Genomic DNA, 144,179 nt, shown 5'->3' on the forward strand with positions numbered 1-144,179 from the left:
AACGCTTTTGATGTCGTCGTAGTGTTCAGATAAAAATATAGCACTTTTAAGCCAAGTTCCCCATCTGGTTAATACTGGTTCTGGTGGTAAAGGAATATCGGGAAGCATCTCCCTATATACCTGTACACGTAGTGGTGCTTTCAGAAATACTTTTTTTACATTATTTATTAAGGTGTTTACATTGGGAAATTCAATTCTAACTTTCTCTGCAACTCTGTTTAGGCCGTGCGCCAAACATGTACAGTGAATTAAATTAGGGAAAAAGATTTTAAGATTGGATGCAGCTTTCATCATATATGAGGCGGCATCACTAAGCATTAATAATATTTTTTCAAATGGTACTTGATCAGGTAAAAAAAAATTTGTTAGGGATTCGTTAACAAATCTAGCTATTGTAGCATAGTTTGTTTTTTCCAAACATTTTACACTAATTAAGTATGAGTTTTTAAAATCGCCAGAGTCGTTAAGAACTCCAACAATTAGATTCGCAATTTGTCGACCCTTTGTATCCGTTGTTTCGTCGACGGAAATCCAAAGATAATCGGCTTTTAACTGATTTTTAATACTCGTCATCACATCTTTGTAACATGCACTGACATATTTTTTCCGAAGAGTTGAAGAACTTGGTATTTGAGCTGGTTTATCTTTAATCTTGCAATAAGTTTTTAAAAAGTTTTGACACGATTTATGTTCTAACTTGTGCAGAGGGATATTGCAGTTCAAAAAAAAATGGCATAAATCCTTTGCAAAGGTTTCTTGCCCAACTGACGTATTCTGAATCTGCAAACTGTTCTGTAGAATCTGCTGGCGAGGTTTATTATCATTTTTTGATAGCTTAGTTTGGTGAAGTGAAGTTTTTATGTGTTGAACTACTTGGAATTTCTTTTGACATGGAATCTGGAATATAATGATAATGATGTTTTAGATGTTTTCGTAAATAGATACCTACATTAAAATGATCAAACTTTTTAAACCTCCCCCAATTTTTTTTTATTTCTCAAAGTGAAATTGAAATCGTCAAACAATAAAGTACAGTCAGTGTACCGTAGTATACAGGGTGGGCCACTCTCAACACCTCGCTCTGTATAAGCCAAACCGTTGCGAACTTTAAAAAACAGTTTTTGAAGAAATGGGACGGTTTGTCATTTTAGAATAGACAGACACATAGATGTGCAAAGAAGTTTGATAAGTTTAAAAATCTATTGAAGTGGAGAACTTACCTTTTTATCACAAATGGTGCAAAACATACTTTCACTGTCGATAACTTTTAGATGATTGTTACTTCCAATCCAACTTCTGAGAAGACTTGATTTTTCCCTTGCTACTTTAGGCATTTTCACAATAATAATAAAATGATTTTTTTACACAGTATAGTCAATAACTTGCAATCACAAAAGTTGAATAATCGGCGATTGATTTAAGACTAACCATTCATAAAATAAAATAATCTATCCTACCCTTAAAACAGTGTTGCCAACTCGACCAATATAGTATTTGCCAAACCTCACAAGAATGATGGAATGATCAGTTCAACAGTAGGTATTCCATTATCAACTAATAAAAAATCCCTATAGCAAGCATAACCCAGTACAGATAAATTATTTGTTTTAAAAAATGCTGAAACATGATCCTGTAGTTAATAGTAATCTCATGGTCCACAGACATAAGTACTAATATAAACATTATTGAAGGCGAAGGGATTTGCTGATGTAGGTGTGTATGTGTGAATGGTTAAACATTTTTTGTTAGGAATCAGATTTGACTCACTGATATCAGTTTCAAGTTCCTGTGAGAGAGTTCCTAAGTTGTTTTAGTAATTGTAAGGCCAACATAAAAATTTGTTCTGAATTAGAAGATTTTCGATTTTTACTAAATAATTTTTATATTATTTAATATGCTAGAAAATATGCTATATGCTAAACAAGAAATAAATAAGCTAAACAACACAAAAATATGCCAAATCTAGCATAAAATAAGCTAAATTGGCAACGCTGCCTTAAAATTTCGTTTTGGTTGGTTTTCCCAGAATAATTCATAGTTGGCCGACACCAGCAGAAAGTACAGGTAATATTTGTAATGTTATTCAAAATATAATCGGTATTTACTTAGGTAATTTGTAAATTCTGAGAAGTCTATAAATCTTAAATATCCGGATAATGATACCTGCAGCTATAAATAACGCCCATTATGTTTATGGGTACAACAACAAAGGAGCTTAACAGCAAAATATTTACTTTCACATTTTATTTTAATGGATGTTGATGTTACTAATATATACCTTATTTTTAAATGGGGTAGAGTAAATTCCCATCAAAATATGCATTTATATGCTCTTAAATCTCCAAATATGCAAGGCATATGCATTTATGAAAAACATGAGAAATATGCAGCATATATATGCATATGCATTTTGCATATAATCCAGTCTTTACTTATAACAAATCTACTGGGTGCCAGGCAGTACCTTGATCGATAAATTGTTTAAACAATTTTCTTAAGACAAATTAACAAAAATAATTTTTTCACTTCGAATAATTTTTTTTTAGATCATTTGGGTTATTCTGAGCAAAAAAAGGTATTTTGTGATTTTTCTCTAAAATTGATTGTTGTCGAGTTATACGCGATTTAAAATTTGAAAAATGCGAAAATAGCCATTTTCAAGGCTTAATAACTCGGTTAAAATCCATTATTATGTAAGTCAGAAAGTGACCAAACCAAAGTTTATAGCCCCCTCTACAAGATCCAGCAGAAATTTTTGTCACTATTTTATTACTAAGCTGTTATTTTTAATTATTAACAATGAGCGCTAAGTGCGTATTAGGCGGCCGTCAATGGTGAGTGCTAAAGAGATGCACCATTCCGCCGTCCAATGGTGAATCTCACTCGCACTCACATTGATAGCCGCCTCAATACATGCTTAGCGCTCATTGTTGATAATTAAAAATAATATCTTATTAATGAAATAATGACAAAAATTTCTTCAGGATCTTATAGAGGTAGCTTTAATCTTTGATTTTTTTTAGTTTCTGACTTTCATAATATATTATAACATCGTATGGCATTTTTGCCTTTCGGACAGTTCCGGCGCCAATTACATCTTTAACCCTGCTTCAAGTAACTAGTGTCGATGTACACTAGCCCAGGGGGACCGACGGCTTAACGTGCTCTCCGAGGCACGGTGAGACAGCTCCTGTCATTATTGGAAATGAAAATGGTTTGTCTTCGGCAGGGCTCGAACCCACGTGCACTGGCGTATGAGGCCAGCGATTATGCCGTTACTCCACGGCCGCTCGCTCGACTTTCACAATAATTATCTTTAACCGAGTTATTAAACCTTGAAAATGGTTATTTTGGCATTTTTCAAATTTTAAGTCGCTAATAACTCGACAAAATTTGTACGAAGTGAAAAAATTATTTTTGCGAATTTGTTTAAAATCATTGTTTATCGCCAAACGTCACTAAAATCATTCATTATTGTACTTATTTGCCCTCATTTTCGGCAGTAAAGTAACTCTTTGTTGTATTGAAAGAAAAATGTTACTTTACCTGCCGCGATTAGTAACCCGTTCTCAGTAGTTATTGAGAGTTTCTCAACTCTCAGTATCCCTATCCAACAGTATCTGCAGACTATGGTCCGAATCAGTCATTAATACTGTGTCGTCTGCATAGCGGATGTTATTTACTCTCTGACCGTTTATCCTGATTCCTTCTGAAGAGTGTGATAAAGAGTTCGCAAATATTACCTCAGAGTAGACGTTAAAATTATGGGTGATAGCACACAACCCTGTCTAACACCTCGTTGTATTTCAATTGGCCTTGACGTATTACCATTGGTCTTTATGATTGCTGTCTGATTCCAATAAATAGCCTCTATAATTTTAGAATCTCTTTTGCCGACTCCGATGTCGTTCAATCTTTCTATCAAGGTCTTGTGCTTCACCCTATCGAACACTTTCTCAAAATCTATGAAACAGATAAAAAGGTCTGCTTGCTGATCTTTGTATCTTTGTGCCAAGACAGAATATTGCTTCTCGTGTCCCCATACCTTTCCTGAAGCCAAATTGTTCTTGACCGGTGACCTCATCACATTTCTTATAATATATTCTATTCTGAATGATACGCAAGAAAAGCTTCAGAATGTTATTTAATAGACTTATAAGGCGGAAATCCTGGCATAATTTGGCGTTCTTCTTTTTAGGCAGTGGTATGAAGACTGATTCAAGCCATATTTTAGGGATAGTCCCTGTATTGTTAACATTATTAAATAGTCCAAGAAGAAGATCTAAGTTTTCCTCGTTGATTAACTTCAATAGCTCAGGTGGTATTTCATCTATTCCTACAGAGTTGTTGTTTTTTAGTTGACGTAGAGCATATTCCAGTTCGGACTTCAGTATTGGAAGACCTTCGTCGTTTTCGGTATTTAATGTAGGAGGTTCTCTGATGTCATAGAAGAGTTCCTTTATATAGTCTTCCCACATGTTTATTTGTTCTTCAGGGCTTGAAATCAGTTTGCCTTCTGCGTTGATTAGATTATTTGGTCCTTGTGAGTATGTCGTGCCTGTGAATTCCTTGAGTTTCTTATACAGATGGAAGTCATCATGTTTTTTATATAAGTTTTCGATTTCTTCACATTGTTCTGTTATCCATTTTTCTTTTGCAATTTTTATTTTTTGTTTAATGGTTCTATTTAATGCTTTGTACATTGCTTTGTGCTGTTTGCATTTTCTTCTTTCATCCATTAAATCCAATATTTCCTCTGGCATCCATCTTTGCTTCCGTGGTCGCTGTTTTGTGAGCATTTCAGTTGCCGTTGCAAGGGCGTGTCTGATTTCCTCCCGAAGGCGAAAGTTAAGGATGTTTAATTATATGAAAGTGTGCTAAAAAACAGTGCGAAAAAGTAAAACCCATTTAAAATACATTGTTACTTCAGACACACTTTAAACCCTTCATGTACTGCTATCTGTATTTACAATTTTCACACAATAAAACCTTTACATCAGCGGCTCTCAATCTTTTTGAATCATGTACCATCTAAAGTTTCTTTTATTATATTTCTATATTTTTAGATTGTATAATCAAGACTTACTATGTACTATTATTTTAAGTTTTTGTGTGTTTTGTGTACCACCGCAAATAATGATATGTACCACAGATTGAGAACCGCTGCTTTACATAATATGAGATAGAGTAGATAAAAATTATTTTTGTGAATTTGGTTAACAAAAATTGGTTAAACAATTTTTCGACCGCGGTACCGCGTGACACCCTGTGTATTTGTTATAAGGATTGTTATACGGATGTATTTCTTTGAGTAAGTTTGTGCAAAAAATCGAATCAGAATAATTTACCTAACGGAGGCGACGTTACAGACTATACTAATAAGTAGTTGAAACGGTCAAAACAAAGAAACGCACACTCATCAAAAATGCACTTGAGATTCTCGTATATAATCAACATTTACTGAATCGATCCAGGAAGAGTCAACTCCAACTAGTAAAAGTTGATTTAAATTTTTAAAATCAACTTTTACTGCTCGTTTCAGTTGGAGTTGACTCCAACTAGTTGGAGTCAACTCTAACTGAGAATCAACTTGAACTGTAACATATATATTATTAATATACATACAAAAGTAGCACCCCTTGTGCGTGAGACTTAAAAATATAATATATTAACTTACAATATAAACAAAAACAAAAAATATTTAACAATTGTATAAATGTATACAGTTATATGGGAATTTATAAAAATACTAAAAACTCTAACATTAAATAAGAAAAAAATAAAAATATACTAATTTTACTATATGTAATTTGTGTTATAAATGTGTCCATCAATTCAAGGAATGTTGCAGTTGATAATAAAAATCTCTATAGATGTAAACTTTATTTTCGATATTTATTTCATACTTAAGTTTAATTATTAGAATTGTCCATTAATAAGTTCTTCGCAAAATTTTGTTGATTTGCTCCCAATCCATTGTTTAATTTCATATTTATTCCTATGTTTTTTATAATTTTTAAATTGTTTTAAATTATCCGGTAGTAAATTGTACAATTTGGGCCTTATGTAACCAACATATCTTTGGAGGATGGATTTATTACATTTTTGTAGAATTGCATTATGTTTTATATATCTAGTTTGATGGGCATGACTGTTAAAATTTAATATTATCTTTTTTTCATGTATATGTATAAGGGCTTTATAGCAGAATAATTTACGTACAGTTAAAAATTTACTTTCGTTATACAGGGTGTCCCGAAAAGATTGGTCATAAATTATACCACAGATTCTGGGGTCAAAATTAGGTTGATTGAACCTCACTTACCTATATACAATAGTGCACACAAAAAAAGTTACAGCCCTTTGAAGTTACAAAATGAAAATTGATTTTTTTTCATATATCGAAAACTCTTAAAAAATTTTTATTGAAAATGGACATGTGGCACTCTTATGGTAGCAACATCTTAAAAAAAATTAAAGTTAAATTTGTGCACCCCATAAAAATTTTATGGGGGTTTTGTTCCCTTAAACCCCCCCAAATTTTTGAGTACGTTCCAATTAAATTATTATTGTGGCACCATTAATTAAACACAATGTTTCTAAAACTTTTTTGCCTCTTAGTGCTTTTTCGATAAGCCAGTGTTTATCGAGATATTTTGAATATTTGTCGAATCCACCACATATTTGTATATGGTTAAGTACGATTATAGCGACCTGTTAATAATCTGAAAATTTATTTATAATTTACATTTTTAAGTATATTTTGAAAAAGAAGCCACATCTCGATAAAAGGTGACTTATCAAAAAAGACTAAGAGGTAAAAAAGTTTTAAAAATACTGTATTTAAGTAATGGTACAACAATAATAGTTTATTTAGAACGTACACAAATATTTGAGGGGTTTAAAGAAACAAAACTCCCTTAAAATCTTTATGTAAACATATTAAAAAAGAAGCCGCATCTCGATAAAAACTGACTTATCGACAAAATACTACAAGGCAAAAAAGTTTTAAAAACGTTGTGTTTAACTAATGGTACCACAATAATGAATTAATTGGAACGTACACCAAAGTTTGGGGGGGTTTAAGGGAACAAAACCCCCATAAAATTTTTATGGGGTGGAAAAATTTCACTATAATTTTGTTTTAAGATGTTCCTGTCATAATAATGATACATGTCTATTTTCAACAAAAAATCTCTAATGGTTTTCGATATATTGAAAAAAATCGATTTTCATTTTGTAACTTCAAAGGGCTGTAACTTTTTTTATAAGCACATTTGTACTAAGGTAAGTTAGGTTCAATCGAAATATTTCTGACCCCAGAATGTGTCGTATAATTTATGACCAATCTTTTCGGGACACCCTGTATAACAGCTCACTAGAATATCTTAAATTTTTTCCGTATATAATTCTAATTATCCATTTCTGAATAATATTTATAAAATGTAAGTAATTATTGCGTATTCCACCCCATCCTAAAAGACCATATGTGAGTTGAGATTGTATAAGTGCATAATAAATAATTCGTAAATGAGTTATTCCTAAAAATTGTTTTAAAAATTTAAATCTTGATAAGAGTCCTCTTAATTTATTTACTATATTATTTGCTTGGGTGTTCCATCGTAAATGCTTATCAATTATTATACCTAGATATTTAATTTCGTATGTATGTGGCATTTCATTTTTTGCATCAATTTTTAACGGGCCAAGATTTGGAAGGTTATTAACATATGATGTAAATGGCATATATTTTGTTTTTTCTACATTTAAGGTAAGTTTATTAAATTGAAACCACTTTTGAATTGTAGCAAAATCTGTTTCAGCTTTTTGTTTTAAGTTATTCCATGTATTTGCATCATAGAAAATAGCTGTGTCATCTGTAAAACTTATTATCTTACCTGTGATATTCAGTCTAAATAGATCATTAATATAAATATTGAAGAGAATTGGCCCCAAGACTGTTCCCTGTGGTACTCCGTAAGATATAATTCTTCCTTTACCGATTTCTCCATCTATAGAAACATGTTGTTGTCTATTTAGCAGATAACTTTCTAGGATGTTATATGCAAGTCCTCTTATACCATATTTTTGAAGTTTATTCAGAAGTATTTTATGTGAAACCGTATCAAATGCCTTTGCTAAATCGACAAATATACAAAGAGATGGTTTTGCATTATCAAGAGCTTTGTAGATGTTAGCTGTTAGAGTACAGATTGCATATTCCGTTGATTTTCCCTCTTGAAACCCATATTGACATTCAGATAGTATATTAAATTTTTTTAAAAAATTTGTAAGTCTTATTTTAATTATTTTTTCAAATATTTTGCCTATATTTGAGATCAGTGTTATAGGCCTATAATTTTGACAATATATTTCTTCGCCAGATTTGAATAGTGGTTTAATAGTTCCAATTTTTAATATATCTGGAAAAATGCCTAAATTAAGACATGAATTTATTATGTATGTGTGAAATTTTTGTATACGCTGTGAGCTCGTAGGTAGAGGGGATAATTAAAAAGTCGCGAGCGCCAGTAGTGACAAGTCTGTAAACCTTTACTGGAAATTTGACATAAATGTCAAAGTGATTAATTTAAAACATTGAAATTAAAAACATTAATAGGAAATAATATTAGTTGGTCAAAGCTCTGATGTATATTTTTACCTTAAATATACTTACGTTTTAAATACTGAATTTAAGTTTTTTTAATATTTCGTTATGTACAGTGGAACCCCGATAAGTCGGCCCCGATAACCCGGAAGTCCGGCTAACCCGGACCGATTTTCATCAGATAAACATTTTGATTTTCAATATTTTGTATTTTTCAATTTAATTGTGGCTTATTTCCCATCAAAATAGTTCATTATCAGACAAACCTTTCAACAATAAAAATGTATGTAATATAATATTTGAGAGATACTGTGTATGTGTGTAATTTGAACTATACGATATTAAAAATGACTCATAGCACACGCCGCAGAAACAACAGCCACCTGTCTGTAGTACCTATTCCTTTTTATTTCAAACTGTCTTAGCATTGTTTAGGAAAGACTATTTAAAAAATTCTTTTATAAACAATGGTCTTTAGTTTTCACTGTTCTTAAATAACATTACATCGTTGTGACTGTATTGTGTGTCTTGTATTGTTCGCTTCCGTTTGCTTCCGTTTGTGTTTGGTGTTTTTTTTAGTAATTTTAATGAGTAGGTACTGTGCATATTTATAAATATATTTCATGTTATTTCAATTCTAACGGAGTTTATCTGTAAGTATACCGTATTTTATTAATTTTTACCATATTCTCCGGCTATCTCGGATTTTCGATAACCCGGATCGGCCGCGGTCCCGATTAATCCGAGTTATCGAGGTTCCACTGTACTAATATGTAATTATAAATTAATCTAAGCGCCATCTACATGATAATTCTGTGCTCAGTGCGTACAGAGAGGTAAGTCCTAAAACACTGTTTTGAGATAAACGCGTTTAAAGTTTGAAATAATATGTTCGAGTTATACTTTTTGAGTTTTTACAAGAATGTATCCCTCAAAATTCTTTTAAATACTTTTGATCAATTAAATATTTATTTCTCTCAATAACATAATCAATAAATAATATAAACAAACCATATAAGTATTATAAAAAAATAATAAACTTTTTCTTACATGGACTTAACACAATTTGCACAAATATCATGAACTTAACACGCTTAACGCATAACACAAACTATAACAAAAAGTATAAAAAACAACATTTAATAATATTAATGGGGATTTTTAAGACCAAAGTAGCAGGTTTTAATAAATAATAATAGAAGAACATTTAGCAAGACAAAAACTTGTGTTTATTCATCATAAACCAAGTAAGTAATAATACAAATTAAGTAAAATAATACAAAAAATAAACAAAAACTGATATGGAAAACAAATAAATATTTTTTTAAGTTTTATTATTGAATATTTATATTTTTTCCCTCCTTTCTGACAGTTTGTTTCGTTCATTTATTTTCTTGCCAACTGTCATTTTTTTCGTGGTTTTCGCTTTTACTTTCTTTTTTTGTCAACTATGTGGTTGCACTATTTCTTCATTTGCTTCATCAGGAATGTCATCAGTGTAGGTGTTCTCTGCTTCATTTAAGGTTATTCTTTATCGAATTGGTGAAATACTGGTGAAATGTATGGAAGCAGGTTGAGGAGGTCATTTTTTTTTCTTCTTGGGTATAGAATTTTGTCCTGGGTAACGTAAACCAGGATCCATTTTGTTAATGGTTTCTTTGCCTCTTCTTTTGAAACTAATGCATTGAAACGGTTGATTAAGGTCCAAGGTATTCTTATAGTAAATTATTTCAGGCTCGTTTTTGACAAGATTCAGCCACTGTACATCTCTGTAGCTAAAATTGTTTCCAATAACATCATCTTTTCACTGCTGAGGTCGGTGTTTAGCAACTTAGCAAAGTCAAAGAAGCTATCTTGATTTATCTCCTTCTCCACGAAAGGGCGTTTGTTGCCAGTGCTTTGTGTAAGTTTAAGGAACCAGCGAAAGCTGTTTTATTTTTTTCAATAAGGACGTGTGATATATCACACTCAATGTGCGTGTGGCCAGGTACTAAAAAATTTATGATTAATCTCTTCCATGTTAGGAGAATTTTGCAGAGCTACCATACACGTAGCTGCTACATGAGTATTTTTGCTTTGACCACCACATGTATCTGAGTACCTATATGATCAAACTTTTCACAAGAGGTTTTAAGCTTTAGAAATAAATTTGTATACACATGAGCCAATTTCATTAGCACCTCTCCCAACTACACCTTCATGCCAAAGGTAACAGCAAGTTGTGCCATCAGTGCAGTCGTAGACTGTTAGATTAAAAGTCCAAAGTTGGCGTTTGTAGAAGGCTACAGAACTATGTACGAGTGGAGTGGGAAGGCATTGCTGCATGTCAAATGTCACAATTTTGGTTGAATCGTTAACTTTTGGATTTTCTTTGTCTAACTTTTTGGACTCATACGCATACTCCGCGTTATCAAGGTGGTCATTTTTTTGTTTTAAAAACTCCTGGTTTTCATTCTCAGAACATATTTTAAGATGCGTATCTAGCCTATCACATTTTGAACAGGTTAGTTTTTAGGCTTTTTAATTTTTAAATATAAGTTGTGGCACTCCTCACAAAACTTAGTATAGCTTACAGGTTTTAAACTGTTTTCAGATAAGGTACGCTTGTATTCTTCATATTATAGTGTCACTATCGTCAAATGTGGAGAAATAAATTTTTTCCACATACTTGTCTTGAGTAGTGGCTTTCATAAGCTGAGATTCCAATTAGAAACTGATTTACTGTATTCCTTTCTTCTTCAGTTATAAATTTTTTTCTAAAATTTCCTCTTTCATCCGGTTGGATTATGCCCGAAGAAGATGATCTTTTCTTTTGAATAATAGTTTATAGGTATCTCCGACTTTCTCCAAATACTTTTAGCAAAAAAGACAAATCAGCTTTAAAGGCGCGCGGCGCACAGATAGTCAACGTAATAACTTATTAGTGTACAGTGTGTTAAGTCGCAAAATTGTGGGACTTAACACACTGAGTCTTCCTGTTTATTAAATAATGTTTAGTGTAAAGAGTGATATGTCTATGTTCGGGACTTAACACGCTTTACACAGTTAGTATTGATTGTTTTTCATTTGTGTAAAATGAATATCTCAGTTTATGAAAGGAATTAGACTTGAGAAATTATACACATATGTAGATATTATCAAATTCTAACATACAGATAGTGCATTTGCTAATTTCGACCATTTTGGACTTAACTCGCTTTACGCACAGATCACAGAATTGTGAAAGGTATCCGAAGTATTTTTTTGTTTTGTTTTATGGCATAGACTTGGGTGTCAATTAGCCAGTCACAACTTTTTGTTTTCTATTCATACATAAAGAAGGCAATGAGGTCCTTAGAGTTCCATAGCAAACTTCCACAGCTCTCTACTCAGTTTAAAAGCTGCAGGTGGCCGCTATGGACTGTCCAAGTTGCTCACCACATTTTTCCATTATACATCTTCTTCTTCTTTTTTCATATGTACATAATATATCAAATTATCAGGATTAAAAGTTTAGAGGTTAATTTTAGTTTCACAGATAAATTTCATTAAACAATCATATATATATTTGCTATTCAGAGCCAATAGATGGGATACATTGAAAGGTGGAAAAACATTACATTTTATTAAATCTTCGATTAAATTATAGATGTATGGAATGTATTTTGTGCACTTAAAGAAAGTGTGATTCAAATCACCCACTTTCTGACATTCAGTACAAAGATTTGAATCAAAAACTTTAATTCTTGATAGATGTAGAGGGAAACAAGCATGTCCATACTTCATTCTAATTAATGTTGTTATATATCTTCGAGGTAATACATAATTTTTAAACCAATATATATTTGGAACAGAAGGTTGAATCAGTGAATACTGAGATTTGGATTGTTTACCAAGATCTCGCCATGATTGACTCCACTGATTTTTAACTCGATTAATAGTGTTAACTAAATCAGATATGCAAAACTTACGATTATTTGAAGTACCATACTCAATAGTTTTCTTAGCCAAACTATCAACATCAATTGCTGAACTGTTTTGATCTGGTCGAGTTAGAACAGTAGGCTCACTGTTATTTATTACGATAAGGTTGAGATCATCTGCAGTATTAATAAGTTGTGTTTCAACAGTATCATTGTAACTAGATCTCCAAATAGAATGGTGAGCATTAAAATCTCCTCCTATAATTGCTGAATTATTAACTTCCGAGAAGATGTTTGTCCAATAATTTACTGAAATTTTACTTTTAGGAGGTCTATATATAGATAAAATATTCAGATCATTTGTTTTATATTTAATTGTTACACCACAAACTTCTATTTCCGTATTAAAATTAGAGTCTAAATTTAGTTCACTAAAAATAATTGAATTGTGGATGAGATTAGCTACACCAAGCCATCATTTCTGTCTTTTCTAACCAAATTATAATTTTTAAAATGATAGCTAATATCGTTTTGAACCATGTTTCACTAATTAGGAGGATGTCTATACTTTTATTATTTAAATAATGCATTAAACTACCTTTGTTTGATATAGCAGATCTTAAATTCCACTGACTTATTTTTAAATTATGTTGTATTGACATTATGAATTAGTTATGAACTGTTCTACTTCTTTAATAATTAATTTGTTGTCTAAGGTTTTTATGTCTTCTACTGTATGTATACTTTTTTTAAAAGTTTATTATAAATGTTGCTACAGATTTAGCTAGTTCACTTTTATTTTCTATATTAGTATTCGGTGTATAAGAATTAGTTCGAAAAGGTTGAGACGGTCCAAAAGTGAAGGGGAACATCTGTTTATGAGATGTTGATCCTAAAATAGGTGAATTTGCTTTTCTTTTCTTTCCTGGGTGTTCATTTGAATTATTTATATTAGAGTTTGATTGAGTAAAAATTGAGATCTTTTTATTTCTACAGCTAGCCGAGTCGGACCAATATTTCTATTATTATTATTATTAATTTTTAGAGACAGAAAATCTTTTTCATTATTATTTAAACCAGAGAAGGAGTTGGGCCTGATGAGTGCCGAAAAGGAGTTTTCACATATTAATTTAGCTTACACAAAAGTAGTTTTTGTTCTATCATAATACTTTTAATTTTTTGTTGTTTTTCGTAAAATGGACATTTTTTTGATATTGTCACATGTTCGTTATTTTTTCAATGTATACAATACCTACTTTTCTCACAATGATGATCTTTATTTTTAATTTCACCGCACTGTATACATAGTTCCTGTGTACTACGGCATTGTTTTGAAACATGTCCAAGTTTTAGACACTTATAACATTGTACAACTCGGCCAAAAAACTGTTCCACAGGTAAATATATTCTATTAAAGGCAACAAAATCCGGTAAAATATTGCCTTCAAAAGTTATAATTATAGTTTTTTTGTCCACATACTCAATTTTGTCTTCTTTTTGTACCCTACGTTTAGTCCTATATATACTTAAAACATTAGGAGTTTCGATGTTATCAATAAGATATTTAACATCATATCTAGTGTCAACGTCTTTCACCACACCTTTTATTTCTAATAAATGAGTAGGAATATATGCTTTCAAATTTTGTTCTTTAAGTGAGCTGTTATTGACGAGGTTATTTTCCTCTAACCGAGAAGTAAGCAAAACTTTTACACGATTCCTACCTATACTTTTAATTTCTCGAACATTCGTAAGTTTTAATTTCTTAAAAATAAGGTGACCAATTGTCATTGCATGTAATTTTCTGAAATTAAGATTATCACCAATCCTTTCAATATAAACCCAAATACTATCAAGATTATACTTATCTGAAAGCAAATTGAATTGTTTAATGTTCGATCTCGCGTTTTAACCATCATCTTGCATATTCAATTCCATTTCACTAATAATATCACCATTTTCCGCTGTCACTCGCGTCAAAAGAGACGTCCCTGACTCACTTTTATCCCCATTTAGGGGGAAATCAGTTTTAAACCACTATATACGTAAATGTTTTTGTTTATAAACACTAAATTAATTATTAATCACTACTTTATCCTCCAAAAAACACCAAAACTTTTATCTTTTACAGGAGCAGATCAAAATATCAACATCAACTTTGACAGATATTTTGACAATGTATCCGAAGTAAGAAATTAATATTTCATTAATAGGACGTTAAAATGATTAGCAAAATCTTTAAAATCTTTTTTGCGTTGTAAATATTAAGCGATAACAATTAAATAATAAATTTAAAAATTACCGGTGAAAGTTGCATTAATAATCCGCTAGGAGCGACACCAGCGAAGCTCAGAGCGTATATGTAATCTGTCTTAACAGTTTTTTTCGAATAATCCTTCGAGTTTGATTTTTGTTATTTTTTGCTTTTTAGTTGATTTTTTTATATTTTTAATTTTAGTCACTCGTAACTAAAGAAAAGCGTTTCTTTATTTTTTTTTTTTCATATTTTTTTATTTAGTTAAGTTCACTATTCACTATGTATTTTATTATTTATTACATTGTGCTTCCGTACAAGCTACTCCCCCTCTGAAAGTAATATTCAATTATTCTCAGTTTTATATTTATTTCCCGGAAAATCAGTGTCACAACCTTTAAACACGCCATTGTTTTTGCATATCTTAATCTAAAATAATCTCCCTCATACCTTTTCTCCGACATTCTTTATCTTATGTTACTCACTTGTAAAAGTGACGGGAAATTTCTTACCACTTCAAGACAACAGACTCTATAAGGCTCGTGTTTCCAGCATCCGGAAATAATGAAATTTTATCAATTGTTCTTTTGTTGGCAATAATTTTTATTTGGATGCTTAGGAGTTTACAAATTAATATAGAACAGTTATTTTTTAATCGCTTTGAATTACTTGATCCATTCAGTCACGACATAATATACTAAATACTGTTTGTTGCAATATTATACAGGGTGTTGTAAATAAGTATGAAAAACTTTAACGGGTAATTCTACATAAAAAAATAATGACAGTTTGCTCTATAAATATCTGTCCGCAAATGCTTCGTTTCCAAGATACTGGGTGTGGAAATTTTTATTTCAAACTTCTTTAAGAGGTAGTTATTGCGCCTTTTTCGACATACAGTTAAGAATTTTGTAGTCATCATTGGCGTGCATACTGGTAATAGTCTGAATTTTTTTAAAGAAAAAAATAGTACGCCACTGAGATATTTCAAATTAAAAATTATTTTTAAATTTCACGTTTAATTTTTAATAAAAAATCTCTCTTGCATTTTTTTCATATGGTGCACCGTTTTTATACAGAAAAATAAAAAACCTTTATGCGTATTTTCCATTTCTTAATACATTATCAAGAACTATCCAATATAATAAGAGTAAACTAGAACAATAACAGAAAATATTACGAATAAAAATTTAACTAGGTGCAAAGCTGCATGCAATATTTAAAACGATCTCCTTTACAAGCAACAGAAAATTTTTATATTCATCATTGGCGCGCGTACGGGTATTGGTCTGAATTTTTTTAAGAAATAAATAGTACGTCTCTGAGACATGTGAAAAACTTAGTTCAAATACTTTGTAAACGTTAAGATGTTTTATTTTTTGCATAAAAATGGCGCTGCACATGAAAAAGAGGCAAGAAAGATTTTTTGTCGTAAATTGAACCAGCAAGTCAAAAATGATTTTTAATTTGACATATCTCAGTGGCGTACTATTTTTTTCTTAAAAAAAATTCAGAAAATTACCCGTATGTGCGCCAATGATGAATATAAAATTCTTCTGTAACCTCTAGAGGAGGTCATTTTTAACATTTGTTGTAGCTCTACACCTAGTTAAAATCTTATTAGTAATATTTTCTGTTATTGGTCCAGTTTAGTATTATTATATTGGATATTTCTTGAAAATGTATTAAAAATATCTCAGTGGCGTACTATTTTTTTTTCTTTAAAAAATTCAGACCATTACCCATAGGCGCGCCAATGATGGATACAAAATTGTTAATTGTATGTCAAAAATGCGCAATAACTACCTCCTAAAACTCACCAAATTTCATTTTTATAGCTTAACCGGACTTGGAGAAATAAAAATTTCAACACCCCTTATCTCGGAAACGAAGCATTTGCGGACATACGTTTATAGAGCAAACCGGCATTATTTTTTCGTGTAGAATTAGCCATTAAAATTTTTCATACTTATGTACTAACACCCTGTATAGTGTATATAATGATATTATAACCATATGCGCACATAATTATATACACTTACGCACATAACTACATACATCATCATTCAATCTTGGCTTGCCCACTGCTGGACATAGATCTCCCTCATAATCTTTCATCTATTTCGATCTTGCGCCTCTTGCATGCAATTCCTATGACAACGTTTTAGATCATCAGCCCAACGTGTTGGCGGACGACCTCTGCTTCGATAGGCATCACCTCTTTTTTTCCATTCCAGTATCCGCTTTGTCCATCTATTATCTGTCATTCGAACCACGTGACCTGCCCAGTTAAATTTCAAAGATATCAAAACCTCGAGTATATGATTAAAACTCTCATTAGCCTTAAAAACCCATGAATAACAATTTTCAACAAATTTTATGACCAATTTACATAAAATTGGTAATAAAACCATACGTCCCGGAGACGACGTAGATACAGCGCACCAGGTGCCTCTTAGAGCACCTTCCTTGTAATATTCGTGTTCAGCTACCTCAAAAACCCCAATATAACAAATTTCAACTATTTTCATAACGAATTTTCATAAAACTGCAGGAGATGACGTAGATACCGGGCACCAGGTACCTAGTACAACATCTTTGATGCAATATTCGTGGTTAAGCGACCTCAAAAATCCCAAGATAATAAATTTTAACTATTTTCATAACAAATTTTCTTAAAAGTCCAGGAGTTGACTTACATACCGAGATACCGGGCACCAGGTACCTGTAACAGCTTCGCCGACCCAATATTCCTGTTCAGCGACATGAAAAACCCCAAGAATATGAAAATTGAACTGATTTCCATGATTATTTTCCTAGCTGCGAATTTCTATTGTTTGAACATTTTGAGATGCACTTTGGAAAATACATTTTCCGCTTACAACAATGCAATTTTCATTTGTCTCTCATACCAAGTGGTCAAGAATTTTCCTAAGGTTCTCCCGAATCGAATGCAATCGATCGTTTCATAACGATCGGTCTTACTTTAGAGGTTTAGGCGATTTTAGTGCTTTATTTCCTCGCGTAAAGTCAAAATACTGTTAATCGATTTATCGTTACGTTGTCACTCGTCGTATTAACTTGTATATTGTTAGTCCAGGACGCATCTGTTTTGAGATGGACGTTGAGAGGTGACTCAAATGTTTTTGCAGAAATTGCTTGAAAATAAATCAAATAATAATATTTAAGTTATCCTCCCTCTCAAAAAGGTCCGGAACATTGTTTAAATAATCAAAATGTCAAAAATTGAAGGAAAAATTCGATTTTTTTCTTCGTTTTTTGATTATAACTTTAAAAGTATTCATTTCCGAGAAAAGTTGTACTGACATAAAAGTTGTGTAATTAAATTTTCTACAACATAGAATTGGTTTTAAATTTAAAACATAGTCACCCTAGTTGCAAAATAGCAATAATTGCGAAAAAACCATACAAAAACAAGTATTCGAATTTTACGTTTTTCAACCATTTATGCTAAACTTAGGACCTTCATATTTCACCCAGAAAAACTTTATGATACAGTAAAACAATACTGTAAATTTCATTAAGATCGGTTTAATAAATTTTGCAAAATAAATTTTGAAATCCAGCTTTCGCAAAAAAAATTCATTTTTTCAAAATGTTACAGGACTGAAAATAAAGCAGATAGCAAGTTGAAATTTTTTTTGCTTATAGAAGTGTACTGTACCTTTCATTTGCAATTTTCAAAATTAAAATCGATTAATTACCACGGCGTCAGAAAATTTTTGAAATAAACAATAATTTTTGGTGCTACGCGCAGGACAGCGGTGTTCGATTCACACAAGTTGATTTCCACCAAAATTTCTTCCAATCATTATCTAATATATTATTATCTTACTCTATATTTTGTTGTATTTTAATATTTTAATTCCACAAAAATCAAACTAATTTTATTACTGTTTGTGAAATATTGTTTAAACAATTGCATATGTTTAAAAATAATAAACTTTTATTATTTAAGTTAAAATATATGAACAAAGAAAGTTTTTGTTAATAAAAGTGTTATTTCAAAGATAGAGTATGTGTTTTTATTTTGCAATAAACAAATTTATTTATTTATATCGAAATGTAATAAAAATTAAAATGTATCAATCATTGTCAAAGGTCATTGGAATGCCCAATCAGAGCAAACTATCCTCTGTCCTGCGCGTAGCACCAATAATTAATGGTTATTTAAAAAAATTCCTGACGCCGTGGTGTTAATCGATTTTAATTTTGCAAAATTGTAAATGAAAGGTACAGTACACTTCTATACGCAAAAAAAATTTCAACTTGCTATCTGCTTTATTTTCAGTCCTGTAATATTTTGAAAAAATGATTTTTTTTACGAAAGCTGCATTGCAAAATTTATTTTGCAAAATCTATTGAACCGATCTTAATTAAATTTAAAGTATTGTTTTACTGTATCATAGAGTTTCTCAGGGTGAAATATGAAGGTCCTAGGTATAGCATAAATGGTTGAAAAACGTAAAATGCGAATACTTGTTTTTGTATGTTTTTTTCACAATTATTGCTATTTTGCAACAAGGGTGACTATTTTTTAAATTTTTAACTAATTCTATATTGTAGGAAATTTAATTACACAACTTTTATATCAGTACAACTTTTCTCGGAAATGGATACTTTTAAAGTTATAATCAAATAACCAAGAAAAAAATCGAATTTTTCCTTAATTTTTTGACATTTTGATTATTTAAACAATGTTCCGGACCTTTTTGAGAAGGAGGATAACTCATATATTATTATTTGATTTATTTTCAAGCAATTTCTGCAAAAAAAATTTGAGTCACCTCTCAACGTCCAAATGTACTAATATTTTTACAGATGCGCCCTGGTCTATGTATTGTTTACATAAATTTAAATCAGACTGCAGCCATACAAAAATAATTTTCGCTGGACTTTGGTAAATGAAATTGCATTTCGAGCTTGCTTTTAGCGAATATCCATAAATATTTCCTTTGTGACAACTCCTCGTACACTCCGCAAATTCGTAGCAACTTTTTTGCGAGTTACCGTTAACTGAGTGGGTGTAGTGGGTGTTGTGACTCTCTTAGAGAGGGCGTTGTAAGTTTATTGTGTTGTTTCGGGTCCTTTTCGGTCGAATTAATGGTTTGGTGTCCCTCAAAAAAATACTCTGGACTTGAAATGCGATGACAGTGCTCGATTAATATGTATTAGAGTTTGAAATGGTGTAAGATACAATAATATAAGTAATTAAAACTTGTAAAAAAAAAGAGTGTGTGTACTTTGTACGCACGTAAGAAGTTATACTTATTTATCACTATTTAAATAGAGTTTAAAAATGTATTCAAAATTATCTATTTAATCTTAACTCCTCCCTCTTAATATAATTTTAGATCATATAATATGTATATGTTAACATAAAACAGAACTGCCAACTAGTCTACTAAAATATAAATATTACATCATCCAGCCTCAAAAGTCCACTGCTGAACATAGGCCTCCCCCTTGTTTCCAACCCTGTCTATCCTGCGCTGCTCTCATCTAGTTTTTATTTTTCCTTTTCTTCACGTGCCATATCTGAGTCCATTCACGAATGTTTTTTAACCAAGAAACCTGTATTCTTCCTACACCTCTACGGTAGTGATGTTGAAAAAGTAACTATTCGTTACAAAGTACTCGTTACTTACGAATACCGAAAGTAACGATTACTATATACAGAGAGGCAAATCGTTACTTTGATTACTCTGATTACTTCGTTACCTCGTACCAATCGTATCAGAGCTAGTAACGACTATTGTATCTACTTTGATTACTTTGATTACTTCGGTACTTCATACCAATCGTATTAGAGCGAGCAACGACTATTGTATCTACTTTGATTACTCTGATTAATTTGTTACTTCGTACTAATCGTGTCAGAGCGAGTAACGACTATTACATCTACTTTGATTCCTTTGATTACTCTGATTACTTCGTACCAATCGTAACAGAGCGAGTAACGACTATTGTATCTACTTTGATTACTTTGATTACTCTGATTACTTCGTACTTCGTGAAGGTCGTTATTATATCGGAATACCTAAATGCACGGCAAAAGGCAAGCACCAGTAGGGAGAAGGTCAAAGGGAAGACCCAAACTTAGATACATGGAACAAGTGGAACAAGATCTGAAAACACTTGAGATTACCCACTGGAAGAACAAAGCAAGGAACAGAACAGAATGGCGGAAAATCCTGGAACAAGCCAGGACCCAAAAAGGGTTGTCGAGCTACTGATGATGATGATGACCTATACAAAATACCTACGTACTGAGAAATACGATTCTCGATATGATTACCGGTACTCAAATACAAAAGTAACAAAAGTAATAATAGTAATCAAAGTAACGAATACTGTAAATGATTACTTTATACAAAAGCAACGATTTGTAACGAATACTCGAAAGTAACTATACTCAACATCACTACTCTACGGTGCTCTATTTTGCCTTTATGGATCAGTTGTAATATTTTATATATACTTCCCCTAACTATATGTCCCAGATAAGACATTTTTCTATGTTTAACAGTCTTTAGCAGATTTCTATCTTTTTTGACCCTCTTTAGTACTTCCTCATTAGTTTTTCCTTCTGTCCACATGAACTAAAAGTATCAACCATTTTCATCCTGATCATGATTGATACTTTTAATGTCCACACTTCTGCATCATACAAAAGTACGGACCGAACATATCACTTAACCATTCTTTGGCTTATTTCTAAATTGAGATGATTATTGCAAAGAAATGACTTCCTTTTCATAAAAATAATTTTAGTTATTGATTGCTATTCTACGTTTTTTTTTTCTATGTCTGGATCTAGTTGGTCCGTTATCACAATTCCCAAATATGTCATTTTGTGAACTTTCTCAACTTGGACACCGTTTAATTGAAGCTTTGCATCGGTATGTGAGTCACGACTAAACACTAAAAATTTTGTTTTGTTTGAGTTTATTTTAATGCCCATTTCTTCTCCTACCTTGTGAATACGATCAAGCAGAATTTGGAGACCTTCAATATTATCTGACAGAATTACTGTATCGTCTGCATACCTAATCACATTAAGTAGTTCCACGTTGATTTTTATTCCATATGGCTGTCTCTCAAGTGCCTTTTTAAATACTTGGTCCGAGTAAACATTGAATAATGTTGGCGACAAAATGCAACCTTGTCTGACCCCGCGTTGTATGAAGATTTCATCGGTGTAGTTATCTCCAATTTTTACGATAGCAGTTTGATTCCAGTACAAATTTTTAATGACATGAATATCCTTGTCATCTATGCCGATATTTTTCAGTATTTGCATTAATTTTACATGCTGTACTTTATCGAATGCCTTTTCGAAGTCCACGAAACATGCAAATACATATTTTCTTTGGTCACGGCATTTTTGTAATAGGATGTTAAGCCCAAAAAGTGCCTCCCTGGTTCCCATAGCATTTCTAAAACCAAATTGGTTATCTTCGAGATCTTCTTCGCATTTGCGTCTAATTCTGTTGTGAAGTATCCTTAGGAAAATGTTAAGAGTGGGGCTCATTAGGCTAATTAATCCATATTCTGAGCATTTTCTCGCATTGCGTTTTTTAGGTATTGCGACAAAGATGGATTTGAGCCAATCTGTGGGAATCACTCCGGTGTTATATATTGAATTAAAAAGTTTTTTTACTACTACTTTTATGTTATCGTCCTCTATTAGTTTCAGCAACTCAGTTGGTGTATCATCTGGACCACAAGCATTTCTAATTTTAGCATTATTTATAGCGTATTCTACCTCGCATTTCATAATTTCTGGGCCGTCAGTACAGTTTTGGTAGAATTCGGCAATATTATTCCTGTCATCTTCAAATAACTCTGATATATACAGCTACACTTCTTTTCTTATTTCGTGCTCATTTGCAATAATTTTGTTATTATTCTCAACGAGTACAGAGGGAACTCGTTTTTTAAATATGTTGCTTATTTCTTTTAGTTTTTTGTGCACATTAACTAAGGCGTGTCTAGATATCACATCCTCCATTTCGTCGCACCTTTCTCTCATCCATTTTTCTGTTTCTCTCATCTCTTTTCAGTTTTTATTTATCCTTCTTAATCGTCGGTCCATCTTGTAGGCGGTCGACCGACGCTTTTCTTGTCTTCTCTTGGTCTTCATTCCAATAACCTCTTTGTCCACCGCCCATCTGTCATTCCGCCTATGTGTCCTGCCCATCTCCATTTTAGTCTCCATTATCACCTAAAAAAATTTTTAAAGCATTTTTTACTGTTTTCACAGCATTTTCTGCAGCGCCATTAGATGAAGGATGATATGGGGGAGTAGTAATATGAACAATATTATTATTTTTTTAAAAATTTTGAAACTCATCCGAACAAAAAGAACTACCATTATCGGTTACCATTTGACACGGCAACCCAAAACGTGCAAAACATGACCGTAGAACGTCTATAGTCATGGCAGAAGTTATTGAACTCATGGGAAATACTTCTATCCACTTACTATGAGCATCTATTATTATTAAAAAGTTTTTATTCAAAAATGGAACCATAAAATCCAAGTGAAGTCTTTCCAAAGGTCGTTCCGGCCAAGGCCAAGATTGAATTTCGGTTTTTTCAGGTACATTCTTAAATTTTAAAGAGTTTTCACAAGTTTTACATATTTCTTCAATTTGTTTTCCTAATCCAGGCCACCAAATATAAGATCGCGCTAAGCTTTTCATCTTAACTACGCCCATGTGTGATGAATGTAAACTTTGTAAAAATTTTTGTTGTAATTTAGACGGAATTATAATTCGATTATTCCAAATTAAACAATCTGCATTTGCGTCTAATTCTGTTGTGAAGTATCCTTAGGAAAATGTTAAGAGTGGGGCTCATTAGGCTAATTAATCCATATTCTGAGCATTTTCTCGCATTGCGTTTTTTAGGTATTGCGACAAAGATGGATTTGAGCCAATCTGTGGGAATCACTCCGGTGTTATATATTGAATTAAAAAGTTTTTTTACTACTACTTTTATGTTATCGTCCTCTATTAGTTTCAGCAACTCAGTTGGTGTATCATCTGGACCACAAGCATTTCTAATTTTAGCATTATTTATAGCGTATTCTACCTCGCATTTCATAATTTCTGGGCCGTCAGTACAGTTTTGGTAGAATTCGGCAATATTATTCCTGTCATCTTCAAATAACTCTGATATATACAGCTACACTTCTTTTCTTATTTCGTGCTCATTTGCAATAATTTTGTTATTATTCTCAACGAGTACAGAGGGAACTCGTTTTTTAAATATGTTGCTTATTTCTTTTAGTTTTTTGTGCACATTAACTAAGGCGTGTCTAGACATCACATCCTCCATTTCGTCGCACCTTTCTCTTATCCATTTTTCTGTTTCTCTCATCTCCTTTCAGTTTTTATTTATCATTCTTAATCGTCGGTCCATCTTGTAGGCGGTCGACCGACGCTTTTCTTGTCTTCTCTTGGTCTTCATTCCAATAACCTCTTTGTCCACCGCCCATCTGTCATTCCGCCTATGTGTCCTGCCCATCTCCATTTTAGTCTGGCAATCCTTTCGATCACGTCAGTTACCTTTGTTCTTCTCCTCGGAAAGTTATTCCCAACATGGACCGCTCCATTATTCTCTGTGTCACTCTTAGTTTGGTAACTGAGGCTTTAGTTAGAGTTAGGGTAAGTGTTTCTGCTCCGTATGTCAAGACTGGAAGGACGCACTAATCAAATACCTTTCTATTTAGGCATGTGGGCAACTCACTTTTAAAAGTTTCCCTCAGTTTTCCATATGCTGGCCACCCAAGATCGATTCTTCTCTTCAGTTATTTATCTCTGAAGAGATAAATACTACACAGTTCTCTAATTACGCTTTTTTGTCGATGACTCAGTATTAACATTACTAAAATAATATCAAAAATTAAACAAAAAGAAAAGGAGGCAACAACATACTGCGTTCCCAAGCGGTCAGCCATCCAAGTACTAACCGCGCTCGATACTACTTGACTTCGCTGATCGGACGAGATAAAAATTTATAATCGGCCATTGCCGATTTTTCTTGGGTTTTTTTGTAAAATTTTCTGAATTTTTCAACGGTCAAGTCTGTTTTTTTCTAACATTTATATTTTCGGAGTTATTAAAAAAAAACAACTAATTTCGCAGTTTATTTTTAATAAAAAATGAAGCAGCCACTTCTGGAATAGAACCTTTTGATAAGTTGCTTAATAAACATTTCTTATACGCCAGTCAATGGGAGCAAGAATAGGTTATTATCTCCGAATTCTATCCTACTGCATGGATTTTAATGAAATTTTGGGAATATCCTTTACTTATCTCACAATTCAAAGTCTACCCTATACCGATGTGTGCTTTTATCTTGGGGTGGTTCCCACCCCTTCTCAGGGATAGAAAATATTTTGTTGAAATAACTACGGAATTCGCTAGAGAACCTAATTCTAAGCAAAAACTGTTCTACATTTTTTTTTAAACTCAATACTTTTTGAGTTGAAAATTGGCGTGATTGAAAATTGGCCATTTTCATTGGAACGTATCACCTTTTCGAACGATTTTTTGTGAATACCTGAAAAACTATGCATCTAACTACGAAAACTATATAAAACATTTTTGTAGGATATAAAAAGTCAAAGAGACACTTGCCTTCATAAATCTTCTAGTTATAATACACAAAGAGATATCGTAGGTGAAAAGAGTTTGTTTTTGTGTACATGCTTAAATTGATGTATTCAACTTGAAATAACAGAGAAACGGTCGATTTTATGTGTATAATGCAACCAATACCTTTTATAGTCCTTGAAAAGACCTTTAAAATGAGCAATATTAAAGGTCCACTACATTCAAACTAAGCGAGATATGCTGCAAACAAAATTGATAACTAATGTACTTTAAGAAAAAATGAGAAGTAATTTTAACCATCCACCCGAATGTAAATGCATCGTTTTACTTCTACAATACCTTTTATTATAGTGTTATTTCTATGTTCAAAAAGTTGGATGGGATTAAAATAAATGGTTTTTGAAAAAAATAAGATCAAATGATAGAACGCATTTTTAAATTTCCTTAAAAATCTTCCTTTTTTCTCCATGTAACTTGAAAATAATAATAGATACAGTAATGAAAAGTAAAAACGAAATTTTTATGTAAAAAAAACTTAAATTTTTGTGGAATATCTTTTTTCGTATCTCTTATCGTTTTCGAGTTACATGGAGAAAAAGAAAATTTTAAGAAATTTTAAAAATGCGCTCTATAATTTGATCTTATTTTTTTCAAAAACCATTTATTTTAAACCAGTCCAACTTTTTGAACATAAAAATAACACCATAATAAAAAGTATTTTAGAAGGAAAACGATGTATTTAAATTCTGATGAATGAGGGCTTAAATATATTTCTCATTTGTTTTTGAAAATACATTAGTCATAAATTTTGTTGCAGCATATCTTGCTTAGTTTGAATGTAATCGACATTTAATATTGCTCATTTTAAAGGTATTTTCAAGCACTACAAAAGTTATTAGTACCATTATATACCTAAAATCCACCGTTTCTCTGTTATTTCCAGTTGAATATACCGACTTGAGCATGCACCAAAAAGACAAACTCTTCTCACCTATCATGTCCCCTTTTGTATTATAACTAGAAGATTTATGAAGGAACGAATATCTTTGTTTTTTTATAAGCTACAAAAATATTTTATGTAGTTTTTTTGTTAGATGCATAGTTTTTAAGGTATTCCATAGCCACCTTTACTTACAAGCCATGAAGTTAAAACTTGGCAACATCTATTGGTAAACCGGTTAAAGTCTGTCAGTTCTCATTGCTTGTATACAATATTCACCATATTTACAGAGAAACTGAAAATTTTTAGAATATTTCGTGCTACAAATTATAAAGAACTTTAAAAGGTATGTCATTAAGATGATTCTAGTTCAAACAGCTTGTTTTTTGCAGTAAAGGAGAGAGAACTGGAGCAGATTACTATGATTATTTACAAAGGGATGGTTTGTGCTTAGCAACGGATTCAGTAAAATTTATTTATTATCACCTTTGTTCAACATTTGAATTTATTATTAACAATCCCAATCTTAAAAAATTATTATTGCAAAACAATTATTGTCACCTGATGTTATAATATTTGGTAATGAAAAGTTTACAACAGCATGAAGGATTTCACTTAAATTTTGAATTTTAGTGTGAATGTGGGGAAAATGCTTTCAATGTTTATTCTGCTGACATAAAAATTATGTGTAATATTGTTTTAAATAATTATACAAAAATAGCAGCCATTAAATTAGTGAATCTTCAAAAAAGTATAAAAAGAAAAATAACGATAAAGGCGATAACAAAAAAGAAAGTTATCTACTCTAAACCCCAACAATGCATATCAAACATTGTGAGCAATTGTTTTTTTTTAGTTATTTCTAGGGATATTTTGTATATAATTTAAAATTAAATATTATTTATTTAAAATAAAGTATTTTACACATATCCATGTCATTATTTTTTTTTTGTATAATAAACGCTACTTGCAAGGAATTAGTTTTAATTTGATTTTGTAAAAGCTTCTAATTACACCCGACACCTTAGGGTAAATGGGTTTAGGATTATATATATAAAAGCTTCTAATTAATATATTTTCCTGTTCGACTCAAAAATACTATAAATTTTACTTGAATTTGTACTTTAAAATCGTAGTTTCGAAAACGGTAGTCCGAAAGTCAGACTACCGACGTCATCAATTGCGACGTTGCCTTTTTCTCTTCATGGCTTGTAAAGTAAAGGTGGCTGTGAGTATTCGCAAAAATCCGTCCGAAAAGGTGCCATTTTTTAATGAAAATGGCCCCATTTCAACTACGAATAACTCAAAAATATTGAGTTTTCGAAAAATACTTATAGAACAGTTTTTGCTTAGAATTCGGTTCTCTAGCCTCTTCCGTGGCTATTTTAACCAAAAAAATATTCACCCCCGAGAAGGGGTAAGAACCACCCCTATGATAATAGCACACATTGGCATAGGGTGGACTTTGTTTCTTAAGCTATTCCCTACTTACTGTGAATCAAGTAAATCGATATAGCAGGATGGAATTCGGAGCCAAATACTCTCATTAACTGCCCTATTAATCAAATTACAAACAGTTCTATCTTGTTTGATATTTTCCGAAGTCAAAATCTCAATTGACTCCCAGGTCCGTAACTACGATTTTAGGGGCCCCAAGGCAAAGGTGATCTGGGGCCCCCTGCCGGGGGGCCCGGAAAAATGTTTGATATTTAACCCCTTGAAAACGCATTTTAGTGGATTCTATGACTGAAGTTTCTTGAACCTACATATTGCTATTTTAGTTGACCAACACAAAAAATTCTGAAATCACCTTATTTTTTATTCGCTTTAAAAAATTTAAAAGAAAAACAACAAAATGAACAGATAGTAAAACAAAATGAGATAATATAATGAAACAATAAAAAGAAAATTTCTTGAAACTTCAAAACCGAATGAAAAGTTATGAAGATAAGAAGGTTTATTTAGAGAAAATGCAGGAAGAGGTAAAGCAGCTTGCTGAGGAGATACAGAAAATTGAAAAGGTGGAAGAAAAATTCAAGAATGCGGTAAAATTCGATATGGAAAAAGTGGAAGAAAAATTGACGGAGATAGGAAAATGTCAAAAAGAAGGAGAAAGTCGGGAAGTAATTGTATACAGCTCTAATGAGAGCAGAATCCTATTTGACGAGGATATTAGAAAACGATATCCGGTACTTTCCGGTACCTAGATTTATTATGCTGTGGTACTGGTAGGGCTGATTCCAATGTGCTCACTCCATCTTACCCTTACCTTTCTTTTCAATATGTGGTACCATGTGGTTCCGTTCACGTACCAAGATGTGGTCTGGGTAAATTGGTTAAGACAAAAAGTAGGTGAGCCCGGGGGCCGCTATTCCGTTTGCATTTTAGCTTTTATTTCACCAAAATAACTAATTTTCTCAGTAACAATTTATATCTTTACGAAAGGTCTCGGGGGCCCCAGCTTAGCCCGGGCTGGGCCCCTCTTCCAATAGCATTTTAGGTTTTATTACGCCGAGATAACTAATTCCCTAAGTATTAATTTAAATTTTTATGTTAAGGTCTCGGGAGCCACAGCTCAGCTCAGGCCTCAGAGGCGCCTTCTAAGGTTTCTGTTTCAACTGCATTTTAGTCGAAAATACTAATTTCTCCAGTGAAAAATTTAAACTTTATGTTCAGTTCTAGGGTGCCCCTATAAGGTCTTTTTAAAATTGTGTCATTTGAAAATATTGGGATCGGCTTTTAAAATACATATTTTTATTTTCCTCGTTAAACTCTATGTACGGTCAAAAAAGGGGCACCTGCGGGGCCCCCCTTGGCCGGGGGCCCCGGGGCACCGCCCCGGTTGCCCCAATGGTAGTTACGGCCCTGTTGACTCCCCTATAAAGAAAAATACACGCATTAAATATATGGTACTAATACCTGCCGATTAATTTTTACAGTGTATTCTGAAGACGCCGTCTTTAAGTTCCCACAACCCATCATAAATTGACGTGAATTGAACGTTGCCAATTTACACCGAAGGAAAAATTTTAATGGGCCCATAAATGTGAATTGTTACAAGAAACGTGCCGTGTCTATTTCGGTAGAAATTTTCATTTTGCATGTTTCGATACAGTCCGCCGTTGTCGGAAACACCTGCCGCCCCCGTCGAAATGGTGATTTGTTGTTGCAAATATTGCCGACATTGCGACGTTTCACCAACAAGAAAACGACGCTGGTAGCACCGTAACGATATTGAGAGTGGGATCTTCCAAAGTCACGTTTCCAACAACAGCCGATGGCTTCTTTTTTCTCTCGCGATCCCACCTATGAAAAAATATTTACAGCCGGGCCAAATGTTGTCATTTTTGTCAGCTGAATTCGCAAAATATCTGTCGGAATTACAAAACGACACAATTTTTTAGAGCCAATGTTTACGGTGGAAATTTATGGAGAAAGGTTCCTTTGAATCTTAAATTTATTTCGTATGTTTTTTTATTTATATCCTGTCAATTCATATTTCTTTTAGTAAATAACACTTGTATGTTTCCATTACCAAGAATTAAATTGTAGCTTTATGCCCAGTATTATAAAACATTTAACTTACCAAGTAAAATTTAGTTTGAAAGTAAAACAATTTATTCTACAGATTTGCGTATTATAAACGCAAAGTAAATTAACTCTGGTAGTAAATCTGCGAAATAAACTACTATTATTTAGTTTTCTATTACCAACTAAATTTTATTTAACAAGTAAATATGACACTAGTGACAGTTTGGATGTGTTTTCGGCTGCTGTGAAAATATAAGTAATACCTAAGGTTAAGTTTTAGACTTTAGATTATAACCATTTTCTGTTTACAACTACGTAGTTGAATATTTCGAAATAACCCGTGTTGAGCTGCCCCCCCCCCCACTTGACTTGCAAAAATTAAAAAACAAATAGCGCTGATTTATGAGCTATTTATGAGCTTTCATATTCCGCAAATCAAAATTTTTGAGCTCGTTACACTGAGCAGGAATTTAATATTTAAGTGGGTGGCTGACTCAGCCCCCCCCCCCCACTACTTAAAAATAGGGATATTGAATCGATCTTTGTGACAGAACTAAGAGCTATTTATGAGCTCTTGAAATGATATAGTTTCGATTTTTGAGCTCATCCCGTTCTCCCCCAAACAACCCTTTAATTGATTTAACTTAAGAGAAACATGCTGAAAAAAATTAAAATATATCGTGTCGCGGATATAATTCCTATAGCTATTATATTCTAAGAATAAACTCTTAAATCACGCGCATTTCGATTATTGAGCAACAACCCCTTCGCAAGAAAACCACCCGATGTTCCCGGCTTAAGAGAGAGTTGTACTTAAAATGCATTAAATTAATTATTTGGCGACTACATATCATTTAATAATTTATGAGCTCCCAAAATACGCGCATTTAGATCATTAAATTGCAATTCCTTTTGTATAGTGCAGTCACTGAAGGTAAAAATCAACTATAACCTTCAATTTCGGTGAACCTTCATCGATTTTCACGAAAATTGGTGAGTGGTTATAGGATACATCAAGAAACAAAGGTGACATGATGGTACCTTGCTCCTTTACCCTGAGGGTGGATACCGCCCCTTCTCGGGGATGAAAATTATTTTATTAAAAATAACTCCACAAATCGATAAAAGGACAAATTATAAGTATAATTTGTTATATAAAGTTATTAAAATAAGTCAACACTTTTTGAGTTATTAAAGTTCAAAGATTTTAATTATTCGTGAAAAAAAAATGCATGTGTTAATGCAGTTTTTCGTAAATCATTGAAAACTGTAAGTTTTTCCAAAATAGTTAATAGTAGTTTAATTCGTATAGCTTATATTCTAAGAATAAACTCTTAAACCACGCGCATTTCAATTATTAAGCTGCAACCCCTTCGCAAGAAAATCACCCCATCTCCTCGGTTTAATAGAGAATTGCACTTAAAATGAATTAAAATAATTATTTGGCGACTACATATCGTTTAATAATTTATGGAGCTCGCAAAATACACGCATCTCAATTATTGAATTGCAATTTTCTTTCTATAGTGCAGTCACTGAAGGTAAAAATCAACTGCGACCTTCGATTTCGGTGAACCTCCATTATTTTTCACGAAAATTGGTGAGTGGATAGAGGATACCTCAAGAAACAAAAATATCATAATTCAATTTAAGTACAATTCTATATTAAGCCGAGAAGATGGGGTGATTTTCTTGCGAAGGAGTTGCAGCTTAATACTTGTAATGCGCGTGATTTAAGAGTTTATTCTTAGAATATAAGCTATACGAATTAAACTACTATTAACTATTTTGGAAAAACTTACAGTTTTTCAGTGATTTACGAAAAACTGCATTAAATCATGTTTTTTTTTCACGAATAATTAAAATCTTTGAACGCTAATAACTCAAAAAGTATTGACTTATTTTAATAACTTTATATAATAAATTATGCTTATAATTTGTCCTTATTTTTAATAAAATAATTTTCATCCCCGAGAAGGGGCGGTATCCACCCTCAGGGTAAAGGCGCAAGATAGCATCATGTCACCTTTGTTACTTGAGGTATTCTATAACCACTCACCAATTTTCGTGAAAATCGATGAAGGTTCACCGAAATTAAAGGTAATAGTTGATTTTTACCTTCAGTGACTGCACTATACAAAATGAATTGCAATTTAATGATCTAAATGCGCGTATTTTGGGAGCTCATAAATAATTAATGATATGTAGTCGTCAAATAATTAATTTAATGCATTTTAAGTATAACTCTCTCTTAAGCCGGGAAGATGGGGTGGGTTTCTTGCGAAGGGGTTGCCGCTAAATAATCGAAATGCGTGTGATTTAAGAGTTTATTCTTAGAATATATAAGCTATAGGAATTATATCCGCGATACGATATATTTTAATTTTTTTCAGCATGTTTCTCTTAAGTTAAATCAATTAAAGGGTTGTTTGGGGGTGAAGGGGATGAGCTCAAAAATCAAAACTATATCATTTCAAGAGCTCATAAATAGCTCGTAATTCTGTCGCAAAGATCGATTCAATATCCCTATTTTCAAGTAGTGGGGAGCTGAGTCCCCCTCCCCCCACTAAAATATTAAATTCCTGCTCAGTGTAACGAGCTCAAAATTTTTGATGTGCGGAATATGAAAGCTCATAAATAGCTCACAAATCAGCGCTATTTGTTTTTTAATTTTTGCAAGTGGGGGGGGGGGCAGCTCAACACGGGTTTAGAAATGTACTTCTTCAGTAATAAACTAAAAACTATTAAATTTTTTATTTTAATAGTTAACTAATTTACAATAAAAGAAAATAAAATTAGGCCAACGGGTATTATTTTTTTAAATTCTCGAATTCATCCCCATATTGATGTTTTAGTTGTAGAATCTTTTCTTTAACTGCCATGTTTTTCTAATTTTAAAATGTCTCTACTTAAGCCTTCCTTTTCTTTTCGAACTTTAAAAATTTTTAAAATCTTCTTTCTTCTTCACACATATTTTTTTTGTGATGTGGGACTCCCGATAGATAATTAGGTCTGTTACACTTTCCGGTAGTTTAACATGTTCATTTCCAGTGCATTGTTCAAGACTACCGTTGATCCTGTACTTATTCAGCAACTTGTGCAACCCAACCTTCATTACGAAGAAGTTCATCAAATGGAGCGGTGGTATCATAAATATTTACTATTGGGTGCGCCATAGATGAATATTTCTCCCCAATGGAATCTGTCTCTTGAAATTTATTTGAACAACCACCGGTTTTGTAAATTTCCACTTTTTGATTTGCCTTATCTTTTTTGGCTTTTTTTAATGCTATCCTAAAAAAGTCTTAACTGGCCTGCATTTCTTATTAAACTTTGTGCCGTTGCATTAAACTCCTCGGTGATAACCTCCCATACTTCGTTCTTCAATTTTACACTTGTGCCATCCGTTTGTTTGTCAATTGTATTAAAGTATTGTTTTACTATTTCTAAAAGGTTTTCTTTCTCCTGCTCTGTGTACTTTTTCCTCGCTCTAGTTTATTTTCAGTATTATCCTTTTTTTGATAATAATTTATATATTTCTAATTTAAAAAACATATGCTGACACATCGGGAAGGCACAAAAATAAAATTAACCTAATTTATATAATCGTTTTCTTATTTCTTATACATATTTTGTACACCACCATCTGTAATTATACTTAGAAAACAGTTTTCAATAAATATTTTATTCATCAGTTAGTTATTTACTTGGTAGTTTTGCTTTAAAATACAGAATTTAATTAACTTGTCGATTTAGTAGCAAAGTAAATTTAACCCACAGACACTTATTTGATGATTTATTTGTTGTTTATAATACCAGCCATTAATATAACAAAATTTATTTAAACACATTATCTGGTGTTAAATTTGTTAACCGTACTTATAGAATAAAAATGGTTGCTTTCATTCTATGTTTTTGGTAGTCCTATTTTTGCATACAAGCGTGTTATTTTTTACCTTTTTTACTTTCACTACCTTCTTTTTTACCATATTTTTGATTATATAGTTATATAATAATTACTATATAAAACTACACTCACCGGCACAAAATTCCGCCACCCAAAATTTTTGATTAAGTTTGGCAATCTATAACTTTATTATTTGTACTTTGATTTTAAACATTCTTGCACGAGTTTGTAGGTACATGTATTGATGTCAATTGCTATTATTCCGGTAACAAAAACTTTTTGCTTAGATGGCATTATACGGGGTGAATATAAGCGCTGTTTTTTCTCCCAACTTTAAAAAATTCTGTGGAAAAATTGGAATGCTGATTTTGTTTCATACTGTTAGGAACTTTTTGACTTTTTTTTGTTAGTGACAGTTTCGTAGAAGATGAAAAGAAAATAAAAAGAAGATTTATGTTTGCATGGTGATGCATGCACCTTGATAAACAATATAGAAATAATTGAATTTTTACCAAGTTGTCAGAATAAACTTCAAATTAAAATATAGTTTTCTTAATGCAATATATCCATACCAGCGCAAATAATTACAGTCCAACCAGATTTAAAATCCTAACATTTTGGTCCTTCGAGCCGGATTTTGGTCCTACATCGTCGAATTAAGGATATATTCATTAAGAAAGGTGCCAACAGCCACGTTTCCAAGTGGGTTTGAAGTTACCTTATATTGGTATATTTTCAAGTTATTGTCCACCAAGCGACTTCCAAGACTAGAAGATATAAGTAATTCCAATAGATTCCTTTATTTTCAAGATACCGTGCACCAAGCCACGTCCAAAACTTGAAGATAAGTCTGTCCTTTTTGCTATTATATCATAAACCTATTTTTATTTCTGAATTAAGCAAAACAGTGCATTTTGAAGTTTGGTTTTGATTTAATATAGAATAAATTTAATTTCCATTAATATTAATTTGCTAACAAGTTTGTGGGATTGCCATAAATCGCCAAGAAATGACTTTAGCCAATCATATAAGAACAAGGGGTTCTTACAAGGGAAAATTGACCAATTTAGAGTCTTATGTTAATATAATAAAAGCTGCTACGCCAAGTAGTAAACCACTTCTTTCAGAAATTCAATTAAGATATGAAATGAATGCCAGTCTATTAAAAGAATTTCAAGATGTTCAACTGCAAATTGAAATTTTAACACCGGAAGACAAATTAAAAGAACAGTATGAGGAAAATGAATTATTTGAAAATAGGTATTTTAAAGCTATGGGTTTTTTTGAAAGGTTATATTGAAAGTAACACATTTCAGTCTTCACATGATACTAGTTTGAGTTCTACTCCTCAAGTAGACTCCTTAAGTCACCTTTTGTTACCAAAAATGAAAATCAAAGTCTTCACTGGGGAGTTAGAAACTTGGTTAGAATTTAAATCCACGTTTACTAGTGTCATTCATAACAGTCATTTGTCAAACAGTCATAAGTTTCAGCTTTTGCGACAATATGTGGATGGATATGCAAAACGTATAATAGATAAAATTGAATTTTCTGGTGACTATTACCAAACTGCCTTTGATGCTCTCTGTCAGAGATTTGACAATAAAAGGTTATTAGTAAACAAACACATTAAAACTATTTTTAGTTTAGAGTCAATTAATAAAGAGTCTCCAAAGCATCTAAGACAATTGTTAGATATTGTGTCAGATAGTGTCACTTCAATTGAAAGTTTGCAGATAACACAAGAGTGCCTAAGTGATTTATTGTTAATAAACATTATTTATGATAAACTTGATAAACAGAGTTATAGAGAATGGAAAGAGTTTCGCACCAAAGAGGAACTCCCTACCTTAATGGAATTCTTTAATTTCTTAAAAACGAAAGTAGATACATTGGAAGTTATCCAAGACCAAAGTTCTCATAATTCCCATCACAATAATTACAATAATAATTCCAATTCTAATTCCAAATTTACAAACCGTGAAGGTCATAAGAGAGCAGTCCAAGTAAATTTAGCACAGAAAAAGAGTTGTGTTTTGTGTAAAGGCAATCATTATATATATTCTTGTATTCAATTCCTCACACTAGATACCAAAGGCAGATTAGGTAAAGTTAATGATTTAAATTTGTGTCACAATTGCCTAAGAATTGGGCACAGGGCTCAAGAGTGTACACTAAAATCATGTTTGAAATGTCATTTAAAACATAATTCCTTAATACACTTTGATGACATTCAACATGTTTCAGTGGACTCTGACAACAATGTCCAGCCATATGAAACAGCAGTAAATACTATACAGAATGTTAATATGCCACCAATGGCAACTCACCAGCTATCTGCACAAGCAGTAGATTTGCAAAATAAACAAGTTCTTTTGTCAACAGTTGTTTTTAATGTCAGGTCAAATGATAATAAACTAATACCATGTCGTGCGCTTCTAGACAGTGGCGCTCAGATAAATATGATAAGCGAGAGCTTTTATAAAAAATTAAATCTTCCATTGATTCCAACTAACCTTGCTGTTAGTGGTATAAACCAGGTAGTGTCAGTTATCACAAAGAAGTGCCAAATTTCTTTATTGTCTAAGTTCAATAGCTTTAATATTACATCCATATTTTATGTTGTACCAGTCATTTCAAACCAAATTCCGTCAGCTAGTTTTGATACTTCAAATTTTGTTATCCCATCTAATATTCAGCTATCTGATCCTTTATTTAATGAATCCACTAATGTTGATGCCATTATTGGTGCCAATTTATTCTGGGACCTCCTTATTGATGGCAAAATCAACCTGGGAAAAGGTTTACCAAATTTGCAAAATACACGTTTAGGCTGGATTGTAAATGGAGTTGTTCCCTATGAGACAACTCGTGTGTCATGTAACTTTACCAGAGCCATCGCCGAAGATGACCAATTAAAACGTTTCTGGCAAATGGAAGAAATGCAAGATTCCATACCATGCTCGAAAGATGATGATAAATATGAAGAAATAAGTCAAAAAAGCTCTGCCAGGTCCGCAAGTAGCCAATTTATAGTAAAACTTCCACTGAAGTTTCCAGCTGATTTGTTAGGAGACTCCATAGATACTGCAGCCAGCAGTATTTCTAATACTCCTGATACCCTTGTTCACATTGATAACAATGATATTTCCAATAATATCATTGATATTGGAAACTCTGAGAGTATCAAAACTCTTGGAATTCAATTGATGAGTCGCCAAGACCTCCTTTGTTATAAAATATCACTTTGTGAATTGCCTGTTTTATTTACTAAACGTCAAATTTTATCCATTATTTCTAAAATTTGGGATCCAATGGGTCTTCTCAGTCCAGTTATTATACTTGCCAAAATAATTATTCAAAAATTGTTCCAACTTCAAAAACCATGGGATGAACCTGTACCTCCAGAGTTAAATAAATCCTGGAGGCAGTTATATAACCAGTTGCCTCAATTAAATTCATTATGTTGGTTGAAACTAGAGCCGCACCAGCTACAGGTATTTGTATCTAATAGAGTAGCTAAAATCCAATCTCTCACCACTGTGAACAGTTGGCACTATATCAACACTAAGGAAAATCCGGCAGATATTGCTAGTCGCGGAATTCTTCCCGAATCTTTCATTGAATCCAACCTTTGGTTTCATGGGCCACATTTTTTGAGACAACATCCCAATAATTTGCCGATTAATTCACTTCGAGAACTAGAAGAAATACCAGAACTTAAGCAGTCAGTCCAAACAACCTTATCTTCCAATATACACATAAGTTGGATTTCGAATTTTATTAGTAGATTTTCAAATTTACATAAACTAAAAAGAGTATTTGCATATCTTATAAGATTTACAATATCTATTAAAACTAAAACTAGAGCAGATAGCATGCTTTTAAATGTAAAAGAACTAAATTACTCCTTTTTAATATTAATAAAACTTGTTCAAGCAGAATATTTTCAAGATGAAATTGTTAGCTTGGCAAATAAAAAACCATTAAATAAAAAATCCAAATTAATTCATTTATCACCTATTTTAGATAATGATGTATTAAAGGTAGGAGGACGACTTTTACATACAATGTTACCAAATAATATAAAAACTCCAATCCTATTACCAAAATTTCATGCTTTAACAAAATTAATATGTACACATTACCATGTAAACTATTTGAACCCAGGACCACAACTATTATTGTCACTAATCAGACAAAATTATTGGCCAATATCAGGAAAAGGATTAGCCAAGCAAATAGTGAGACAATGTATTAAGTGTTTTCGAGTAAAACCACCTAATACTTCAGTGACCATGGGTCCACTTCCTAATGAACGAATTACTATATCACACCCTTTTGAAAATGTGGGATTAGATTTTGCAGGACCGTTCCCTTTAAAGGAGAAAAAGGGACGAGGAAGCAAAATTCTAAAAGGTTATGTTTGCATATATGTCTGCTTTGTTACAAAAGCTATACATTTAGAATTATTAACTGATATGACAACTGACTGTTTCTTATCATGTTTTAAACGATTTATATCTCGCAGGGGTATTCCCTCTAATGTTTACTCCGACAATGGTTCCATTTTTAAATCAGCCAATAGAGAATTAAAGTCTATTTATCATTTTTTGGAAACAAATAGCCATACCATTCACAATTTTGCTTTAACTAAAAATATTGCATGGCATTTTTTTCCACCATATAGCCCAAATTTTGGTGGGTTATGGGAATCGTCTATAAAACAAATGAAATTTCATATGAAACGCACACTTACCAATATTAATTTAACATATGAAGAATTTTTTACTTTATTAACCGAAATAGAGTGTATTTTAAATTCAAGACCACTTTTTGCTAGTTCAGAAGATCCATCTGACCTTGAACCCTTAACTCCTTCCCATTTTTTGACATTACGTCCTTTAACTTCACTTCCTGAACCCAATGTTCTATCAATTCCTACAAACAGACTTAATCGTTTCCAACAAGTTCAGCAACTTCATCAACGATTCTGGGCTCGCTTTTCAAAAGAATATGTCGGCCAATTGCACCAGTCTTATAAATGGAACCAGAATTCATCGAAACCTCTCAATCCAGGTGCTTTAGTGATTATCCATGATTCAAGTTTACCTCCATGTAAATGGTCTTTAGGACGAATAGAAAAGGTATTTCCTGGAAAAGATGGAAAAATCAGGGTTGTTCAAGTTAAAACCTCGAAAGGCATCATCACCAGATCCTCCAGACATCTAGCCCAATTGCCTTTAGAAGAATCTCAGTGATCCTCTAACTATTATAACAACTTCCCAAGTGTATTATGTGTCGTGGACTTGTTTGAAGCGTACTTCAACGCGGGGAGTATGTTAGGAACTTTTTGACTTTTTTTTGTTAGTGACAGTTTCGTAGAAGATGAAAAGAAAATAAAAAGAAGATTTATGTTTGCATGGTGATGCATGCACCTTGATAAACAATATAGAAATAATTGAATTTTTACCAAGTTGTCAGAATAAACTTCAAATTAAAATATAGTTTTCTTAATGCAATATATCCATACCAGCGCAAATAATTACAGTCCAACCAGATTTAAAATCCTAACACATACTCCTTTTGTATTATCCTGGAGGCATCACTAAGGTCTTGTTTTTTTAATTATCTGAATATCTCTTTTCTTGTAAGAGCTGTAATTAAAAACACTGCTTTGAAGGTTTATTTAATTAAAAATATCAATCGCACTAAAATTAACAAAACAAATTTAACAACAAAACAAAACAATTCAATAACGGTTATGTCCACCTCTTGCAGCAACGACTGCTCGCAATCTGTTTAGCATCTAATAAAGATGTGTTTTCCGTGCCTGGGGAATAGCCCGATATTCCTTTACCAGGGCCATATCTGTACCAAATTTTCTGGAGGCCTAGGATGACGGCAAATAGCTTTTTTTATTCATCCCATAAATGCTCAATACGATTGAGATCTGGGCTGCATGCGGGCCATTCTAATCTTATCAATCCAACCTCAAATGTATGAGTCAATCAGTGTTTTTATTCAAAATTCAAAAGGCAAAATGTTGGTGATGCCTCCAGGAAAATATGACAGGACTATGAAACAACATCAGCTATTTCATTTTTCCACACAATTTTTTAAAATTAGGAGAAAATGCAACGCTTCCTTTCACCCCCGTACAACGACATACAAGCAAAATTTTTCGTTACCTACAAACTGGTGTAAGAATCTTGAAAATCGGAGCACAAATAATAAAGTTATAAATTGTCAAATTTAATCAAAAATTTTGGGTGGCGGAATTTTGTGCCGGTGAGTGTATATAATTCCTAAAAGCTCGATTCCTTTATGAGCAATACTAGCTCTTTCAGACAAGGTTTTTCTATCGACTTCTCTTTTGAACCTATCTCAATGTGCTTAAAAACTCTCTAGAGCAGCGGTTCTCAATATGTGGTACATGTACCACTGGTGGTACATATCATTATTTGCGGTGGTACACAAAACACACAAAAACTTAAAATAGTAGTACATAGTAAGTCTTGATTATACAATCTAAAAATATAGAAATATAATAAAAGAAACTTCAGATAATACATGACTCAAAAAGATTGAGAACCGCTGGTCTAGAGGCTTGCCCTAGAAATTTCGAATGTATTTCTGTCTTTTGAATTTTTGAACATCTCTACAGAAGCAATGTTATACGAACCTTCTGTTCATGTATTTTATGTTATGGTTCATTCCACGAATATACGGCTGTTTTGGATTATCGCGACAACGAATATTTTAGTGGACAACATAAGAAGTACGAAAGTAAATGGCTCTAATAATTATTCCAATAAACAACAATGTAATTTGCAATTTACTTTCGTTCTTCATATTTTGCACAATAAAATATTCGATGTAGAGATAATCCAACACAGTCGTATGTTCGTGGAATAGGGTATATATAATGTCTCGAATTTCAAACTAACAACCCTCAGGAAGATCTTTAGTCGTAGGGTGTGGTCTAAGCTGACTTGAGTTTTGTCTCACTACTACGCAATGCATGTCAGACGTTTATGTAGGGATTGGACTGGTCGCAAAGAACCTCCATTGGATTTTTCAGCAAAAAAATAAGCGTACAAATTTAATTTTTATAATTTCATCCATGATCAGGTTAAACAATAAAGGACTCAAGGAATCCCCCTGTCTTATCCCATTGCCGGCTTCAATTGGGTCAGTTCATTGGGTTCATCTTCTACTTTTACTTTTATTGTGTTGTTCTGGTAGATGTTTTCGGTTGTTTTAATTAGTCCTAGAGGTACCTCTCTTGAGTATAACAAATGGATACCGTCCTTTAATTTGACCCTATCAAACGCTTTCTTAAGATTCACGAAACATAACATGGCGGTTTGTTGTATTCTAACGATTTCTCTTGAATTTGCTTCATTATAAATATAGCGTCCGTGCATGATCTTCCCGACTTAAAACCTTGTCGTTTTCTACTAATGCTTCATAATAATTTCATTCAGTTTGTTTGTTATCATAACAACAAAGCGCCAGGAGAAGATGGAGTCGTAATAGAAGCTATAAAGATGGGTGGACGTGCCCTTCTCAACCAAATAAAAATTTTGTTTAACCTTGGTCTAACAGATTGTTGCATACCGGAAACATGGAACTATGAAACAATGCAGTAACAATTTTACTACACAAGAAAGGACACAAGGCGCACCTAGAAAACTAAAGACCAATCAGCTTATTGAACCACATCTATAAAATGTTTACCCGAATAATTACGACAAGACTAGAAAAAAAAGTTAGATTTCTACCAGCCCCGAGAACAAGCTGGATTCCGCTCAAAATTCGGAACAAACGATCACCTACAAACAGTAAAAACCTTAATAGAAAAGTCGATAGAATATAACAGACCGCTGGTACTTATCTTCGTAGACTTTCACAAAGCCTTCGACACTGTGGAATTAGACAGCATTATAACTGCTCTGAACAATAGTAGAATAGATTACCGGTTTACAAAGTTAGTGCAAACATTATACCAAAACGCTACAATGCGTGTAAAACTACATGATACTACCAGAGAAATTCATTTCAAGCGAGGTGTGAGACAGGGCGACACTCTCTCACCTAAATTATTTATAGCGGTCCTCGAATACGCCTTTAAAATGTTAAAGTGGGAAAATAGAGGAATAAAAATAGATGGAGAAATGCACAACAAATTCTACTAGAATTAGAAAACGTATCTTCAACAATAGGTCTAAAAATGAACATCAGTAAGACTAAATTTATGACAAATTTAGTTCCCAGCGAACACCTAACCATTCAAAATCAAGTGGTAGAATTGACAGAAAAGTACATATATCTCGGTCATGAAATCAGAATAAGCAAAGATAAATCAGACTTGCGAATTTCAACGACGAATAACACTTGTTTGGGCGGCGTATGGCACACTAAGAGACATCTTTAAGAGCAACATCCCGACAGCTATGAAACGGAAGACATTTGACCAATGCATTCTTCCTATTATGACATACGGAGCAGAAACTCTCACGCTAACAAAAACAACAGCACTAAAAATACGAGTGGCACAAAGGCGCATGGAAAGATCGATTCTCGGCGTGACAAAAAAAGACAAAATAAGGAACCAAGACTTAAGGAAAAGAACAGGTATCACTGATGTCGTTGAACGTATAGCCAAGCTGAAATGGAATTGGGCAGGTCACATAGCGCGACTGAAAGACTCAAAATTGACCAGAAAACTAATTGACTAGAGTCCAAGAGAAGATAAACGCAGCAGAGGACGACCACCAACACGCTGGATGGACGACATCAACCGAATATCCAAGAAATGGCAACAAGAAGCACAGAACCGTGAAGAGTGGCGAAGAATGGGAGAGACCTATGTCCAGCAGTGGACAGAAGAGGTTGCATGATGATGATGCTTGTTATCACTTTGGTTGTTAATTTTAATGTTGAGTTTAATAAGTTAATTATTCTGTAATTCTCCGGGTCCGATTTGTCTCCTATTTTGAAGAGAGGTATTAGGATGCTTGAGCTCCGTACTTTAGGAGTTCGTTCGAAAGTCTGTCCTCTCCTGGAGATTTTCTATTTTTTTGATTTTCTTAATGCGTCATTTACCTCTCCCTCCTCGATGTTTATTTCTTCGTTGTCGTAACTTCAGGTGTTGGTGGTTCATTACCGTCGCCTTTAACAAATAGAGATCGGAAGAGTCTGCCCATGTTTCCTTCTGAATGTGTTTCGTTTTTATTAATTCGCTCATCCATTTTCTTTGTCCTCTAATCATTCTCCATACTTCTTCTTGTGTTCCGTAAAAGTCGTGTTCCATATGTTTTGAGGAACTCTGCCAGTGTTCCCTTTTTATTTGTCGCATTATAGTATTCGTTTCGTTTCTGATTCGTTTGTAGTGGTTGTATGCCTGTTATCTTCGCTTCCTCTCTAAACCACGGGGTTTTCTTTTTTAATATGTTAGTATTCTTTACTTTCCAATCTCTAAGTCAGGGGTGTCAAACTCAATTTTGCAGAGGGCCATATATTAAATTCAGAATGTGTCGGCGGGCCAGATTCAAATAAAAAAAAATGTACTGAATTATTATAACATTTTATTTAATAGTATACTTATAATATACGGTTGTTAAAAATCATATCAAAGTTATAAAAGAGGGTAATTATTTTGAGCTCGAGGATCCAGATACCTGACTTCTCTTGTTTTTGACAAGCTCATTGATGTCAGGTATCATATTCGTTGTATTTATTTTAAGAATTGATTGGAGATGTTCATTTGTAAGTCTTGTGCGATGTTTGTTCTTATTTATTTTCATGACGGAAAACATCTGCTCACATAAATAGGTGCTACCAAACATGCACAGAATGCGTGCTGCATGCTTTTTTAATTCCGGGTAGTTATCCAAACTCTTGAAATATTGTGTATAAAATGTAAGTGCGTTAACCTCTTTAAATTTTTCTTTCAAAATACTGTCCGATTGGAGATCTATCAACTCCATTTGCAAATGAACTGGTGCCTGTGAAGCTTCAAAATTGAATGGATTGTTGAAAATTGGGAATTCCATTTCATTCATTTTGTGGAAGTCTTCAAAACGATTGTTGAATTCCGTGATAAGATTTTGCAGAAGTTGAGAATATTGATCCAATTTTTTTTGATCCACTGTGCCAAATGATTTTAAATGAGGGAAATGATCCAAAGTTTGATTTTTTACCTGATTTTCCCACAGCCTCAACTTTGTTTCAAAGGCTTGAATACATGAGTACATTTGAGTGACAATCAGATTTTTACCCTGTAACTTTACATTCAGATCAGTCAAGTGTATATTCATATCTACCAAAAAGGCACAATCAACCCACCAGCCATTGTCATAATCAATTGGGTTGCCTTTTTCTAACATGAAAGCTTGAATAGGGTCACGTAATGCAAAAAATCTTTCTAAAACTACTCCTCGACTGAGCCAACGAACTTCGGTGAAATAAGGGACATCAGAAAACTTTTCGTCCAAATCTTGTAAAAACTGCATGAACTGTCGGTGATTTAGTCCTCTGCTCCTTATAAAATTTACTATTTTAATTATAGGTTGCATGACATGGTCCATTTTTAAATGTTTGGATGCCAATGATTCCTGGTGAATTATACAGTGAAATCCCACAAAATTTCCTGATGTTTTCTGTTTTAATTTAGTTACAACGCCCGAATGTTGGCCAACCATGGCAGGAGCGCCATCCGTAGTTGTGCTGCTAAGTATATTCCAATCGAGTCCATATTCTGCCATCAAATGCTCCAATGCAGAATAAATATCATTTGCTGTTGTAGTACCTGTCAATGGAACGCACTTTAATAGTTCTTCAGTTATTTCAAAGTTACTGTTAATACCTCGTATAAAAACAGCAAGTTGAGCTGTATCAACAGTATCAGTGCTCTCATCAACAGCCAGTGAAAAGTTTGTAAATTCCTTAATTTTCTCCTTCAGTTGAAGAACCAAATTTTGAGATAAATCATTTATTCTTGAAGCAACAGTGTTTCTTGACAGCGAAATATTTTGAATTATTGACTTTTGAAATGGAAATGAAACATCGGCAACTTTCAACATACAGTCTTTAATAAAATCACCATCAGTGAAAGGTTTTGATCTCTTCGCGATTTCTAATGCAATAATAAAACTTGATTTCAGGGCATCTTCGCTATCAGTATTAGCTTTAGTAAACATCGATTGTTGACCTTGAAGTTTAGATTTTAAAGATGACAATCTGTCCATTCTTATTTTTTCAGTGTAACAACCGAATTTTGATTTATGATTCGTATTATAGTGTCTCTTCAAGTTAAACTCCTTACAAACAGCAACTGTTTGATTGCAAACAGATTGCAAACACAGTGGTTTACCTTTCCATTATATGAAAAAATATGCATTTTCCCATTTAGACTGAAAAACTCTACGTTCACTATCAACTTTACGTTTTTGTGACATTCTGCCGAAATCGTAACAAATATGGAACTCGACACAATTATGGATATCGCACACGCACGACACAAACAAATGTACAATACCTTCTCAACCACTACTTCGCAACTGACTCACGTGACACGTCGACGCACTTCTTTTATATCGATAAGGAAGGTTCTAGTCTAGACTCGAAGCGCATGGAAGATTCTATTGTTCTCAACAAAAATAATAGGGTGTTTCCGCTAAGAGATGGTGTTACTGTCTATCTCTCTCGCTTGTCTAGGCACGCGCTGCCTTTGAAATGACTTATAAATGTAGTGTAGTGTACGCATTTTAAAACTTCCGTAGAGCAATCGAGTGAAGTCTAAAAGCTCTAAAAAACATGATTCTTCTTTCTGTGACACATTGCGATCGCGGGCCGTATTGGTATGGCCCGGGGGCCGGATGCGGCCCGCGGGCCGTATCTTTGACATGACTGCTCTAAGTGATTCTGTTACAGCGTTGGTTATGTTATCTTTGAGTTTTTGCCAGCTTTCCTCGATGTTATCGTTTTCTAATATTCCATTCTCAGCAATCTTCCCTGATATTATTTTTCTGTATAAGTATTCCGTGGATTTCATTTAGTCCTTTGACTCTGATTTTTCTTTGTGTCGGTGCTGCCCTCTTGGGTGTCAAGTATGTCATAATGATTCCTATTTTACATAATACTAGACTATGGTCGCTACCTACATCTGTTGAGTGGAGGGCATCTTACGTCGATTATATTTGATGTTCAATGCATGTTAAAAAGAGTTCATATTAAAAGTTGTTGCGATCAATATTTTAAAGCATTATTCCTTTTGCACCCGCATATAGAAACTGCATTTTTATTTGAAATGTTCTTTGTTATAAACTTTCTAATATCACGACTAGACTAGATTTCTCGTCTAAAGTAGATCCCTCACTGCTTAGATTTCAGATGCACTAATGCGTATATTATGGCAGTGCATTTTAATATTTCATTTCGTACAGGCTGACTTCATGCATAAAATATGCTCGTAAATCGTTTCCCTATTGAAAATCACGTTGAGGTTTTCCTTTTCGAAAATGACTCGTAAAGTTTCAGGACTGAATGACTATGGAGTTGCTTTTACTGATGCGCCACATTAGCAAAGAAAAACCTTTAACTTTTGTTTTTAGAGGTTATGTTAGCTTATCGATTTGTTTTCTTTTTCATAATTTTGTTAAACATTTTTAATAAACTAAAAAATAAATATCAAGATTGGTAAACTATTTTACCTGCACCGAACTAATAACGGATCAGGCGTACCAAAAAAAGTTGCTTAATAGCAAGCTGAAAATTTGTTAATAGCTAACGGTATCTAGTCGGACAAACTTTTATCTATGGGAACACTGGAAAAGGGGAAGTTTTAATTGTGGAACAGGTTAAAAAGGACATCGCACACATCTTATGGAAAATATAATGTCACTCAAATTCAATAAAATTTATACGAATAGATTCGTTTTAAATTAACGGCCAAATCTTATCATTGCGCCAACTCTTAATTATGATTAATTACGGCGCAAATTGCAATTAAAGTTTATCGAAATCACATTTTTTGAGTCAGTAAAAGTGTCAGTTACCATCATTATTGCTCTGGGTGCTATTCAAAAGAGCTTAAACCCCCCGCTGGGCCTAAGCGAATTAGTGAAACTAATCCTCTGATTTATGGAGTACCGACAATTTGGGTGTTTTAAAATATTTTTTCTCTCTCTAACTTATGTATGTATCCATTTGATTTCAGATTTATTTATATCAATTTCTGCTCTTAGTATTGAAAATATAGAGTTGGCGCAATGATAAGATTTGACCGTTAATTTAAAACGAATCTATTCGTATAAATTTTATTGAATTTGAGTGACATTATATTTTCCATAAAATGTGTGCGATGTCCTTTGGAACGTCAGACTACGAAAACGTTCCATGTATTTTGTCGGACAGAACTTCCAATTGATTTGTTACTATTTCATTAAACTCTCATGCAAAAATCAGACTGGTGTTTATCACCAACTGGGCATTTTAATGAGTGGAACACGAAGAACATGTCAAATGACAGGAATCATGTTGGTTAGTAATAGCAGTCTGATTTTTGCACGAGAGTTTAATGAAAGGGTAACAAATCAATTGCATGTACTTAGCAAAGAAAAACCTTTAACTTTTGTTTTTAGAGGTTATGTTAGCTTATCGATTTGTTTTCTTTTTCATAATTTTGTTAAAAAATTTTAATAAACTAAAAAATAAATATCAAGAGTGGTAAACTGTTTTACCTGCACCGAACTAATAACGGATCAGGCGTACCAAAAAAAAGTTGATTAATAGCAAGCTGAAAATTTGTTAATAGCTTAACGGTATCTAGTCGGACAAACTTTGATCTATGGGAACACTGGAAAAGGGGAAGTTTTAATTGTGGAACAGGTTAAAAATTTGGAACGCCAGACTACGAAAACGTTCCATGTATTTTGTCGGCCAGAACTTCCAATTGATTTGTTACTATTTCATTAAACTCTCATGCAAAAATCAGACTGGTGTTTATCACCAACTGGGCATTTTAATGAGTGGAACGCGAAGAACATGTCAAATGGCAGGAATCATGTTGGTTAGTAATAGCAGTCTGATTTTTGCATGAGAGTTTAATGAAAGGGTAACAGATCAATTGGATGTTCTGTCCTGACAAAATATATGGGACGTTTTCGTAATCTGACGTTCCAAATTTTTAAACTGTTCCACAATTAAATCTTTCCCTGTTCCAGTGTTCCCGTACATCAAAGTTTGTCCGATTAGACACCGTTAAGCTATTAACAAATTTTCAGCTTGCTATTAATCAACTTTTTTTGGTACGCGGGATCCAGGCCTAATAGCTTATTTATTTTGAATATGGAGAACATGGTCATTAAAAAAATGATTATTTGATTATTAGGCTATTGATTGTATTTAAAATAAGAGAGCTAAAAGGAACTACAACGTTAATAGGATTTTATTATCTCATATGGTCAACGGACCTCTAAATTTGAAAAACCCGCGGAGTGCTACCATTTAAATGGGTGCGTTTTTGAGAAAGGGGTGAATTAGTCCCTAGGCACAGGGTAAATTAGGGTGAGTTCTATGCACTTTTAGTACAAACACGTCTACAGGAAAATTGTTCCAGGTTAAATTTATTAGCGAAATATCGCATTTTAAAGTAAAAAATATTTTTTTACAAAAATATACTCAAAAGAATAACAAGAAAAAAAACACAAAAGAAAGCAATTTTGTTTTTTGCCCCATAACTTTTTTCCACAGGGATATAGGTATAGGCATTGCGTCAGCGAAAAATAATTAGCATCCTTCCTCGTTAAAACGACGTATGGTAGAGGTCTCTAGGGTTTACATTTTCCGTAATAGGATTTTTCAAAGTTCGTCGCTTACAGCATTTTTGGGCCATTTTCCCCATTATTTCGCAAACATTGTTCTGTAACTTTTTCTACGCATTTCTAGGTATATGCAATGGTACACCTAGTAGAAAGAGAAGTCAATTACCTTTAAAGTGGTCTATTGTATCAGGTTGTACGACTATTTTTAGGCAAGTTATGATTTTTCAAGATTTTATTCTTTTATGATTTTTGATATTTTTTATGATTATTTTTAGAATTTTTCATTATGACTTTTTTTCTTTTACATTCAGGTATATACATTGTGAAATAAAAAATAGTTATTTTCCTAACTAGTGCGGAAAGTGATACTTTCACGCACGAGACTGCTGTTGACCCGAACGACGCGATAGCGGAGTTCGGGCAAGCAGTCCAGTGCGGGGAAGACACTTTTCGCATGAGATATCAAATGCTGAGAAATGTTGTAAATGCAAAACTTGTTTGTGAGTTTATAGCAGGGGTGGGCAAAAGCCGGCCCGCGGGCCGGATCCGGCCCTTTTGTTTATTTTATCTGTCCCATTGAAAAATCCAACAGGCATTTTTTGTTATTCTCTTAGTACTATATAGTGTGCGTATAACTTCATTTTAAATTAATTTGTAGAAATCATTGAGCTATAAAAAAATAGCAAAATAAAATCTTTAAATGGTTATAATAACCATTGCGAATTCGTCTCTATCTTCTGCTGTTCTTAAAAGCGTCTGTGTTTTTAACCCGGTCCAGTCACGAATGTTTTTCAATCAGGATATTACTATCAGGACCAGTTTTTCCTTTTATTCTACCCCTCATAATCAGCTGCAACAACTCGTACTAATCATTTTTAAGTATATGTCCCCAATATGCTGCTTTTCTCCTTTTAATGGTGGCCAAAAGTTATCTATCTCTTCCTATTCTGGACAACACCATATAGTTCATAATTTGATCGGTCCGTGGTATTTTCAAAATTCTCCTAAAAATCCACGTCGCAAAAGCTTCCAGCTTTCTCACTAAGTCCACATTAACAGTCCAAGCTTCAGCACTATAAAGAAGAATAGAGTGGATATAAGATTTTACCATCCGATAACGGATTTGCAGATCAAGTCTTTGGTTACTCAAAGTTACTCTTTGGTTACATCTTCAAAAAGGCTAATCTTGATTGCTCTCTTCTTGATCGAATTTCTGATTTCGGATTTAAATCTTTCGTAATCCAGACTAGAAAAGATTTTTCATTTTGCCCACTTGTTAAATATCTTCTTTTTTTATCTGGATTTGTTATTTATAATATAATATAAGTCCATTTTTTTTTAAATTATGTAATATATTTTAGCGGGCATAAATTATTGTTTGCATGTACACCCAAGTAAGACAATAATTTATTATTACTATTATCTATTATTAACAGTCAAATTTCTTTGTCCAAATGCTTTAAAATCATACTAGTAATGATAGTATTTTTGTCAAAAAAATTTCTTGAACAGGGAAAAAACTCCACCAAAAACATTCGTGGGTGCAGTGTACTTACGCGTTATAGTCCTCCGGCCCGGGAGACATTTTAGAAATTTCATTTTGGCCCGCGCTTAAAAGTATTTGCCCACCCCTGAAGTTTATAGGATATAGACAGATTCATCAACACAAATTTCAAAGACTGTGTTTTAAAAGCTTAGTCCAAATTGCTTTATTCTGTCCTTTTATGTTAAATAACACCTAGGGCAAGGAAAAATTAATGCAATTGGATAAAAGTATCTAAGCTATGTCTAAAGTGAGGTCGGATGAAGATAAGTGTTGAGTAAAATTGTTGAGTATGTGGGAAAAAAAATTAAAATTGTGTTTATTTAATTAAAGTAGAAGGTAAAACAGAGTAAAAGATAGGTGGATAGATAAATGAGGTTGTAGAATAAAATTAAATTTGATATCAGAATTGAGACTTAATGATAATTATTGAGAGACTGGGAACTCCAGAGACCCGGCAACCAAGCAAACCAGATGAGAGTAAAAGGTGGGATGAATAGAATAACTTAATGTGTGAAACTGGATTGAATTATTGTAAAGTATTGTTAGAGGGATGAGTTGGGAATATGAAATGGTTACGATTGGACACTAAACGAAGACCGTAAATAAAATACTTCATTACCCGACCACAAAAGATATTGATGAAGAATGGAAGAATATACAGATAGCGATGATAGAAGCAACGGAACTATGTGTAGAAAAAGTACACGCAGAGAAACGAAGAGACTGGTTTGACGAGGATTGTAAGATAGCATTGATGCGTAGAAATAAAGCAAAAATAGAAAAAGACAAAAATAATACACATGATACGATAGAAAAATATAAATTGCAAGAAGAGAAGTAAAACAAATCTGCAGAAAAAAGAAAAGAGAGCATCTTGAGAAACAGTTGAAAGCCATAGAAGAATCGTACATAAACAAGGAAATATTAAATTTCTACCAAGAAGTAAAAAAATCCCGAAGAACTGCAAAGAGTAAAAACAAGTTACTGTAGAAGTAAAGACGGTGTGCTTTTACGAGAAACCACAGAAAAATTTAACAGATGGGCGGAGTATTTTGAAGAACTATTAAATGCAAAAAATCCAGCGGAACCCCAGGAAATAAAACAACAGCAAAAAGATAGCACAAAACAGAAACAGGAAGAACAACCAACACTACAAGAAGTAAAAGAAGCAATATTGGAGCAAAAAAATAACAAAGTCACAGGAGAAAGCGAAATCTCGCCAGAAATTTTTAAAGCAGGAGGAGAAAAGCTGCAAAAAAAATTTCCGACTAATATTAACTGTCTGGCAAAAAGAGGAAATGCCACAACAATGGAACAACGCACTTATCTGTCCAATCTACAAAAAAGGTGGTGAAACAAATTGCGAAAATCATAGAGGAATATCGCTATTAGAAGTGGCCTATAAAACACTTGCAAAAATCATCCGAAATGGATTGAAAAATGAGGTAAACAAGATCATTGGAGAATACCAAGGATGTTTTAGACCAGGAAGATCAACAAGAGATCAAATATGTTTATTAAAACTAATACAGAACAACAGCTACGAACAAAATTTGGGACTGCAGATGTTGTTCATTGATTACGACTCAGTAGACCGAGATATGCTGTATGAAGCAATGAGATCATTAGGTATTTCAGACAAGCTAATTAAATTCGTGATAATGACGCTCAACAATACAAAAAACAGGATAACAATTGAAAGAAAGTTTTCAAAACAATTCACAGTAAATAAAGGACTGACACAGGATAACCTTCTATCCACAGACTTATTTAACTTAATACTAGAACACATAGTAAGAAGGATAAACATTAATACAAGCGGTACCATCTTTAATAACAGACAGCAGTTTATAGCTTACGCTGATGATGAAAAATACAGTAGTTGGATCATTTAATAAAAACTGAAAGATTCTTATTTAAGATACTTCTACTCATTATAAAGGGTAACACTTTAGTAAACAGTCTTTAGTTTACATGCCATTATTCATGGTTAAAAGACCTGAAAAGATGGTTCGACTGTTCATATGTAGAACTATTTAGTAAGTTCCAATAGCGTAATGGGGCGAGTTGAGTTCACTCCCAAAATATGAATATTACCTGACTCCGTAAAAGGTAATGTTTGATATTCACTCCCAGGCTATTTTTAGCCGTCATTAGTAGGTAAAAGTAATTATTATACTTTAAAATCTGGACACTGTTGACAAATCATTCGTTTAAAAGTATATTTCATATTGGACGTTATTGCAGATCTAACAAGAACAAAGGAACACCTCCAAAAAATCTTCCGAAAATTCGAAACGGAAGCAAAAACTATGCAATTCTGGCTGTTATTAACCCGGCTTTGGTCGCTAGGTAGGTTGTTACGCGAGTGGTCGCGCGTGAGATTTTCTCTCACATATACAACTTTTGCCTTTTTTACAAAATTTTATAAAAAAGATGAGGTTTCATCAACCATAAAGCCATTGGCTTTAAAAAGACACGACGTTTTTCTGTTTTATTATTATCATCTTTATATAAAATGTGATTATTGATGCCGCCAATATTTAACATTGAAAAATATATGGAAAGTGACCATCTACAACTAACCCGTGAAGCACAATATAGGATTTTCATATCATAGACCACATCCACGGCGCCTTTTATTACATCATAAAAGGATGTTATTTTAGGTTTTAAGGGGAAACATAAAATTAATTTTTATACACAGTTAGTGACGCTGCACATACGTTGATTTTAAATAATTAGCCGGCCAAAAGCCAAATTTCAAAAGTGACGTAAAAAATTCAAAAACCCATCCTAGAGATACATTATGGTTTGTCTTAACAAACACTTACTATCCCGGAACTTTCGTAATTTCCAAAATTTATGTTTAACCTCTGAGTGGCGCTTTCCTGCTATGGACGTGGATAATAATTTCAGTGCTTTTTTGGATAAGCTTGTCTGTATCTTCAATAAAGCATTTCCTTTAATTCCAATTAAGCCAAAACATCGCAAACTCTGGACTACTAAAGGTTTCCGAATATCTTCCAAGAATATGCGTTCTCTTCTCTATATCAGGAAATTTACTACCAACGTCTCTATCACTGAATATATCACCAAGTACAGGGCAACCTATCTTAAACTTATAAAATCAGCTAAAAAATACTACTACCATAACCGTTTGGGAAGCTTAAAAAGTGTTGCAAAAGAAACTTGGTCCATAATATACGATCTTCGAAATAAAACCCACACTTCCAAAAACAATTTCCCTTCCAGACCTTGAAAATCTAAATGAATACTTTGTTAATGTGAGTAAAAATATTACATCAACTATTTTGCCACAACAAGATCCCATTGCTTATCTCCCTAATTCAAGAAAGGTCTCGAATTCATTCTTTATAAAACCAGTCGATAAATCTGAACTGATCCAAACAATCAATAGTATCAAAAGCAAATCCTCTTGTAGTACTGATGGTCTATCGATAAAAAATTTTTTTAATCTCCCACAAAATGTGTTAGAAGTCCTCATCTCACTAATTAATGATTCCTTTGAGAAAGGTAAATTTCCAGAGTGCCTGAAGACAGTCATCATTATTCCTCTTCATAAGGGTGGTGAAATATCTAATACCTGCAATTATAGACCTATTGCACTACTACCGGTACTCTCCAAAATTATTGAGAGACTCATAAAAGCCCGACTTATGCCCTTTCTAGTTGAAAACAACATTTTATCACAAAATCAGTTCGGCTTTTTAAATAATAAATGCACCACTGATGCCATCTTTTCTGTACTACATGAGGTTTATCAAGCACTGAACAATAATCTTCACACTGCCACCGTTTTTTGTGACTACGCCAAAGCTTTTGATTGTGTAAATCATAAAATTTTGATAAGAAAACTAAATTTCTACGGAATTCGAGGTATTTCTTTAAATTGGTTCCAATCTTACTTGGATGATAGGAAACAACTGGTTAGAGAAAATGATACAGACTCTACTCTCAAAAACATTGTATGTGGGGTACCTCAAGGTTCAGTATTGGGTCCTCTACTTTTCCTTATCTTTATTAATGACATCACTAGTTTAAAAATCGATGGAAAAGTCTTTCTTTTTGCTGATGATACCAGTATCACTTGGAGCAACTCAAATATTGCAACTCTTCATGCTACTATAACTTCTGATCTACTTACAATAAAAACCTGGTCTGACTCTAATTTACTCTCGTTTAACGTAGATAAAACAGTAGCGTTGTCTTATAAAGAAGTCCTTCAACCCTTACCTCTTAATAACAGCCAGATCAGTACCGTTGATTCTGTAAAATTTCTTGGTATTTTTTTAGACAGCAACCTTAAATGGTTCCACCATATCGATTTGTTAAGGAAGAAACTATCCTCAGCTTGCTATGCTATAAGATCTGTTTCGAATGAACTCAATTTAGCATCTTCCAAAATAACATATTTTTCTTTGTTCGAGTCACATCTTCGTTATGGTCTTCCTTTTTGGGGTTCTGGTACAGCTGCCCAATTTGATGTAATTTTCAAATTACAAAAAAGAGCAATTATATATCTGTTTGGCGTCAGGAGAACAACACATTGCAGAAGTTACTTCAAAGATCACAGAATTTTAACCCTTCCATCTTTGTATATTTTAGAAACTGTTTGCTTCATTCGTAAACATCTACATGTCTTTCCACCAAGACCTAATCATGACTACTTCACGAGAAATTCTACGTTTGACGTCTATATGCCGACCCCGTCCTCTGAGTTAGTAAAGAAATCTATATTATATTCCGCAAAAAAACTTTACAACTATCTCCCTCTACAACTTAAATCTGCAGCATCTTTCCCCAAATTCCGTAAACTGACAAAAGCCTACCTATCTGAAAGACCATATTATTCAGTAGAAGATTTTCTTAATCAATAACTAAGAAATTACAGTACCCTTTGCACAAGTAGTATTTTTAATATCATTTTTTTGTCTATATTTGGGTGTCATATGCAGCACCTTAACTTTTAAACTTATTAATTACTAGGTAGACTATGCATTTGCAATTTACTTAAATTTTGCAATTGATTACTTCTGTTTAACTTCATTATTATTGTTATTATTGTAAATATATTGACGATTTATGTAATTTTAGTAAATTGGATTGTTATTGTTTTGTTTTCTTGACTTTTTATAAGCTTTGTCGATAAAATTGTACAATTTTCCATGACAATAAAGCATATTTCTATTTCTATTTCTATCCCCGCTCCAGAACTATTCACCGCGCACGTGTGCACGTGCGAATGCGCGCGCATGTAGCTGTTAGTGAATTTTTGTTCTCTTAGCTTAGTAGTCAGCTTTTTAAAAATTGTGATATATATTCACCTTATTTTTCAAAGTGATTGTGACGTAATCGAATAGTTCAGGTAAGAATTAATATTTCTTGAAATATTTATAGAAAGTTTACTATTATTTTATGTTTATAAGACATTTAGGTATATTATCGCCTCCGATCGATCAATACTATTTATTTTATAGCATACTGCATATATTTGGCTAATTAATGGCGTACGATTTAGCTGCGGATGCCTGAAATACAGGGGTTTTTAATTTTGCTATATACGATGACGTCACAAAAATAAAAGTACCTACTTATATGTTTTAATTATAATAAGTTACGATTTTTTTTTGTTTTAGCTACATCTGGTGACTGCTCCGGCCTAAACATAGTGCTCCGTAAATATCTTTGCGACCAAATGGAGCTACAATATTTTTATAATCTAGAGGACAAATTAAAATATTTGGAAATTCACTTATTGAACTGTTATATCTGATAATTAGTTCATTTTAAAACAAAGATTTCGAGATTTTAAAACGGCGATGATCGAGAAATGGTAAAGACTCACGAAAATCTGCTGCATTTCTACAAGCAAATAAATATTGGTTAGATGGAACATTTAAAACTGGTAGAAAACAAATAAATGGAACCAAGTCTGCTTTCTAAATTATTTGAGCACTCCAGTGAAACGACAAAAAGAAGAAAAACAGAAGAAATACGTTCTTTGCTTGATGGTGAAGTTATCGTTCATGCAGCACAGACATTACAGGCTCGTAGAAAAAGGAATGATTCAAAAATACCAAAAGAGATCTCAGAGATCCCAGCTAGTGCAAGGAAATACAGAGATACGTACAGGAAATTAAACTTCTTTTAACTTTTGACCCCCTATTAACAATTTTAAGCAGCAAAAATCGTGTACAGAAAAGGATCAAACCAGGGTAATTTTGTTCTGAAACATTTCGAATGCTGTTACCTACCGGGTGACCAAAAATACTGAGTCCGATATGTCAGAAACCGACTGAGGTATAAGTAAAAACCTGCATATTTTGTGTTAATTTTAAATTTTTATTTTTTGTATGAAAATATAAGTCAATTTTTAAAAAACAATATTTTTCTTTGATTTGTACCAGTTTTAGTAGAAATATGCTGTAAAATAATTTTGGCCGCGTAAATCCATTAAATCGACGTATGTGCGCCGGTGGTCGCTTGATGAGAGAATCTCTCACATAACGCGCACTGACTCAACAATACGGTGATACTAAGTAAACTGAGTCTGAGTGACTATCTGAGCGGACGAGTCTATTAGATTGTCGAGGGAAGATTGTTAGGAGACTAGAAGGAACTACAGCGCGTATAATTTCCCAGAAAAAAGTTGTGCGCAATTTTCTGAAACCGTGAGAGAACATCTCATATAGCGACCACTGTTGGTTAAGAAGCAAAGATTGAAGAAACAACGGCTTTCCAGTAAGGAAAATTACAAAGGCGGAAAACGCTATGGGTATACTTAACTTAAAGTCAACACCATAATATAAATATGTATATTATTATCGTTCTGATATACTGGCCTATTAAATGTATCTATAATTTGTTCATTATTATAACGCATTGGTGGCTGTTTAGCGTGTAGTCCGAAAGATATAATATTAAACCCGTTTTCACTTCTACTATGTAATAGTGATAAATTTACTTGTTTCAGTTCGAAAACAATAAAGTAATGCCAGAGGCATTAATTTCCGAGTAAGCGGCCATTGATAAATGCAAATTTATTGCAACAATGTGTGGTCATAACTATACAAAATTTAAAACAATTGTTAGGCTGGTAAAACTGCTTCACAAATTATGAAATAAAATATTTAGGATTCGTATTTGATCGACATGTATGATGATGTACAGCTGGTTCAAAAAAAAACTGATACGACTCTTAAAGCGTATTTTGTAGAAAATTGAGCAGTGTATTTTGAAGGATAAATAATTATTATTTACATTCTGCAACTGTCACTGCCAAATCTTAAAATTTGTCACATAACTTATTCTGTTCACCGTCAAAAAATGACTGTCTGTTTATTTATTTTATTATTTGTCTGTCATAATAAATATAAGATAATGTAAGATCAATTATACACTGCTCAAAATGATCAAATCTTACTAAGAGCCGTATCAGTTTTTTTAGGAACTAGCTGTACATACACATTTCGTAGTTCACTGTAAAAAATATGTTTTTTACAGCATGACTACAAAGTATACATAAAAAAGAATGTTTGTACGCACGTAAGAAGTTATAGGTACTTCTATTTTTATGATTTCAACGAAACAAATGTATTTTAAACATTTTAATTTTATTTTTATTTAAATATTAAACTAATTTTAATACTTAAAATAATACCAAAAATAATATCTTAAAATACTACCCTTTCGAATTTCTGCTGTATTTTCTTCTAATTTTAAAATCATTAAAAATGGTAAATTCTCGATAAAAATAATGTTAATCCGTCATTTTTTGACGAACTGATAAAAAAACGTCAGATTTTCTACACAAGTTTATTAGAACAAAGTTGGTACAAAGTACACACACACACATTCTTTTTTTTTTCTATATTAATATACAGAAACTACTTAAAAAGTAAGTACAATTATAAACTCACTTTTGTCCCTGTTCTCACAACTTTAAAATAAATCTTAAAAACCATAACCATAATAATAATTGCCACATTGCATAATTTTTGACATGTCATTGAAATACCCAATCAGAACAATCTAACGTATAATGTATCTGCGCCTGGAACCACGGTTATTAGACTTTATTACGGTTGTCTTGTCCGACGGTGGTGGGGAGACTTATATTTTTGACTTTACGTCACAGGAGTTTACATTCCCATATTTTTAAATTATTTTCGATCATTGAATGTGTGTTATTGTGTATATATGTGTATTATTTGTGTTATTATGAAATAATAATTTACATTTTATCTTATACCGGTTGGTGAATCGTAAAAAGGGCCATAGGAAACTCAATGTAAAATTCTGAATTGTTGAATTCCTGCTTCCCTAATTATTCTACATCAAAAGTCATGAGAGAATACTTGTAGAGAATTAAAATCTGTATTAAAATCAAAAGTTAAAATTGTTCTACGATTTAAATGCATTCCAAAATTTTGAAAAATATGATACATTTGCCACAATAGGTATGCGTGTAAAAGTAATGCCACACGTTACTATTTAACTGACAGTGCTCACACCATTGACTGAATAAAAAAATCTTTATTATTAATCCTTTCTCCGCAACTGAGGGTTTTTAATCAACTGTACAGTCAGAAAAATGAAAGAATACCCATGAACGAACATGTAAAACACGCTGTATTTTCCTGTCACCGTTTCACAAAGAAAATTGCCCAGCGCAAGTACATGTAATAATCAGCGCAAGTACATGTAATAATTAATATTACATGTACTTGCGCTGGCCAATTTTTTGTGTGACACGGTGAAAGGAAAATACAGCGTGTTTTATATGTTCGTTCATGGGTATTCTTTCATTTTTACTACTGTATTGTTTTTAAACAATAGATGATAAAATAAAAATATTGACAGTTCAAAAATGTGAACATTATTGCATTATGTGTGGCCTAAGTTTGGGCTGAAAACTAAAATGTATCACGGTTATTAGACTTTATTACGGTTGTCTTGTCCGACGGTGGTGGGGAGACTTATATTTTTGACTTTACGTCACAAGAGTTTACATTCCCATATTTTTAAATTATTTTCGATCATTGAATGTGTGTTATTGTGTATATATGTGTATTATTTGTGTTATTATGAAATAATAAGACAAATAGTACACATTTTATCTTATACCGGGTGGCGAATCGTAAAAAGGGCCATAGGAAACTCAATGTAAAGTTCTGAATTGTTGAATTCCCGCTTCCCTAATTATTCTACATCAAAAGTCATGAGAGAATACTTGTAGAGAATTAAAATCTGTATTAAAATCAAAAGTTAAAATTGTTCTACGATTTAAATGCATTCCAAAATTTTGAAAAATATGATACATTTGCCACAATAGGTATGCCTGTAAAAGTAAGGCCACACGTTACTATTTAACTGACAGTGCTCACACCACTGACTGATTAAAAAAATCTTTATTATTAATCCTTTCTCCGTAACTGAGGGTATCTTATCAACTGTATTGTTTTTAAACAATAGATGATAAAATAAAAATATTGACAGTTCAAAAATGTGAACATTATTGCATTGTGTGTGGCCTAAGTTTAGGCTGAAAACTAAAATGTATTACATTTTTACAAAGTTTTGGAATATGTTTCATTACGTAGACCAATTTTAACAGTTATTTCCAATACAGATTTCAATCCTCTTCAAATAGTTTCTAATGTCTTTTGATGTTAAATAATTATTAGGGAAGCTGGAATTCAACAGTTCAGAATTTTACATTAAGGGCCGGTTGTTCGAACGCTAATCAACAATGATCATTATCAAATAATTAATTACTGTCAATGTCAACTTTGTTTGGGTTGTCAAAAAGTCTGTGGAGTCTATAATCAATTAATATAACAATATTTATTAACATAATTAATAATAAATCTCATAATTGTAATTAATTATGTTTTCAGCAACCCAAACAAAGTTGACATTGACAGTTTTGGTGACAGTAATGAAATATTTGATAATGATCATTGTTGATTAGCGTTCGAACAACCGGCCCTGAGTTAATGCAAAACTTTGACGCATGTCAAAATTCTCAATGTGTTTTAATTGTATTCATTTTTTTCGAATCCTGAGAAAACTAATAAATATTTTTGAAAAATTTAAACTCAGAATGAAAGACTACATTATTACCGAGGGCTGAAAGTCCCTGAAAACTTCTATAATGTTTATTTTAATAAGTTACAGGGCTGAAAATAAAAGAGAAGTTTGATATTTAATTTGAAATATTTCATTCAATAGAACCTGCTTGTTTATTCTAAGGGGCTTTCCGCCCTCGGTAATAATGTAATCTTGCATCCTGCGTTTAAATTTTTCTAAAATACTTGGTTTTCTCAGGATTCGAAAAAAATCATATTACGATTCAAATGACTGTAAACTCTCGTGACGTAATCTCACCCTTAATGTTCATTGGTTAGTCGATTTAGGCAACCGTAGTAATGTCTAAGAACCGTGAAAATGTATTACATTTTTACAAAATTTTGGAATATGTTTAATTACGTAGACCAATTTTCACAGTTATTTCCAATACAGATTTTAATCCTCTTCAAATAGTTTCTAATGTCTTTTGATGTTAAATAATTATTAGGGAAGCTGGAATTCAACAGTTCAGAATTTTACATTGAGTTAATGCAAAACTTTGACGCATGTCGAAATTCTCAATGTGTTTTAATTGTATTCATTTTTTTCGAATCCTGAGAAAACTAATAAATATTTTTGAAAAATTTAAACTCAGAATGAAAGACTACATTATTACCGAGGGCTGAAAGTCCCTGAAAACTTCTATAATGTTTATTTTAATAAGTTACAGGGCTGAAAATAAAAGAGAAGTTTGATATTTAATTTGAAATATTTCATTCAATAGAACCTGCTTGTTTATTCTAAGGGGCTTTCCGCCCTCGGTAATAATGTAATCTTGCATCCTGCGTTTAAATTTTTCTAAAATACTTGGTTTTCTCAGGATTCGAAAAAAATGATATTACGATTCAAATGACAGTAAACTCTCGTGACGTAATCTCACCCTTAATGTTCATTGGTTAGTCGATTTAGGCAACCGTAGTAATGTCTAAGAACCGTGAAAATGTATTACATTTTTACAAAATTTTGGAATATGTTTAATTACGTAGACCAATTTTCACAGTTATTTCCAATACAGATTTTAATCCTCTTCAAATAGTTTTTAATGTCTTTTGATGTAAAATAATTATTAGGGAAGCTGGAATTCAACAGTTCAGAATTTTACATTGAGTTAATGCAAAACTTTGACGCATGTCAAAATTCTCAATGTGTTTTAATTGTATTCATTTTTTTCGAATCCTGAGAAAACTAATAAATATTTTTGAAAAATTTAAACTCAGAATGAAAGACTACATTATTACCGAGGGCTGAAAAGTCCCTGAAAACTTCTATAGTGTTTATTTTAATAAGTTACAGGGCTGAAAATAAAAGAGAAATGTGATATTTAATTTCAAATATTTCATTCAATAGAATCTGCTTGTTTATTTTAAGGGTCTTTCCGCCCTCGGTAATAATGTAATCTTGCATCCTGCGTTTAAATTTTTCTAAAATACTTGGTTTTCTCAGGATTCGAAAAAAATCATATTACGATTCAAATGACAGTCAACTCTCGTGACGTAATCTCACCCTTAATGTTCATTGGTTAGTCGATTTAGGCAACCGTAGTAATGTCTAAGAACCGTGGCCTGGAACCAACAATTTTTAATGAATTCGCGCACATTTGCATTCACTCCCCATCGCGTTTAAAGAAGTATAACTAAAATAAGCAAAACATTTACAATAAGCAAAATGATAAACGAAAATCAGAGAAACAAACAACAAATAAAAATAGAAGAAGTAATACAGAACAACAATAATATGAAATGTTTAAGACCGAAACTACTCAGATTTGAAATAAACAAAATAAAAAACGTATACGGAGTAGAAACAAACATTAAAGACGACGTCATAAAAATATAATCTAAAATTTCTACTCAGAATTATATAAAACAAAAAAAGAAACCACCAGAAGAAATTAAAAGCCAACTTAAGACTAAAATAAAAAATGTCAGCCAGAAATAACCAAATCAGAAATAAAAAAGGCATTGAACGACATGAAAAACAACAAATCGCCCGGAAAAGACGGAATAGCTGCACAGATTGTGAAATATGGTGGAAAAGTGGTAATTAATACTGTACATTCCCTTTTTAGCAAAATATTAAAAGAAAAAAGAATCCCAAACAACTGGAAGGAATCCTTAACCATTATACTACACAAGAAAGGGGCAAGGCAGATATAAAAAACTACGGTCCTATTATAACGCTCCTCAATGTAACGTATAAACCCCTGAAAAAAATTTTAACCAATAGATTGACGACAAAATTCGACGGATACCAGTCGAAAGAACAAGCTGGTTTTAGAAATGGATTCAGCACAAGTGTCCACTTATTAAATATGAAAATCCTTATAGAACGAGCAAAAAATACCACTCTATGGGCCGGTTGTTCGAACGCTAATCAACAATGATCACAATCAAATATTAAATTACTGTCACCAACTGTCAATGTCAACTTTGTTTGGGTTGCTGAAAACATAATTGATTATAATTATAAGATTTTCTAATCAATTAACTTAACAATTATTAACATAATTGATTAACTAATTTCATAATTGTAATCCATAATTATGTTTTCAGCAACCCAAACAAAGTTGACATTGACAGTTGGTGACAGTAATTAAATATTTGATAATGATCATTTGATTAGCGTTCGAACAACCGGCCCTAGGGCCGGTTGTTCGAACGCTAATCAAAAATGATCATTATCAAATATTTAATTACTGTCACAACTGTCAATGTCAACTTTGATTTTGTTGCTGAAAACATAATTATTGATTACTATTATGAAATTAGTTAATCAATTATGTTAATAATTGTTATGTTAATTGATTAACTAATCCCATAATCATAATTAATTATGTTTTGAGCAACCCAACCAAAGTTGACATTGACAGTTGTGACAGTAATTAAATATTTGATAGTGATCATTGTTGATTAGCGTTCGAACAACCGGCCCTTAATGTAGCATTCTGAGATCATGAAAAGGCTTTCGACTGGTATTTCCCGTTCATTTACTGGGCTATTGCTAAATTATAAAATTTTTAAGCCACTTCCTCACCAACTAAATTAATAACTAGCGAATTCGGTTCTTCTGTCTCGCTCTCCATCTCCCTCGAAATATTTCGTTTTATCCGAACAAACATGACATCTAAAACAATTTTGAGAAATTCGGTTATAAACTTTTGCGTCCTCCTCCGTCTGAATCGCAGTTAATTGGTGGGACAAAACTGTCTTGAATTTAATTATTTAGCGAGAGATAATTGAAAACCGTAATTGTTGGCCATTGTCAAAATTAACGAGCAAGAGAGCGTTACAAATTCAATTGTTTTCCGCCTTGGTTTTTTCTTGTTTGGATGATTTCGCGAAGACGAGTGATAAGTTTAAGATTCTTTTGTTTAACGGTATAAACAAGTGCTTGCTAAGGATGCTGTCTCGGTGTACAAAGGGTTGGAGTTTTTGCTTTTTTTGCAGTCCAAATTTTAACTCGAGAATTATTTGGTGTTTTGGTGTCTTTTTCTTATTTTCCACCAATTATTATTTAAACTTACCAAACCTATATCCTACTTTTAATCCAAATTCGATCCTTGCCTTTTACTTATAGTAGGGGAGGAAAGTATGCTAAATTTGCAACTACACGAGCGTTAAAGGGACCTATTTCAGTGTCAAGATTAGGTCCTAAAACCAAAAAAGTTAAGTTTTCCATAAAATGGGGGACTTTCCATTTAGACAAGGCGGAAATAGCGGGTTCGTTGGAAAAAATATTCTCATGAGATATTTTTGCATAGTCACATTCGTGAGACATCCCAGAATAAGGTTCAAGAAGTCGCCCACGAGAAAAGTGGGCCAATTTTTTTTTAACAATTTTTTTTAATCAAATTGTAAAAAATCAATATTTTGGCCCGGACTAATTTTTTTTAGGTTTTTTGGACCATTCTGGACAAAAAAAGTCTCTTATAATTTTTCTTTAAAGTTGATCTTTTTCGAGTTATAAGCAAGTTAACATTTGAAAAACGCGAAAATGGCCATTTTTAAGGCTTAATAACTCGGTCAAAAATTATTATTTTGAAAGTCAGAAAGTGACTAAATCAAAGTTTAAAGTCGCCGTTACATGATCCTGAAGAAATCTGTGTCAATTATTTACTACTAAGCTGTTATTTTTAATGAATAACAATGAGAGGTTGTATCGTATTGACGCTGCTGTAAATGTGAGTGCGAGTAAGATGCACAATTGGACTGCTGGAATAGCTTCTCTCTCGCACTCAGCATTTACAGCCCCGCACACGTGCATGGCGCTTATTATTATTACTTAAAAATAACAGCTTAGTAATAAAATAATGACAAAAATTTCTTCAGGATCTTGTAGGGGGGTGTTTCAAACTTTGATTTAGTCATATATTGACTTTCATAATAATAACTTTTAACCGAGTTATTAAGCCTTGAAAATCGCCATTTTTCGTTTTTTTCAATTTTAAATTGCTTATAAGTCGAAAACGATGAACTTTAGAGAAAAATTATAAGAAACGTTTTTTGTCCAGAATGGTCCAAAAAATTAAAGAAAAAATTGTTCGGGCCAAAAATATTGATTCTTGCAATTTGATTTAAAAAAATTGTTAAAAAAAATTGGCGCACTTTTCACTTGGGCGACTTCTTGAACCTTATTCTGGGATGTCTCACGAATGTGATTATGCAAAAAATTACATGGGAATATTTTTCCCTTCGAACCCGCCGTTTTCGCCTTGTCTAATTTTTTACTTTCATTTTCTATTTCCAACAATCGTTTTTTCCGATTATAGCGCCAGCTATCCATAGTTCGAAAAAATGTCTCCAATAAAAGATACTTATTTTAAGTAAATAATCTAAATCTGCAATAAAAATGGAGGCTCCTATTTAAGATTTTAAAGTAACCCCCCACCCCACCTTCGTGGTAGTCGTGTTTGGTACCATTCGATAGATTTTTCAAAAATATTAAATACGTGTATTTTGCAGTTTTTCGATCTGATGTTCATTTCGCGAAATATCGCGGGGTTGGTTCGAAGTTAAAATTTTAAATTTTTAAATTTTGATCTAAGGGTTACACATTTTTACGGACATACATCTGTCATTTGTTAACCCCCTCCCTTCCACCTCCCCCACCCCTTATTTTTAAATAGGGAATAGTGGTCGTGTGCTAGCTTATTTGAAAGGTAATTCAATTCTCTATTCAGTAATATTAACATTGACATATTTATTTATACAGGGTGTCCAAGAAAAATTATTTTGAATTAAATAAATTGACACAAAAAGAAGAATGCATGTAATTTATTTAACTTAAAATACATTATGTTTCTTCATTTCCTTAAATTCTAATAAAGACTGCCAAATATCGAGATGTACTGTTTTCTTTGGCCCACATTGTATATTCGAATTCACCAGCTATAAATAGTGGATACAAATGAAACTAGCATTTTCAGTTTATTTTATCGTGAAGAACGTTTTGTGTAATGTTAAGGGCCTCTTCTTCTTATGATCACTGATTTCTTCATTCCCATTACAGCAGTTTTGTAACTTTAACTATCACAATCTTTTTTTGTAAATTTCTGGTTAGAACTGCTGCTATATAGTTAGACAGACTGCTTAGCAGTCTATGTCGACGAATTTGCTGATGTTCATGCTTCTTCATGTTTCAATTTTCTCATTTGATCTCCAGTTGAACATTTTTTAACAAGTGTGCTGAATGTTTTCCGTAAGAGGATGTACCCACATTGTGCTTTAATGTTGGTGTCTGATGATGATGCCTATTTTGTGGGAAGAATAACTGTTTATAAGTCTGCTGGACCATTTTTAGAACTACTTTTTTTAGTTTTTGGATTCTTGTTAGATTTTTCCGAGTTTTAATTTTTCGTGAATTAGTTCATTCTGGTTCCACTAGTCTAGTTAGAAATAAGGGTCTATATCTACATCGAGGTGGGTCAATTGGATTGGTTCCATAAGACGGTAGAATTTCTTACTATCAGACAGAAGGCTTGCCCCACACAAGTACTGTCCCCAACAATAGCAATATCTCCATATTTTTTAAATTTCTAAGGGCTCCAGGTCGACTCAGCCTGAATGGAATGAATAAATTGGTGAGACTTTCTAGTATACCATAGGCCCAAAAAATAAAAGATTATCCCGCACTCTCAAACTGCATTGGCGCAGCGGTATAAAGGTAAAAAGGGAGATTAATATTATTACTTACAGAATAGCCCATCTGAGCATATTTGACTACTGCAAAACATTAAACTTCTTTTAATTTGCTGTCTTGTTAATTAACGTACCGTTTATTACGTCTTAAATGTTATGTTTATATGGGATCAGCCACACATGAACATTTTAACTTACAAAATTTGACGTTTCGATTTCTGCTATGGAAATCTTTAAAAAAATATCAGTTGTTCAGGCTATGAGGTTCATAACCTCAAGAACCACTGGCGGTTATACACACTTTTTTCAACACTATTTCTTTTCTCAATCATCTTTTTTTGAAAACGATTTCTGGAATGGAAATCGAAACGTCAAATTTAGGTAAAAATGTAATTATCATTACAATCAACGGTTACTCTGGGCTAATTAGCAAAATCTAATCTTATGATTGTATATTATATTAATAATATAGGTATGCAAAGTCCGCAGATAGTGTGCTACTTTTTTTATAAACAAAATGGCGCCCGAAAATCGTGTTTTTTTCAATTTTTGTTCTAAAGTCCAAAGATTTTGACTTTACACCAAAAACACCCAAATAAAAATTCACCGTAATTAAATTCTGCATAGAGACGTGTTTTTCCCGATTTACTTCGACAACAATTTTTCCCGGAAAATGCGGTTTTTTCCAACAAAATCGTTATTTTTCAACTAAAATTTTAGATACGTAATTGTTTATCAATAATTAAATAACTTGGTAATATAAAATCTCTTTTCGTATAGATTATAATTCCAGAAGCCGATGGAAATTGAATGAACAGTTTAGCAACAATTGAACAATTAAAAATTTACGATCGCTGTAATAACTAGGGATGGCGGTTGTTGACAAAACACCGGTTTTTGGTTATAACGGTTTTTTTTTTACCTACGGTTTAACCTGGTGGTTATAACTGGTCAAAAAACCGGTTATTCCAAAAACCGGTGTTCGGTTTTTTTAGTCATTGCCAATACCCAATAGGTTACATTTACATTGCGCTTTAGTTTGCGACACTTCATTCGAATCCATATCAGTATAGAAATCAGTCATCAGTGTTGTGAAATTGGTTTCAGTCAGCTTAAAATTTTCCCATTTTTTCTCTGAATTCAGTATTCTTTCCGCTTATCCGGTTTTTCACCGGTTATTATTTTATAAAGAAAAAACCGGTTATAACCGGGACAAAAAAACAACCGGAAAACCGATTATTGCAGAGGAAAAAAACCGGTTTTAGGTTAAAACCGGTAGGTTTTTCCCATCCCTAATAATAACCACAATAATTACGATACATAAGAATAACTATTATTTTTGAATAAAAAGACACTGTACCCATCTAATGCACTTTACAGAATTGAAATTGAACTATTTAAGCGGCCTCAGGAATATTTTAAATTTATAAACAATTTTTTGGCTTATAAACAAATAGAATATCTCGGGAAATATTAAATTAACTTAAATTATGAAAACGGTATTGGTAAAAAAGCGGCAGGCCGCTTCCTTTAAAAGAAAAAACGTTTAATTGTGATGAGTGGTTCCTTACATACAACCGGTCAAAGTTGACCGGCACTTACGGCAAAGATATAAACAATAGGATCATAATTTTTGAACCGTCACCTTTTTATTTTTGTCCTCTTTCTCCACACTAATTTTCAAATCTTTAAAGTACTTACAACATTTATTATTATAATAAATACTATCGATATTACGAGTGAAAATTGCCAAAAATAGCAAAATTCCAATCAAAAATTAGGTTGGAGAAAATGTAATCTCAAAGTTCAAAATCGGTATACAGTACAAAAAATGCATTTTCTCGGCTTACCATGGAGCAATTTTCTTCATTGTTTTTTTATTCCCAAGTAACTCGAGTAGAGCCATCTAACTAACGCATTATTCAATGTCAAACTTGCTTTTGTTTTGTTATAATAAATTAATTTATTTATTATAACAAAAATTTTTAATTTGTTTAAGTAAAGATTGTTTAAATAATTATACAGCTTTTAAATAAGAATATTTGTGTTTTTAACGTTAAAAGGTACACTTGTAGTAAGTTTATCTAAAAAAATTCTACAACTGGAGAAAATATGTAGTTTTCTTTCCTTATAAATAAATTAATCTATTATAACAAAACAAAAGCAAGTTTGACATTGAATAATGCGTTAGTTAGATGGCTCTACTCGAGTTACTTGGGAACAAAAAAACAATGAAGAAAATTGCTCCATGGGAAGCCGAGAAAATGCATTTTTTGTAGCGTATACCGATTTTGAACTTTGAGATTACATTTTCTCCAACCTAATTTTTGATTGGAATTTTGCTATTTTTGTCAATTTTCACTCGTAATATCGATAGTTTTTATTAAAATGATTTATGTCATAAGTACTTTAAAGATATGATAATTGGTATATTCAAATGGGAAATAAGCCACAATTTTATCTAAAAATGATTTTATTAACGTTTCGACGCCCAAGTCGGGTGTCGTTGTCAAAATACAAAATAATACTAAATAAACAAAAATGTTGTTGCTTAGTAAAAAATTCTTCTAATAGTTTATTTAATCTGACTCATTTATATCGGCAATTCAGACACGTATTATACATTTTAAAGTAGACGACTTTAAAATGATATTGCCAATATTGATGAGTTGCGTTCCTGGGACGACTTTACTAAAAGATAGTTCATTCGATTACATGAAATCAATCCCAACTCAAGAATATCCGCACACAAAAAATCATAGCATGTGATCTGTCTTTAAAAAGACAACCAAATGCAACGGTGGCACTGAAATTCTCGCGTTAGAGATTCCATAGTAAATCACGAGGGAAAACCAGGAAAAACCTCGTGATACTATCCCGACATCGTAAGTATTTGGGTTTACATTTAGTTTACTCTCAAAACTAATACCAAATTCTGACTTGATATTTTAAATTTTAAATAATACTAAAATACTAAATATGTACTAACTCGATATGTTACTGATTTACTGGTATATGTCGGGATAGTATCAGGAGGTTTTTCCTGATTTTCCCTCGTGATTTACTATGGAATCTCTAACGCGAGAATTTCAGTGCCACCGTTGCATTTGGTTGTCTTTTTAAAGACAGATCACATGCTATGATTTTTTGTGGCGGATATTCTTGAGTTGGGATTGAATGTAATCGAATGAACTATCTTTTAGTAAAGTCGTCCCAGGAACGCAACTCATCAATATTGGCAATATCATTTTAAAGTCGTCTACTTTAAAATGTATAATACGTGTCTGAATTGCCGATATAAATGAGTCAGATTAAATAAACTATTAGAAGAATTTTTTACTAAGCAACAACATTTTTGTTTATTTAGTATTATTTTGTATTTTGACAACGACACCCGACTTGGGCGTCGAAACGTTAATAAAATCATTTTTAGGTAAAAGTGTGGCTTATTTCCCATTTGAATATACTTGATTATAAAAATGCCACAAGAAAATAGCTTCAGAACAACATGATAATTGGTGTGGAGAAACAAGACAAAAACAAAAAGGTGATGGTTTGAAAATTAATTATGATCCTACTGTTTATATGTTTGCCGTAAATGCCGGTCAATTTTGACCGGTTGTATCTCAGGAACCACTAATCACAATTAAACCTTTTTTCTTTTAAAAGAAGCACCCTGTCGCTTCTTTTTCCATTACCGTTTTCATGATTTAATTTAATTTAATCTTTACCGAGATATTCTATTTTTTTATAAGCCAAAAAATTGTTTATAATTTTAAAATATTCCTGAGACCGCTTATATAGTCCAATTTCAATTATGTAAAATGCATTAGATAGGTACAGTGTCTTTTTATACAAAAATCATAGATATTTTTATGTATCGTAATTATTGTGGGTATTATAGCGACCGTAAATTTCTAATTAACAAATCAATTGTTGTTAAACTGTTTATTCAATTTCCATCGGCTTCTGGAATTATAATCTATACGAAAAGAGATTTTATATTACCAAGTTATTTAATTATTGATAAACAATTACTTATCTAAAATTTTAATTGAAAATTAAAGATTTTGTTGGAAAAACCGCATTTTCCGGGGGAAATTTTCGTCGAAGTAAATCGGAAAAAACACATCTCTATGCAGAATTTAATTACGGTGAAGTTTTATTTGGGTGTTTTTGGTGTAAAGTTAAAGTCTTTGGAGTTATAGAACAAAAATTGAAAAAAACACGATTTTTGGGCGCCATTTTATTTATAAAAAAAGTAGCACACGATCTGCGGACTTTGCATACTTATATTATTAATATATACAGTCATAAGATTCGATTCCAGCAATAAAATTGCTGGTAAATAACTTTTCCCAAAAATGGCCTATTCTCCGATAATCTGCCAAGACTCTGTGGCGAATCACATATAACCATAATGAACTACTTAAATTAAATATAACAAACATTAAACAACAAACAGTTTCAGAACCTTATTAATGTTACCGTTAAAACCCGATTTCAGTTAAAACCCGAATTTACTAGGAAAAACTAGTTTTACTATGCGCTTTAGACAATTCTAGTTTTAACTAGTCAAAACTTGATTTGACTGCTACATTCAGTTAAAACTAGAAATCCCAAACGGATTTCATTTAGAGTAATTTATACTAGTTCAAAGTAGCTTTTTTCTAATTACTGGCGAATACCAGTTAAAATTGTTGCAAGAGACAAATATGTATTACGGCTTGTTCAAGCAAGCAAGCAATTTGATTCAACCCGACCTGTGGGAGATGTCCACCCTATCGAAAAAGTACATTCGGGTGTAACAATTCATTGGGGCGAGGTGTTTTGACCCGAGTACAAACAGGGATCACCCCACCTCGCTCCAATGCCCCAGGCCATCCCTTTCCCCCCCCCCATAGCACGCTGATGCGCGATGGGGGCACAACTATCGTAGCTAAATGCTCTTCACAATGGAATCCTGGGTAATAAGATTCCATGTGGTACCCTAATCGAATGCAAAAAACTAGGCCAGCGTGAAGCGCTCTATGCCTTTATCTTCTTTCTTACTTATCCGCGGAACTAAAATTGCTTGCTTGGGCCCCAAGTCATTGTACCGAGCCCCATTGAGCTCTGTCCAATGACTTGTTGCTCGAGTTGTTTTGGGTGTTTTTTTTTTGGTTTTTTATATTTTTTGGGGGGCTTACGCCTTTTTTGTATTTTATATATTTTTTGGGGGCTTACGAATTTCTGCATTTTTCTATTTCTGACTTACCTTAAAGGTGATCGTGGTATTGGACCTACGTGTGTTACGTTTTCTTCGGCACTTGTTGTTTTCGAGCTACGAACCGTTCACTGTTTACACTATTTTATTTATTTATCCCTCTTTACAATATTTGTTGTTTTGGACGGCTGTGCTTCCACCGGTGGAAAACGTCGTACCTTAGCATCTCTCGCAGTATTGGGCTTGGATGGTGCTCCAGTTCTGCAAATTTTACCCTGGCCTTGTCTGTCATCATTTCCGTGACTCTTACTTGCTGTAGTTCTCTGAAGAGGAATCGTTCGGCTACGTATTTTGGGACTTTGGCTACTTCTCTTAGGCTGTTGTTGTGGACCGCCTGTATCTTCTTTTTTGTTGTGTTGCACACGTGTCCCCATGCGAGAGATGCATACGTTAGTATCGGTAATATTATGCAGTTTATGAGCCTTATTTTAGTCTTGAGTCTCAGTTTTCTTCTTTATCCTGTTAATCCTCTTAGTGTTGCTCTTGCCATGTTGGTTTTTTTGGACTGTGGCTTCTACATGTTTCTTGAAGGTTAATCCTTTGTCCATGATGACTCCTAGATATTTGGCTTCATCTTTGCACTCGATGGGGGTGTTCTGCACCGCCAGTTGTTCTTCTGGCTGTTGTCTACCTTTCTTGTATAGTACCGCTTGCGTTTTTTCGGAGTTGATGGCTATCTTCCACTTTATACACCATTCCTCTATATCTTCTAACGCTGTTTGCAGGTTGGTCACTGCTATGTCTACGTTTCTATGTTTGGCCGCTATCGCTGTGCCGTCTGCGTAGAGGCTCATAATGGTACCCGGAGTTCTGGGTACGTCTGCGGTATATATTGTGTACAGTAGGGGTGACAGGATTGCTCCCTGCGATACCCCAGCTTCCGGGCTCCCGAGCTCGGACAGGACTTGTTCTATCCGAACCCTGAAGCTCCGGTCGCCCAAGTACGAAGAGATCAGCCTCGTCATCGCCCCGCTGTACCCATAGCCTCGCAATTTATATGAGTCCCTTATGCCACACTCTGTCGAAAGCCTTGCTTACGTCCAGGATTACGGCTTGTTCGGGGTAGTGTTAATGACGAAGGCGGCCAGTTGGTCGGTAGCAAAGTAGTGTGTGAAACTGTTCATTATTTTGCATCGTTTTTATTGGTTATATTACACCACTGTGTATTATGCACCATTAGTAATAATATTAAAGATCAGATTGAGAGCAGAGATTTATAAGAACATGAAAAGAACGTGTCTTGGAAATGATTTTAAAAATGGAAGAGACAGAGAAGAAAGAAGGTCACTACAATGTTGTGACCAAAAGCATATATAATAAATTAATGGTCGAAGTACAACATGCGGAGCGGAACTGTCTGCCAAGAAAACACCATTACAAAATTGAAGACTAAGATGATTTAGAATTGTTGAAACTGATCCCATCAAATATTATGTACTTGTCGAAAATATTTTTGTCATAATTGAAGCAGCTCATGTTGCTATTTTTCATGGAAATCGGGATAGGTTGAAGACTGAAACCGCCAGGAAATAGGCAAATATAACTTTTTATTGATATGATCAATACTTTTATACCAATTTGTGAAGCCTGCCAACGCAACGGAAGAAGAGTAAAAATATAAAAACGAAGAGAGGTCTGGTGTCCAAACCTATATTGCATTCAGAAATGAATAGTCGCTGTCAGGCAGATTTGATCGATAGGCAATCATAAGAGAATCGCATATAAACTAATCTAAATTAATCTAAATGAAATTCCTTCGCGATTTCTAGTTTTAACTGAATTTAGCAGTCAAATCTAGTATCGACTAGTTAAAACTAGAATTGTCTAAAGCGCTTAGTTAAAACTAGTTTTTCCTAGTAAATTCGGGTTTTAACTGAAATCGAGTTTTAACGGTAACATTAACACATCTTATTACTCGTACATCAAACGTGAAGCATAAGTATCCTGACATTTTAAGCCACAGCATATTCAGAATTCACGGGATCGAAGCGTGGCATATTTTCTCAGTATGACTGTCATTTGCAAATTCCGATTTTGTAGAAACGTTCTTCCGATTCACCCCTTATAAATAGTTTTCCGAATCGTATTAGATGGTCTCGTATTTTTAACTGTCGATTTCAAATAGATTAAGATGTTACCCCACGTAACCGCGCTTCTTGGGATTCCAGAAACATTTGGGGTTTATGGGGATAGGGTTTTATGGATTTTGGAAGTGGTGCTTACGTTTTCGATTTAAATTTATTAACGACTAGAGCTTCGGTCAGAATTATATCCAGTGGTACATGTTGAAGTAGGCATAAATGTTAACTGCGTTGTACGACTTAGCGACCGGCTGTTACACAACGTTTGGAAATTCCAGTTGGCCAAAGACAAAAACCTAAACAGAAATGATTGCTTTTACTTATGATGCATCTTGTTATATTTCTACACCAAATTCTTTTTGTTTAAACTTTTCCCTAGTATTATACAGTGTGGAACAGTCAAAGGTAATAAATTAGTTAGGTATTTCAAATAATGGTTGTTATTAATTTAAAAAAATACGAAAAACGAAATTATATTTTTAGTTCAGAGAAATAAGGAAAAAAAATATCCTGTTGGTGACACAACCCCCTCCAGGCCGAAACCAAATTTTTCGAGTAGTATGGTCATCTATAATAATAACCTATATGTTTCCTGCAGCCGATTTTGATGATATACATAGTTATAAACAAATGAAGATCAAAAAACGGTAAATTTTCGCTTTTTTCGTCTATTACTAAAAAATTGGGCATTTTAAACAAATTTGAGAGTGATAATCGTATAAAAAACTTCAATATGGCGTTCGCTGAATATGTCTATCCTTAATGGTTGCTTAAAAAATTTCAAAATAAATCATAAATTTTGAGTTTATATAAATATGCATAACTTATATAAAAATTAACTTAGGCCCTTCTTATTACACGGAATGCTGAGACTTATGGTGCTTATACCCTAAATTTAAAAGTAATTGGTCAAATAATTTAAAAGTTATTTAATTTGTTTATCCAAAATTAATTTTTTTTGTAACACTGTAAGTCAGAAAATGATGAAGTTACAGTAGTATTTTGGATAGTTTAAGAAAGAAGAAATTTCAATTTAAAAAAAATGACAAAAAATAATTATAAATATTGCAAAATAATTTTGCAAAAACATGGGAATTAAAAAAATGGGGAGGCTAACGTTGTCCCTAATTGTCCTAAGACAATTGTTTTTCTTTCTAAATGTGTATAAAAATTCAATCTTTGTAAATATGAAAAAATAATTTTTCTACGGGTAACGGTTAAAAAGTTATTCTAATTGTTTATAAGTAAGCAAAAAGTCGACATGTTTTTGCAAAATAATTTTACACTGTTTAAAATTATTTTTTGTCATTTATTTTTGATTAAGGTAATGGTATAAATCAACGTAGAATGAAGTAAACACTTCTGTTGTATATAGGTATATTATAAATTTATTAAAAAATTTTAAAATTCATCCACAAGGGAGTGGTTGTACAAAACGTTTTCGGTCAAACTGACCATCCTCAGTGTAAACGTCCAGTGTACAAGTAATTGAAACTAGCCACTTGAATAGGTGTAAAACCTCAAAATAACATTATTGCTACATTATGAGCTGTATAGTAATCGACAATAAGTCGATGTCTTAAGATTAAAAATGTATCACATGTGGATGTATGTCATCCTTGCTCGGAATTAGCACAAGGTTGTGATCAGGTGAGAGGTTAACAACCAACTGGTTGTTAACCAGTTGGTTGTTAACCTCTCACCTGATCACAACCTTGTGCTAATTCCGAGCAAGGATGACATACATCCACATGTGATACATTTTTAATCTTAAGACATCGACTTATTGTCGATTACTATACAGCTCATAATGTAGCAATAATGTTATTTTGAGGTTTTACACCTATTCAAGTGGCTAGTTTCAATTACTTGTACACTGGACGTTTACACTGAGGATGGTCAGTTTGACCGAAAACGTTTTGTACAACCACTCCCTTGTGGATGAATTTTAAAATTTTTTAATAAATTTATAATATACCTATATACAACAGAAGTGTTTACTTCATTCTACGTTGTCTTAACAAAGGTATACAGCCAACTACAGGGTTTACCCTTTTAATGTTTTAATGGTATAAATGTTCTTCTTTCATAAACTGTCCGAAGTATTATTGTAATCTCATAATTTTTTGACGTATAGTGTTGCAAAAAAATTAATTTGGGATAAACAAATTAAATAACTTTTAAACTATTTGACCAATTCCTTTGAAATTTAAAATATAATTTAAGTACTAGAAATCTCGGCATTTCGTGTAATAAGAAGATTCTAAGTTAATTTTTATCTAAGTTATGAATATTTATAAAAACTCAAAATTTATGATTTATTTTGTAATTTTCTAAGCAACCAATAAGGATGGACATATTCAGCGAACGCCATATTGAAGTTTTTTATACGATTTATGAGTTTCTTACTCTCAAATTTGTTTAAAATGCTTAACTTTTTGGTAATAGACGAAAAAAGCGATAATTTACCGTTTTTTGATCTTCATTTGTTTATAACTATGTATATCAACAAAATCGGCTGCAGGAAACATATAGGTTAATAATATAGATGTCGATACTACTCAAAAAATTTGGTTTCGGCCTGGAGGGGGATGTGTCACGAGAAAAATTTTATTTCTCTGGACTATTTGAAATTACATCTTGTCGACTAAGAATTTCGTCTGTTCAATTAATACCCTAAGTCTAGCTCATCTGAGCTGACAGGAGGATTTAGAAATCGAGGATAAAAACTATTGTTGGCCTTTGCTGATGATCTAGATGCAGTCGCTCATTCTACAAGAGACGTGAGGGAGGTCTTTTCACAACTCGAGGAGGAAACAGGTAGTCTTGGTCTTCAAATAAATGAAGAGAAGACGAAATACATGCTAGTAACCAAAAATCAAAAACCAAGAGTTATATTCCAGGGCGCATCTGTTTTGAGATGGACGTTGAGAGGTGACTCAAATTTTTTTGCAGAAATTGCTTGAAAATAAATCAAATAATAATATTTGAGGTATCCTCCCTCTCAAAAAGCTCCGGAACATTGTTTAAATAATCAAAATGTCAAAAAATGAAGGAAAAATTCGATTTTTTTCTTCGTTTCTTGATTATAACTTTAAAAGTATTCATTTCCGAGAAAAGTTGTACTGACATAAAAGTTGCGCAATTTAATTTCCTGCAATTTAGAATTGGTTAAAAATTTAAAAAATAGTCACCCTTGTTGCAAAATAGCAATAATTGCGAAAAAACCATACAAAAACAAGTATTCGCATTTTACGTTTTTCAACAATTTATGCTAAACTTAGGACCTTCATATTTTACCCAGAAAACTTTATGATACAATAAAACAATACTGTAAATTTCATTAAGATCGGTTCAATAGATTTTGCAAAATAAATTTTACAATCCAGCTTTCGCAAAAAAAATTCATTTTTTCAAAATGTTACAGGACTGAAAATAAAGCAGATAGCAAGTTGAAAATTTTTTTGCTTATAGAAGTGTACCGTACCTTTCATTTAAAATTTTCTAAATTAAAATCGACTAATTACGACGGCGTCAGGAAATTTTTTAAATAAACATTAATTTTTGGAGCTACGCGCAGGACAGCGGTGTTCGATTCACACAAGTTTATTTCCACCAAAATTTCTTCCAATCTTTATCTAATATATTATTTTCTTACTCTATATTTTGTTTTATTTTAATATTTTAATTCCACAAAAATCAAACTAATTTTATTATTGTTTGTGAAATATTGTTTAAACAATTGCATATGTTTAAAAATAATAAACTTTTATTCTCTTAGTCAAAATATATGAACAAAGAACGTTTTTGTTAATAAAAGTGTTATTTCAAAGGATAAAGTATGTGTTTTTATTTTGCAATAAACAAATTTATTTATTTATATCGAAATGTAATAAAAATTAAAATGTATCAATCATTATCAAAGGTCATTGGAATGCCCAATCAGAGCAAACTATCCGCTGGCCTGCGCGTAGCACCAATAATTAATGTTTATTTAAAGAAATTCCTGACGCTGGGGTGTTAATCGATTTTAATTTTGCAAAATTGCAAATAAAAGTTACAGTAAACTTCTATAAGCAAAACAAATTTCAACTTGCTATCTGCTTTACTTTCAGTTCTGTAACATTCTGAAAAAATGAATATTTTTTGTGAAAGCTGGATTTCAAAATTTATTTTGCAAAATCTATTGAACCTATCTTAATGAAATTTACAGTATTGTTTTACTGTATCATGAAGTTTTTCTGGTTGAAATATAAAGGTCCCTAAGTGTAGCATAAATGGTTGAAAAACGTAAAATGCTAATACTTGTTTTGTATGGTTGTTTCGTAATTATTGCTATTTTACAACAAGGGTGACTAATTTTTAAATTTTTAACCAATTCTATATTGTAGGAAATTTAATTACGCAACTTTTATGTCAGTACAAGTTTTCTCGGAAATGAATACTTTTAAAGTTATAATCAAAAAACGAAGAAATAAATCGAATTTTTCCTTAATTTTTTGACATTTTGATTATTTAAACAATGTTCCGGACCTTTTTGAGAGGGAGGATACCTCAAATATTATTATTTGAGTTATTTTCAAGCAATTTCTGCAAAAAAATTTTAGTCACCTCTCAACGTCCAAATGTACTAATATTTTTACAGATCCGCCCTGGTCTATTAGGCAGAACATAACTATTAATGACCACAACTTTGAAGTAGTAAAAGTGTTTAAATATATGGGAGCGGTAATCATATGACAACCACATCGGAAAAGAGGACTCAGTAAGAATAACTGCGGGGAATAGAGTCCCTATCTCATTACTAAGATCTAATCTGATAAAAGACAATCTAAGTTAAGACTGTACTGGGTGTCCCAATAAGAATGGCTCTCGGCCATATCTCTGGAACTGTTTATAGTACAGCTTCGGGGAAAAAAATTTTATAACAAAAGTTGCCACGGGAAAAGTCTGGAAATTATTTTCATAATTGTAAGTCCACCGCTAGAGGGCGTAACTGAATATAAAAAATTTAAAAATAAAAATTTTACAAAATTTGCCTCATGAAAGGGCACTGGAAATTATATCATCGTATTCTTCATAAAATTCTGCGCATATTTGATTTCACAAGTTTAAGTCTACCTTTGCAAATAAGAGGTGGGGGTGAGTGGGAACCTTGTTATGAAAAAATGGCTGTAAGTCCGGTTCTGCTAAATAAATTTTTGCACACTTTGTCATTAATGTAATAGTTATAATTTCGAAATAGCCTAATAGGTAATATGTCAGCTAGGAGGCGCTATTTAATTTTTTTCAGGAATCTAGTTTTCTTTGGAAAATATTAAATACAACTGTATTACAAAATTAGACCAAATTAGCAACAGAAAAGCGAAAACCGCATGTCGCTATCTTTTTTCTATCTCGAGATATTTTAAGAAACGTGTAAATTTTGTGTCACCGGTAAACGAAGTTCCGGAAATCAAAGTGGAAGCAAATAGTGTGCTGTGGAAAAAAAAGAGCATAGCACTTGAGGAGTGCCGACAGAAGTGAATACTTCTACTAAATTTTAGTTAACTTTTTTTGGTTTTAGGACCTAATAATCACAACCCAATAGGTCCCCATAACGCTCGAGTGACTGCAAATTTAGCATACTTTGCTTCATCCCCTATCAAGTCACCCCTATATGGTTGAAACCACCCCGAAGCTATCCAATAATTTAAAAACAGGAATTTATACTTTAAAATCACCCTGTAACCAGACAAATACTAGATAATTCGAGGATGTACTTAGTTTACTTAAAAAGTTGAAATCAGTGTATATATATGTATATTATGGTATAACTTAAGATTACCACCAGCGTCACGATTTTTGAATGACTCCAAATATGATTTTAGTGCCGTCAAAATTCCATACCGAGCGATTAGTACGTTCTTTAAAGGTAAAATATTGCAAAACCTCTAAATTTTAAAGAACCGCTTGGATTGACATGAAATTTGGCATACACATAGCTAACAAGTCAAAGAAAAAGTGATATTGTGCCGATGTGTGCTTTTTCCCTAGGGGTGACTTTCACCCCCTTTTGGGGGGTGAAAAATATATGTTCGAAATAAGTGCGGAAGTGGGTAAAATGACTAATTATAAGCAACTTTTCTTCTATAAAGTTTTTTCACCAAGTTAATACTTTTCGAGTTATTTGCGAGTGAATATGTTAATTCTTCTACAAAATAACCACGTTTTCAGCCGTTTCTTCTCAAATAACTCAAAAAGTAAGTATTTGGTCGAAAAAAGTTCTTATCAAAAATATAGCACGTAAAAAAATGAAAAACATGGTGTACATTTATATTAGGTCACTATACCTAGTAGAAGCAGAGTTATAGCTAATGAAAAATAGGTTCATATTCGTCAAATTCCAAATCGTATATTTTAACGTACCATAACCAAAAAACGAAGCACTTTTTTGGAGAAAACTCATTTTAACTCTTTTAAAAGGTTTAAAAAATGCTTATTTTTGATATTTAAAAAAATTTTTTAGCCTAAGAAGTAAACAAGTTACGCTCAAAATAAAGTTGGTCCCTTTTTTTTTGGTAAGAAATCGGGAAAATCACCCCCTAATTAGCATTTCAAATGAACTTAATTGTTACCATTTCACAAGTTTTTTACTCGCGTATATATTGATCATATGATCTGTAAGTTTCATCGGTTCAAAGTCCTTATTTTTGAAAGAGCTGTAGTTAAAAGGGCTTGAATGAGTCACTTATCACGAGTGTATGTAAATTTAGAAACACCGAATCTTAACCAATTTTTGTCTTACAGAAAAACAAAAAATACAAAATAGTCAGAAAAGTTAAGCCGACTTTTTTTATTGTTTAAGATTTTTGGTATCTCTAACAATTTTTAAGTTATTTTGAAAAAAAAGCATTTTCTCAAAATTAAATTTTTTAAAAATTTTATTATAAAACAAATATTTTTTTTAAATAAGCACTTTGAATCGATGAAATTTATAGATCATATAAACACAACATAAGTAAAGTAACTTGTGAAGCGGTAACGATTAATTTCATTTAAATTACTAATTGGGGGATGATCTTCCTGATTTTTTTTTCCAAAATAAAAGGGACCCACTTTATTTTGAGCGTAACTTGCTTACGTTTGATGCTAGAAATTTTTTCATAAAAACATAAATAAAGCTTTTTTTATTAAACACTTTAAGAAAGTTGTAATGTGTCTTCCCTAAGAATGCTTCATTATTTGGATATTTCAAATTGAATTATTCTATTTGGAATTTTTCGAATATGAACCTATTTTTCATTATCTATAACTCTGCTTTTGCAGGTATAGAGACCTAATATATACACCATTTTTTTCACTTTTTTATAGGCTATAGTTTTGCTAAAAATAGTTTTTTCGACAAAATGCTTACGTTTTGAGTTATTTGCGAAAAACCGTCTAAAAACGTGGTTATTTTGTTGAAAAATGAACATATTCACTTGCAAATAACTCGAAAAGTATTGATTTGGTGAAAAAACTCTATAGAACAAAACTTGCTTAAAATTAGTCAGATTATCCATTTCGGGACTTAACTTGGACATATATTTTTTCACCCCCGAGATGTAGTGAAACTCACCCCAGGTCAAAAGCACACATCGGCACCATATCACTTTTTTTCTTTGACATGTTAGCTATGCCTATGCCAAATTTCATGGCAATCCAAGCGGTTTTTTTTTTTAATTTACAGCAAAAACCGTGAAAGAATGTACTAGATAGGAAGTATTCACTTCAAAACGGCGAGTTTGCTAGTGATTAGGTCAAAAACTGTATACATAATAATATAATGTAATGTTATACACTCAACACTGTTGTTTGAAGTTCTTTGTAGATATACATACAGGTATGGAAATTTATTTTTGGAACATAGGTCTTTCAATGCAATAAGTTAGATCCTTGATTTGCAATTAACCAGTGTAAATTTCAAGACAACGTTGCGATTTTTTGTCGAATTTTTGAATTTTGAAGTTTTTTATATTAAGTACACAAACAGTTCTTTCCACAGCTAATTTTATATTGTAATTTGAAATTGTATGGAAAGTGTATTTTATTTTTCTAATAATTTTTACAACATAAAAAGCTAACCTCATTCGCACAGTTAAGGAATGGTTGTGTTTAAGTTTTCGCCAAAGTGAATAAAGTGACAAAAAGAAAATATGTTATTCAATCTTTTTATATATTGTTTATTTATTTATTAATCACTAATGATATTAAAAAAATTATACAGGGTAAGTCATGAGGAACTGTACATACTCCTACCTCGTATAGAGGATCCGATGGCGGAACAACAAATGACCATTAAAAAGTGTCTGCTCCCATTGTTTAATAATATACAGGGCGAGTTTCGCATTTTAACAGAAATTTATATTCGTCATAATTTTTAAACGGTCAGATCGATGTGTCTCGTATTTTGTTCAATCGTTACACTATTATCACCTAATCAACTGATTTATTCAGACTAGAAAAAAATTAGCTCCGGCTTTAAAAAATTAGTTCGTTTGGGTCTTAGAAAAAATTTCACCCTGTATACGCTTTTTGAAAACTCTAATATTAATTTTACAATTAGACAAATAGACAATTAAAATGACATATTTATTTTTCCCCACACGATTACTTAATTTTTTATAAAAAAATCACATTTGACTACGAATTAAAAATTTGGTAAAGTGAACCATAGATTTAAAAAAAATTAAGTTTTATTACAAAAATTAATTTTTTTAAACAAATATTTAATTTATGTTACTACCCAATCAACTGATTTATTCAAACTAGAAAAAAATCAGGTCCGGCTTTAAAAAATTTGTTCGTTTGAGTCTTAGAAAAAATTTCACCCTGTATACGCTTTTTGAAAGCTCTACTATGAATTTTACAAATTAGACAAGTAGGCAATTAAAATGGCATATTTATTTTTTCCCCACACGATTACTTAATTTTTTATTAAAAAATCAAATTTGTCAAAATCGCAATTTTACCATAAAAATAAAAAAAATTAACGTTTTTTTTTTAAATTAAAATTTCACCATTTTTTTTTCTATAACACGTCTAGATCTAAAACTCTCCATAACACTTCTCTTTGGACTCTATAGTTTAACATAGACGTGGTCAAATAGATAAATTTTAAATTTTTTCACGTAATTTTTGCGATTTAACTTTGGAATTCACGAAGCTGCACCTTTTATTTTTAAAAATTCATAACATTTACGAGAAGAAGACTGAAAGTCTACAACAATTGCCATAGTCTTCACAATGGTAAGAGATACGTGCTGCAAAAATTTCAGAAAAAAAAATTTTTAATGGAACGTTGTAGCGAGTTAAACCGTGATTTCATCTTTTTTTTTTTATTTTTATATTAAAATTCCGATTTTGACAAATTTGATTTTTTAATAAAAAATTAAGTAATCGTGTGGGGAAAAATAAATATGCCATTTTAATTGCCTATTTGTCTAATTTGTAAAATTCATATTAGAGTTTTCAAAAAGCGTATACAGGGTGAAATTTTTTCAAGACCCAAACGAACTAATTTTTTAAAGCCGGACCTGATTTTTTTCTAGTTTGAATATATCAGTTGATTTGATGGTAACATAAAGCAAATATTTGTTAAAAAAAAATTAATTTTTGTAATAAAAGTTAATTTTTTTAAATCTATGGTTTACTTTACCAACCTTTTAATTCATAGTCAAATTTGATTTTTTTATAAAAAATTAAGTAATCGTGTGGGGAAAAAATAAATATGCCATTTTAATTGCCTATTTGTCTAATTTGTAAAATTCATATTAGAGTTTTCAAAAAGCATATACAGGGTGAAATTTTTTCTAAGACCCAAACGAACTAATTTTTTAAAGCCGGACCTGATTTTTTTCCTAGTTTGAATAGATCAGTTGATTGGGTGGTAACATAAATCAAATATTTGTTAAAAAAATTCATTTTTGTAGTAAAAGTTAATTTTTTTTAAATCTATGGTTCACTTTACCAAATTTTTAATTCATAGTCAAATTTTATTTTTTTATAAAAAATTAAATAATCGTGTGGGAAAAAATAAATATACCATTTTAATTGCCTATTTGTCTTATTTGCAAAATTCATATTAGAGTTTTCAAAAAGCGTATACAGGGTGAAATTTTTCTAAGACCCAAACAAACTAATTTTTTAAAGCCGGACCTAATTTTTTTCTGGTTTGAATAGATCAGTTGATTAGGTGGTAATAGTGTAACGATTGACCAAAATAAGAGACACATCGATCTGACCGTTCAAAAATTATGACGAATATAAATTTCTGTCAAAATGCGAAACTCGCCCTGTATGTTATTAAACAAGGGAAGCAGACACTTTTTAATGGTCATTTGTTATTCCGCCATCGGATCCTCTATACGAGGTAGGAGTATGTACAGTTCCTCATGACTCACCTTGTATAGCTACTTCAAATGTAGCTGTAATTCTGCACCAAAATTTTAAAGCAAAACTTACATTTGACATTCTATTTATTTGTTAACGTCAAATTTTATAATATAATCCATAATCGGAGCAGACTTTCTCTCACTTTCTGTTGCATTTAGTAAATTTCCGACTTATTTCGTATGCTTTAAATGATGACACACGGGTAAAGAATCCTGAACTCAACTGTATGTAGGTTAATATTTAACCTACTTTAAAGATCTAAATTTTTAAAGCTACCTTCGTATGTATGTGCTATGAAATCTTAACGAAATAGTTTTCCCAATGCCGGTGCTGACGGTATCGTCCGATCATTTTCCGAGTGCTGAGTGGTGCATTTTAGCAATTTTGAACACACAGCGTCGGGCATCTATCACTCTGGCGAGCCGTGTAGAGAAATCTTTGTAAAAAAAGTATAAGCCATACCAAACACGGCTGCTGGCCCAAACGACTGTACGGACATTTCTAGAATAAGAATGAGCAAATAGCACTAGTAAGGATACACAACGATAGACCAAATTGCATTTCCGCGAATTTAAGTAATAGAGGGTGTTTTATTTTTTACTCATAATAACGGAGTAGTTATACACTGCCAAGCATAAAATTATAGGCCTGGATCCCGCGTATCAAAAAAAAAGTTGATTAACAGCAAGCTGAAAAATTTGTTAATAGCTTAACGGTGTCTAGTCGGACAAACTTTGATGTATGGGAACACTGGAACAGGGGAAGTTTTAATTGGGAACGTGTCATCCTGACAAGTTTATGATTGTGAAGCTAGCAGGTTGTTTTTAAATTTATTTAATAGCAAACTTTATATAATATATTTATGAAAAAATGTTTGTCCGACAGATAAGTTGGGCATTTTAAGTCCGACACGTAGAACATGTCAAATGACAGAAATTATGTTGGTGGTAAATAATAGCAGTCTGATGACTTTAATTAAAGGGTAAAAAATGTTCGGCATGGACATGATGATGACAATGAGGTGTCCGACAAAATACATAGAACGTTTTCGTGGTCTGACGTTCGAAACCTGTAACCTGTTCCACAATTATAACTTCCCCTGTTCCAGTATTCCCATACATCAAAGTTTGTCCGATTAGACACCGTTAAGCTATTAACAAATTTTCAGCTTGCTATTAATCAACTTTTTTTGGTACGCGGTACCTAGTCTTATCAGCGCACTGCGTAATTTGAATGTATTTTAAAAATTAATATGTATATGCTTTTAAGATTTTCGGTTGTAATATAGTTTACTAATTAATTATTTAAAGATGACGACGTTTTTGTCCTTTACAGTTTATTGAATACTAATCTCTCAAAGTGAAGATGATTCACAACGTATGCTGCACGAATTTAATATAACCGCTAGAAAATTTAACATGTTAATTTCCCCAAAAAAGACTAAATGCATGGTTATAACAGCAGATCTAATAAGGTGTAAATTAGAGCTGGAGGGTCAAATAATAGAACAAGTCATGGAGTTTAAATATCTAGGCATCACACTATGCAGCTACGGAAAGCTCGAAACAGAAGTGGAAGATCAGGTGAATAAAGCAAACAGAGCCGCAGGTTGCCTGAATGAAACAATATGGAGAAATAAAAACATCGGAAAAGAAGTGAAAGGCAGAATTTACAAAACAGTCATCAGAACAATAATGACATACGCGGCAGAAACACGACCTGATACAGAAAGGACAAAAAGAATGTTAGAAATAGCAGAGATGAAAACATTGCGAAAAATCGATGGTAAGACGCTGTGGGATAGAGCTAGAAGTGCAGATATACGAAGGAGGTGCAAGGTGAACAACATTAATAACTGGGTGAAAAGCAGAAGAGTAGAATGGAACGACCACATAAGCCGAATGACAGCAAATAGAGTAGTAAGGACGGAGAGAGATGGTTCCCCAATAGGAAGACGATCAGTGGGAAGACTACGAAAAAGATGGAATGACAACTTACTGGAGGCACATTGAAAAACAGACAGAGTAATGTCTATATAAAAAGAAGAAGAGAAGAAGAAGTTTATTGAAAGTAATGAAACTGAACAGATTTCCTTTAATATACTAAATATTGAAAAGAAACCATTTTAATTTGAGGTGCTATTTGTTGAAACAACAGAAATTTAAAAAAACTCAGTAGTGAGTATTCCCCTCCCACTGGTAGTAGGGGAAAGTTGTCCAAAATGGGGACGATAGTGTATTTTTAATGATTTACAAGAAGTGAATACTGGAATTAACACTGTTTAAACTGCAATTGAGTTAGTGATTATTACTTTAACACAAACTAAGTTTTGGTAGACTTATTTTATTTATTACTTGGCCAAATTCTAAAACTATGAAAAAATGTAAATGTCCCCGTTCTGGACCATCCTTCGGGTAAAATGGGGACCTCATTAAAAACAATGGATATTTTTAAATTTTTGTTTTTTTATTTTTTTAACTTTTTAATTACAATAGTACACATTTTAAATTTATGACAAATACTTATTATACTTGTGACAGGATAAAGCAGAGGCACAAAACAATTTTAAAATATTTTTTTGTGAGTTTTTAAGTGTTGCGTCTACAGAAATCGCACACTAAATAGTCGTCTTCTTCTGCGTTTGTACATGCGTCGTGGGCCCAACCAGAGCATCCTGAGCACTTAATCCACCCTTCTTTGTCTTTAGAAGCAGACAAAATCTCACTGTAAAATATGCAAGCCTTATCACTGTCCTCTTCTTCAGACGAGGAAGACTCGTTCTGGTTTTCGAACTTCATTTTCTTTGATGTGGAACCAACATTATTTTTTGGAAGATTTTTTTATGGCTACTGCTACCAACTTTCTTTGGTTTTGTTTTATTCAGCATTTTAGATGTTTTAAACAGGTTCTTTTTAGGTTCTTTTTTCATTTTTCTTTCTCTTTCTTCGTCTTTTAGTTCTTTCTTGTAAGGTGACGACGTCAAAACTGCGGTTTTACCGCGTCTTTTGTTACGTGTTGTATTTCTGATTCTTTCTTTTTCTTGGGGAGGTGGCATCAGACACTTTGGTGACATTATAGCAAAAGAAGTGGAAGACTGCTCCATGGATGATCCAGGAGTGGACCAATCAGGTTGGGTTGGGGGTACCAAGGTTACAGCATTGGAAGTGTTTGACACAGAATTTGCCCAAGCATTTTTTCTGAAGATTTACTAGCTGTCAACCCAAGTTCACGAGCCTTTTTTATCCGTCTCTCAAGTGTTGTCTGAGAAACGTTGAAATTAGCAGAAGCCTTTCGGTACCCCATTTGTCCATCTAAAACGGCTTGCACAGCAAATTTCATACTCTCTTCATTCCAGCTCTGTCTATTCGTCGTCCTCTTGTACCGGCCCATTGTCAGATCTGAAAAAAACGACATAACTTAGGCTATATCTCTAACAGGTCTAATATAAATCAGTAAATATAAAAAATTATAACCATACATTAGACACAGTTAAAATTCAACAAAAACAAAATGATTTGATATTAATGCCTGGATAAAGTTTTATAGACATAGGATATCTTAAAGTACTTTATACATTGTTGTAAAAACTGTTTAATTGTCAACACATTTTATAGGATAGCGTCGGGTAAAACGGGGACGTCACCGTTTTGGACAACCTCAAATGTCCCCGTTTTGTCCGACAGTGCTACACTGTAAAAACATGGCGTTCACCGCACGCCTTGTGAGATTACCAAGCAACATAAATGTGAAATTGAAAGCATAAAAACAAATTCAAAGAAGTACTTACCGAGTTCACCGCTGCCTGTATTATACGTCTACAGCACCCACAAAACACAAGAAAATAGTTAAAAAAATTTATAAAAACTTCCGAATAATCGCTGAACCAAGTGGAGGTCACTAACTGTTCGCAAACCAACTAGGAATGACAATATTAACGCCTGTTGCTAATAATACCAACTTTAGCCGCTATATGTAGCGTTACTTGACAGAGGTGGCCTGACCCCGTTTGACCCGACGTCCCCATTTTGGACAACTCTCCCCTAATAACAACTTGCAAATAACGAGGCATCATTTAGATTAGATTTTGGACCACACACTGCAGAAAATTGTTCCATTCGTGCACAAAGCTCTATTGAATTTCTGGGGCCGCCATATGACTCCATAAACGCCTCTTCATCTCATCCCAAACATATTCTATGATCGATATGTGCACTGCGAGCAGGCTAAAAAATCATGTGATGTAAATCCCGTCAAGATACTCAGTAACTATTCGAGCAGTGTGTGATCATGCATTGTCATATAAATTTTGTCGTCTCCAAGAAAACTCAATAAACGGTAAAATATGGTCTTCTAGAACTTGTGTCGGCGGGTCGGCTTCCCTAATAAAATTTTTCCATAAGTTTCTCTCCTGGTTCATATCAATATTATTCTTCTTTACCGACATGTCCGGCCTAAGCGTCTTCCACCAAGTCTGCTTTTGTCTTCTTCTTCTATTCTACTCCTTCCACGAACCCGCAGATCGGCAATTCTGAATATTGGGTGATTAACGTCTCAACGTTGAACATGACCAGACCATCGTGAGCGGCCGTGGGTAACGGCATAAACGCTGGCCTCATACGCCAGTAGACGTGGGTTCGATCCCTGCCAAAGACAAACCATTTTCATTTCCAATAATGACACGAGCCATCTCACCGTGCCTCGGAGAGTACGTTAAGCCGTCGGTCCCCCTGGGCTAGTGTACATCGACACTAGTTACTTGAAACAGGGTTAAAGATGTAATTGGCGCTGGAACTATCCGAAAGGATCTCCCCGGCAAAAATGCCATACGATATTATTATTATTACCAGACCATTTTGACCTATGTTCTCTCATTTATTACTTAAACCATTCTCTTATACCTTACGGTGTCGAGGTAAGTGGAGAAATCATATTATGTTCTCTCATTTTGCCATTAATTGTTGCCCTCCTCGGCTTCTCCTAATACGTGTACTCATTCTTAATTTATCCTTAATTTTATCCATCTAAGCATTCTCATTTCCGTCAAATGTGTTTGTTTTCTCAACGAAAAAAAATGTGTAGCATATCGATCAGCAGAATGCAGTAGTAGGCTTTTAACACAACATAACACACAAAAACAGTTCAGCAGTCAGTGAGGCTATTTGGCTCCTAATGCCATCCTATTGCATCAATTTGCTTGATATTCTCACAGTAAGTAGGGAATAGCTCAAGAAACAAGGTCTATCTTATATCCTATGGCGCTTTTATCTTGGGGGTGGTTCCCACCCTTTCTCGGTGGTGGAAAATGTTTTGGTCAAAATAACCACAGAAGTGGCTAGAGAACCTAATTATAAGAAAAAACTGTACTATAATTTTTTTTTGAAAACTCAATACTTTTTCGTTATTCGTGGTTGAAAATTTGCCATTTTTATTGAAAAATGATACCTTTTTTGGACGGTTTTTTACGAATACCTTAATAATTATGCATCTAACGAAAAAATCTTAATAAACACTATTTTTGTAGCTTATGAAAAATCAACGAGACTCATTTCTTCATAAATCTTCTAGTTATAATACAAAAAGAGATTTTTTTGGTGCATGTTTAAATCGGTGTATTCAACTTAAAATAACAGAGAAATGGTCGATTTTAGGGGTATAATCCTACCAATATCTTTTGTATTGCTTGAAAAGACCTTTAAAACGAGCACTGTTAAATATCGATTACATTCAAATTAGCGAGATATGGTGCCAAAAAAAAATTTATTACTAAGGAATTTTAAGGAAAAATGAGAAGTGCCTATATTTAACCCCGCATCATCCACCAGAATTTAAATGCATCGTTTTCTTTCTACAATACCTTTCATTATAGTGTTATTTCTATGTTCAAAAAGTTAGACGGATTTAAAATGAAAGGTTTTTGAAAAAAAATAAGATCAAATTATTAAAAAAAATAATACTTTTAACACATTTTTAAATTTTTCTAAAAATATTCCTTTTTCTCCATGTAACTCGAAAATGATAAGAGATACGAAAAAAAGATACAGTACAAAAATGTAGGGTTTTTTCAGATAACAATTTTATTTTTTCTTTCATTACTGTATCTCTTTTTCATTTTCGAGTTACATGGAGAAAAATGAAGATTTTTCAGAAAAGTTAAAAATGCTCTCTATAATTTGATCTTGTTGTTTTCAAAAACCATTCATTTTAAACCCGTCCAACTTTTTTAACATAGAAATAACACTATAAGAAAAGGTATTGTGAAGGAAAACGATGTATTTAAATTTAGTGGACGAGGGGTTAAATATAGTTCGCATTTTATCTTGAAATAAATTAGTCATCAATTTTTTTGCGACACATCTCGCTTAGTTTGAATGTAATCGACATTTAACAGTGCTCTTTTTAAACGTCTTTTAAGTACTAGAAAACATATTTGTAGCATTATACCCTTAAAATCGACCATTTCTCTGTTATTTTAAGTTGAGCACACCGATTTGAACATGCACAAAAAAATCTCTTTTCCCCATATCTCTTTTTTTAGATATTATAACTAGAAGAATTATGAAAAACGATTTTTTTTATTTTTTATAAGCTACAAAATTGTTTTATATAGTTTTTTTCGTTATATGCATAACTTTTAAGATATTCCCAAATATCGTCCGAAAAGGTGATATTTTCAACGAAAATGACAAATTTTCAACCACGAATAACTCAAAAAGTATTGAGATTAAAAAACATATATATAGAAGAGTTTCTGCTTAGAATTAGGTTTTCTAGCCACTTCTGTGGTTATTTTGACCAAAAAAATGTTCCATCCTCGAGAAGGGGTGGGAACCACCGCCAAAATTAAGTCGCACATAGGCATAAGGTAGACTTTGAATTAGGAGTTAACTAGAGGCTATTCCCAAAGTTTTATTAAAATCCGTGCAGTAGGATATAATTCGGACGTAATATTCCGTTTTTGCTCTCATTATTTACTGGCGCAAGTCAGAATTTGATACTACTAGGGTAATAACATCATTTTCAAACACTTTTGGTCAACTATAACATTGATTAATATACTACACATATATTGCTATAGTCCATAACCTAAAAAACAGGTTACAAAATCGTTTCAGAAGGTTTCAGAATATTTTTTTTGAAAACGATTTCGGGAGTGAAAATCGAAACGTCAAAAGATTAGTTAATTAAAAATGTAATTTTTGTTACACAAATAATTGTGGCTAAGCTAAAACCCATATAATCGTAATAGTTAAAGTGAACATAACTCTGTGTCGAGACACGCGTCAATTATATTTTGCTAATTTTAATTTTTAATTTTTAATAACTCTTTTAAAATGAAATATTACGTCCCATTTAAAATTTACATTCTTTCGGCTTATAATATCTATACGAAACCAGATGTTAATGGCCTGTTAAGTTTATGTATGGGTAACAAAAATTTCACATTTAATAAATTACCTTATCAGACCTTATGTCAATAAATCACTTTTTAAATGCATTCGAAGACGGTTCTTAAAACCACATAATGACAAACTAATGTTTGTAGTTCAGTAGAGTCACAGCAGGCACCCGATGCGGTCACACCCTCGCTAGAATAACAAACCCTCTTTCGAGACATTTCACGTTCTTTTTACTGATTAAAATAAATATATTATTGACAGACAGTTTGTTGTTTTTACAGTTATTTTAATTTCATTTAATCGTTTCCGTGAACAATAAGATCACACACTCAACCACCACGGAACATCTCTACTACATGAATAGTCTAAAAACCCACGTCATAAAATGTGTGAAAAAGTAATTTTTTTTACTGTTATTGATAAATTTTAATCCGAATTCGGAAAGTAATAAAAAATTTTGTTTCTCGTTAAAAAATTTGAATATAAATTACATAAATGACTGCTGTTGTAATTTTTTTGACCGCGAAATTTGCGGATTTGAATTTGTTTACATAAAACTGATTCATCAAAAGAAAATCACCCCATAAATGAGAAAATTACCCTTCTGAATGAATACCGAACGGATTTTATCCCCAAATACACTTTGATATATTCACCCTGATCTTTGTTATCAGCCTATGAAAGGGGGGAGATTCTTTCCGAGGCTAAACAATAAAAATATGGTAACTAATTACGTAATTAAAAAAACTGTTATAATAGTATTCTTGTGGTTCATTAGCACAATGATTTATGTTGATTTAATATATTTAGTGATGGGTGCGCTAAGAACCCGCAAAATAACGCAAAAAAATGTAAAGCATAATACGTTGTGACATAAAAAGAGATGAAACTAGTAGAGGTTGGAAATTTTCGATGGAAACCTATTAATAGAGGATCCGATATAAGGCCAATTGGTACCGATCTGTTTAGTGGATCAAAATTAATGAATATGTAATTTAGTATGTTAACCATTATAATAAACGAGAGGTGCCCGATCTAATTCTGTTCTGACTATACGCTCTGAGCTTCGCTGGTGTCGCTCCTAGCGGATTACTAATGCAAGTTTCACTGGTAATTTTTAAATTTATTATTTAATTGTTATCGCTTAATATTTACAACGCAAAAAAGTAATTAAATTTTAATCGATTTTTTAAAGATTTTGCTAATCATTTTAACGTTCTATTAATACAATATTAATTTCTTACTTCGGATACTTTCACAATTATCGTGTAGATGGCGCTTAGATTAATTTATAATAACATATTACGAAATATAAAAAAAACCTAATACACCGGGAGATATTAACAGAACTTCAACCACGATTTTCTAAGTCCTGCCCTTTGCAATACTGGAAGGTTAGAAAAGGTACTTACAATTTATGGAAAAATCCACGGGTTTCCTGTGACATTTTCCTGTGAAAATTAGGTTTTCCATGAGGAAAAAAATGGGGAGTTGCGATGAATTTCTGAGTCCTGCCATATCCATAAAATGACAGTATACTATCAACTTTAGGAAGAAAATTTTTTGGGCAGGAGGGTTGCAAAAGGACTACGAGTGTATATGGATATACGAACATGTAATGAAAATAATGAAATTTTCATAATTTTCTGAGTCCTGCCAACTTAATAAATTAAACATAATTATTTGAAAATGACCGAAAAAAATGTTGACATGACGTCTCCTAATGTTTAACTGCACTTGCCTTGGAAAATTCTGTGGAAAATTTTCACCCTGGTTCCGTGATTTTCTGAGTCATAAAATAAATTGTATTATAAAATAAATAATTTAAGTAGACATTATTCAAAATATCAATATGTTTAGTTACACCTCTTTTACTATTACATAGTTAAAAATGTGTAAGAAAATTCGTGGAAAGTTACACGATTTTCTGAGTCATGCCATTTTGAACATATCTCAAGAATGTTAATATAAAGCTATTTACAAGGAGGCAGGATGGTTGTTTAGTTATTTCGTATATAAAAATAAAATTTTAAGTCAGTAAAATTATTGCAGCATGTTATACAAACATATTCATATCACCACAATTTTCTGGGTCATGCCATATCAAGTATGCTTAAAAAACACTAATCTAAAACCGTTTACAACGTGGCAGGATAACCGCAAAGATATTTAATACATAAAAATTCATTTTTATATCGTTAAAAGAATCGTACGGTGTTAAATATAATTTTCCTGAGTAATGTCTCGGATTTTTACACACCTTTCAAATCTAATACCAAACTGTAACCTATTTATTTTAAGCGATAAATCATATTTGTATATAAGTAAACGTAATGGTCCAAGAGCTGTGAGACATTTTTGAGTAGGTATTTTAGGCAACCTGAAATTTTTTCAGGTGACTCTTCCATGATAGCCTAATACAAAAATGCCGGTCTGGCTGGAGGGTAGCGGTTATTTTCCCCAAAAATCCCCCCCAAACAAAAGGGTAAAAATTGTTATTACAAAAAATGTCATTGACGTGACTTTAGAAAATTTAAATATTCAAATATTAGCCATGCGATTTGAGGGCGATTTTAACTCTGCAAGATACTTGCATGGGCGCCCCAGGATTATTTTCAGGGGATGCATCTGAACTTCAGAAGATTTCGTCTGAATCTGTACATACCATTAACGAGTATAAAATGTACAACTATACATGCATAGCTATGTATATTCCTTCCGGACAGGGAGGTGCAATTGTTATTTTGTCAGGGTATTTTTTAATATTAAAAATAAATATTCTAAAAAAGACAGGTTTTTTTGGTGAAATTTTCCAACTGCCAGGTGATCAAAAAAATTACGCGTGCATATAAATGAGAAGCGCTATAGGTAAGCAGCAGTGTGAGAAAGATCGTATACCGATAGCTGTTTGCGTCCTCTGTTGTAGCTGAGCGAGTCCGTTCGCTAGAGAAAAATCACGTGACCTGGCGATATCCATGTTGTTGTTTCTCGAAACGTTAGAGTAATTATTATATATTAAAGTTTTTTAAGTAACTTTTTCTTAATTAAAGAAAAATAATACGTGCATACAATAGATTTTGCAAATATGATAGAGAAAAAGACAAATTTATTATTATAAATATATAGGTAGAAAAGTATAAAACTATAAACTAAATTAATTCTGTGTCCTAATCTTGTACTTCTTCTTCAAACTCCTCATCTGAGCTTAAATATTCATTCTCTTCTTCTTCGTCAGACTCCCCTCGAGACTCAGATTCCTCTTCTACATGATCTGTAAATAGTTGTAATATGTATTTATAATTAATTAAAAATTAATTAGTGATTAATTAGTTGAGTTGCTACGCATTCTCCGTCCTTTTATACGGAGTCGAAGCCTGGACAATCACGAGCGCATCTGAAGAAAGACTTGCCGTTGTTGAGATGTGGAGTTATCGAATAATGTTAAATATATCATGGCCACACGTAACAAACACGGAAACATTAAGAAAGATGAAAAAGGCAAAAGAAATACTTAACACTATGAAGGAAAGAAACATGAGCTATTTTGGTCTTATACTAAGAAATAAAAAACGTGATGTGATTGGTTGTATAAGGAAAAGTATTAAGCATTGGTTATATAAGTAAGAATATGTAGCAACTCAATCAATTAATCACTAATTAATTTTTCATTAATTCTAAATACATATTACAACTATTTACAGATCAGGTTGAAGAATCTGAGTCTCGAGGGGAGTCTGACGAAGAAGAAGAGAATGTATATTTATTTCAGCTCATTTTTCTTTCCTTCATAGTGTTGAGTATTTCTTTTGCCTTTTTCATCTTTCTTAATGTTTCCCTGTTTGTTAAGTGTTGTGTCCATGATATTTTTTACATTTTTCGATAACACCATATCTCAACAATGGCAAGTCTTTCTTCAGATGCGTCCGTGATTGTCCAGGCTTCGATTCCGTATAAAAGGACAGAGAATACGTAGCAACTCAATTAATCACTGATTAATTTTTAATTAATTCTAAAAACATAGATATTACAACTATTTCCAGATCATGTAGAAGAGGAATCTGAGTCTCGAGGGGAGTCTGACGAAGAAGAAGAGAATGAACATTTAAGCTCAGATGAGGAGTTTGAAGAAGAAGTACAAGATTCGGACACAATTAATTTAGTTTATAGTTTTATACTTTTCTACCTATATATTTATAATAATAAATTTGTCTTTTTCTATCATATTTGCAAAATCTATTGTATAGTACGTATTATTTTCCTTTAATTAAGAAAGATTACTTAAAAAACTATAATATATATAATAATTACTCTAACGTTTCGAGGCACAACAACATGGATATCGCCAGGTCACGTGATTTTCTCGAGCGAACGGACTCGCTCAGCTACAACAGAGGACGCAAACAGCTATCAAACAGCTGTCAAAATAACAATTGCACCTCCGTGTCCGGAAGGAATGTACATAGCAATGCATGTATAGTTGTATATTTTATACTCGTTAAATGTACAGATTCAGATGAAATCTTCTGAAGTTCAGATGCACCCCCTGAAAATAATGCTGGGGCGCCCATGAAAGTATCTTGCAGAGTTAAAATCGCCCTCAAATCGCCTGGCCTGTTTATTTTCTTTATATTTGAATATTTAAATTTACTTTCAAGTCATATCAATGATATTTTTTGTAATAACAATTTTTACCCTTTTTTTAACTTTGGGGGGATTTTTGGGGAAAATAACCGCTACCCTCCAGCCAGACCGGCATTTTTGTATTAGGCTACCATAGAAGAGTCACCTGAAAAATTTTCAGGTTGCCTAAAATACCTACTCAAAAATGTCTCACAGCTCTTATACTATAATAAGAGTAATAGGAAGAAAATCAATAATTTTACAATTAATTGGTTATAGTAGGGATTGTACCTATTATACAGGGTATCTAGAAACCCTTCTAACAATCGAAGTCCGGAGATTCCTCAGATAATTTTAAGAAAATTTAACTCAATTCAGCTCGTCCGAAAATGCTTCCCAAGGAAGCTAGAGCTCTTTAAAAATGGCGTATTCTAATTACATAGTATTTTTTAAATAGCTCCCGAACACTTCTATTTAGAAAAACTAAAACTGGTACACTTATTTATCTTCCATAGATAAATCGATTTAATCATTCGTCAATATTTAGTACCGGTCATAGGCGTCCGTTTAGGGTAGGGAAACGGATATTTTGTTGCATAACTTTTCTGTACATATTTTACTTTTAAGCATTTTTGACACTGGCTTATTAAACTATGGTGTATTCTTGTACTAAAAGGACTTTTGCTTCAAGTCGGTAGGATACGCCGTGTTCTAAAAAAATCGATTTGAAAAATTTTTCGGTTTTTGAATTTGAAAAAATAAAAAAAAACTATTTAGAAAAACGAAAACTGGTAAGTTTATTTCTCTTCCAGAGATGAATATTTTATCAATTATCAATTTCTAGTATCGGTCATAGGCGTCCGCGTCCGTCTTGGATAGATCAACGAAATCTCATAACTTGTTTTAATTGTTAAGCATTTTTGACAGTAGAGTATTAAATTTTGAGGTATTCTAGTACTAAAAGTTACTCCTGCTTTAAGTCGGTAAATACACCGTTTGTTTTTTATTTTTTTCAAATTTTTCTTAAATTCAAAATACGAAAAATTTTGAAATTGATTTTTCTAGAAAACGGTGCATCCTACCGACTTAAAGCAAGAGTACCGTTTAGTCCTAGAATACCTCACAATTTAATAATATAGTGTCAAAAATGCTTAAAAGGTAAAGACAAAAAAGTTATGCTATAAAAGAACCGTTGCCCTACCCAAAACGGACTCCTATGACCGGTACTAGAGATTCGCAATTGATGGAATCGATTTATCTCAGGAAGATAAAAAAACGGACCAGTTTTTTTCTATCGAAATGGAAGCGTTCTGGAGATAAAAAAAATCTAATTACAAGGCGCCATCTTCAAAGAGCTCTAGCTCCCTTAGGAAACATTTTTGGATTATGTGAATTGTGTTAAAGTGTCTTAACATTATCTAAGGAATCTTAAAATTATATACAGGGTGTTCCATTGAAAAAACATAAGTTTGTGTCACCCTGTCAATACGGGTAGCCCTGTATATTAGAAAATATTTTTAAATTATGATCCTCTCCTTGTTCCACGTTTTACCTAAATAACTTTTTTTCATTTCTCTTACGACAAACGAGTAATTGGACTTTGTCACACTAATGCCCCACCCTGTATACGAAATAACTATAAGACCATCCTGCCTTTTTGTAAATAGACTTATATTAAGATTCTTGAAATATATGCAAAATGGCATGACTCAGAACATCGTGGAATTTTTCACGAATTTAAAATCTAGGACTCCTGCCGTCTTACAAGAACCGTTTAACCTTCCTGCCGAGTACCGAAAAAGTATTGATTGCATTTGAGTATTATCACTTTGTAAAGGCAGGACTCAGAAAATCACGGAATCAGGGTAAAAATTTTCCGCATAATTTTCCAAGGGACAAGTATACTTAAGCAGTAGGAGACGTCATGCCAACATGTTTTTGATCATTTTGAAATAAATATGTTTAATTTATTTAGTTGGCAGGACCCAGAAACATGTTTGTTAGGGTGGATCGATTATCGCAATATTTTTAAAAAATTGACATATTGATTTGGAATACCCACCAAAAGTTTCCTTTAGTAACGACAATAAAAAAGTGTTATTACAACTTTTTGATAAAATTACATCTTCTGCCCTCTACCGGCCTTTGAAAAACGAAAAAAAAAATGTTGGACTAATAATCACAAATTAAAAAAAAATTGACAAATTGAATTGGAATACCCACCAAATTTTACCTTTAGTAATGACAATAAGAAAGTATTATTACGACTTTTGGATAAAATTTCATCTTTTGTCCTCTACAGGCTGCTGAAAAACGAAAAAAACAATTTATTGGCATTATTAACAGAGGCCCGGTTCTGGCATGACGGCCCTGGTTTGTTTAGTATATTGGTCCCATCTTCGTGGTGCGGGGGTGCTGCGACTTTGGACTTTCAAGAAACAAACTGAGAAGAGCAAGAGAACAATAAAGAAAAGGTTTTATGCATAACTCCCCCAAAACTTTGAATAGCATATATTTTGAGGGAAGGAAAGAAAATATTGAAGGCAAGCCCCACAGAAGAACCGCACTCGAAGAACACGTTTCATTTGTTCAAGAGCCAGGCTCCACATTTTTAGGTCACGCAGTACCCCTTACTGGATCGGCTCTAAGCATTTGTCAAAGTATTGTGAACTTTTTAGAGAGTTATAGGTATAATCTAGAAGAACTAGTGGTAGAAGGATATGACGGAACTGTGGTAAATACCGGAAGAAAAAATGGTATAATTTCTCAACTAGAGTTAAAGTTAGCCTTTACAAATATTTATCTGTCAGCTTCCCGCTAATCAATTGCCTTTACAGCATATTTTTCAAAAGCTTGACGGTCAAACTCAAGGTCCAAGAGCTTTTGCAGGAACTGCAAAAATGCATTGCGAAAATATGCCAGTTGTAAACTGTGACATTATTGACTGTGAGTTACCAGAAGTACATTTAATTGACTTAAGTGCCGATCAGAAATATTTGTTTCAAATAAATTTGTGTCGCAATTTCTACAGGAGAATTTTCTGTGGATTTATTAAACCGAAGCCCTGGAAAGTTAAGTCATTCCCGGTGGCTAATGTTGGCGAATCGCATTATACGTCTTTATGTTAGCACTGAAAATCCAACATCAGAATTAAAGGAGCTGACCAAATTGATTGTCACGGTATATGCTCCTTTATGGTTTCAGATCAAATGCAATTCATCATGTGTGAATGGTGCAAAGCATGTTTTACAAACAATTAAGCGTAGTCGGTACTTAGAGCAAAATTTGAAAAGTTTTATAGACCCTGTAATTCAAAGAAATGCCTATTTTGTACATCCGGAAAATCTTCTGCTATTCATGCTGCATGACACTCACCCGCACTTCTTCGCATTCTCAATGCAAAAACTAAGGCCAATAATGATTCATCTAACATCCGACCATTTATTAGTCCACAAATTAATTTTGAAGCAGATGATATTGATCTTATTGATTGACAAAACAATAAAATAACTTGCCCTCTATTGCTTCAAGGTTTGAAAATAGAGGATTTGAAAAACATTATTTCCGGATCTCCTGAGAAAATCATTGACATAGCTATATTTCCCTGTCACACCCAATCTGTAGAGAGAATCGTGAAGCTCGTAACTGAAGCATCTTCATCGGTTCTTGGATCACAAAAAAGAGACAATTTTAACAAAACAAAAATTGATTCGCGCAAGGATATGCCAAAATTTGAGTCCAAAAAAGACTACAAACAATAGATAATCAAAATTAATAATCAAAATTAAGGGGGAGGGTAGGGAGTGAGTAGAAGAATAAATATGACATATTTGAAAAATATTTCAATGGGATATGATTTTTATAATAATAACATGTACTTATTACTTAACTTTTCATTTAAAATCATAAGTCCGTATTTTTTATTTTTTTTATTTTTCAACCCCCGGTAGAGGGCAGAAGATGAAATGTTTTTGAAAAATCGCAAATAAAGATTAGGTTTGTAATACTAATTGGCAACTTTTGCGCACTATTCCAAAACAGTTTTCGAAACTTCGATTTTTCGATCCACCCTAATGTTTGTATACATATATACTCCGTTATTCTGTCATTCTACGGATATGGCAGGACTCAGAAATTCATCGCAAAACCCTGTTTTTATTGTTTGGGAAAATCAAATTTTTACAGAAAAATGTCATAGGAAATTTTTGGATATTTCCACAAATTGTAAGTACCTCGTCTACCCTTCCATTATTGCAAAAGGCAGGACTTTTGGCCGACTACAGAAAATCGTGGCCGAACTTCTGTATAATATCACCCGGTCTATAAATTCAGTATTTAAAACGTAAGTATATTTAAGGTAAAAATATACAACACAGCTTTGACCAACTAATATTATTTCGTATTATTGTTTTTAATTTCAATGTTTTAAATTAATCACTTTGACATTTAAGTATGTCAAATTTCTTGTAAAAGCTTACAGATTTGTCACTACTGTCACTCACGAATTTTTAATTATCCCCTCTACCTACGAGCTCATAGCGTATAATTAATTAATAATTAAAAAATGACTTTTTCCATAAAATTTTAAAAAATCGACCCGGGCAGATATTATTTCAGATTTTTTGGATCGTTATAAACAAAGAATATATTTTGTAATTTTTCAAGTTGATCGTTTTTTAGTTATAAACAATTTAAAGCCGGCCACTCACTGACTGTACTGCGGTGTCGTTTGACAAAATGGTCGATGATATCAATTCTGAAGTACTACAGCAGACAGGCCAGTCTCTCTGTGGTCAAATTTTATATAACGATTTTGTTGGGTGCACGGTTACATACGATCAAAATGTTTGCCAATTAGTCGAATTCGACAAAATTGAACGACACCGCAGAGTGGTGAGTGGCCGGCTTAAAACTGAAATAAGAGACGAAGATGACGATTTTTAAGGGTCAAAAACACAAGTAAAAAATATTATTTTTGTAATCAAGTTCAAACCTTCTCATATCAGGTCCCAATAAGAGTTTTTGCCATGTTTTAATTAACTACTTAGATGGGAAATAAGCCACAATTAAATTGAAAAAAATAATTTTATTAACGTTTGGACGCCCAAATCGGGTGTCGATGTCAAAATACAAAATACTACTAAATTAAACAAACATGTTGTTGCTTAGTAAAAAATTCTTCTAATAATTTATTTAATCTGACTCATTGACTCAATTCAGACATATATTATACATTTTAAAGTAAAAGACTTTAAAATGATATTGGCAATATTTATGAGTTGCGTTCCTGGGACGACTTGACTGAAAGATAGTTCATTCGATTACATGAAATCAACCCCAACTCAAGAATATCCGCCACAAATTTTCCATAGCCACAAGCTATTAACAAATTTTCATCTTGCAATTAATAAACTTTTTTTTGGTACGCGAGAGGTAAATAAAATTAAACTAGTAGAAGACATTATTTGTTTATGTCCGAATCGAGATTTTTACGGTAAAAAACGCATTGGATAATGACGCACCTTTAAAGGCGATAAATACTAAAGTTAAAGAGTATTAGACAGAGTCACATTAGACGTACAGATAGTACTGGTAGATGCAGCAGTCACCAATTAACCTTCAATATTGATTAAAGTAGAGACTATTATAAAGATTTTTGACTTTCATTTGTGTAAATCTTATTTAGATTAATTTATCCTCACCGACTTTTATTGCATTTAATTAGCAATTGTGTTTTATTTCAGGTAAAAACTGGGATTAGGAAATGACCCAAGTATTCTCCTATGCCTCTTCTTTCGGGTAGGCCGCAGGGCGTTAAGATAAGAGGTAAAGTCTTGAATTTATTATTCGGTTAAATTCGGCCAATTTTCTCAAATGGGCGATTAAATTGTACGTAATTTGTTTCGCGAGTGAGCTTCGAGCTTATATTAAAACTCCGCTTTCGACTACATTTCGAATGCTGAGACGGTCGCTTTACTCAGGCTCGGAACAGCACTTTCTTAAGGTTTTTATAGGTCAAATATTTGCCAAACGTTGAGATTTAAAAATGTGAGGACATATCGGTGTGGTTTGTTATCACAGCTTTCTCAGGTATCTGAAGAGTAGATAATTAATTTTTCTTTTTATTTTCTCGTTTTCAAATGAGGTCATAAGATGTTCGCACAATTATTGAATTATTACCGTTTTACATATTTTATAGATTTTATGACAATCTTTTTATATTCCAGTTTTTCTATAATACAACAAAGAGAAACGAGTGGATAAGAGCGAAAACCAATTTTATGTAATATAAAAAATAATTTGTCTAAAGTGGAAGTAGTATTTATATGGGCAAAAGGACATGCCGGTATACTGGGTAATGAGAAAGTGGATGAGTTGGCCAAAGAAGCAATAAAAAATGGTGAGATTCTAACTCAGATCTTATCGACAGATGCAATAAATGACGTCAAAGCTAGAATAAATAAAATATGGAAAAAACAATGGAAAAATATTTCAAGCATATCAAAAAATTTATATTTTTCTTTACATCAAGAACTTCCTCCGCCACCTGAATACATATTTAAGTATAACCTGCCAAAGCAAGATATTTCTACTATCGTCAGATTAAAAACTCGACACGGAAAATATGAGGCACATCTGCACAAATTAGGAATAGTTAATTCATCAGTCTGTTTTTGTGATAATGTTTCGATTAGAGATTTGAACCATATTTTCTTTGAATGCAAAATTAACGAGAGATATATAAATCAATTATATTACAATTTACGACAAACACAAGTTCATTTTCCAATTAGTATAGAATATCTAATAAGTTGTCATAAAATGGAAATATTTAAGTTACTCATTAACTACTTAAGAGAAACAAATATAGTCATTTAAGTTAAATAGGTATAAATATAACAAAACTAACAAATTGAGGTAAAAATAAAATAAAAATCTGTGGCTAACGAACCCGCATCCAAGCCATTTTTTCTCTCACACACACACACACACACACAAAGTTAGGGATGTTAGACAAGAAGTTGCAAAATTAAAATAAAGATTTTCCGGACACGCTATAAGACAAAAAGAAGAACGATGGAAAAAAATTCTCATAAATTGAAGACCGTGGTAATATAATCGAAGCAGAGGATGGTCACAAATGAGATGGGCAGATGATGTCAAGAAGCACGTGGACTCTAAGTGGATAACTGTAGCGACATACAGAGAAGAACGGAAAAGGATTGGGGAGGCCTATGTCCAAAGATGGACCTAAGAAGACTAATTAGATAGGTAGATAGATAGATAGATAGATAGATAGATAGATAGATAGATAGATAGATAAATAGATAGATAGATAGATAGATAGATAGATAGATAGATAGATAGATAGATAGATAGATAGACAAAAAAGACAATCCAAATATGGTCAAAGAACGGAAGTAAAGGAACTAATAGTTCCTTCATTTTGTAGCACGATAAATCTAATAATCGCATATAAACTCAGGCAATGTCATTAGGTCATAAGCATAGTAAACTAAATATATACCGTCTGTTGTGCTACATAATTTTAATGAATGCACCGGTACGCTCAGTTCTCAGAGATAAAGGGTATAGGTTGTTTAAGTACTCATATAAGGTTAAACATATTTATGGTTTATTTAAAAAAATAATAGAGAGAGAAATTGTAGTTTATTAAAAAAAATTAATAGCGAAAAAATCCTTTATTAGGTTATGAGATTAAAAAAATGTTCAAGAGTTCAATGCAAATACCTGATCTTCTGGTCTGCGTTAGATTGCAGTAGACTGACAAGCAATACTTCCATTATACCGGGGGCGTTCAATAAATACGGTTTTACAAAATCGGATATAATTTAAAAAATAAGGGGTGAAACGATCGTATCTTCGGCACTGTTTCAATTTCTACATCCATTCATCCATCTACATTTCAAATGCTGAGATGGCCGCTTTACTCAGGCTCGTAACAATAAATATAAACCATCGTTGCCAATAAGAGGGGTAAAGTCATAACAAAGATTCAGATAAAAAAATAAAGATAAGTGAATAAAATGAAATACTTAGGGCGTGTGGATTACTGAAGATCTATATCCGGAATCAGAAATTGTATCAAGAATAGAGAAATCAATAGCTGGGCACACACGAAGGTGATTTTTAACAGGTTTGGACTGCCACCGACCAATTCCTTTAAGAATCCCTATATTTTATCTGCACGGCTATGCCCCCAAGATTCCAGATCGCTAAAATATTAGATCGCCAGTAGTTTGGATCCGTCGCGGGACTCGTCTGTGTGTTTGTACGCAACGTAGGGTCGGCCATGTAAATGAGTCATCAATTTGTAATTTTTGTATCGATTATACTGTGTTTCTCATGTCTCTTATCTCTTTCAATGTTTTTGTTAATACATAGTATATATACCGTGTGAAATGTGTATTATGCACATTTCATAAAAATCTTCATTCAAAGTTAAGAATATACATAATTTTAATTAATAAAATCTGAATTAACTTATGCGTTTAATTTTAAAATAGTTTTTTTCACTTCCTGAAAAAAGTCAAATTTGGACTTACCTGCTTTCGTCCGCCGACCACACATATGGGTTAAGGGGGTAGACGCAAAATCTTGGTCCAATGCTATTTAAATGCATTCATTTTTTTTTCCGAATCCTGGAAAAACTTATAAATATAAAGACAAAGTTTTCAACCTAATATAAACATGAATAATATTGAAAAATATTAAAAATATTACTAAATAGTCCTGTCGCCAGGGGGGGTACACGTACAACCGCCTTCTTAATTCAGATGGACTTATCCAAGTTTTTTTTATGTATTTTGGCCTGTAGAACACGAATTTTTTGGATAACAGTTGATCCGGATGTCGATAAGATTGTTATAAACAAAGAAGTTGAGGAATTACATAACAACAATTTCTCGCACAGCAAAACATTTTTTTGTATTTTTTGGGTCATTCTAACCAAAAAATGTTCCTACAAGTTTTTTCGTAGGATGCATAGTTTTCGAGATAAACGCGGTTGAACTTTCAAAAAATCGAAAAATTGCAATTTTTGAACCCGAATAACCTTTGAATAAAAAATAAAATAGCAATTCTGCTTACCGCCTTTAAAAGTTTGAGTCAAATTATATCTGTTTTGAATATTTGCATTGCTAAAAATTTATTTTTTGATTGTTAAAAAAAGCTATAAACACATAGTGTTTCCCGTGCCTAACATATGCGTTTTAATGCATGCTACGTAGAAATAGCCCCGCTTGCACTTTTACCTCTTCTACCTACTCGTTCGATTTTAAATGAGAAATCATTGAAAACATCACTCAAGCACTAGGTGTTTATAGCTTTTTTTAACAATAAAATAATAAATTTTTTGCAATAAAAATAATTAAAACCGATACAATTTGACTTGAACTTTCAAATGCGGCAAGCAGAATTGCTATTTTATTTTTTAATCAAAAGTTATTCGGGTTCAAAAATTGCAATTTTTCGATTTTTTGAAAGTTTAACCGCGTTTATCTCGAAAACTATGCATCCTACGAAAAAATTTGTAGGAACATTTTTTGGTTAGAATGGCCCAAAAAATACAAAAAAAAGTTTTGTTTTGCGAGAACTCGCTGTTATGTGATTCCTCAACTTCTTGGTTTATAGCAATCTTATCGACATCCGGATCAACTGTTACCCAAAAAATTCGTATTCTACAGGTCAAAATACATAAAAAAACTTGGGTAAGTCCATCTGAATACAGGAGGCCGTTGTACCCCCCCTGGCGACAGGACTAAAAAGATTTTTAGTTGAAAACTTATTAGTCCATTTCCCTGGTAGTCCTGTCGCCAGGGGGGGTACAACGGCCTCCTTTATTCAGATGGACTTACCTAAGTTTGTTTCATGTATTTTGACCCGTAGAATACGAATTTTTTGGGTAACAGTTGATCCGGATATCGATAAGTTTGTTATAGACAAAGAACTTGAGGAATTACATAACAGCGATTTCTCGCAAAACAAAACATTTTTTTGTATTTTTGGGCCATTCTAAGCAAAAAATTTTCTTATAAGTTTTTTCGTAGGATGCGTAGTTTTTGAGATAAACGCGGTTGAACTTCCAAAATATCGAAAAATTGCAATTTTTGAACCAGAATAACTTTTGATTAAAAAATAAAATAGCAATTCTGATTACCGCATTTGAAAGTTCAAGTCAAATTATATCGGTTTTGATTATTTGCATTGATAAAAATTAATTGTTTTATTCTTAAACAAAGCTATAAACAGTAATAAACACCTAGTGCGTGAGTGATGTTTTCAATGATTTCTCATCTAAAATCGAACAAGTAGGTAGAGTAGGTTCAAGTGCAAGCGAGGCAATATCTATGTAGGATGTGTTAAAACGCATGTATTAGGTACGGGAAACACTATGTGTTTATAGCTTTCTTTAACAATAAAAAAATAAATTTTTAGCAATTCAAATAATCAAATCCGATATAATTTGACTTGAACTTTCAAATACGGTAAGCAGAATTGCTATTTTATTTTTAAATCAAAAGTTATTCGGGTTCAAAAATTGCAATTTTTCGATTTTTTGAAATTTTAACAGCGGTTATCTCGAAAACTATGAATCCTACGAAAAAACTTGTAGGAGCATCTTTTGCTTAGAATGACCCAAAAAATACAAAAAAATGTTATGTTTTGCGAGAAATCGCTGTTATGTTATTCCTCAAGTTCTTTGTTTATAACAATCTTATCGACATCCGGATCAGCTGTTACCCAAAAAATTCGTGTTCTACGGGTCAAAATATATAAAAAAACTTGGGTAAGTCCATCTGAATAAGGGAGGCCGTTGTACCCCCCCCCTGGCGACAGGACTATGGTAACACCTCCATGGCTTCTAGAAATTGCAAGCCAGAAGGATGCTGAATTGAAGAAGACAACAGGGAATTCAAAAACTTACAATTCACAACCCAGTCTGTTCAGCTGGTAAATTCCAACGGAAAATGGACCTAGTTACTCAAAGAAGTAAAGACCAATATAAAAATAAAATAAAAATTCCATTTTTATTCAATTTCAATGCGAAGGCAAAACTGTCTTATTTTTCACTTAAAACAGGGAGCGCAAACCAGCACTCTGAATCGACGATTTTCGACTCTTTTTGGAGTCATCATCGGAGAGGCGTAGGCTTGCTGCTCTCTGCTCGAAGTGACAAAACCACGAAAGCTTATCCCCGCATTGCAACTGACGTTAATGGAGTAGGTAACTAGCGTCATCTGGCCACTGACAGGCAAAGTTTTCAACCTAATATAAACATTAATAATATCCATTCCTACTCTATTAACGTCAGTTGCAATGCGGGGATAAGCTTTCGTGGTTTTGTCACTTCGAGCAGAGAGCAGCAAGCCTACGCCTCTCCGATGATGACTCCAAAAAGAGTCGAAAATCGTCGATTCAGACTGCTGGTTTGCGCTCCCTGTTGAAAGTGAAGAATAAGACAGTTTTGCCTTCGCATTGCAATTGAATAAAAATGTAATTTTTATTTTATACTTATAAATATTTTGGAAAAATTTAAACGCAGAATGAAAATTATATTATTACCGAGGGCCGAAAGTTCCTTAAAATAAACAAATAGTTTCTCTTGAATGAAATATTGAACTTAAAAATCACATTAAATTTTCTCTTTTTTTATCCCTGTAACTTATTAAAATAAACATTATACAGGGTGATTGATTAGTGTGATAAAGCTCAGTAGATCCGCTATAGTAATAGCTAGCAATAAGAGTTAATAATGAAAATTGTAGCTAACTTGGAGCTTCACATTACAAAATAAGTTAGAATGTTATGGAGTGTTCGATAACATAGTTATCATTAGTGGCAGACCAAACTTATGGTGTTTTTAAATAGAACAACCTATATTTTATTTTATATTCGAAATCTTCTTAACTTCCCCACCACAATAATATAAAGGTTTGTTATGTTATACAGGGTATTTACAAAGTTATAACCAAACTATCAAAATCGTAACTAGTTCAGCTCCTTGTATAAATAAAAGTATGCACAACAGCAATGGTTTATTGGTGCCATATTTTTTTGTTGACTCTGAAAATTTTTACGAATGGTTGATATTGCTAATTTTCTTTATGTCGAATACAGGGTGAGTCAAAACGCCAGTACATTCTTTTCTCAGACATTTTAAATAGAACACCCTGTATTTTATATCACAATCGAAAAGTACCGTTACCGTACTTTATTTTTTATATAATATTCCCTATGTTCAAATTTGTCAGTTTTCGAGATATTTTAATTTTTCAGAGCAAATTATTAATTAGGTGTCTAACCTAATAAATAATAAAGTTATGCCTATCAACTGAACCGTTTTATGAAACGTAGCTTCATCTCCAAATAGTACATTATCGAAGAAATATCTCTGTCAATTGATTTTATCTGAGGCCCATTCGCAAAATAATATTTTCTTTTCAGAATCTTCCTGAATTAATTCTTGGTACATACAATTGAATGCGGTAAGGGTGCATTCTGTTTTTTGCAAGAATTCTTTGCACAGAGTAGTAAACTAGTTCGTTTGCTTTGGAAATATTTCGTATACTTGTATGTTGATTTTCAGTAACTGCCAGCAACACAGTTATTTCGTTTTCCTCTATTACAGTACTTTTTGTTCGCCCGTGTTTTTTATACATAACTGAACCAGTGCAGTGCAGTGCAGTACCAATCCTTAATTTTTCAAAGCTCGCTGTTGTAGGTTTTCGGAACCGTTTATGATCAATTCTTACTGATAATAACGCATTTTTATTGCACTCCCCCAATTCTAGATCATATCTACCATTTCATCAACAGTAACCATTTCCCAAGTAGAATAGTAGACTAAGCCCCGGCGCAAATTGATCCTAAGCCAGACACAACCTGCGTCGGCGGACTGCGTAGACCGTTCTGCGCATCCTACTATCAGTTCATGCGTTCGCAGGTCGAGCTTGGGATTCTTGGGAAGGTCTGTCGTCAACGTACAGTTTTCTGGGCCTTGGGACGGGTGACTCACCGCCAGATGTATATTTTTACGTGTTTTTGTTTGCGAGATGGAAATATCTGAAATGAATAAGCGGCGATATATTTTACACTATCTTGAATGAATAACATTTTATTACTCTGTTGTATCAATCAGCACTACTCTACAAGTTTTTGTTTATTCGTTGTAATATTTTATTGCAATAGTAGGGAATATAATATATCTGATTAAAACAGTGAATTGTTTACATGTTAATTATTTTTAATTTCTTGTGAAGTATCTAGTTAGTGTGGCTTTAGCCAATAAATCAAAGTTATGCGTTTACAAGGGCATATTATTTGAAAAATAAGGAGTACCATAATGTGTCAAAATTATAATCTCCTTTATACAGATTAAAAAATTGTTTAGTATGTATATCTAAATCCACACAATCATTGGAAAATGATTCATGGTAAATAATATCTAAATGACACTGTTATCGACAAAGTCGATCAATTTTAAACTTGTCATCATATATTTATTATATGCCAATGCATTAGATGTGTTTGAAAGAAAAGTATTACGTAGGATACTGGGCCCAATAAGTGAAAATAACAACTGGCGAATTAGGTATAATAGAGAAATATACGAACAATATAGCAAACCAACTCTAGCACAACACACTAAACTGCAGAGATTACGGTGGGCAGGGCACGTGGTCCGCATGCATGAGAATAGAATCCCCAGAAAATTGCTGAATGCAAGAATGCAGGGAAGAAGACCAGTTGGAAGACCTAAAGAGAGATGGGAAGACGAAGTCGATGAGGATGCCAGGAACTTTCTGGGAACGCGTTCATGGAAAAGAACAGCGGTAAATCGAAATGATTGGAGAAGCTTATTGAAGGAGGCCAAGGCTCGATTTGGGCTGTAGTGCCATTGGATGGATGGATCATATATTTATTAGACTTTTGTTTATCGTTAAAAATTAAATGATGGTTGTGAATTGTATTTTTTGTGTTATTTAATATTTTAGCAAAAACATAATCAGCAAAAATCTTATTTAAAACATGCGAACCGTTTTTGCAATCACAATCAATGCAGTGTTTAACTTATGCTTGTTATTATAAAGGTATGTAGAAATAGAATACTCAGTGTAAGATATCTTTTTATGCACCCGCTTATGATCAAATTAGATGTTTTCGAAAGTCATACCGCTACGACTAATAGGGACGTGTAAGATATTTTTAAAACGTTACTACATAATTACATGTACGGAACTACCGTTTTTTAGTTGCCTACTCAATTCACTACAAGGATCAGATACATCAGAATTTTGTAATCAGTATTTGTACTCAGTACCACTGAGAACCGGTATCAATAGTAACCGTTACACGTTTGCACTTATTTTGCCCGTCTCTATTCGTTACGGCGATAGCCGACGGTCGGGTTAGCTTGTGTTCAATATGTGGCACGCTAGAAAAATAACTGCACAGGTCACCCGTTTCACCGGCACAGGTTGTGACTCGCTTAGGTTCAATCTGCGCCGGGGCTAATACCGTTGATTGAAAATACTGACTCTACAAACTCGTCGGGTTTCTCGGGAATTGCATTGTTATTTAAACTTTAGTTTACGATTACTTACGATATAAAAAATAAATAAAGGGGTATCTTTCGTCTTCATTCTAAAATATTATTTAACTACTTACAATATTAACCCGGCACCTGCCACGTGGGATGCTACCAGCACCCCATAACACATTTTTATCAAAAATTTGTATTTCAAGTTTGGTAACCAAGCTGTGCGTCATAGTAGCTTTTTATAATATTATATAGCATAGATGTGTTAGTGTTTGAAGTGGTTATTTAGTGTCATTCTGAACTTGTAGCTTTAAAATCGAATTGGGGTGTCATCATCTGGTATTTTAAGTTTTATTTTTTTTTTGTATTTTTGATAAATAGGTCAAATTTACATTTTTTATTGACATAACTGATTTAAATTATTAATATAGACTCTACACTCACTAAATCTTAATTTTTTGGATATTTTACTTGACTTCATTTATTATGGCTTGGTACTTGCTAATTTGCTTATAACACCTTTTTCATTTTATTTTTTAACTTTTATAACATATTAGTGGCTAATAAGTTTTTTTTTTTTTTGGAGGTCGTCTGACATATGTCTCCGATGGCACTGCAGCCTCATGGGCTTATTGTGCCAACCATCCTACCTTTTATGTCACCCAATCCACAAGCTTGGTTCCACGTACCAAATTGTACATCCCTAGCATGGGTTGGGTGGCATATTCTGCTGGACTTAATTTTGGTTGTCCATAAATAGCCTGCCTTTTGTGATCCAAAGCCTCACACTCGTACAGTACATGATGTGCTGTTTCAGTTCCCCTATTGCACAGTCTGCAGTTAAGGTTCCCTTCGTACAGCCCAATTCTATTCAGGTGTCCTTTTAGGGCACAGTGACCCGTGAGAAGACCTGTAATTATGCGGAGCTGACTCCTATGTAATTTTATTAGTTCCTCAGCTCTCCGTTTTGAGGGTTCCCTTATTAAGGGCCTCCCGTGTCGCTGACCAGGTACGTTCCCCCAGTATTCTTTGTGTTTGTTTTTGACCCATTCCCTGACTTGTCCCCTAATTATTGTTTTAGGTACTCCTAGAGCAGGTTCTGGGCCAAAATATAAAGTTGATGAACCGTTCCTTGCCAGCTCATCTGCTTTCTCATTACCGTCTATCCCGGTGTGTCCTGGCACCCAGAATAGAGTTACACTATTTCTTTCGGCCAGTTCTTCCAGTTCTTGCCGGCATTCCCATACCAGCCTTGACGTCACTTTCGGGCTCATTAGTGCCTTCAGTGATGCTTGGCTGTCTGTGAGTATATTGATCCGTCTATTTTCATAGGCCCTCAAGTTGTTCATTGCGACACACTGCAGAATTGCGTACATTTCCGCTTGAAACACAGTTGTGTATGTTCCTAGTGAGAAACTGAGTCCTACATTCTCTGTTTCACTAAAAATACCGGCTCCAGTGCCTTCATCGGTTTTTGATCCGTCTGTATACCAGATCGATCCTCTGATTTTGCTACTGATGCTCTTCCATTCCCTTCGGTCATTGATTTCTATTCCGAAGTTCCTATTAAATGTGTATTTTGGTACCATGTGGTCAGTGTATGTATCAGATATACTTACCCCACCATAGTTCCAAATCTGATTATGCCCAAGGTTCTCGTATTTATCCCTTGGTTTTCCTTGCAGCCTGTATGCTCCCATCCTCGCTTCCCCTTTGATAAATATATCAAGAGGGGGTAGGTCTAACAGGGTTTCCAGTGCCGCCGTCGGTGTTGTTTTTATTGCTCCCGTTATTCCCAAGCATGCAAGTCTTTGTATCCTGCTTATCTTGTTTATAGCGGTTCTTTGCTGCATCTTTGTCCACCATACCAAGGGTGCATATTTTATGTTATCATGGGTCTCACTATCGTTGTATATGTCCAGTACGCCATTTTCGGACAGAGTCCCCATGTTTTTCCATGTGTGCGTCTGGTCAGCATTAATGTCGCCTCCGCTCTTTTAATTACTCTTTCAAGCTGTCGGTTCCAGGTAAGTTCTGGGTCCAGTATAACCCCTAGATACTTTACCTCTTTAGACAGCTCCAATTGTTCACCATTAAGGATCAGAGGCCCTAAGTCCTCCAGCTTCCTTCTTCTGGTGAACGCAATTGTGACTGTTTTGGAAGGACTGACTCTCAGCCCTTCTTCCTCAGTCCATTTGGTGACAATATTAAGGGCCTGTTGCATGCGTTCCCTTACTATGTTTTGGAATTTTCCCTGAACAAGGACTACCAAGTCGTCTGCATAGCCCAGGGTTTCATGGCCGTTCAATTCCAGGGACTCAAGCAAATCGTCCATGACAAGGTTCCATATTAGCGGGGACAGAACACCTCCCTGCGGACACCCTCGTCGGACCTGGGCGATAATGCTCTCCCCTAGAATGGACGTATATACGAGTCTCTGTTGTAGCATGTGGTCTATCCACTTGCAACAAATTTCATCGATCCCTTTTCTCCTCGATGCTCTTGAGATTGTTTCTAAGGATATGTTATTGAACGCTCCTTCTATGTCCAAAAAGGTCGCTAATAGTACCTCTTTGTGCTTGAGAGCATATTCAGCTTTTTCTACAAGCTGATGTAATGCTGTCTCTGTTGACATTCCTGCTCTATATGCATACTGGTTCTTATGTATCGGTCTGTTTTCCAATACGCCATCCCGTATATGCCTATCTAGCAGTTTTTCTAGCGTCTTAAGCAGAAAAGACATAAGACTTATTGGTCTCAGAGACTTTGCCCCATCCTGTCCAGTTTTTCCAGGTTTTGGTATAAAAGTTACTCTGATCATTCTCCATGCCTTTGGAATATATCCTAGAGCCAAACTGCTCCGAAGCACTGTACATATTCTATTTGCCAGAAGGTCGGATCCCTTCTGCAACAGTACTGGATAAATCCCATCTAATCCTGGCGATTTATAAGGTTCGAATGAGTGTAATTCCCATTTTACTTTTTCCCCAGTTACTACTTTCTTTGCTGCCTGCCATTTCTCCTTGGATGCCCACAGAGGGGTATCTAGTTCTGATTTCTGGCAGTTCTCCAAAGTTAAGTCTGTAACTTGGGAACCGGGGAAGTGGACTTTCAGCAGTTCTCTAATAGTTCCTTCCCCTGTTTCTGTGTACTCTCCGTTTTCTGTTTGGAGAGTATATATCGGGCTCTGAGGTCCTTTTGAGAGAATGTTATGGAGTCTGGCGTATTCTGGAGTTCTTTCTATATCCTCACAGTACCTTCTCCATGATTCTCTTTTCTGCTTCCTCAGAGTTTTATTGTACTCAGTTAGGGCCTTTCTGTATTCATCCCAACTGATATTCTTGTTCATTGCGTTGTTGAATTTTTTACGAACTTTCCTTCTTAATTCTTTAAGTCCCTCATTCCACCAGGGCACTTTCCTGTTGGATTCCTTATTGATTGAAGGACAGTTGTCATTATACGCCGAGATGATTGTGTCTTGCAGCTGCTCCACAACCATTTCGAGGTCTGTTGTATTTCTTATCGTATCCTTAGTCTGTTTTAAACTATATTCCAGGTCTGCTTTATAAGCCTCCCAGTTAGTTTTCCTAGGGTTACGATAGGTTTCTAGGGTACATGTTTTTTCCCCTACTTCAAATTGTATGTGTCTGTGATCCGAGCAACTCGCATCATCAGACACACGCCAATTTGTAATTTTATTGCTAACGTAGTTGGTGGCTATCGTTATGTCTATGACCTCCTTTCGAGCCCTAGTCACAAAAGTCGGTTTATTACCTGAATTTATTATGTTCAGCTCGTTTTCCATGACAAATTCGAGTATAGATTCACCTCTTACATTCGTGTTCGTACTTCCCCACGTTGTATGATGTGCATTAGCATCACAGCCGATGATCAGCTGGGTTCTGGATCCCCTGCAGTCTCTTACCAGCTGCTCCACTTCCTTAGTTGGAGGAGAACCAGGTGCATCATATGGAAGGTACGCCGATGCGAGCGTAATCGCTCTTGACACCCTTCCCTTCCCCGGCCTTATCTTGACTGCCGTCAAGTCTCTAAAACAAAAATTTGTTAACGGCAGTATGTTAAATTTCTTTTTGATAATAATGCAGGTTCGAGGGACCTCGGAGGTTCTGTCATATATGAGTTCCCCTCCAACTCCCCCTAACCCCATAATATTTCCCCTGTTCACCCAGGGTTCCTGAATAAGGGCCACATCGAATTCCCTTTTTGTAGCCGTAAGGGCAGCCGAAGCAGCCTTACTGTGCTGCAAGTAAATTTGAAGGATTCTGATTCTCCCCTCCATCTTTTGCTCCAAGGACTCTAAAGATGACCATTCCGAGTCTGTAATAAGCTCGGAAACGGTTCCTCTCGAGGGCCCTGAAGGACACTTCGTCTATAGAGAAGGCCAGGAGTACTCCTTCCTTCTCTACTTTTTTGTTTAGAAGGAGCCACCCTCCCACTCTTAATTCTGGGTTCTGTTGCCCCAGTCGTGTTCGGATAACTCCCTCTTCTTGTGTCTGACCTGGTATAAACACAAGAACTTTGGGTCTTTTGGGAAGATCTTTGGATTCGACAGCCGTCAAATCCGCGTTCTCCCACAAACGGCCAAGCCGTTCCACTGCACCTACCAGCCAGTTTTTGGTGTGTTCATTAGCGGGGGTAATCCATAAGACGCCTCCGCTAAAGGTAGTTCTGGCGAACTGCAGTGGATTACTGCTCCCGAAGGAACTTCATCCATTGCATCCGCAATCCTACTCTGGATCAGGTCAGCTTGAGCCTGATCCAGTGTTACCTCAGGATGTCGTCGATCTATGATCGCGATCCTGAGTCTTTGTGCGGCCTCTGTATAAGAGTCAGCAGGTCTGGGAGCCTGCTTCGTCTTTTTGGAGACCTGGGGTGGTGTAGCAGAGTACTCTCGGGGTCTCTTCTTACTTTCTTTATCGGGTCCTTTGTCTGTCCCGATAGCAGGTCTAGAAGAGCCCTCTTTCCTCTGCATCCTTTTCCGTGGTCGTTGTTCCCACGTCCCTTCTGCCATTTTTCTTTCCTTTGTCTGTTTCCTCTTCTGAGCCCCAGACAAACGTTTTTTGTCTGACAGGTCCATTCTTTCAGCCCCTGTCGTGATTGTATCAGCGGTTCCTTGAGTTCCCGCTGATGCTTCACTGTCGTGTTCTATTGTGTCCACGACAGTGCTTGAGCTGGAGGACTCGTCCGAGTCCGAGATCACTCCAGCCCTTGTTATATCCAGGCTAATAAGTTAATAAAACATGTTTTTTATATTATTGTGTTACTCAACACATTATTTTGTTTTTTAAACAAGTAGATCACAGAAAATTTTTAAGGGGTGCTGTGAGCACCCCACGTGGCAGTTGGCGCCTTGTAAAGCCACGTGGCAGGTGCCGGGTTAACCCGGGAGTAGTCGCGCTCACTTCTGTAACGTCGATAGTCGCGTGTGAGATTCGATCTCAAAATACGAATTTTAAACAAATTTTCATTTTGTACTATTTTTATCTACTTTTTATATTGAAAATATATATTTCTAACAATTTTATTAAAAAAACCTGTGTTAACGGCCACCTGCCAGTATCGACCACCTGTCCTAACGGCCAGTTTAAAAATTTCCCAAACCAATTATATGTAGATTACAAAAACTGGCAATACCGTCCACCTTTCTATATCGGCCAATAGTTATTTCTTTTTTAGTGGCCGTTACTGACAAATTATACTGTACCGTAAAACCTGTGTTAATGGCCACCTGCCAACATCGGCCACCTGTCCTAACGGCCAGTTTAAAAATTTCCCAAACCAATTATATGTAGACTACAAAAACTGGCAATAGCGGCCACCTTTCTATATCGGCCAATAGTACTTTCATTTTTAGTGGCCGTTACTGACAGGTTTTACTGTATTACGAAAAAGGATGAAATGTGAGATTCTATCTAACGGCGCGACTACTCGCGGGTTAAAGCTAATTGGCTCTCTCCAAAGCCATAAATTCCACAAAAAGAGGAAGAAAAAAAGAATGTGTGTGTACTTTGTACACACGTAAGAAGTTATACTTCTACTACATATTATGTGATTTTTAAGACTATACCAAAAATTTAAAAAAATAAAAGAATAAAACGCACACAAACACATTGAAAAATGCCACAAAGAAAAAATGATTTCTGGACGATAATAATTGTTGGCAGAAATTTTAAATACGCATTTGCTGAAAAAAAACATATATAACAAATATACTTACAATCATAATATGCATAAAAAAATAAAAAAATAAAACTTGCATCGGGAATTGAACCCTTGAATTTCGTGCCGCTTTGACTCGTAATCGAAGCGTAGACTCACTCGTCCAATCGCACATTATTTTTCATCTGGAAAAATACGGTAACTGAACGTTTTACTGTTTGACAATTGTTTTGAAAATTATGTAGTTTAAATTTTGTGGAAGAAAATATAAAAATATAACAAAACAGTAAGAAAACAATATATTAGATGAAGATTGGTAGAACTTTTGTTGGTAATCAAATTAAGTATGTAAATCAAAGCATTACATACCTACTAGATAAATAAATCTACGCCAAAAAATCATAATTTAAAAATAAAAATCGAACCTAATTTGGGATTTCTCTCTAAAATCCGCATTCTTGAGAAAATAAATGAATGTATTTCAACCTAACCCAAATGTATAATTACAATATGATTATAATAAAAACTAGGTACTTACCAAATTAGAATGAGTTTTCATTGTCCAAAATAGTCCAAAAGTCCAAAAATATAGGTATATGAAAACTATTTAAAAAGGCAGTATAACTATTAACTAACTTTTGTTTGTTATTTCTTTTCACACAAATTTTAAAACGCAACAACCATAAATAATCTAACTACCACCACTGTGCCACAGCCACCATATTGAATAATTTTTGACATGTCATTTGAACATCCAATCAGAACAAAGTTATAATGCGCATGCGCCCGGTCGCTAGGTTTTCCCATATAAAAATTTACCCTCTATCGCCGGTAAAGAAGTATAACTTCAAACAAAAATTCCTACGCATTACTACACCCTTTCTCGAGGCACTTAAGAAATTTTTTCAAAATTGCAAAATTTTTTCATCAAGTTATCGCGAAAAAGGATAAAAATTGAGATTCTATCTCACCGCGCGACTACTCGCGGGTTAATACGTGAATAAAAGAAATTATAAATAAATATAGTTGACTATAATACGTAACTGCAATAAAATTATTCTGATTTAAAACAAAGACAAAATTCAACATCAACGTTACCTTTACTTTTACCAAACAAATAATTAAAAGGTAGTTTAAACAATTCAAATAAAATATTGAAGCTTCATAATTTTCTCTCTAAAAGTACTTAACACGTTGACGGACAGTGCGTCAAATGTATAAGAAAGTGTTGTGACACTATATGTATTTTGCAAAGTAGAGTAGGGAAAAATGCAACGTCTATAGACGTTGTGTCACATTACATCAATGGAAATTAGACGTCTATAGACGTTTTGTCCGTCAACATGTTAATGGTACATCAAGTAGTCAAACTGGCGCACAACTAAATAAATATTAGGTACATATTATATGCTCCTTGGTAGGAGAGCGGCAAGCACCCCAAAATGACCAGGTACTGACCACGGTGTCGTGAATGCCTAATTTTGGTCATGCTTTATATTTTTAATGGTTCTGAAAACGAAAATGAGGTTTATTTTGAATTTTATCCGTGAAAACATTGTCAAAATCGCAATTTTACCCTAAAAATAAAAAAAATTATATCACGTTTTTTTGCGTTTAACTCGCTACAACTTTGTTCCGTTCTAATATTTGTCTCTTAAGTTTTTATAGTATATACTTCCCACCTTTCTAAATACAATGGGACCTGTTTCAAGTTTTCGGTCGTATTCTAATAAAAGTTATGAATTTTTTAAAGTAAAAGGAGCAGATTCTTGAATTGCAAAGTTTAATCGCAAAAGTTAAGTGACGAAATTTGAAACTGAGCTTTTTAATTACGTTTATGTTAAAATATAGAGTACAAAGAAGTTCTAAGGGGAGTTTTAGATCAAAATGTTTTATAGAAAAAAAAAATATTGTAAGTTTTAAGTTGGAAAATTTTTTAATTTTTTTTATTTTTAGGGTAAAATTGCGATTTTGACAATGTTCTCCCACTTAACATTCAAAATAAACTTCATTTTCGTTAGCGCCATCAAAAACATTAAGTAAAACCAAAATTAGATCGGGCACCCCTTATTTTTTATAATTGATAACATACTAAAGTGCATATCCAATAATTTTTATCCATTAAACAGGTCGGTGCAGATCGACCTTATATCGAATCCTTTACTAATATACATATACGTGAAAACTTCTACAGAGAAAGAATTAAACCCATAATTAACCAATTAGATACAAAAGCATCTTTAAATACCCTCGTAAAACGTCCAAAGATACGAGACACGAACCGATAAACGTTTCCAAAAACGCATTTCGAAGAAGTATTAAAGGAGTCCTTAACGAGCTCCTGGTACAAGTGAAATTGCCAAAAACACAGTCGTCGACAGACTAAAGAAATATTTTTACGACTTCATTTATGCCAAAAACCGCCGTTTAGATACAACCGAAAATTGGGTGCTGAAATTAAGGCATAGATTAAAAACCGAAATAAGGGTTCCCCCACAAATAGCTACTACTCTAGTGCGCAATCCTGAAAAGAGAAAGAAAAATAATTGAATGTAAAAGCGTTTTCGAGGAAGAAAAACATTTCCTTGGGTTGAAAACAACAGAACCGAACTAGATAGGTTTTGAACAAAAACTCGTGCTACTTAAATGTTTAGTGCTACAAATTTAATAGAACCGAATATTATTACGCATTAATATAGAGCCAAATATAGAGACAAATTTTGGAACAATTTAGTAGATACAAAATATAAGTCATATATACAGGGTGTCCAGAAACTATACCGACAAACGAATACAGGAGACCCCTCAGATAATTTTAAGACAATTTAACCCAATTCCCTTAGTCCGAAAACGCTTCCTAAGGGAGCTAGATCTATTTGAAGATGGCGTCTGGTAATTAGTTTTTCTTAAATACCTCCGGAACGCTTCTATTTAGAAAAACAAAAATTGGTATGCATATTTATCTTCTAGAGATAAATCGATTCCATCCATTGTAAATTTCTAGTACCGGTCATAGGCGTGCGTTTTGGGTAGGACAACGGTTACTTTATCGCGTAACTTTTTTGTCTTGAACTTTTAAGCATTTTTGACTCTGGATTATGAAATTGTGAGGTATTCTTATATTAAAAAGTACTCTTGTTTTAAGTCGATAGGATACACCGTTTTCTAGAAAAATTGATTTAAAAATTTTTTGTTCCTTAAATTTAAAAAAAAAGAATTTGTAAAAAAAGCTATTTAGAAAAACGAAAACTTGTACGTTTAATTATATTCCAGAGATGAATCGATTTCATTAATTGCGAATTTCAAGTATCAGTCAGATGCGTCGGTTTTGGGTAGGTCAACGGTTATTTTATCGCATAACCTTTTGTCTTTAACTTTTAAGATTTTTGACACTAGATTATTAAATTATGAGGTATTCTAGGAGTAAAAGTTACTTTTCGTTTAAGTTCGTAAAATACGCCGTTTTTTTAAAACAATTTCAATTTTTTTTTCAAATTCAAGAGACGAAAAATTTTCAAATCGATTTTTCTAGAAAACGGTGTGTCCTACCTACTTAAATCAAGAGTACCTTTTAGTACTAGCATACCTCACAATTTAATAATCCAAAGTGAAAAATGCTTAATATATATAAAGGGTTGTCTACAGCTAATGCCGTTTCCCTTCCGTCAGCCAGGACTTCCATTTTTTTCGATCTTCCCAGTCTCCGTCTTCCAATCCTTTCTTAGACATGGCTTCGTCGACTTCATTTTTCCAAGATCTTCTAGGTCGTCCTCTTCTTCTCGTTCCTCTTGGGCTCCATTCTGCAACCTTGTTTATCCAAGTGTTTTCTGCTCTGCGTACGTGGCCGTACCATTTCAGTCTTCTCTCGTCTATATATTGCAGCAAAAAAGTTATACGATAAAATAACCGATACCTTACCCAAAACGGACGCCTATGACCGGTACTATAAATTCGCAATAGATTTAATCCATGTATCGCTTTAACATAAATATGCATACCAATTTTTGTTTTTCTAACTAGAAGCGTTCTGGAGGTATTTAAGAAAAACTAATTACAAGGCGCCATTTTCAAACAGCTCTAGCTCCCTTAGGAAGCAATTTCGGACAAGGTGAATTTGGTTAAATTGTCTTAAAATTACCTGAGGAATCTCCTATCTTTGTTTGTCTGTAGAGTTTCTGGACACCCTGTATATAACACATAAAATATAATAGGTAAAATAGTAGAAAAGTAAATAAATTACATACAGAACAAACTAGAAACAGACTGGTAACGGTGAACAAAACAAACCAATTAAGTGGCAATATTAATTTGTTGCAAGTCGTGTATAAATTGGTTAGGTGTGGAACTAAAATTAAGCCTCTCAGTATTTTGATTTGCTAGGGTTCATTGAGGCCATAATTACCTACATCGATGAAATGCTACATGAAAAGTGTTTTCAACTGCATTTCGAGTACTGTATGAAGGAACTTTAAAACCAACCTTAGACAATAAATAATGACTATTTGTACCATTTAACAAACTATACAGAATTTTCAATTCATGGTGATAACGACGTTCTTCCAGAGTATTGATATTTATATATGCTCTAATTTCTTCATAAGTGTAAAACCTGTTACTCCCATTAATAGTTCTAATTTTAAATCATAAAAACCTAAGGAATTTACTTTGAACTTTTTCAATTTTTTCTGCGTAAACATTATAGTAAGGTGACCAAATGCTACAACAGTATTCCAAGTGAGGTCTAACAAGAGAAGAGTATAACAATTTTAAGGTATTGGAACTTTTAAAATTATAGTAGTTTCGTTTCATGAAGCCAAGCATCTGTAATGCCTTTGAAATAATAGAATCAATATGATCTGCGAATTTTAGCGATTTGTCAAACAGTATTCCAAGATCTCTTATTGTATTAACACAATCTAGTGGTATGTTATCAAGTTTATATTCAAACGGAATATACGTTCTACCTTGATAAAAACTAATTTTATGGCACTTTGTTACATTTAGCTCCATTTCATTTTTGATCAGGCATGCAGTGAAGTCCAGTTTTTTTTGGTTTGTGCCAAAGTTAGGCTCAGATAGAATCTTGAGTCGATTCTGTAGTGAAAGTAGCAAGAGCGATGTGTTTGTCGTAAATATCATACCGGTATATTCTTGTGTTGTTGTTCCAGTAAAATAAATGGAACAGTGTATTTCGTTCTTTATTTGTTACATTGTTACATTTAAATACACAACTAGTTTTTAATTGTTTTCAGAAAATGTTGTATTTTGTGTTTGTGTTTTTTTTTTGTAAAATTTGTAACTAGTAAGTTATTTTTCTTTCTTTATTTGTTACATTTACATACAAAAGTAGTTTTTAATTGTTTGAAAAATGTTGTATGTTGTGGTTGTGTTTTTTTTTGGAAAATTTATTACTAATAAATTACTTTTCTTTCTTTATTTGCTACATTGTTACATTGATTACCGGATTGATAACAGTAATCTTAAATTATTAGTTAAAAAAATTCAGTCATGGCTTACTTAAAATTTGGAAAGTTTTTTACCTCTAATTAATAATTGGCTCTGAAAAATTAAAATATCTCGAAAACTAATAAATTTAGACATAGGGAATATTATACAAAAATTAAAGTAAGGTAACGACACTTTTAGACAGTGACATAAAATACAGGATGTTCCATTTAAAATTACTGAGAAAATAATGCACTTGCGTTTTCACTCACCCTGTATTCGATATACAGAAAATTAGCAATATCAACCATTTTTAAAAAATTTCATAATCAATAAAAAAATATGGCACCAATAAACCATTGCTATTTTGCTTATTTTTATTTATACAGGGAGTTGAACTTGTTACGATTTTCATAGAAAATTGGTTATAACTTTGTAAATACCCTGTATAACATAGCAGACTTTTATATTTTTGTAATGGGGAAGTTAAGAAGATTTCGAATATAAGATAAAATATAGGGTGTTCCATTTAAAAAAACAAAAGTTTGGTCTGCCGCGATTTTATCGAACACCCTGTAACATTCTAATTAATTTTAAAATGTGAAGCTCAAAGTTGGCTACAATTTTTGTTATTAACTTTTATTGCTATCTATTACTATAGCGGATCTATTGAGCTTTACACCACTAATCAATCACCCTGTAGATACTTTGTCCCGGCAGATAAACAACAGAAACCTCAAATAATTTATTTTTTTATTTAAATTGATATTAAAATTCTTATTTTCTCATTCGATTTATTATTTTTCTAAACTCTGAAAAAAATATACACAAACAATATCTTTTTTATAAATTCCTTAGTAGCATCTTTCACTTATCTAAACATTTAGAAACGCGTAAGTAGAACACTCTAATTTGTCCTTTTATGTTTACATCAATATTTGTCGGTTTCTCGTAAAGTTTCTTACACAATTTCTGTTCCTTCGTTTCCTTCATGTACCTAAACCCGACTCCCTCAAAATTCCTATCTTCTGGACACGCTCAAGCTAAATCCAAACGGTTTGAAGTTAGGCACGATTCAGGGTTTATGTAATGTCCTCGTAGTCGAGATCAAAGTACAAAGTAGAAAGCCTTGAAGGGCTCAAGGGGCAGTCAGTCAATTCTGTTGGTCATAAGGAAAGAGATATAGATCGAATTTGTTGCTTCCGTCTTTCTATTTGAATTAAGTTCACGCCCGTTATTTTGAATTACCGTCAAAGGGACTTTCCATTCTACCCATCAAAATAAATTTTAAATCGTAATAAATACAGAAAAAACTCGTTATGTCGCAAATTTTACTACAAATTACGTCGAAATAATTTTAAAATTGGTTTAAACTTACGTATTTATAAAGTAAGCAAAGGGCCTAGCCGGGTAAGATGGTGAAAAGTGCCCCCAGCTCGATTTAAATTCCATATAGGCCAATTTTTAGCACATAAAGAGGAACTCACTTTCTGAAACTTTTAGCCCCCTAGGTGGTCACGTGACCCCCCTAGAGCCTAATTAGGCTTTTTATGTTTTTATTTTTTATCTCAGGCGCATCAAGAGCTAGCCAAAAACTTTATTAAAAAAAGTTGTAAGTTCCAAAAAGATCTATAAGAAAAAATTTTTTTTTTATTTTTTGGCGGGAAATTCGAATTTTTAGAACAATTTTAAACTTTTAAATGACTCTGAAAAAAAAACTAAGACACTCGTTTTTACGAAAATTAATTATAATGTGTATTTTTGCACAATCTTTCACCCTGAATTTTTTCAGATTTTTAAAATTGGTGAAACGTACCTTTAAAAATAAAAAACCGCATTTTTTCAGTTTTTTTTTTACATATTTACTATTATTTTATTTTACAATTTTATACATATTTTTCAAAAAAGGTAACACTGTTACTAGAATAGGTAAAAAACTGAAAAATAATTGGGGTTTGCTTAATAAAAATTTTTTGTAAAGCCATCCATTTTCAAAATACAGGGCGTTGAAGAAAACAAAATTTTACACATTTTTTACGATTTTGCTGAAACTACTGGCAACATTGTAATAAAACTTGGCGGGATTTAAGAGCTGGTTATTGTGCATATTTTGATATAATTAATGATTTGATATTCATCATTGGCTCGCATAGGGGTAATGGTCTGAACTTTTTAAAGAATAAAGATAGTACGCCACTGACATATTTCAAATTAACAATCGTTTTTTAATTTCTCGTTCAATTTGTGACAAAAAATGTATCTTCTTATTTTTTTATACGACGCGCCATTTTTATTCAAAAAATAAAAGATCTTAACCCTTACAAAGTATTCGAACCTTTAGTAGTTTCTACATCTACATACATAATAAACTCATACATCCATTATCAAAATTAATTCGAATACTTTGGAAGCGTTAAGATATTTTATTTTTTGCAGCAAAACAACGCGTCGTATGAAAAAATGAGAAGATCGATTTTTTATTGCAAATTGAAGGAGGAATTCAAAAATGATTGTTAATTTGAAATATGTCAGTGGCGTACTATCTTTTTTTCTTTGAAAAGTTCAGACCATTACCCCTATGCGCGCCAATGATGAATATTAAATCCTTAGTTGTATGTCAAAACATGCACAATAACTACCTCTTAAAACCCGCCAAGTTTTATTACAATGTTGCCAGTAGTTTCGGCAAAATCGTAAAAAATATGTAAAATTTTGTTTCTTCAACGCCCTGTATCTTGAAAATGGATGGCGTTACAAAAAATTTTTATGAAGGAAATCCCAATTATTTTTCAGTTTTTTACCTATTCTAGTGACGGTGTTAAATTTTTTGAAAAATATGTATAAAATTGTATCAAAAAAACGAAAAAAAAACCGAAAAAATGCGGTTTTTTATTTTTAAAGGTACGTTTCACCAATTTTAAAAATCTGAAAAAATTCAGGGTGAAAGATTGTGCAAAAATACACATTATAATTAATTTTTGTAAAAACGAGTGTCTTAGTTTTTTTTTCAGACTTATTTAAAAGTTTAAAATTGTTCTAAAAATTCGAATTTCCCGCCAAAAAAATTAAAAAAAATTTTTTCATATAGATCTTTTTAAAACTTACAACTTTTTTAAATAAAGTTTTTGGCTAGCTCTTAATGCGGCTGAGATAAAAAATAAAAACATAAAAAGCCTAATTAGGCTCTAGGGGGGTCATGTGACCACCTAGGGGGCTAAAAATTTCAGAAAGTGAGTTCCTCTATATGTGCTAAAAAGTGGCCTATATGGAATTTAGATTGGGTTGGGGGCACTTTTCACCATCTTACTCGGCTAGGCCCTTTATCCGTATGTTGTACCCGTTTTGTTATACAGGGTCTAACAAAAAGGCAGGTCATAAATTAAATCACGCATTTTATGGGACCAAAAATAGTTCGGTTGAACCTTACTTACCTTAGTGCAATACAAATATGCACATAACAGTTACAGTCCTTTAAAGTTACAAAATGAAAATCAATTTTTCCAATATATCGAAAACGAATATCAACATATGTTTATAAAGCAAACGTTCATTATTTTTTCATGTAGAATTACTCCTTAAAGTTTGTTGCACTTATTTAGAAACACCCTGTATTGATGAAGAACATGGCTAGTTGTTAAAGTACCTAATTTTTTATTATCCAACAGAAGCAAATGAATCAGAAAAGAAAATGTTAAGAAAGCCTCAGGGTCAATTGTTCAATCAGTAGTTAACCTATGGATTAAGTAAACCATGATTAAATTTATTTCAAAGATTATTTCTTAAGAAGTTGTTCAATGCTGGTTAATTTTCGGATTTATTAAACCCGAGTACCGAAGCGGTGACAATGTTGCCAGTTATTAATTAACGTTTTGGAACAAATTTTATCATGAAAAATGTACATAAAAATAAAAATGTGTTCTGTGGTATAAAGTTAATGATTTTTGACGTGTAATGTTTACATAGGGCTTTTCATCGATTGTCATTTGTTTCGAGCTTCTGTCATGTTTCACCTAATATTAATATATCTACGTCATACGTCTTTGGTTTGTATCATTGGTATACACCAATAACGTATGACGTAGATATATTAATATTATGTGACACATGACAGAAGCTCGAAAGAAATGACTGTGAATGAAATGCCCTATTATATAAACATATTTACAATGGAAGAAACTAATAAAATAATGAGAACTGGAACTGCAATTGCTAACTTTACGTCAAAAAAAACATAATTTTTAAATAGTAATGTTGACTTTTTAGCTTATAACAATAAAAATTCTGCTCCTTCCCAAATTCCTATTCGTTCCCAAAAAAATTCATACAAAGTTTTTCCAATTGTTTTTACCTTATTTTTACACATAATAAAAACAAGTGACTTATGGAGATATGTACTTATAAAAAATTATCGTGCATAAATTTGTAGAAAGCATAAATACCTATAGACTGAGAAGTCTAATTTATTTTTATTCTTCCTAAGTGCATATCACTGGGATATAATAATATAATTTGTTTAAGAAGTCCTTTTTTTGAAATCACAAAACTTATGTTATCATCAGCTAAGAAATCTTCGTCCTGTGTGATATCTCTACCATCAAAATCAAAGACACCATTATTAGAAATAAGCCTTTATTATTATTAGAGACACGAAATTATAATAGATTATTACTGCAAATAATATTATCTACGACTGAAAATTTATAAAAAGAACAATTCAATATATACCTACCTATGTTGTTTTAATCTGGAATTTTCTTGAAGATATTTTAATTTATATTTAATTTAAAACCAAAATGTAAGGTTACAAATCTTTAGTTAACACAGTTAATCCTTCGTTTTTAAGTGAATAAGATAATCTCTGGTTAACAGATGGTTAAGTGTTAAACTTGCATTGAACAACGCAATAGTAAGTTTAATTGAAGATTATTTTTAATCTAAAGATAATCTCCAATTGAACAACCGGCCCTAAGACTACAATTATTGGGTTTTAATTTCGATATTTTATAACTAGAATGGTCCACAGGGTGTTCCGAACTTTAAGGATAAAACAGTATGATTTTTACACCCGGTATAAAATGGCATTTGCCTGTCTAGCAACAATATTATTACACCGATATTCTTAAATAATAAGGCTATAACATACTAAAAAAATCACTCAAGTCGGACAACTGGTTTAGAAAATTCGAGACATCAAACGTCGTATTTTTAATGTGTTTATTTAATTTTGCCGGTGTGTGTATTTTTATTTTATATGAGGCCCCAAAACTGCCGAAACTCAATGACCACCACAAATCTCCGTCCCCGGAGAGGAAAATAAAGGAGTGAAACAGTAGTGTGGGGTTATGTAATGGCGCATTGATACCACCTTATTAATCTCGCACAACAACCCCTTTTGTCACTTGTCAGTTATTATCAGATTATGCCTGTGATGATGTATGCGCGGTTGCAGTATAGAGATCGTTTATTAAAACAGAGGATGTTGAGTGGGACAGGGAGAACAGACGAAGTTTCGGGGAGATGAATTAGAAAAATCAGCTCTGTAATTAAACATCGAATATATGAGGTGAAATTAAAAAGTCTAATTTTTTTCATCTATATTTAAAAATAAATAAACAATTTTAACGAATAAGTGTATATAGTAAGTGACCGCAAGTATGAAAGGGTGATATCAAAGATTAATATTTATTGCGGAAGCTAATTTATACACTGACCGGCACGAAAAATGGGCGCCCCACAAAATGGGTAACACCAGTCTAATTTTTGCATGAGAGTTTAATGAAATGGTAACAAATCAATTGCAAGTTCTGTCCGCCAAAACACATGGAACGTTTTCGTAGTCTGACGTTCCAAATTTTTAACCTGTTCCACAATTAAAACTTCCCCTGTTCCAGTGTTCCCATACATCAAAGTTTGTCCTACTAGACACCGTTAAGGGCACTCAAAGTCCCATTTAACGACACTGTTATCATTATGTCATTTGATTGTGATTTATTTGAAAAAAGTGTGTTTATTGTTCCGTATTTCTTAATCTTATATGATACCCGAAATATTTCGAGCATCTCCTCTGGCTCTATCAAAGCTGGGGATAGGTATTGTTACAGTTTTTCTGTAAAAGAAGATATTGCAATCGGAGAAAAAACTTAGGATCACCACAATACTAACGAATCCCCTGGACCGTCGTCACTAGGAGACGAAGAAAATTGTCAAACAATACAGATTAATACATGTGGTTTGTTGTATTTGCCAAAAAGAGAGCTCCGGCGCACATACGTGCGTAATTTGTAATCAGGTGGTACATGTTGTGTGCGCTGACAGCACACTTGGTGTATACTATGAAGGTTTTAAAAGAAAAGTTACATGTATGCGTTGTGCACAGACAGAAAAGATTAAAATAAATAAAGGAAGGGCGATTGAATCTCTTCGCACCCAGGCTAAAAATTGTAACAATACCTATCCCCAGCTTTGATACAACCAAAGGAGGTGCTCGAAATATTTTGGGTATCATACAAGATAAAAGAATTGACGGTTTATATAGAGTTGGTACGAAATACGGCACAATACACACACTTTTTTCAAGAAATCAAATAAGAGAATACAAAGAGAATTTTCTTAATTTCGAAGATGTTCCAGACGTTAAGTTCTCTCTAAAAGAAATTAGTCCAGAAGATTCTAAATTTGAAGTATACCCTATTCCACGAACATACGCCTGTTTTGGATTACTTCAACAACGAATATTTTACTGTGCAAAATAAGAAGAACGAAAGTAAATTGCAAATTACATTGTTATTTATTGGAATAATTATTAGCGCCATTTACTTTCGTACTTCTTATTTTGCACAGTAAAATATTCGTTGTCGAAGTAATCCAAAACAGGCGTATGTTCGTGGAATGGCCCATAAAAGGCTTTATAAAATGCTACTTCAATAAGAAATGCTCTTCAAAATTATGTAAATATAAAAGGTCTAACGTATTGTGCAACTTTAAATGCCGTAATGCTTCAACATACGAGAATAAACACTAATTTTTTTATTTTAATTACCACAATATAAAAATAATAATCATTAAAATAAAAAAATTACGTTTTATTAAACCTAACCTAACAAATTACGACATTTTAATAGCTGATCGGGGTTCGATTAGTCAAACCTCGATTTCATAAAATTAAATTTCGACCTTTCCCTGACCAACTTAGTCTCTCCTAGGTTTGACTAGTTAAAGGCCGAAACTGTAATTTATTTCGGGCTTTGACTAAGGCCGTCGGTCAAACCTGAAGATTGCCTAGCCAAACCTAGGAGTGCCTGAAATTCGAGCTTTGACTATAACATATATATACAAAGAGTGTATATTCCCTTTTGCACGCTCCTTCTCATAACTTTCATGGCCTTATTTTGCTCTATTGCTTGTTTGCAGTTCATTATCTTTTCTTATTGCCTTTGTGATCTTCTTATTTATTTTATTTAGTAATTCTTTCTTTTCAGTGTTATGTGTTATCTCCTTTCATCGGTCGCCTTAGTTCTATAAATGTTTTCGTAGGTTGACTTAGTATTTCATCCTTTTTGTATGTTGAACAATATGTAGTTTTTTTTTGGGAATTTATTCACAATCGGTAAAACATTGGGATAAGTTTGATATGTTATCTCATTCTTCTTCTTGATGTGCCATGTCCTTTCAGAACGTTGGTTACCATCATAGCTATCTTAATTTTATTCACTGCCACCCTAAATAGCATGCTTGTATCAACACCATACCAATCTCGCAAGTTCTTCAACCATGAGGTTCTTCTTCGTCCTGGACTGCGTTTGCTTGCTATTTTTCCTTGCATGATATTTTGTAGCAACCTATATTTGAGATCTATCATTACATGTCCGAAGTACTCCAGCTTTTTTTGCTTGATGCTTTTTATGATCTCAGTAGTCTTGCTGAGACGTTCTAGTATTGTGGAGTTTCGAATCTTCTCCACCCAGGAAACTTTTAAAATTCTTCTATAGCACCACATTTCGAAAGCCTCAAGGCGATTTAGATCGATTTTATTCACAGTCCAGGACTCGACACCATCAAGTAAGACCGAGAACACGTAGCAGCGAAGTAGGCGGATCCTCAATGCCAATTTTAGGTCTCTGTTACATAACACCTTGGACATCCTTCTAAAAGCGGCTCTAGCCTGCTCTATCTCATTGTTATCTCATTGCAGCGGATAAAAACGTTCTTAATCGTACCTAATGTATTTGCAAGACAATATACTTTTGTTGAAAAAATCTAGCCTTTTCTTAATTTGATATGACTAGCCTTTTACTTATAGGTACATAGTAGGTATATACTTCTTATTAATATTGTATAATATACCTATGTATTTATTTAAAATTAAGATGAATTCCTGCAAAGGCATCAACTTTCTCGATTTCCTTCTACTGCTTATGATTTAACAATGTATTCCCAAGACGGCAAAACGAAAACTAAAAAAAAAACAATTTTTTATGCGTTGCTTGTGCGTTGGCGAAAAGATCTTGTTGCTAAGGGCCTCTTTGCGAGTTCGTCTCGTTCGGTATCATCCATTGTACGTTTGCAGTCTGACCGGTATGCAAAATAAAAACCAAACAGCTAACTTAACTCTGCTGGTCATAAGCGTCGTCTTTAATTTACTCAAGGGGCAATTAATTTAGAACATTTATCTGTCAAAACTCTGGTGATTTTATGATTTTAGCTCCTTTGTATAGGGTAGTTTATTCAGATTATTCTGATACCAAGAATCTTTCCATAAAACAGATAATGTGTCTGTGAAAATGTTAGTATTGGAATGAACCAGTAGCAAATGAAAGCACAATGATCATATACAATATACAGGGTGACTGATTAGTGAGGTAAAGCTCCATAGATCCGTAATAGTAATATATAGGAATAAAAGTTAATAACAAAAATTGTAGCTAACTTTGAGCTTTACATTTCAAAATTAATTAATGTTACAGGGTGTTCAATAACATATTGGAAGACCAAACTTATGTTTTTTTTTAAATGGAACACCCTGTATTTTATTTTATTTTCGAAATCTTCTTACTTTTCCAATACAAAAATATAAAGGTTTGTTATGTTATACATGATATTTACAAAGTTGATTTGAGATACAAAGAGATTTGATATTAAGAGCACACAGTAACGATCAACAGGTAGCAACAAACACGGTCCAAGATTGCGGCTGTAATTTTGAATGTTTTGTCGAGATATTTGACACACATATTCGTAATATAATAAAGAATGGCGGTACAGAGCCCAATTTCAGAAATATGTTAGTATGTGGAAATTACTCTATAACTAAGTAAAATATTGCAAAAAGGAGCCTGTACCGCCATTAAGAAAGACACAAAAATGAACTTTCTTTAAATAAACTTTTTTATCCCATGCCTAGATTTTGTGTCACATTGGATCTACTAAAAATCGATTTTCTATAACAAGAAATCCAACGTGTCTGACTCGGCAACATTTCGCTCCTATGAGTATAAAAATTATTTTATCTACTCTATGTCATATTGTGTATAAGTTTTTAGTTTGTGAAAACTGTTATTATAGATAGCAGTGCGTAAAGGGTTTAAAGTGTGCGTGAAGTAACAATGTGTTTTAAATGGGATTTACTTTTTCGCACAGTTTTTTGGCACACTTTCATATAATCAAAATATCCTTAACTTTCGCGTTGCCATGGTGATGATATAATGAGCAATAAATTACAACAAAAGTTTTGACAGGTTTGTGGTTTAAAAGAAGTTTAAAATTTTTAAATGTCAGTTATAAAAATTGTAGAATAGAAATGAATTCTTGTGACGAAAAGTTACAGTTTTTTTTTATTTGTTTTCGTAGATAAAATATTGTATGAAATTGTGCGTGAAGTACTTTTTGCGAACTTACGCGATGTATACCACTCGCGCAGCTGTCGCTCGTGCTCTAAAGATCGCGCGCGTCCGCAAAAAGCATACTTCACGAACTGTTTCATAAATAACTAGTTTTTGATAGTATGTATAAATGTCACTGTCAATGACGAATTACAGACGCACTGTTGCTTCACTGTTGATGGCACGCTACTGTTTACTCTTAAATACTAATTTTCTTTATACTGAATACAGGGTGAGTCAAAACGCAAGTAAATATATTAGTTTTCGAGATATTTTCATTTTCAGAGCAAATTATTAATTACAGGTCTAAATCTTTCCAAATTTTAAGTAAGCCATGACTGAATTGTCTAAAACTGACCATTTACGATAACTGATTATCAATCTGGTAATAAATGTAACAATGTAGCAAATAAATAAAGAAATACAATTTATTAATAATAAATTTTACAAAAAAATCACAACCACAACATAGAACATTTTTGAAACAATTAAAAACTACTTTTGTTTGTAAGTGTAACAAATAAACAAAGAAAAATAATTTATTAGTTACAAATTTTACAAAAAAAAAACACAAACACAAAATACAACATTTTGTGAAAACAATTAAAACTGCTTTTGTATATAAATGTAACAATGCAACAAATAAAGAACGACAAATAAATTATCACTAGTAATACCACTAGAGGTCAAATTATTTCCGGAAATTTTTTTGAGATCATGAATATTTTGAAAATTTCCCGAGTCGCAGATGAGGGAAATTTTCTAAAAATATTCATGATCAAAAAAAAATTCCGGATATTAATTTGACTTCGCGTGGTATTCGGTAAGAAAATTCCACACCAAATTTGCATTTGAAAATCCAAAGCTGCATGAACAGATTAATAGCGCGCCATAGCTTTGTCAGCAATTATTTAGGCTTTCAAATTCGTAATTTCTACTCATTGTAGTTGCATGGGAATACCATTTCAAGATAGAAAATAGTATATTCTTCAATTTTACATAAGTTTTGAGTAACTACAAGTGATAGAAAATGAATCAAAACTAAATTATGTAAACAAATAAAAACCAGTCTGTCAAAAATGTTCTGTTATTGTAAACGTCAAAAAATTTCCACTATAATTCGCTGTTGGGTACCCCACGAGCAAAAAATTTCCGATAAAATACCTCCGTTGCCATGGTGATCTGTCAAAATAACGTATTTTGATTGGTTCAAAATTACAGGTGTGGAATTTTCAGTAAAAAATTTTCCAAAAAAATCATGAACACAAATTATAATACTTCTGAAAAAATTAAAAGCTACTTTTAATAAAATATTTTAAATATTTAATTACATAAGTCGTTCAAAATGACCTCCTAACACATTTATGCATGTCTAAAAACGGTCATTGAATGAGTTACTTACACTACATTTGTAAATTAACAGTTCAAAATACACTTCGTATTATTTTTCATCTCATCTCGTGTCTCATCTCAAACAAATCGGTCCAGTTTATCAAATTCTGGTAATCTGGGTGGCCACGCTACTGGTCCATGGAAAATGAAAATCTCTCGAAAACTAATAAATTTAGACATAGGGAATGTTGTATATAAATTAAAGTACGGTAATGGTACTTTTCGATAGTGATATAAAATACCATTTAAAATTACCGAGAAAATATTGTACTTGCGTTTTGACTCACCCTGTATTCAATATAAAGAAAATTAGCAATATCAATATATAACTTCTTACGTGCGTACAAAGTACAGACACTCATTTTTTTTTATTTCTTTTTTAATCTTTATTTAAACTGCCATGTATTTAATTAATATATTAATTTATCTATTCTTTATCACCACCGATAAATTAGTTGGACTGGAACAATCGTCTTCTAACTGAAGAGAGCGTGAGTTGGGTTTACTCTTTGGACGCATATCTACTCGTTCTAGTTGAAGTGAACTAGTAAATGTTGACTTAATGATTGGGAAAGAATCATCTCTTACTAAATGGCATTGGGAAGAGTATACTTTTACTAGGAAATGTTGAATAAAAATCTTCGTTTTATATTTAAAATCAACTTTTACTAAAACCAGCCGTTTGAGTTGACTTGAACTAAGAATAGTCAACTCCAACTGGATAAATCAACTTGAACTGTTACATATATAATATTTGTACGTTTCTATAAAAATGGACTACTGGAAAATTTATTTGTTATTTCATTAACACTTACACATAAGACAATGTTAAATATTGTCGGTTCGCTAAACTCAGACACAACTGGCTAGTGATATTAGTAAGTAATTTTGCCAATTTGAAAAAAATTGGCAAAAAATAATTACTAAGTAGTTAATAATTACTAAATAATTGGTAATTTTACCAATTTTGGCAAAATTGGCAAACAGAATACCTACTAAAATCACTAGCCAGTTGTGTCTTAGTTTAGCGAACCGACTATACCATCCTGACCTAGGTTAAGTTGATTATTATTTTTTATGTTTATAAATTCACCATATTATTTCCAACTGTATAAAGAAAATGACTAAACTACTAAATTAAATCAATTCGATTGAATACTTCATTGTGTTTCAAATGTGTTGCCCGATATTCATGATTTTTTTATCTCACGACCATAGAAAAAGGAACGCTGTGAAATTAATGTATCTATCACAGAATTGAACAGTCTCGTTGAACGTAGAATGCCATAAAACCTTCAAGAAAATCGCTGATACATTGTAGAAGAAGAAATTACAGTCTTTAGATTTGTACATAAATTGAACGATGCACTTCTGTTTCAGTCCATTCTGAAGCATTTTATTTACTTTTTTGCGATAAATGTAAAGTGTAGATACGCTCATGGTGTCATGGCTATCAAACGGGAAACGCAGTCGTGATTCGCGACGACACGACATGCACAGAACAGGAGAAGAAGAACAGACGAAGAAGAATTATGTATCGCGAAGACTTATAAAAGCGGATAATGATCAGTACACGAGTTACGATAAATCATTGTTAATGGTTCCCGATCAGACGGTGACGTAATAGGTTGTAAAGCTTTTAAAATGTAAGTATAACAACCCACAATCTAGATGAGATAAGTCAGTATTCAACATGTATTTACAATATTTTTTTATTTCTTGTCACCATAGTTGGATCTAGATCATGCGAACTCGTATTGTGGTATTGCATTCGAATAGGTCGCTTAGAGCAACAAAGTTAATATTCAGCAAAAGTAAAGGTTTATTTATAGTATGATACAATTGATCCAAAAAATGACATAACTCAGACATCCAAAATAAAAGTTATCCTCCAACACCAAATTGTTCTATATGGTCCACATAATGTTCAGAAAAAAGTCACACCATTTTGAGCGTCAAGTTTGGGGGTGAGGGGGAAAAAATTGGTAAATTTGTAGTTTTTTACGTTTTTCGACAACAACCATCTATACAAAAATGTTCTACATTAAATTTCGGTTCCATAAGCGGTTCCAAAGTTACGGGAGTAGTATAGTATAATTGGTCAAAAAAAGGCCTAACCCAGACATCCAAAGTAAAAGTTTTCCTCTAACACCCAAGTTGTTCTATTGAGCGTCCGGTTTGGGGGAGGGGGGAGATGGGGGAGAAGCAAACGACTTACATGATGCCACTACATCCTTACGAAGGAGAACAGATAGAGGAGGAGGAGGGGGAGAAGTCGGTAAATTAGTAGTTTTTTTTAGGTTTTTCGTCAATATTTCTAAAACTATGCTTTAGCGTAAACAATGTTCTGTACAAAAATATTCTACATAAAATTTAAAACAAAAATGTACTATAGGTACATAATTGTTATACAATCAATGGTTCCAGAATTAAGGAGGGTGAAAAGTGGAGGTTTTCGATACTTTTTATATTTTTTGGGCAATTGATGATGATTTTGGGTGGAGAGGTTGACGTTTTTTCAAGGACTTATCACTAACATACCATCGGCCACTGAAATAGCAAATTTTTTTTTTCAAAACACAATCCTGTTAAAGAAAATTTCTTTCATCAGTAATATTATAAATTTTCCAAAAAATATAAAAAGTATCGACAACCTCCACTTTTCACCGTACGTAAGTCTGGAACCGTTGATTTTATAGCAATTATTTATCAGACCTATTTTGTTTTAAATTTTATGTAGAACATTTTTGTATAGAACATTGTTTTCGCTAAAGCATAGTTTTAGAAATATTGACGAAAAACGTAAAAAAACTACTAATTTACCGACTTCTCCCCCACCCCCCTCCCCCCCCCCAAACCGGACGCTCAAAATGGTGTAACTATTTACTGAACTATATGTGAACTATATAGACCAATTTGGTGTTGGAGGATAACTTTCACTTTGGATGTCTCGGTTTGGGTCTAGTTATACCATACTATTAGATATTGTTCAGGTATAACAGTTGTTATTGCTTACAATTGAAGATCTAAGTGGAAGAAGGGTGACATACTCAGTAGTAATTGCACAAGAGCTCTGAAATTATTGAATTTTTTCCCGAGTGACACTTTGACCGTTTTAATTGTGAAATTGTGTGCGAGTGAAATTATGTCAAAGTGTCACGAGAGCAAAAATTCTATATTAATTTCAGAGGTCAAGTGCAATTCGTTGCGATTATTTCATGAATAAAACTGTTCAAAATCAAAATTTTATTGTAATTTATTTATGTAAGTACCATTAAACACACAGTTTTTATAAATATTTGACGATTGAAAGTCATCACTTTTATAATTTTTAAAACATTAATTGTCATTAATGTCACTGAATGTATTTTTTCGTAGCAACGAAGGGCATCTGACGTAATATACTTAACGACGGGAGATTATCAAAAATTATCGATTTAATTCAGATTTCTGTAGCTTTCTATTGGTCAGAATCTCCTATGAATGAAATAATCAAAAATATTATGTTGCCTAGTTGAATGAAGGCGATATGTGACTTATTTATCATATGAAACTTACACTGTACGTCTAAAAAATTCAGTAACAATGTTATTGAGCTTATTGCGGTTAAGCTTTTTAGAGGTACAGTGTAAGTTTCATATGATATTTAGATAAGTCACATATCACCTTCATTCACTAGACAACTCAAAATTTTAGAGAATGTCACCTACCCCCTTCTTCCACTTTGATCTTCAATTATCACTATGACTAACTATTAATTTATAATGTATACACATTTCACTGCAATTGAGGTAATCATTCAATCAAAAACAAAAAGAAACAAAATACTATTTTAAAATTTTAATAGAAAACGTTTCGTGCATGTAACAAATACGGCCTAAAACTATATTGCAAGAAGAAAAAAATAATGATCGTTAGTAAGAACACCAACATAAACGCCCAAATTATTATAAACAATACACCCCTAGAAAGAGTACATAAAATATGGTATCTGGGTTGCAACATTAAGGATACTTGGGATCCTAGCTACGAAATAAAAACTCGTATTGAAAAGGCCAGAAGCTATTTTAACAGTCTTAGGAAGATTCTCTGCAACTTGTCTTTAAATATCAATATAGGCATAAGAATTCTTAGATGTTACGTCTTTAGTGTCCTCCTCTACGGAGTTGAAAGCTGGAGTCTTACAGAAGATGTCATAAAACGGTTAGAGGCGTTTTAAATGTGGTGCTACCGACGTATGCTGAGGGTCTCATATATACACCACACAACTAACACAGCTATTCTCCAGAGGCTAAGAAAAGACAAAGAAATAATTAACATCGTAAAAAAACAGGAAATAGACTTACTTCGGCCGCATTATGCGTAATGATAAATACCGTCTACTACAGTTGATTCTACAAGGCAAGATTGAGGGCAAAAGAGGCCCTGGACGTGACGTATATCCTGGCTTGCCAATCTTAGGAAGTGGACTGGTCTAACGTCAACTGATCTATTTCGAGCTGCTGTAAATAGAATAAGATGGGTCAATGTGGTCGCAAACATCTACAAAAGATAGGCAACTTTAGAAGAAGAAGCAGTATTTCTGCACTTTTTCAGTTCTTACGATTGTGAAGTAACATATGGATATAAAGCAATATCAGTTACAATGTTAAAAAGAAGGGAACATCGGATTTTCCATCAATATTTTATTGTTTCTTCAAATACATTTATTAATACGGATAGTAATTAGTTGATGACGATAACCCTTTTATTCTACCCATGGTGTCACTCTTAGGCAAGCCCCAAATCTAATTGACTTCTCCCCAATCTCTTCACCTCTTTTTATATTATATCAACAGCAAATTATTATGACACACATACTCTCAGTGTGTCAAGTTTGATTATATAATATATGTTATTGCTTCCCTAGCAGAAAACCACTGTGTCATCAATTGCATACCGTTGTGCTCTAATTTCAAAAGTAAACAAGTCACCATATGATTTGTTATTTACCAATCGTTATATAAATATTGAATGATAGGAAAAGACCCAGAAATTTTGTTAACTATAAAACGAAGAAAACTCGAATATTTGGGTCACCTGATGAGAGGATATAAATACGCATTCCTTAAAAATATAATGCAAGGAAAAATATAAGGAAAACGAAATCAAGGCCGTAAAGTAATGTCATGGTTGCGGAATTTGAGAGAGTGGTTTGGCTGCACCACTAATGAACTCTTTAGGTCAGCTTTAAACAAGATCAGGATTTTGTTAAAACTATTCGTGAGATATTTATGTCTCTGCAATAGTTATAGTTGGTAAAAGCTTATTATTTAAACAAAAAAAGTATAACTAAAATAATAAAAAATTTCACGAAAATCTCAAGTGGTATAATGTTCTAAGGTTAAGCGTACTGTGTACGCACGTTATACTTTTATTATGATTTCAACGAAATAAATATACTTTAAACAGTTTATTTGTATTTTGTTTAAATATTAAACTAATTTTAATACTTGCTAGATACTAGATGCTACTTAATTATAGAAAAGAACTGGAAAACGTTTTGTTTTGGGTACATTCCATGTCAAATCACTCAGGCAAAAAATTTTGGATCTCCGATTTGTCTGAAAATTGGTATATAGCTTCTGTAAGATGTACAAATAAGATATTGAAGGTAAAAAAATCTTCTATGTTATTTTATGCGATTTTACAGTGATTTGGTGTTTATTTAAATAAATTTGCATATTCTGTCGCAGAGCATCAATGAAAAACATAATATTTTAATAGAAGGGACTCAAAAATGTCATTAAATGGCACTATAACAAGTTATTTTGATTCAAAACAAGGTTTTGATCAAATTTTATAGTGTAGAAAACGTTAAAATACCATTTTTTACATTTTTCTCCATTCTTAGAATACATCATCATCTATTTGGCTGAAAATTTGCCCACAGATAGCCAAAGCATAGGACTTTAAGTGGTTAGAAGGATTTGAATTATATTACAATACCAAAAAAGTTACTTGCAGTAATATCAAACTCAAAAGTATATTAGCCCAGTTGGAATAGCATTTGACCTTGCATGCCGAGCTGCCCAAAATTTTATTTTTCTAATATTTAGGGGATTCAATAGTAGCCTAAATTTTAAATCACGAATGAATTTCTCCGTTACGTTAGCCGCCATCTTGATTTTAAAGGAGAACCTGTTTTGCTCAATATCTCCGCCATTTTTAACTTTTTGACAAAAATGGTAGAAACTGAAACTGTTATAAATAAATCGTATTTACAATTATTACAATTTCTGTTTAACAATTTTTGTCGTGAGGTCGATATTTTCGTGTTAATTTTACTTACAATAGACGCCTATATTTTTGACTATGATATTGCATGTAACTTTTTTGGGATTATAATATAATTCAAATCCTTCTCACCACTTAATATATATATAATCAGTTACTCGTTTTACCCTAAGGTGTACGAGCTCACCACTTAATAACCCGGTCTATATAGACATTTGAAATAACAAAAATTGCCGGAGAGCCAAATTTTGGTGGAAAGCTAAGGTATACCATAACAAATAAAGTTTTAAAAGTCCCCATAGATCCCATGTGTGCAACAAAAGTTATTCGGGGTCAAAGGTCAAAATTTGAGATTTTTTGGATTTTTTTCGAAAACGGTAAGTTTTATCAAAAAAGAACCTTAAACCAAAGTTGTAGATCTTAAAATTCTCTACAAAAATAGTCCCTACTATTTTTTCCTAAGAGTTGCTATTCCTGAGATATCGCGATTCTAAGAGTCTCATTAGACATGACATGCACACGTTTCCACACCATCTGTGAGGTAGTGTACTCGGCGCGTTTTTTTACCGTGGTTTCTCCTGTAGGCCTACTCCACTAATTTCTTTAGATATTATAATCAGATTCATATTCTTGAAAACCTACTTCAACAGTCAAGTCTTCTTCGATTTCATCTCCTTCCTCTTTCTCTTGATGGATGTTCAAAAATTGTTCAAATGTGACTGAGTCATTAGTCTCTTCATTAAAATCACAGGAGTCTTCCTCTGTTGTACTAAACTGGACATTTGAGCAAGACTGAGCTTGGCAGTTGGTAGACGCTAGAGAACACAGCAACCCGACTTTTTTACATCCAATTTGGCACTACAACCTTTTTTGCAATTGCAAAAAATAGTGTTAAGGAGTTTTTCTGGATCAGGTGGGAGTAAGGTTTTAATCGGTTCCAGAGTATTATCTAAAAATTTCCAACCCCAGTCTTCTGGATTCAGTTCATTGCTTAGTCATGTTTGAACTTGATAATATACTCGATACGAATGTTGAAAAGCAGATGCTGATGTTGGAGGAAGACATGATAGTTGTACTTGTTTCTTGTTTCGCGTATTTTTTACAAAAGTTAAGTATCGGCATTGTTTATCTATACATGGTCTAGTTATAGCACTGGTATCGGTATTTATCAAGACAACTAATTTTTTTGGAGCTCCATAAATCGCAAGAAGAAAGCGAATTCCTTCCGTAATTATTGTTTGCGGTGTGGAATCAAGTTCTGTAAAAACTTTAGAGCAGTCAGTCAAATTTTTTTAGTTTTTCGAATAATTTAAGTACTGACGTTTTGCTCCTTCTGTACATTGCTGACGTAGTGTCGCAGCCGGTTATCGCATGTAAAAATAAAATGTATTTGGCATTTGGGATAAGCCGATAAACTTTTCGAAGAATATATCTCTGTTCGCTGTTGAGCTCTTCCAGGTTTCAGAAAATAAATAACTTTATCTACTGGAGTCCTGGCAGTAAGCAGTACTAACAAATCAACATCTTAACCAACTACAAACTTTAATATTCGCAGCTGTTGTTAATTTGTCAGTTAACATGGAAATGAAACGAGATTTATTATTAATGTTAGCGAAAAATTGTTGTTGATTCGCTGGAACTGTTATATTTTCATCAAAGATAATCTCGGAACCCGATGATGTTTTTATAGTTCGACGACGTTATTCTGAAGCTTTAATATTCTTTGTCGAGTCACTGTAGCCGTCAAATACCACTGTCACCTGTCACTGTAAGCCCGTAATATCTGCTAAATGGTAGAAGCTTATAAGTACTTATATTTACTTGAACTGAACCTTTAGCACTAAAAGAAACAGATAATCTGAACAAGACCTAATACGGACAATACTGTAGCCATTGTTTACAATAGACAATCTGTTCTTTTTTAAACAATGATGGTATAGCCAAACGTTTTTCAAGACCACGTGGATAGAGGAAATTCAGTTTGGGACTGATTATATGTTGAAGAAATATTTTCAGAATAATATGATATATTATATAAAAGAGACACAAATAGGCATTTGTACTTGTCTTAAGTGTCACATTATGATGTATGGTTTGTTCAACAGTAAATGGTTTGAATTCAATTAGTGCGGTCGTAAATATTATTAAATTTATCTGACCTGGCCCATTGTTAAGACCCACCCGGAGCGATAAGCCACCGAGGTAGACAGAGTTGGTCTTTTGCAATTAACACTGACTAGACGGTACTCCCATAATAAAGCCTAAAATAAATTTTACCTGAAACCGGGCCTTTTATACTATTATCGGTTAATCCGGGCTGTTTATAGTGGTAACTAATTGAACTTAACCATTTACTGTTTAACATACCATATATACGTGGCTTATAATATGCATATTATAATGTAAAAAGTAACTTTTAAAATCGCGATATTTCAGGAAAGGTAACTCTTAGAAAAAAAAATTGTAAGGACTATTTTTGTACAGAATGTTAAGATCTACAACTTTGGTTTAATGTTTTTTCTTGATAAAACTTACCGTTTTCGAGACAAATCCAAAAAATCTCAAATTTTGACCTTTGACCCCGAATAACTTTTGTTGCACACATGGGATCGATGGGGACTTTTAAAACTTTATTTGTTATGGTAAACTCTAGCTCTCCACCAAAATTTGGCTCTCCGGCAATTTTTGTTATTTGCCAACTATTTTGATGTCTAAGTTGACCGGATTATAAAGTGTCCTTTTGTTTTGGCTATCTGTGGGCAAATTTTTAGCCTAATCGATTATGATGTATTTTGGGAATGGAGAAAAATGTAATAAACGGTATTTTAACGTTTTCTACACTATAAAATTTGGTCAAAAACTTGTTTTGAATCAAAGTAACTTGTTATAATGCCATATAATGACATTTTTGAGTCATTTCTATTAAAATATTATGTTTTCCATTGATACTTTACGATAGACAATGCAAATTTGTTTAAATAAACACCAAATCACTGTAAAATCGCATAAAATAACATTTTGAGAAAAAAGAAGAAGAAGATTTTTTAAACATAAGTATCTTATTTTTACGTCCCGCAGAAGCTATATACCAATTTTCAGACAAATCGGAGATTCAAAATTTTTTTTGCTCCAAAATTGAGTGATTTGAAATCGAATCACCCTTTGTCATTTGGCAGGTGTGCCAACTCGATAGTAATTATTCATGTCAGGAAGCAAAAATATACAGCAACTAGCTATTTTGGAGACCTAAACAATTAGACCAATAGTTTAATAATATCAATTAAACTGTTCGTTAGTGATTCGTATTCTCGATTATTATTTTGGCGTTAAATCCGCCTAAATATCTTTGTCCATGCTCTCTCCCATTTTGGCTCTCTCATCTTATATCTAGCTGTGGTGTTAAGTGATAGCAAATCTAGATGCTCTTACTAATTCATTCCTATTTTTTTTTTCTTTTTATACCTTAATCGATCCAAGTATTCTTATTTTCGTGACATGCATTCGTTGTACTATTTTTTTAATGTCCAATATATTTTGACATCTATATATATTGTCCGTTTCATACGTGTAAGGACACAATTATTCTGCATTAGTCTTGGCCATTACTCTGGGCTAATTAGCAAAATTCATGGAAAAGTTATTTACCAGCAATTTTATTGCTGGAATCGAATTATAAAATCCTATATATTAATAATATAGGTATGCAAAGTCCGCAGATAGTGTGCTACTTTTTTGATAAACAAAATGGCGCCGACAAATCGTATTTTTTTCAATTATTGCTCTATAACTCCGAATATTTTAACTTTACAACAAAAACACCCAAATAAAAATTCACCGCAATTAAATTCTGCATAGAGATAGGTTTTTCACGATTTGCTCTTAAGAAAATTTTCCTCGAAAAATGCGGGTTTTCCTAACAAAAACTCTAATTTTCAAATAAAGTTTTCGGTAAGTAATTATTAATCAATAATTAAATAACTTAGTGACATCAAAGCTTTCTTGGTATAGATTGTAATTCCAGAAGCTGGTGAAAATTAAACGAATATTTTAGCAACAATTCAATTGTTAATTAACAATTATTTACGATCGCAATAATAACCAAAATAATCATGATACGCTGATCAAACTTATAAAGATTATAAAGATGAGATGCTTATTTAATATTTTATCGACAAAATATAAATTTTTCTTTTTTTTTTGCATAATCT

The sequence above is a fragment of the Diabrotica virgifera genome, chromosome 4, assembly GCF_917563875.1.
Source record: "Diabrotica virgifera virgifera chromosome 4, PGI_DIABVI_V3a".
NCBI classification, from domain to species: Eukaryota; Metazoa; Arthropoda; class Insecta; order Coleoptera; family Chrysomelidae; genus Diabrotica; species Diabrotica virgifera.